Source organism: Pinus tabuliformis, chromosome 2_2 (genome assembly GCF_031772625.1).
Source record: "Pinus tabuliformis cultivar Carrire ecotype Pingquan chromosome 2_2, CPIR1, whole genome shotgun sequence".
In the NCBI taxonomy this organism is placed as follows: Eukaryota; Viridiplantae; Streptophyta; class Pinopsida; order Pinales; family Pinaceae; genus Pinus; species Pinus tabuliformis.
The window spans coordinates 152,001,380-152,145,558 of record NC_142300.1 but is presented as its reverse complement, the minus strand read 5'-3'; the positions used below and the strand labels follow the sequence as shown (position 1 = coordinate 152,145,558).

At 38.6% G+C, this 144,179-nt stretch overlaps 1 protein-coding gene across 1 annotated transcript; it reads left to right on the top strand.

Annotated features, from left to right (window-relative positions):
* The first annotated feature begins 34,600 nt into the window (after nt 1-34,600).
* LOC149191881 (uncharacterized) lies at nt 34,601-125,026 on the top strand. The gene is made up of 4 exons (XM_089406275.1): nt 34,601-35,265; nt 35,364-35,510; nt 35,954-36,024; nt 124,656-125,026. The coding sequence occupies exons 1-4, from the start codon at nt 34,927-34,929 to the stop codon at nt 124,915-124,917; spliced, it is 819 nt and encodes a 272-aa protein (XP_089262401.1). The 5' UTR covers nt 34,601-34,926; the 3' UTR covers nt 124,918-125,026.
* Nucleotides 125,027-144,179: the final 19,153 nt, after the last annotated feature.

The following is a 144,179-nucleotide window of genomic DNA, read 5'->3' as shown; positions in this document are numbered from 1 at the left end:
TTAGTCGTTTCCTAACTTGCATAAAGAAAGGATGTGGGGCAACACTCGAAAGATTGTCGAGTTTTTATATGAGACATTCTTATCATATGACTGGATTAATCGAGCAGTTTTAGCACATAGTTCAAGCTCGTTAAAAAATAAACATAAGACATGAGCAAATTTTTCGACTCGCGTTTAAGCTCGTTAAAAAATGAACTATTCCCCGGTAAATAACCACCGTGAATGTAGCATTTCAGCCATTAAAGCCTTGGTCGTGTTTGCACCGTCACCTCCACTTTTCCATTGGCCGATCATTCACCTCCATTTGATTGTTTACCCATTTTGAGGAACAACTGTGAAGAGTGATTTCACTACCCATTCTTGTGACACTGCCGTGATTGGAAAATTCCAAGCCTTACCTGGAATCAGCTGCTACCCATTTTATCACTCGTTCCTCAAAAGATGAGTCTTCTTTAAGCTCTTTTCAACTGACTCGTAAAATATGAAAAGATTGTCGAGTTTTGGCCTTCCAGCTCGTTAAAGCGACAGGAAGTGCTATCCCTCCTCTAGATTTTAATCTTTTTGGACCTGAGGGATTATTGCACAAAAAGATCGAGCGCTTGTTTTGTTCAGCTCGTTAAAACTACCAAAAATTCATCCCTTCTGTATTGTTTTATACTTTTTCGGACTTAAGGGATTAGATGACGAAAAAGGAATTTTGGAGTTACCTTTATGTACCTTTTGAGACTCTCTAAAAATGAAAAGGACCGAGTTATCTTTGTCGTTAAACTCGTTAAAAAGATTAATAGCGACAAACTTGTCTTTAGACGAGAACGAGTTTCACTATCGCTAGGCTTGTTAAAACATAGCGATGGGTTTGCCCGAAGGTCAAATTATAGAACAAGCATATGTTATCCTCCTCAAGCTTGACAAAAATAAAGAGGTACTGGTCAGCAATGACTCGCGAAAAATTGGGAAGAAAACTCAAAGAATCTTTATTGGTAGCAAGTCGCTCTTGAACATGACACTTCCACTCCGTGCCTGAGTTGGGTTGGGTTGTTTCATTCACCGGTCACATCACCATGGTCACGCCATACCATCCACATTTGGGGTAAATGCTACCAATCCATCACATAAGTGTCGCCGACATGTTCAAGAGAAGTCATCCAGAGAAGTCACCCGTGTCCCATCCACTACCATACATTATACTTCATTCTTTCATGACCGCCATCCTGAACCATATATCATCAAATCGTTTTCACCTCCATCAAAATCATTTGCTCCGTTCCGTGTCATTGATGTGGGATTCATTAAGGCCATCCTTTGACAGATCGCTTCTTTTCGACATCAGCTCATTATCCAAGAAGTTGATCTAGGAACACCCCATTCAATACTTTGAAGCTTGCATGCCTCAATGGCAAGTTTCTCACTTCCGGCGACAGGTATACATCAATGACCTTCGACCGAAAGATTTTGCGTGGTGCTCGACGCCAAGTCCTGTATTCACACCACGTGAATTGTACTGCAGTACCTTGAGGGTCATCATCATTATCGGTGATTCCTCTCGCGCTTGTTAACAGTTTACATCATTGACTGGTAATCAAGCAATGTCTTTCCATGTTCGACTTCAAAACATTTCTCACATGGATCGACTTGTACTTCGAGTGAAGATCGGACGAGATTGAAGACCCCGGATCTAGTTTCATCCATCCGGGCTGTGATATATATTCAGGAAAATAAAGACATTGAAATGTACAGCGTTGCAGCACAGATAATCATCCTACCAAAAGGATGATGGCTCTATCAGAATCATCAGTCTACCATCAGACGATTGTCTGTCCTATGTACATGAAAATGAATTTATAAAGCTGAGCATGGGAATGCCCGCCTCAGCTAGATCATGAAAACAGTATGAAGATAATGTATTGTATTGTATCTTATTACAGGTCTCCTCCCATCATTGAAAGAACTTCGGATCCTCCTAATAAAGCATTTCACCCGATAAACGGCCTCATACTTTAGGGGGCAACTGTTATAGACATTTTTGTGCCTTACAGCTCTAAGCATTAAATGTCCATAAACCAAGGGATCCTAAGTCCCTAAAAGTGTTGTTCCAGCCCCTAAAGGAACAAGGTCAACAAATTACAGCTTCTCCAAGAAGTTCTCCACCAGAAACTGCTCAGAATCAGATACATCTATATATGGATCCCTCATCCCAGAGATCCAGAGGCTGGAATTTTGTACATTGCAGAGAATTGTTGTTGGTTTTGAGATAGATATCAGAGTATTGGGTGATTTATGCTTTGTTGGAGGTGAAGAGGGGATTCTATGCTGGGAGGTTGATGCTGGATCAGGAATCATCGGTCGTAACTCCTCCTGGATCTTCTTGTTATATCAATAAAACTATTTGAGTTTCTCCTACATGCTTGTGTATCATTGATGTTTGTTACATTTGTATGTTTAGCTTAAATCTGATCCTAAGCTATTTATGAATATAAATCCATGTCTTTGTGTAGTTTTCTTCTTCTGTGATCTTACAGGAACTTGGTGAAGCTGGGCAAGTAAGGGAGCAGGTAGCTGGAAGCTGTCAAAGAGGAGAGGGATTGGATCAAAGGACTAGCGCAAGACACAGGTTGGTTCATCCTATTCATCTTCGTTTATAGTTCATAAAGAAGAATAAGAAAGTAGTTTTCTCTGTTTGTTTCTAAGGTCACTGTCACACCTTAGTGGGATAGGGTCGTTCTGAATAGACACTTTTCCCGTTAACAAAGCCACACGTCTAGAAGCAAGAGGGACAAATATTTCTAATGAGAAAAGTGAGGATTCCTTTGAATCTAGAGAAAAGGGAAAAGGGAAGAAGAATGTTTCTATTAAAATGGTAAAAGAAAATCTCACATGCAAACATTGTTTGAAAGATGGCCATGATGAAGACCAGTGTTGGAAACTTCATCCAGAGACGAGACCCAACAAACTTAAAAACAAAGAGAAGGAGAAAACAACTGCAATTATAGAACATGACTTATGTTATGATTCAAGAGATGAAACCAAGATTACATAGATGGGTTTGAAAGGTAAGAACATATCAAGCACTAGTTCTCCAAGTTGTTACAATGATACTCAAGATGATGAAACAAGAATTGAACTTTTCCACATTAGAGTTGTTTCAAAGCATATTAAAATTGACACACTATTTGACAGTGGTTCACAAGCAAATTTGATTTCTGAAGACTTAGTTAAGAAATTAAATCTAGAAACCATTCCACATTAAAGACCTTATCCTTTAAGTTGGATATGTAAAGATGAAAATTTGTAGGTGACAAGGAAGGGCATCCTTAGATTTGAAATCACTACAAACTGTCATGATCAAGTTGAACTTTATGTAGTTCCACTTGAGATTTATGGTATTGTTTTAGGAAGTCCACATCTTTATGATATTAGAGAAATCTTTCATCGCCATGAGAATAAGTATCAGTTGTTCAAGAATGGGATTGAGTATATAGTTAGAGCGCATCATAAGAAGATGAGTTTGTCTCTTATGCATGCTGGACAAATGAAGAGAATTGTGAATGCAAGTCAAAATTTTGCTTTGTTAATGTTCAAACATCAAGATGTTGTGAATGAGGCCTTTCAAGGAAATGCATCAAATGAAAAATCTGATTTCATTAAGGTTTCTAATGGTTGTGATAAGTTGTTTCGGGGTTCTAACATGTTTCCTCCTAAAAGAGGTAAACAAGATGAGGAAAAATTGTAGCAGCATACATCATTGTTGAACAGTGATGGGAATAAGATGTCAGTGCTAAAGAGTGCAAAGGTCAAAGAGAAAGTGCCAAAGAAATTTGACAAAGAAGGCATAGGTTCCATAAGTTCTTCTTGGGGGTTTCAAAATGGTGCATGGCAATGGCAAAAACACTTGGTCAAGAGTCGAGCCAAGTACAAGGCAAGACAAGCTAAACATTGTCATGTTGACAATGTTCGAGGTGAGAAGAATTTCAAGTTGTTTAAGTTTCCTTTGATTGATGACCGAGGAGGGAATATGTTTGTTCCTTCAAGGACAGTTTGTTTTTCTGCAAATTCTGGGAAATTGCAGCAAGATGGTATCTACAACAGCAAGACAAGGTCTCCAGAATCAAGGAAAAAGATCAGTTTTCATGAAAAGCTCAAATTGTTGAATTCAAGCAAATTCCAGTGGGTTGAGACTGGAAGGGTGAGGGGGTTGTACCCTCATCTAATTTTTCAGTAATAAATAGATTTTGGGGTCCAAAAGCTTCTAGTGGGGAGTGATTCGGTGGATAAAAAATATGCTTGAATTTCAAAGTTGTCATAATGGATCAAAACCTATATGGTTGGATAGATATCAGTGATCTGAATCCAACACAACTCGTTTCATCGAAATCTAACATCAGATGCTCCCAAAAACGAGTTCTGATCAATTTGTCAAACAGGCAAATTTTGGAAAAAAAAGGACAGCTGACTGTAAATTTTGGGCCAGTGGCATACTGCCACATGGCTTCTCTGGATTGGTTAAAAAATTTGAATTTTCATGCTCCTGTGGTTTCTCGACAAGTGGCACTGTCTTATTGGTGCGAAATGGTTAAATTTGATTGGGGGTTGATTGGTTGAGGTGGACCAACCACAGGCTACCATGTGGCCCAACCAGAGGTTGCCACGTGGCACCTTGGTGGCCACCAAAACTTTGTTTAAGGTCGAATTACACCTCATGGGAATTGAACAATTGACCTCGTTCGAGCAAACCGCAAGCCTCACTAACAAACCACACAACTTTTCTTGTTAAATTTGGCGGGCTGCATACATTTGAATGTGATGTTGGCGCACTTTTGGGGAAGGGTTGGGCTAAGGCCTAGCCCTTGGCCACCCTAGTTCCACGAGACTGCAAGCGAGGGGCCAAAGGCTAGGCCCTAACCTAGCCCATGGGTCAGTGCCACAGCAAACGTTTAACGTCATATGGCCATACGATGAGACTAGCAGTGAAAACGGAGTCGGGGGGGTAGCTTTAAGCACTAGCACCAAGTCACATGGGGAACAATGTGTCCCAGCGTGCGGGAATGAGAAGGGGCCAACCAGAGGGGGTCAGCGCGAAGATCTAGCCCACGGTCCCATGCAGACCCATAAGACCACCAGCACGAGAGGAACAGGGCCAACCCCAGGTTCTATGTGTCATCCACGTGACTAAGCGCGTGCGTAGACATGGACTAAACAAACGCCCCTAACTACGACACTTTATGTGGTGGTATGGCCTCCATGTGGCTAAAATTTTCGTGATTGGGGGCTTAAAGGTGCCCTTATCCATCCTATAATTTTGCCCACCGAGCAGGAATCATGCTAGGTTTAACAGGCAATTTCCGCATTCGGGGCGCCCGAGCCAGGTTTCAACGAATTATGGGGTGATTAGCTGCAAACTTGGGGAAAAGAGAGAAAGAGGCATAACATTTTCAATTTTTGGTCTTTTTGGGAGTAGAAAGAGGCTAGATAGGTGTTTTTTACAGTTCTGAAGTCATTGGAGTTGTTATTGAAGTCATTTGAGCAATGTAACTTGATGTAATCACTATTTTTATGAGCATAATGACATAGGCCCAATTATTGGATGCTAGACCAAGAGACGTAGCCCAGGAGGGCTGAACTCCTTCATCACTTATTGTTTTGTGTTTACTGTTATGGTGGTATTGTCTGCAATATTCTACAATTTCTAAAGTTTAAATTCATGTTTATGTGTTTATGAACTTAACAAAAGAGCCTTAAAAACTCAAATTTAATAACTTGCAATTTTACATAAACCTAAAGTAGATTCATATACAGATTAGATGGCCACCATTTAATGATCTCCTAGTTTATATTTACTGCGTTGAGAGGCGCTTTCCAGCCCATTATGGTAGAGATGTTGTAATGTAATGTAATGTAATGTTTGTAAACATTTTGACTTGGTCAAAATAAAATAAAAATAACCCTATGTTAAAATAAAAATAACTTTCAATTAAAATAATAAAATAAAAAATTCTACATTATTATTATTATTAATTTTTGTTGGGTAGCTAAGGTAAACTTGATTTAGTCAAGTTACCTGTGGTTTTTGAGCTCCGAGTTTATAAGAACCCATGTTATTCATGTGTAATATAGGCTATTTAAAGGGAAAATTAAACCAACCTAGATCCATCTTAACTCTAGATCTACCAAGCATCGAGAGGGATCAAATCTCTAATGCAAACCTATTTTAGAGTGAAAAAAGATTTGATCCTTCTCAATGCTTGGTAGATCCAAAGTTAAGATGGATCTAAGTTGGTGGATATGTAATGGGTGTTGAACCATGTCTTGAATATCATGTACATGATCCAAGTGCCAGATTCATTGTTGAAACAATGCAGTGTACAAACCAACAATTGGTTACAAGATTCTATGGTTCTTGTAACAACTAATTAATAAACTAACTTTTAACATGATTTTGCTTATAAAAAATCAACAATTTGTTAAAAAACAACTTAATGCCTTTAAATTCCCTTGACTAGTATATCTTGTGGCCATTTTGATGGATTTGGCAAAAGGGATAAGAATAAGGTCAAAAAGGAGGGTGATGAAGTCAAAAAGAAGATAACATGAAAAAGAAGGCCCAACAACACCCTCTCCATTGTTGTTAGTAGGACAAGGATCAAGTGATGTGGTTATGGCGGCAATGGAAGTTGGAAGAATACAAGTTTGAGAGAGCTTGTTCTCAACTCTAGAAACAAGCCTAAAAGGGGTAAGGCTAATACCATTGGTGGTGCTAGTAAGAAGGCTCATTTCTAACCTATTGTGAATATAGAATGACTACAAATGCATACACATCGAACTAAAAACACTAAGATATTAGAAGGTTGTTACAACTCATTCAAGTTAATGTTTAGTTTCTCAATTGACTCAACCGTGATTTATTAGATGACTTCCTCACCTATTATGTTGAAAATGGAGTAATGTCTCTATGAATATTGTGTTGTATACATGTGTAATTGGATGATGTTATAGCTTTTGAGTGGGTTGTGGCATTGGTTCTTACTAAATTAGGATCTAATAACACTCCACAATACTCTAAGCAGGACATGGTTTCCTCATAGAAGTGTATCATGTCCCATGGTCATGTTGGGCTTCTGGATGATTAGTTAATTTAGCGCTCCATGTCCCTTCCATACATAACACTTGATCCAGATGGATATAGGTGGCCACCCACCTCTTCCACCAACTCGACAATTGTCTATCTTCTTGGGAACTTTTCTGGCAATTCAGGGGGCCAAGGGTTACCAAGGCATGACCTAGAACTAATTGGATGTTGAAGTTGTCAAATAGTTCTTTTCAATGAGATAGTGTGCACCCCAAAAATGGATATTGTATGCAAAAGTTGTGCCCCAAAGAAGTTGACGTACCAACTAACCACCTTGAGGCTCGCAAACCTTTTGGTGCTTCATATTCCATGGTTAGGATTTGGACCTCTAATAGCATTGTGAATATGTGCAATTGTCATCTCCCTCTCTTCAGAGATAATTACCACCATTCTAACCATTTTGTGTTCTACAGTATTTTACAATTTCATTTATTAATAGAAGTCGAGTTTTCACCATATTATTGTGCTCTTTATTAATTTTCTGCACATGTTTGTTTACTTTCCTTTTTTACCTCTTATTTCATTTCTTGTACAACTCAAATCAACACCTTTTACTTTTTTAATCTGATTTCAAGAAAAGCCAAACCCAATGGGGGGTAGATGCAAGATAATACAAAACTATGAGAATAAAATATCCAACCCATTTCCAAGAAGAATTTGAATCTAAACTTTATTCCATGGGTTAAAGATTCGATTTGTTATAAGTGGCTTGGCCAAGGTATACCTTAAGAGTCCATGGAAGTACTTGGAACCAAGTTATCAAATAATAATATTAGTTTTCTATAAACGGGACACTACCTTGAGATTCTTGTAATGAGGGTGTTGTGCCATTTTTGTTTGGTTCATATTTGTTGGAATTTTGTTCACCATTGGCATCCAATTCATTACCTTAACGATTTTTGCATGGGTTTCCAAGAAAGTGAAATAGACAATGAATTGTTGTGTGTTCCATTCCTTCCATGTAAATTTAGTCTTTCTTTCAACCCCGTGAACTTTGTAGACAATCGAATTACGATCTAAATCTACGTGTTTATTTCACAATATTAATAGGGATTTTGAAATGGTTTAAACTCGTGCCCAAACCCATATGTTGTACCCATGGGCTGAAACCCACATATAGGAAACCACTATTGTTTTTAACGTTTTCTTTGCACTAATTATAAATCATTAAAGAAAAACGCAACACAAAATTTGCAGGTTACATTTTCGATCTCATCGTTGTTTGTTAGCAACACGATGATTCATTGCAATTTTTCTTTTGTTGGTTATAAATTATGTTTTGAGGGTTGATCTAAATGCATTTTAAAGAATGATACTTCATTTTTCATTTTTCTCTAATGAATAGATGGTAATTAGGGAATTTGAATATTTCCATTTTTCAAATTTTATAATGTAAGGGATAAATGCATTCTAAGAACGATATTTCATTTCTTATTATTTTCTAATAAATAGATGCTAATTAGGGATGTTGAATATCTTCATTTTTCAAATTTCATATTGCAAGGGATAAATTAACATCTACATCTTTGACGTTGATGTTATATTTTTCTTTAGCATTAGTAATTTGGGTTTGAAATCAGGTTGTGATGACATTGGTTTTATATTATGATAAAATGTTTGAGTGTTGTTATTTATTGAGTCTCTTGTTAATGTGTTAAATGTTATCAAATTATGTAGTGTTTTGTACCAAGATTTGAGATCATAACTGTTTAAAATTGTTGATGGGGTAACCATGCTCTTCAAATGGTTAGTTGTTGCTTTGAAACAATTGGTAACACATTTTAAGATAATTGATAGACTCTATAATGTGTGCTTTGGCTTGGATATTCATTTGATATCATAAGTCTTTGGTCTTGGTCTAAGTGGTTGTGTTAATTATTTCATAACTACCAAAGTATTATGAATGAGTTGTAACCTGCTCTTTGAACAACACCATTATTATTGTACTCAATTGGCTTTTTTCCCCAGGAAAATTCCTACTCGGTTGGTTCATATTGCAAGAAATTAAATTCTCGACATGTGGTCTTTGTCATAATTTCTAATGTAAATGGTGTAATGGGTAATTGAAGTAATTATCTTTATATTGATTTGAGAAAGTTTGTCCTACAACTATGAGCATTTATTTGATAATTCATTCTATTATTTGAACATCCTTTTAAATTATTTGCAATGGCTAATTTGAGATGTTATTCATGTTCACACAAGCACCCTTCTATCTTAGATATCAAGTTGCCTTAGTCAAACTCAAATAGCAAAACTCATCTTTGTTGCTTCATGTTCTAGCTTAGTTTGATTATTTAGGGATTCCCCCCTTAGATTTAGGACCATATCCCTATACCTTAAAGTGAGAGGCAAGGCCATCAGGGGGCAAAGGGTGGCTTTCCTACCAATTGCCCCTTGGCTCTCACCAGTAGGAATAGACTTTTCCTTCACTGAGAGTTTGGAAGATAACAAGGGTGAGCTCAAGGACTAAGCCATTAAGAAGATGAGAGATGGAGAATTCAAAAGATCCATGAGATCTCTAGAAGGGTTTGACTTCAATGCACATAACATCCATGACATTGTTTGCTATTACACTTCTAAAGGTATAATTAAAATCTAGTTAAGGTAAACAGGTAAAGGTGTAAGAGAAAACTTCCCTTGGATACCTCTAAGTTAGAGTAACTTAGTTTGTTCACAAAAGATATCCATGATGCCACTATAACAAATTTTATGATATCCTCTAGATTTTGAAGTAAAAATAGGAACATGGACCTAACAACATAAGTCAAAGCTCTAAAAAACAAAAAATAAATGATTACAAAGGGGGGGATATGTATCAAGAATGGTAGTAGATGTGGTTCCCATCACACACTCCTCTACAAATTGAGACTATCACTGTTTTGTCCCCATCTATTGAACCACTAGACAAGGAGCTAAGAAGACAAGAGAATGTTCAACTTGAAAACTACCACGCTCTCATGCCTCAAAATAATTGTTAGTGAGAACATGGAGGAGAGGCAATTACTTCCCTTGAGAGCTACAGATGTTGGGGAGATTGTAGAGAATTCCAACAACATGGCATTTATTATTGTGACCTGTATCACCAGGTCCCTTGTAGAGGATATCAAATTGTTTCAAGAGCAACTTCTAGTGTATATTAGTCATGTGATTATGTGTCATAAGTTGAAAGAAATAATGAAGGTCTACCCAATAATTATTGGATAAGAAAGATTAAAAAACATTGGGAAAATATATTAAATAGCCTGAAAAATGTTAAGACCAAGATGGAGGAGTTAGAGAAAATAAGGGTTTCTCGCATGGATAAGTTGAATGAGTTAATTAAACAACATGGAGGGTGACTGGTATTAGAAGAAGGTATATTGGTCTTCGAGTTTGATTACATGGTAGCTGTTGAAAGCGCTAAATAGGATTACAACAAATAATTGAAAGGGGAGGACAAGGTTATCCATAAAGATATTGGGGGTTAGATGGTACAATTATAATTCCTAAATTGCATACTAAATGCTAATGCAAAGTCTTTAAAAAATGATTTTGAGGAGCTAGAGATTAATACTTCCATCTTCAAGGTGCTTGTAGGATAATTGTGGGATTCAACAGATAAGTCATCAAAGCACCTTCTTAATTTACATCATTCAACTTATCCATGTGGGACACCCTCATTGACAATAGGATCTTTGAGGAGAGGTTCCTCCACTTTGTTGAATGATTATTTGTTCATTATCACGTTCAATGGTTGCATTTTCTCATGCATTCACAAGGAGATTCATCAGAGCGAATAAGATATTTTAAAAGAGAAGCTTGGGAGTGTTTTGAACCTCTTATAAACCCTCTTTGAAAGTCGATTGATCATTGATACAAAGAGATCTAATCATTGTAGTCACATCTTCTTCCACTTCCTCTTTTTTTTAATTCTTGTTCCTATTCAAGGAATACAAATTGGAAGCGTTGATGCCATTATTATTAAACAACGTGAGAAGATATTTTTAAAAATCTCATAGAAGACATGTCTACTTTTGGTCTTTATATCTTCCCATATAATTCCCTTCCATGACAAATCCATTTTATAGGGCATCTTATCTTCTTCTCTTTCTAATTGAACTTTGTTGCAACAATTTCAACTCTTAAGCCATTCTTACCTAAATTGAAACATTCACAACTCATTCATTATCGTTACAGTCAAGCATATAACAAACCATTTTGAAGCTAATAAGATGTGTTGTTCAATGATGGAGTCAAACTCGACAAATACAACTAACAACCCACTTGAAATCTTAAAAATAGAGCCACGATTATACAAATATACCCCAAAAAATGTTTTTCAACTTGTAATATCTTGGTTTTTCAACCTTGGTTTAAGCAAATTTATTGAAAAAAATATATTTTTGAGTAGAATAAATATATTTAATTTGTTTAAAATGATTCAACTCAAAATGTTTTTGAAATTTAGCCGATTGATGTAATGTTGTGTTTTCTTTATATCTTTTTTAAATAATAAAACAAAAGAAAATAGAATTGATTTGTTGTGATACTAACTTGAAGCATTCCAATACTTGAAATGAAATAAAAAGGAACGAAAGGTTGGGGGTACTTACACAAATAGGGTTAGAATGCACTGACAATTCCTAAAAAATGGAGGAAGACATCTTCATGTAAATAAGTCACTAACAACTCTCCACTAATATAGTGTGGGTCATTGATACATATAACTAACACCTATCTACGATCTCAATGATTCCTTATACAAGTAACCTCAACTACAGTATGACATGGTTGTAATGCGCCTACAAATAAATTAACTTATATATAAAACATGTTGTTTATGGGTTCACAACATACCCTCCCCTCAAAATAATTGTCATGAAGGCTTTCTCTAATCCTATTACAAATCATATATTAATTTCTCACATAGTAAAAATATTCATGTTTTTACCAAAATGGTCTTCATTAACATATCGAGTCATTACTAGCCTATATAACTCAACAACTAACAAATACAAGTGCATGTATTATTCATAAGTCTTCCTATTGGTTAGTTTGGGGACCCAACATAACTTCCTTCCTTTAATGCTTTGACTTTAAAGCATAACAACAAAGTAGTTAAAATTGAAGCTAACACTTAAAGTCATTCTCTTATAGTTGCACCAATAAGATAAAGTCACATACAACACTCCACTAGATTGGTGCTATTGCACCTACCCCCTTCCCAAGGTCTGTATACTCAAAGTCATGGTAAAGGTCGACATTGGTAATGTTTGATAATTGTCTAATGGGATTAAAAGACATGCTTATTCCATTATCATTATGTTGATCTTCTCTGTGTTCTTGTATTAAAGATGGTGGCATTATAGCTATTGAAACAATGATATGTTTTGTAAAATGTTCCACTAATTGAAATAAAACTACTTCAACATCAAAGAATAATAAGAAACAATAAATAATCACAATGAAATAAAACAAGGGGTTCGAGACACCTCCACACCAAAGGGTTGGAAAGTTTATGCAATTCCTGAAAATGGATTGAAGACTTCTCCATGAAAATAATACTCAAATGAGTAATATATTTTGATTGATAATGAAATGGATTGCTTATGAGGCGAGGGAAGTACCATTTTAATACAACTCTCATACAAACAACACCTAGTATCGACTGCGTTAGTGGTGAGTCATTAATGCATCTAACTATAATCCTTCTAATAATTTAGTAATAACTTATTAATATTGGTAACAAAGAACTGTCAATTCTCAACTAGCTCAGTGACAAAGCATTAATAGACTTACAAAAAAAATGCTTATCTACAAAATTTAATGTGTATATGTATACAACATGTACTCCTCCTTAATAAAATTTTGTTTCAAAGTTATCTCCAATCCTATTATTAATTGCTTATTCATTTCCCACACAATACAAGTAGGTCTAATCATACAAAAATGGTATTTATTAATATATTGGGTCATTACTAACACATAGAACCCAACGATCATCAAATACAAAAATACATTTGCGTCCATATATATTCTTATATTTGATTGTGTTAAGAGGTACAACATTATTTGTACACTCATCGAAAGTATATCATGAACAATTAGCCATAATATAAAATCTATTTAGACTTAATGTTTGAAGAGGTCTATAGAATGAGTTATGTAGTCAATAATATTTTAGATTTAATGTACAGTCATCATTAAAATGAGTCAAAACTACTCGTTATTATTTAACATATTAACAAATCATTCCATGGCCAAATTACTCCCAGAGCAAAATCTCATTACTAAAATTTTAGATAGTACGTCATATTAAAATGAGTCAAAACACTCAAAACCCACGGCAAATTTCCCATCAATAAAATGAAACTATAAAAAAAATCCTATGTAATTTGGAGATTTTATAAGGGAAAAATTTGAGTTGATCCATTAATTAACATACTCTCTCACAAAATGCATTTTAATAAAACAAAATATATTTTAATAAAATAAATAACAACTAGAAAAACTCAACCTTTAATGTATAATGAAATAATTAATAAAGGGAAAACTTAATTTTAGAAATGAATAATAAATTTGATAATGAGTCTATTTTTTATTTTTATGATTGTAAAATGAAATTTTATTTTAATTTTTCTTCCAGCTAAGCACTTAAATTATATAGATTATTTTAAAATATATTAAATACAAATTTTAAAAATAAATAAATTCTAAAATCAAAATTTATATTAATTAAATAAAATTATTATTTTAAAAAATATTAAAATTCCCAGTTAATTTTTAATCTAAATCTCATTTTATAAAATAAACCCTTCACCAAACTATATCAAATAAGAATTAGGCTCAACCAAGTTAGTTTTAAAAAATAAAAATAAAAGAAACGATGAGAGTATAATAATTATAGCCTACGTGGTGTAGAATAGTAGATGATGGGGTGTACTATTAAGCCACTTTGTAATGTGAAGGTTACCGGTTCAAAATTTTGTGGGAAAAAATCCAATCATGTTACGAGCTGGTGTAGCCTAGGTCGAGTGCGATCCTCAGATGATTTTGATAACTTAGATGCCTATAGGTCACGATTTCTCAAGTCAAAGATTAAGCATACAGTCATCTCTGGAAGACACACACACACACACAAAATAAATAAATAATAATAATAATAATAATAATAAATAAAATAAAAAATATTGACAAAAAAATATAATAATTAAAGTTAAGCATAGGGAGGCATAAATCCTTCTCCAAACCACATAAAATAAGAATGAAAGTATAATAATTATATTGTAGTATGGGAAACATGGGAATCTTTTATGAGCGTAGAGGCAAAGATGACACCAAAAAGCCCCTTGAAATGTGTACCGTTTGTGGTCTCATCACATCGTAATGTTTGGTGGTATTAATTACGTCGAAGGCATTCTCTCTATGGGATCCTATGTGCAAACATTGTTCGTTGCAGTGAATAGGAGTGTATACTTTTCGCCCTCCTTCCTTCAATTAAATTTTGACACGTGTCCTCCTCCTTTCTGTGGACTTGATTTCTCTCGCAGCTTGCGAGCCACTAAGGAGTATCGGGACTGGCGAATGGAACATAAAGACTTGATTGCTCTCACAGCGTGCGAGCCACTCAAGGGTACCGAAACAACAACATCAAACACTAACCATTCAAACAAATGTGGACTCAACGACCCCTAGAGCATATACTCATACACCAACATCTTCTCCTCGCCCCTTGATACAGTACTTGAGGCGACCCACGAGGTGTCGATGTCTAACCTTGGTAAGGACGATGATCTCTGCCCGGAACTCACTCAACCCCTTTCTACTTAACTTCGTTGCCTCCATCTGCTTCACGACAATCTTTATATTGTCAAAGGTTTGTTTTCTCCGCACAGGTTACCACAGATCCATGACCACACGAACTCAACAACACTGGTTCGACTCTTTTGTAGGCAGACTCCTCTAGACAAACTGGTGCATTTTTATGCTTCTCCCAACAACTATTAAAAACACAACAGATTCAGTTCTTGCCTAATAACCTCACCATAGAACATAACAAGTACAACTAATACAACTCTCCTCAATGAAATCTCATTGACTTCAAGAGTCTTTTTCTCCAAATCCTCATCGCCATTATCAAGCATGCCAGATCTTTTAAATCACAATCTAAATCAACAGGTCCCTCATGAAATCGACTACCATAGACTCCTTTATAGTGCAACAATGATAGTTTCCCTACCAACCTCCTCCTTGGGAATGAAGGCGGCCTTTCCTCATCTTTCACGGGTGTTTCATCTTTGTTCAAGCCAATGTTAAAAAAGAAAATGCATTTTCCCCGCTATTATTCTTTTGATACTTCTGGAGGTTCTTCCTCTCTATGTCTATGTCTTCAACATAGCACAACTCCATGCCCCATGGCATGATTTATAAATCTCCACTCAACTAACCTTCAACCCCTTCATTTCCCCAAATCTGTTGCAGGGACAATCTACTGGCGGAGCCTAACCTCAATCTCATCGGCTGCTGCAATGAGCTCAACGCAGGCTACGTTGTTGGGTCATTACCTTCATAGGAGGGGGCCTCAGTGTCATCAATGCAGCTTAATTTGACTCAACACGAGGATTTCTTTAACATTGCCCATTGTCATAGATCCGTTACACCCTTGCTTGGGGACTGCTTCCAAGCATGCGAGTAAAGTTAATCACACTTGAAAATAATGAGAACAACCATTAAACACTCAAATTACTTAATCAAAACTGATTTTTCTAATTTAAAACAAAACATACAAAAATGGATTTGAATTATGTGGGCCATGAATTTTATTATGATGTTTTGATGGTGCTAAAGATCCTTTCTTGTACAACCTAAACTTAATCTCATGATTCATTCAAATATGTTACTCTCGATCTAATCTTCTTTTTAAATATTCGAGATACCAATCGCACTTGCAAAAAAAAATAAGTTATTTGACATCAATTCATAAAATTCAAATTAGCACAACTAATAGACCATTCCGTAGATTTGATGGCCAAATTCGTCGTTGGAATATATTTTCTATTTGATTTTGTTTAAAGTGCTCTAATTTGGCTTAGGAGGACATGATTGCTCTCATAAACTTGTGCAACAATAGACACAACAACCATAATAAATATTAAGCAAAATTGATGGGGCAAGTGACGATGTGTATAATTATATTCTAACATTTTACAATCCATGTCTTATAATATCAATTTTTCTATGATCATAATCTCACAAACATGGAGGAGAATTTTCATAATGACAGAATGTATGACAAGAAATATGGTGGGGGGTTATTGATTCCTTTTTATAACAGCCACGTGTTAGATCTGTAAAAACATTTGTCACCCTCATATCTCAACATGTCAATGCAGAATCATTCTCAAACCGAATGACAATGGCATATGAACGAATCAAAGGGTCCAATATCTGCATAATTTCAATAGGATGAGGTGTTTTCACTTGCGTTGTTATTCATTCTGGTCAAAGGTCAGTGATCCGGATTTAAACATGAATGCAACAAATTACAGAGATAACCATAAACATAGAGATGCAGCGGAAATAATATTTCATTTCATTAATGTAAAATATTGAAATATGCTTACAAACATAAATGGAAATAAACCAGTTATGGCAATGGTAGCTTATCTCTGAGAAGAGATGTGGCGGCTACATGCCTATGAACTATGTTAAAATGAGGCTCTAAGGCATATTTTTTGTTGAGAAACAATGCAAAACCCTCAACATCCAAAAACCTAACCCTAGAATATGAAACACCAAACTGTGGGCCCTGTTTGGGTAAATTGGTACATCAACTTCCCGGGGTCGTAACTTTGGCATACGAACTCTGTTTGACGCGTACAATAGCTCGTTAGAAAGATCTATCCGAGCACTACCACTTTGGGAAGATCAACATCTGTCCATGGACACATATTACTCCCATGTTTCTCAAAAAACGTTGTTTAGGGCCTCAAAACGGCTCTGGAAGTTCAGGACCCGAAAAACTGCTAAAAATAGTAAATTGTACTACAATTACGGAAACTGAAAAACTGAAAGAGACAGATGTGGGGGTCCAAGTGGGATAGATGGGTGGCCACCAACATCCACATGGATCATTCCTCCCCCCTTTGGAAGCAATGGTCCCCATTGCGTTGAGTTCCTCCATCTGCTGAACTTGGTCCCTGGTGAGCTGTTCTGCAATCCCTGATGTGTTCAGTAATGGTGGGAAGCATGGTAGAGGGCGGTCCACATTGAACACTTGATGCAAGCGAAGGAATAGGGGAATGTTGTGCTCCAAATCATTGTTTCCTGCAGCCTTAGTACTGGTGTAAGGACCATGTCAAAGTGGTCTGAGCTTTTGATGGGCTCTTGTAAGGCGTTCTTTCTGCAGATGTAACCAAACTTTGTCGTCCACCTGAAACTTGTGTGGTGCCTCTATGGGTGAGGAGAAGTTGTTCCCGTGTTCTGTCATGACCGTATCCCTTTGTTGTTGCTGTTGCGTGGAGGAATCCTTTGCAGGGGTCATGGGTGTGGCTACGATCTTCCCCTTACTTTGGGAGCGAACCAGACAGAAAATGAATTTCCTAGTGTGGGAGACGATATTGTTGCATTTCTTAGTAGAGATCAAAGAGGTGGCGGTAGGTGGGGCTACCTTCAGTGTCCTGTATAATAAATTACCCAAAGTAATAATAACAATGCGAGGCCTTGACTCATACACATCATGTCGCCTCCATAAGTATGGTTGGCCTAATAGTACATCACAAACATCAAGAGGTGCAACATCACACAATACCTCATCTGTAAAGGGCTTGATGTTGTAGGGAAGGCGACACTGCTGGCAGACTCGGAGATCTCGTCCTTGGTGAAGCCACCCGATACTGTATGGTTGTGGGTGTGGTGTAGTTGGTAGGCCAACCACTTCACGAACTCTGCTAAAATGAGGTTCTTTTGGCTGCCACTATCGACAATGAATTGCAGCAGCGAACCCTTCACCCACATCTGTGAGTGGAAAAGACGTTTACCCTCCTCTCGATTTTCGGGCTCATTTTTCTAGATGTTGGCGGTGGCAACAATGACATTGGGCTCCGCATCAATGATTTGCTTCCCTTTGTCATTCCCTTTGTCGGGTTCTGACTCAGGGTCGAAACATGCATCTGATTCTGAAGCCTTCAACTTAGCCACCAGCGACTGCTTGGTCCGACACTCACTTGTGTTGTGAGTGGGGCTCTTGTGGAGCTCACACCACTTTCTTGTGTCCTTCTTTGAATTCGTGGTGTTGTTCTTTTCTTGTGGCTTCGATGGGTTGTATTGGGTCACCCCACCTTGGCTTTGTCCTTTGGTCTTCGGATTCGCAGACCCAAAGTCTCGCTTCTTTTGTTTGAACTTCTGCTCGATTTTGACAGCATATCGGTACGCCGTGCTGAGCGAGGATATCTTTAGGAACTTCATCTCTTCTTGGATGTATCTGTGTAGGCAGCCGCAGTATTTGAGTACCAAATGCAGCTCATAATCCTTGATACTCAACTATGTGCGAAGGGTATGAAAAAATTTTGTGAACTCCGGCACATCTTGGTCCCTTCCCTGCCGCAGCGTGGTCCACTTTATGTATTTATCCTCATAGCTTTTGATAGGGTAGTGCTGCTCCTTGATGACATCCCGGAATGCATTCTAAGTGGGTGCAGTTGAAAATAGTGAGCCTATACTTTCATCCTTTTGCTCGCAGTAGGCTTCCCACTAGTCCTTAACGTGGGGGGCTTCTTTGAGAAGAGCAAAAACAATCTTTTCCCAACTCGAAAATTCATGAAAAGAAAAATACCCATCTAACAGATTTAACCATTTATCTACGACATCTGCGTCTATTTGACCCTCGAAGGGGATTTCAAAATTAACTCGTACCTTAAAGGGTGTGGCGTTTCCAGAGTAGTTGTTGGAAGCTGATGCGTCGCCTCTGGGTAGCCGCTGAAGGATCTAGGCAAAGCCGTCCATCATCACGTTCCTTTACTGCTCGAGGGCTTCTTCGAGCAAGATTTTGATAGGATCTTATGCCCCCTCGTCTTTCTTTTCATCTGCCATGGGAGGCCGCCGAGATTTGCGAGGCTGGTCTTGCAAAGGTTAGACCAGTTCAAGTCCTAACTCCTTCTATCCCGACCTTGTGGGGACATGCAGAGAAAAAGCAGACCGCTCTGATACCACTAATCCGGGTTTAAACAGGAACGCAACAAATTACAAAGATAACCATAAACACAGATATGCAATGGAAATAATACTTTATTTCATTAATGTAAAATACTTAAATATGCTTACAAACAGAAATGGAAATAAACCAGCTAGGGCGATGGTAGCTTATCTCTGAGAAGAGATGTGGTAGCTACATGCCTCTGAACTGTGTTACAGTGAAGCTCGAAGGCATATTTATTGTTGAGAAACAATGGAAAACCCTCAACATCCAAAACCTAACCCTGGAAGATGAAATGCCGAACTGTGGGCCCCGTTTGGGTAAATTGATACATCAACTTCCCAGGGGCGTAAATTTGGCATACAATCTCTGTTTGACGCGTACAATAGCTCGTTAGAAAGATCTATCCAAGCACTACAACTTTGGGAAGAGCAACATTGATTCATCGACCCATGTTGCTCCCAGATTTCCCAAAAAACGTCATTTAGGGCCTCAAAACGGCTCCGAAAGTTCAGGACCCGAAAAAACTGCTCAAAATAGTAAATTGTGCTACAATTACGGAAACTGAAAAACTGAAAGAGACAGTTGTGGGGGTCCAAGTGGGATAGGTGGGTGGCCACCAACATCCACCTGAATCAATCAGAGTGGTGAGGAAGAAAGAGTAACAACATGTAGTGACCATGGCAGTCTGAAATGATCTGATGGTTTCAACTTATTCCAAAACATCCTCCAATACATATCTCAAATTGACTAGGCACATAAAAGATCCATTGGAAGTGTTTTGATATAATCATTCTCAAACCAAATGATGATGGAATATGAACGAATCAAAGGGTCCAATATCTGCATAGTTTCAATAGGATGAGGTGTTTTCACCTGCGTTGTTATTCATTCTGGTCAAAGGTCAGAGTGGTGAGGAAGAAAGAGTAACAACATGTAGTGACCATGGCAGTGGGAAATGGTCTGATGGTTTCAACTTATTCCAAAACATCCTCCAATACATATCTCAAATTGACTAGGCACATAAAAGATCCATTGGAAGTGTTTTGATAGGTTCATTGTCGTGTTAAATTAACCATTGAATATATATATATATATATATATATATATATATATATATATATATATATATATATATATATATATATATATATATATATATATATATATATATATCAATGCCCAATCAAAGTTGACACTCATTGTAACTATATTTCATGAGAGCTTATTCGTAAAGATGTGCTCCTTCACATAATCTTTTGTGTAGGTTGGAAAATTCTATAATTTTTTTTCTTATTACATAGACTTACTGTTGACATGAGCCTCACGACATATAACTAATTAACATGTCACATGTAGTGGTGGTATTTGAAACAAGTTGCGAGTAGTATACTTAGTCAGTGAATGACATGGATGATCAAAAGGAGCGCCAAAGAAAACTTTGTCCATGAAGTAAAATTTGATGAACGTCGTAGAGGGCGAATATGTGCATAAAATTTGTTATAACCTATGTTTACATATACCTCCACCTGTACGTCGAATATGAAGTAATGAGAAACCAAAACACTACACATGATATTCACAAAAGGTTCAATCCTAAAATGGTTGGTCTGCCAAACATGGTCGTTCCTCTTTGAATTTCCTACAAAATAAATGAAACCAGTGTTAATTAAAATACTGGATTGATATAAACCTTGAATGTTCATGTAACGCAGTTTACGACATAAGGTATGGTGTCATTTTGTTTCATTTAATAAATTTAGGGGTGATGAAATGTTTGTAAAACGTGGATTAGTAATGACTTTTATAACTCTTCGACCCTTTGGTTTGGTTATACCTGTAAGAGTATTTCAAGTTCATGAACCTATGGACTTACATTCTATCCCCATAAAATGTAACATCAAATACATTTTTGAAATTATTATCGCGTTGGCACATTGTCTTTAGATCAAACATTGGATACAAGCTAACTGACCCAAGGGAGAGGTAGATCTGCAAATAAGCCTGACAGGTTTTTCACAATTATCTCTTCCAACCTGGAAGATAAGGAACATATTTTTGAAGGAGGGTCGTATTTTCTTAATAATGTAGGACTATACATCAGGAACTGAGACGCATGTATATCAACTAAAAGAGATATGACAAACTTATTTAGATTTTTAAAAAGTTATATATATATATATATAGAGAGAGAGAGAGAGAGAGAGATATGATTAACTACCAAAATAAGATTTAGAGTCTAATCTAATTATTTTATATATCAAAACAATGAAAATTATAATTTTGAGATGAAAAAATTATTAATTTTTTATTAAATCTGACCCACCTATCTAATCTTTTTCTATTCAACAAACAAAAATTTTAAAAGCACTATTTAGAAATAAACATCCCTATCAACTAAAAGACAAATAAGACGAACTTATCTAGTTTTTTAGAAATTATAATAATAATAATAATAATTGATTAACTAGGTTTAGAGTTTAATATAATTATTTTATATATCAAAATGATGAAATTATAATTTGTTTTTATGAAAATTATATAATATTTTTATTAAATCTAACTCATTCATCTAATTTTTATTATTTAAAAAAACAAAAACTATTTCGAAATAAATATGCCTATCTACTAAAAGAGAAATATGAAGAACTTATTTAGTTTAGTTTAGTTCTTTTTTAGTTATATATTTAGTTTTTTTTTTTTTTTTTTTCCTTGGAAAAAGTCGTAATTTTCATTAATGAGGAAAATTACATTTTGCAGATGCCAGTGGCATATACTGTACTATGGGCTAGAAGCCTATCCTGTTGAGTATTCAAAAAAAGAAGGAGGTGTACTCCACGCAGGGAGACACTGCTATGTGTTGTGATTTTCAATATGAAATATGTACTTACTCTACGTAGAGAGTATCAAAAAATAACTGTCATGTATAGGACTGCTTGAAAAAACATTTATATAATATTATATAAAGACAACAAAATATATAACAAAAACTTATGTGTCCAGCTCCCATTGAGCTTAACTATTCTGATATTTCTATAAAAGGTCTATGATAATACTGATGGAAGGTTCCATCAGTTTGCTCTAGTATGCTCCATGTTCCTATAGGCCTGTGCGCTGCTTCCTTGGATAGTAGATCGGCAGCTGTGTTCCGCTCCCTGTATATATGTTGACAAGTAAATGTGTCAAATAAATTTATGAGTCTGTATATTTCTTCCATGATGTGTCTCAGAGAAAATGCATGACAAATTGTAGTTTTGTTTATCCAATTGCATACTATTTTTGAATCTCCAAATAGCTGTAAGTTTCTGCACTGTTTTTCCAAAGCAAAATGTATGGTGTATTTTGCTGCTGATAGCTCAGCAAAGTTGTTCGTCCCTTTGCCCAGACCCATTTGGATTTTGTAATAATGTTTTGTTGTAAGATGAAGGACAGCACCACCCCCCTCGCCAACCCCCCCCCCCCCCCCCCCAACATCCTGTGTCTTGAGCTGAGCCGTCAAAGTATGCCCAGGGGTGTGTTTGGTTTATACTCTCAAGTATGATATGCCTGGGGATGGGGTTTGTTTCCTCTTTTGGAATCTGTTGGTTGTCTGTTAGGATTTGTGCAGTGATGGCCGGCCAGTTGGGGGGGAGTTTGGAAAAATAATTTTATTCCTGGTAATCCATATGGCCTAGCAAGCAAGTAAAGGGATGTTCTTTGTTTTTTTGAGGATGCAGTGGAACCCCATCCCTCCCAGGCTTCCTGAACAGTTTGTTGGAAATAACAACAACAAATACTAAAAATAACATTGCTATAAATAGCATTTCAGATACCAGTGTTGGACATAGCAACAAGGAATGAAAAATGGAAGTGCTAGAAATAACATTTCTATAAATAGCATTTTGGGATAGATTCCAATTTTAGTTAGTCCCTGAACTAAAATTGAGAAGTAAAATTCGAATTTGATCTTAGTAGCTATTTGTAAAATAATTAATTAATTCATCTTGAGTTAATTATTTGTAGGAAATCAAACATGAAGTCTATGTGAAGACATGCAACAGTTTCTCCATTGATTGAGGAATTTATCCCTTAGTTAAAGAGATAAGGATGAGTTGTACTTTGAGTTGTAATTAGTTAGCTTATTTATTTGAGTTAAGTCTAGTTAGATTAGTTCCAACAGTTTGTGGAATTAATTGTGAGTTCAGTTAGTTAATGCTTGCATGCATGTAACTGTTGCTCTCCAAATAACTGAATATTCTCTCATAAATAACTCATGCATGTCAGTTCAGTCAGAGACCCAATTGAGCTCAGAGGATGGGACAATGTACTATCAGTTGGAGGATTTTTCCTATATAGGAAATTCATTGATGCAGAAGGAATTATCTCCTTTAGGACTACGCAGTTACTTTTGAGTTTAATGTGTTGTGTGAGAGGTAAATTCACATAGGTGGCAGCATTGGACCCCAAGAGAAACTGCACAAGAAAATAGGAGGCTTGGAGGGCAGAGGAGAAGGTTTGTGAGAAGCCTTTGACTGTCTATGAGCAGCAGAGGGATTGTACTGAGAGTTGGATAGCTTGTGAGCTAAAGCTTTCTGTAATCCAGACATATTTCCACTTGTATGATAATACAGAGGTCGGGGTTTTTCGCTAAGGCTTTCCCTAGAGTATTCTTCTATGTTCATGTGTGATTGCTTTCTCGTTCTCAGTTATATGTGTTCTATTTGATCTTGCTCAATTTGATTAAGCTTTCGCAAGTTTGTTGTAGAAGTAGATCTTGTATTTTGCTTTAGTATATTGCTTAACCTATTGATCTACAGTGGGAATTTCTACACAGTTGTTCCCTGCCACAAAGGGAGCGAGGGCAATTGTGAGTGAATAGTATTCCATAGCTCTTTTGTGTATGGGCAAGTAAGGAAGAGATGGTTCATTGTTTCATTGTCAGCTTTGAAAAGGCCACACCAAAAGGGTCCATGAAAAGATATTTTGATCAAATGTTCCCCTGTTGGGATTTTGTGTCTTAGAATGGTCCACATGAGGAGCCTCGATCTGGGGGTGCTTTTAGTTTCAATATGCTTCTCCACCATGATTCACACATCAAAGGTTTCAGTGAGTTCATAAGAGTCATGTATCCCACTTTTGGTGAGTATTTTCCATGCTTCACAAGTGCCCAGATTAGCTCATCCTCCCCTTCCTGTATCATGGGATGGGATTCTGTGAGGGCCTCCGTGTATTCTTTCCAATGTTGTTGCCATGGTTGAGGGATTTGTAGTGCTCTCCCAGATTTCCATGCTTGTTGCAAAAAAGTAGAATGATCATTGTTTGCAATCTGGCTAAGGTGAGAGATCCCTTTGGATTTGAGGTATGTTCTTAGCTCCTGAGGGAGTATGTGAGCGTTCCCACATCCAATCCAGGGATCCATCCCTATTCTAACAGCATCTCGCGACTTTATTCACCATGTAAGTCCATCCCTAGTAAGGGGCATTGCTTGTAGTACTGCTCTCCATATGTTCAATTTTCCAGCTTGTGTCCACTAGGGTTGGCGAAGCCAATCCATAAGATTTAAAGGAGCTATGTATTTAGATATAGCCACCTTAGTCTAAAGGCTATGCGATGTGACTAGCTGCCACCCTAGTTTTGCTGCCAGGGCTGTGGAGAAAGTGCCAAGGCTTTTGATACCCCATCCTCCCCATTTCTTTGGGAGTGCCAGAGATTCCCAATTGGACCAGGCAAAAATCCTTCCGGGCTGTTTCCCTCTCCACAGGAATCTGCAACATAGGTTTTTTATTCTGGCCAGTATTCCCTTAGGAATCCATGCTAAAGACATCCAATATACTGGAGTTGCTTCCAACACTGCTTTTATGAGTATCAGTCTTCCTGCTCTTGATAAATATTTGAGGTACCAGATGTTTAGCCTTTTTTCCATTTTGGTTATGAGCCAGATCCAATCAACATTCTTATAACCATGTGGCTTTAATCTATAGCCCAAGTATTTTAGTCCCTCGTCCAGTTGCTGTAGGTTATAAGGGAATCTTCTCAGGGCATACTGAATCTCGTATGGTGAGCATCCTATAGCCGTTATAGAGGACTTTTCATTATTAACCAACATGCCAGTGGCTGCTAGGAATATAGTGAAGGAATTGAGAAGTGCAGTCACATCACCAATACTCCCATTTAGGAAGAGTAGCACATCGTCAACGAAGAGCAAGTGTGTCAATGTGCATCCTTCAGTGATGCAGATCCCCCTTAGTCTACCTCTTCGGTGTTCCTCCTTTATCAAACAACTGAGTCCTTCCATGATGAGTAAGAAGAGGAGTGGGGATAGTGGGCATCCTTGCTTGAGGCCTCTTTCGGAGTGGAAGAAAGGAGAGGTCGCACCATTTATGAGAACATTGAATGTTACATTAGTAATACAACACATAATCCATCTTATCAATTCATGTGGGAAACCCAAATGCGTTAATATCATTCTGATGTATAGCCAGTTAACTCTGTCAAAGGCTTTCGAGAGGTCAACTTTTAGGACCATACCTTTTAGCTTCTGGGTCTGTATAGAATGTAGAATTTCTTGTGCTGATCCGACCACTTCATGAATTTGTCTGTTCTGTAGGAAGGCAAATTGTTCGGCTGAGATGTGGTTTGATAAGATCGGCCGGAGGCGATTTGCTATTATATTGGAGATGAGCTTGTAGATACATTTACATAAGGAGATGGGCCGGAAATCATTGAAGGAGGTGGGATTGTCAGATTTGGGTATAAGGGCGATAAAGGTTGTGTTATAGGCCTCATACATTCTTCCAAAGGATTTGCATTCTTTTATAACTTGTAATAGATGCCCCCCCCAAAGTATCAAAGAAGGCCTAATAGAATTCCACATTCCAGCCATCTGGACCAGGGCTTTTGTCTCGCTTAAACCATTTGAGAGTTTCCTCCAATTCTCCTAGGGGAGACCTCCTTTGTCAATTCCCCGTCTTCTTCTTGCTCTAAAAACCTTGGGAATAGTTGAGCTGTCTTCATGATGTCATCCAGGGTGGCATTTGGGGGTGACTTATAGATGTTCCTAAAGTGGGCTGTGCCATATTTGCCAGTTGGGGAAAGTTGTTCATTAGTTCTCCATGTTCATCTGATAGCTGCCAAATAGTATTAATAGCTTTGCGCCCATTTGCAAATTTATGATAGAACTTGGTATTGTCATCCCCTTCCTTAAGCCAAATGGCTCTACTTCTCAGTCTCCAACTCTCTTCTCTGTCCTTAAGAATCTAGTTTCTCTTAGCCAAAAGTGAGGTTATCTGCTCTTTGTGTTCAGGGGAAGAGAAGATCCCCTCATGGTCATTCTCATACTCCTCAATGGCTTCTTCAGTCTGTTTGAGTGTATGGTCTTCCTGCGATCTCTTCTTATGAGCCCATTGTTTTGAGAGGCTTTTGAGCTCTTTTAGGTTTTTTGCAAATCCTTGATATAGTCCTTTCTGCCGCAGGGGGATGAGTCCTCCAGTAATTAGTTACTAGATGGATATATTCAGCGTCCCTCAACCATGCAACATTAAATTTGAAAGGACCTTTTGGTTTGTTCATACCCCCTCTGATTTCCAAATAGATCGGCCTATGGTCTGATATTCTGCCAGAGCCCACCCACTGTCTATATCCCTGCCCCAAGGTTAGCATTTGCTCCTTAATGAGGAATCTATCTAGTCTTCTAGATAGACTGTCCTCCCCTGATCTGTTGTTTCTCCAAGTAGGTAGGATTTTTGGGGAGGGGATATCTATGAGATTATGATCCTCCAGATTGGTCTCGAAAAAATCTGAGAGGATGTCTCTTTGTGCATTGTGTCCCCATGATTTCGCGAAATCGATGGAGAAATTTAAATCCCCTCCCACGACAAGTTTGTCCTTTTGAAGGATGTGTGAGTCTAAGAGTCTGCTCCAATATTCCTCCTTGTTGTGATAGGGGCCATATATGTTGATAATCCTAAGCTCAGTATTGAGCTCTGAGGAATAAATGTCAGCTCCTAGGTGGCCCGAACTCCCCCATGCATTACAAATTCTGATGGATCGATTGTTTACCCCCAACGCGAGACCCTCAGACTGCCCATATGCATCCAGGGTGTTGAATGTCCATCCAAGTAGCCAAGATTCTAGGAGGTGGGTAATGACACATCCCTAGCCTAGGGTTTCTTGAAGAAATAGAATATCAAAGGGTTCTGCTAAGAGCAATCTTCTCATGGCTAGTTTTTTAGCAGGGCTAGCCAACCCTCTACAATTGAAGGAGAGAAATTTCATGGAGGAGGGAGCTCTTGGGTATTCACTGCTCTAAGTACCCAGTTGATGGAGTGTTGCTTGCCCGCAAAAATCTCTTCCCCAGCTTGTTGCTTAGCTTTGGATAGAGAGGAGGGTCTGCCTCTAGTCATCTTTAGAGGAGGGGGAGAGGTGATGAGGCCGATACCCAAGGTGTTAGGGGCCTGAGAGTGAAACCTGGCTCGGGTGGGGTATCTGAAAGATGGAGGGTTGGAATGAGAGGGAGGTACATGTATATGGGAATTGGGAGGAGGTTCATCAGGAAAGGATGGCTGAGTGCAGGAGATGGTGGGGGAGGAGGGTTTGATAGGGCAATCCATAGCTTTGGGAGGGTTGAAGGTGTGAGCAAGGGACTGTACTGAATAGAACTGAACAAAACTAGTATCAATGCAGTGCGGAGAAACATTAGAGTAAACAGAGGAGGAGTTTGTATTCGACATACCCGTAGAGAAAGCAGCCTCAGCAGCCACCCTTGCTCTAGTTAGAGGAGGAGAGGGTGCGCCGATGGGTGCCTTTCCCCGCTTCTTTCTGGTCACCTTAGTAGTCACAGATGTTGCTTCTAAATGTGCCAAATTTGTTGCCTCTTCCACCACTAGAGGGCTACCCTGAGCTTGAACGTTTTTTCTACAATGTATCCTTCCCCTTTTCTCCGGACCTCTCCCTCTTGTTCAACGAACAATCTTTATACAGATGTCCCACTTTGTGGCAACGTCTGCAACGAAAAGGGACACCTTCATAGTCTAGGGTTTGTTTTCGGGAGAAGGTTTTCCATTGTAAGGTGATATGCTCCTGAAGACTGCCCCGAGTATCCAGATGAACGAGAATCTTGGCATATGCCATCATGCCTGAAGCCAGATATGATTTTTCGTGTTCGAGATAGGTTCCCAGAGTGTTGCTGATGCGCCAAAATATATCCTCTGACCAGAATTGAAGGGGCATTCTAGGTAGCCGAACCCATATAGGGCCGACTCCTATTTGTTTGTTTGTTTGTTTTTTTGTTTGTTTGTTTGTTTTTTTTTTTTTTTTTTTGTTTGTTTTTGTTTTTGTTTTTGTTTTTTTTTTTTTTTTTTTTTTTTTTTTTTTTCGGGTCAAATAGAGGGTTCCAACGCCGGAGAAGGATTGGTGCATGCTCAAAATTTTAGAAGGACGACAATACCCAATTTGTGTGCTCGGCTCTGGCAAAGCGCAGAGCGAACCAACCTCTAACAAAGGTTTGTATAGTTGGGAGGTCCGCCAGGTGCTGCACCCATACCTCCGAGGTCCACATCTTAAGCCTAGCCGCTGTGTAGCTATGACCGCGAATTCTTCCAACCAAAACCCGGTCCGCCATGTCCATGGTGTCGCCCCACTAAATGTCCTCCCCGAGTCTGAGAATAACGTCTTCGCTTTTGGCTTTGAAGCACTTCCTTTTTTCCCCCTCCGTGTCGACTCTTCAGGGGCATCCAAATTTTCCACAGGCTGGTTAGGGTTTGTATCAGGGTTTTTAGGGCAGGGATGTTCGGCCACTGGGATTGGTTCCAAAAGAGGGGGTACCGCCGCGTAACTACCCAATGGTGGTGCCTCAGGTACTGAAACTTGTGGGTTTCCCTGGGCCGGGTTGTGGATTCTCAGGGGGTTGGTTGAAGATTCACTAGGGTGAGATGAGAGGGGGGTTTGTGAGCTAGCCGCCTTAGGGTTAGGATGGAGGTAGGCGGATACGAAGGTTGTAGTCGAGGGTGACTGTGGCGGCGAGGGAGGAAATAGCTAGATTAGAGGAGGCTCCGAGAATGTCACTGTGGAGCAGGAAGGTCCCGAGATCGAAGGTAGACCTGTAATGGTAGCCGACAGGTCGCAACAAAAGGGAAGGAGTTCATCCGTGGCAGAGCGAAGAGTTTGCCAGATATTGACATTCTCCAATGGGTCCTCCGAGTAGTCTACTAGGTCAAGCTCCATGCCTGTTCCAAGGTGATCTCCGCCCGCTGCCTCCAAGACCATCGTAACCGTCGCCGTGGTGAGGGTATCGAAATTCGGTGGGTATGCAGTGAATGGGGAGGGGGATGGTAAGCAGCGTTGTTACAGAGTGCCTCGATGGGATACGGGTGCCAAGAACCGCCGCGGATGTTGTAGTCGAAGGGTGAACGGACGACGACAGCTAGTAGGTAGGTATGGTGGGTAGGGTGCAGTCATGGCGATCGTCTGTAGAATAACCCTAACCCTTTTCAGACAGTCTCCGTAGCGCCATCATGCCCTTGGTGATTCATCATCTCAATGCACCACATCTTGATACACACTAGAGCCTTAAAAATAAATCCATTTTTTAAAGTTATATATGTATATATATTATTTTAAATTATAATAATTTTAATTTATTTAGATTTTATAATATATATTTTCAAAACTTTAAGAAAAAATGTTTATCCTTTTAATTTTTTAAATATAAATAATGATAGATTCATTTTAAGTTTGGATTTACCAAGCCTAGAGAGGGATCTGATCCAATAAGGTGTGAACTTCTTTTTGAGTGTAAAATTTGAAGAAAATTTATCATCTCGAAAGATTTGATTTTTCTCAATGCTTAGTAAATTATGACTATGTATTTCTAATAATTTTTAAATCCCCACTCCTCCTACGACATTCCTTTACACCTTTTAATGCAATTATTAGTTATACACAAAATGAAAATAATTTTTTATCCTTTTTCATGCCCCTTAAAATGTGTACTATTTGTGTGGACTCGTGACATCGTAAGGTTTGGTGGTATTAATTATACACCAGATGAAAATAATCTTTGTATCCTTTTTCATGTTTATGATATAAGGGTAATTGCAAAAATGTAGAGTGGTGAAATTAGGAATGTAATGTAAAATTCTAATTATATAAATGAGAATTTTTATTTTATAATGGTAAACGACTATATTTTTTTTGCTGGGTTAATTAGTATTTTTAGTGTATAAATAAAAAACTCTATAGATATTGGATCTATATTTGTTGTTGTTGTTGTTTTTTTTTGTTTTTTTGTCAAAAAGGAAGTTAAAAGAGCAATAAGGAGGGATGAGATAGTGCATAAATAAAAAAATTATATAGATATTGGATTTGTTTTTGTTGTTCTTTGTCAAAAAGGAAATTAAAATAGCAATAAGGAGGGATGAGTAATTTTCAATTTTTTTATGTTGAATTTTAGTTAGACTAATTTTTCAAAGGAAATCAAGAATATGTAAATGTTATAACAAAATACTAAATGTAAATTTTATAACAAAATCGTAAATATAATGATTTATCTACAATTACAAGCATAATGTGAATATTGGCATGCATAAATTTAGGTTAATGAATCGTTTATTAAAGTAAATTTTAACTCACTAGAATATAAGAAATATATTGAGTGGGGACCTTGATATGTGTCCCTTATATACATATATATGTATGATAATCCTTAAACAAAAGAAAATATAAAATATAAGGAACTATGAAATAATTTTATTTAATTTACAATCTAATTGCTTTTCTAAGTAAAGGCTAATTCTATTAATAAAAGGTAAAAATACAGTTACAGGGAGGTCGAAACCTCAGAAGAGAGCCGAAACTGTCCATCAGTACATACAGACTGTCCCAGAGTTTGGAAAACCAGATGCAAAAAGCCCACAAGCCATACAGAGAGAACTGGCCATGTTGGTAAACCATAGAAAGGTCAAAAGAAAAGTTGTAACCATACTATCTATACTGACCAGATAACCATAGGTAAACCTGCAGAACCAAGGACCTGATACAACTGCAGAACCAAAGACCTGATACAAAAAGACATTAACAAAAGCCATATAGGCATAACACATTGAACTGGAGAGTAAAGAGAGAAACTGGGGAAGCAGACATGGCCCAGGAGGCTTCAAGCGACTGTTTCGTGGTCCTGAGCTTCCTCCTCCACCGGGCATGGATTGCCCATCCACGAGTCATCAACAATGTCCTCAACATCTATACCGCTGCCACCTGGAAGAGCTGCCAAACGCCGGATGCCACCGGAACCACTCGCCGGGTGAACAGAGGCCGAGACTCCCTGGAGGTTGCCGTATGGTGGCTTGAAGACATCAGGGACACTTCCCTCTGCCTGCATAGCACCGCAATTGAACACAATGCCAACGTCTTCCCCCTGCTGCTGGCTTCCATCCTGAGACTGCGTTGTCGAGGTATGCACAGAAACATTAGGCCGAGCTTCTTCCTCCGCAAAGATTACAGTGATGCTGGCTGAGAGAACAGGCTTATTGAGGCGACTTTGAAATTTGAAATGGGTGGTTTGGAAAGAGTTATGCAGGAAAGGCTTACCACTGTCTGAGGGAGGGGAAGCAGAGGCTAGAGGAATAACAGGCGGAGGAGCAGGCTGAGAACGCCCACGGCCTCGACGACAACTAGCGTGGCGATGCACCATTGTCAAGGTGGCAAGGCAGCTTGAAGGAGATATGGAGCAGGGCGAAACAAAGCAGGTGCTGAGGTAAGGGAACCGATTAAGATTCAGAAGCTAGACATTCAAAGTAGCCTTCGGATCACTGCAGGGATGCAGAGTTAGAGGCAAGCTAATGCAGGGAGGCCAGAGGGAAGTAATAGCAGGGAGAGCCGGCGAAGCCATAAGTAAGACTTCAGGCGAAGTGTCTCGAACGAACGACGCATTCAATTCCGAATGCCAAGTGATCTGCAGGTACCCATTATGAGCCTGCTTCATCCGCCAGAGGGCATGGGGGAATGTGCGATCCTGTCACCTGTAGGACCAGATGCTGGCGCTGAATAGTCCCTCCATTAATATAGCGTTAATGCACCCGCATCCGGATTAACAATCTAATTGATTAAAAATAAATAAAATAATTTATTTAAATTTTAAATAAGGTAATTTATTTAAAAAATTATAAATAAAATAAATTAATTGAATTAAAATTTTAATTCAAAAAAATAATGTTAACTCTAAATAAATTAAATGAATAAACTCAACCTAAGTATCATATCATTAAAGGTAACCGACTCTAAAAATGAAAAGAGGAGGATGCTAGAAGGTAAGAAACCGACAATTGAAGGATTGAGAGTCAGTGAATTTTGGGTATATAAGGGAGTCAAGGGAGAGCATTGAAGGGGTACTATTTTTCTAACTGTGGGAGTTTGAAAGCTAGGAAACTAAAGGAATGAGCTGGAGATTTATAGAGTTTGTTTTTGAAGAGATAAAGAAGGAATTTACAGTAAAGAGCCACAAACAAAGAGTGAAGCCTTAATTGTTCTTGAATCTTTTGGGCACGGTGGCCATATTACTTCAAATTTTGAAGTACTTTGGAGTTGGGTACCGAGAATGTGCCCAGTTTGGCAGGGAGTTTTTGGTCTTTTGGTAACATGAGAAAATTGAGTGCTACAACAACGTGAGATCCACTTCAAACTCAAAAGCCAGGTATGCATATATTTATTAAATTTGACAAATTCTACATTAAAACATCACTGTCTAAATCCTAGGCTTCGATATGATCAAATATTGTTAATTAGGGCTTTGTTTTAGTAAGGGTATTATACTAGATGTCCGAAAGAGAGATATAGTTCATTAGTCTAGGGCTGCCATCAAATAACATATATCATGTAAAAACTCAAAAGCTAGGCAAAATCTAACATACGAAGATTATGCATCTTCATGAGGATTTAGATACCTTGATATGAATAATATTAGTGTTAGGGGCATTTGGATTGTGAGACTTTTGCAGCTGAAGTGCACTTCTAGGTGAGCAACCCTTGAGCTCATGCTCATGATGTGAGTGTGCAAGTGCTTGATTTCTGGATAGATATCCTCTAGCGTGGAGGCCATCTTTGTGCACTCATCGCCTTTGTCTTGCATAGCTTTACCTATAAGGGTCTTGGTGTGTCAATAAAGCTGAATTACTTGTAGACACTGATTTCTTCTGCCTCTAGTGTGACCTACATCTAGAACGCAACTCGTAGCAACAACATTGATTTTAGAAACAAAGAGGGATATGCTTTCTTGCACGATTTCTTCCCGACTCAATTGAATTTCATTCCTAATGTAAGGTGGAATTCTTCTGTGGAAACTCTTGGCTAATTTCCTAGCTTGGGATACTAGACATGTGTCTACCTCAACGGTTTTGGAGCACCCCTCAAACACTTGATTGCATATACCTCGTTTGGAACACATTATGTGTCTAGGCATGGTGGTACTGATGGATGGAGAATGCAAAGAAGTTGGAGTAATTCCCCCAACATTAAAACAACTTGCGAACTTTGTGCTGCCCTGAAACAACCCCAAAAATACCCACGACCTTGAAATCCCTTGAATAATTTCCATAGTATTGAAACCGATTGGGGAGTTCACAAGAGAGCATGAGCACAACTAAATAGTCAGAGAGAGAAGGGACCAACACCAAGCTAGACACCAGATTGGTGTATGAGACCCCCTTGTTTGTGGGACAATGACCCACTTCCATGCAGTGATTTCACTGCTAAGTCTACGAAGGCATACATACTCTAACCCCCTCTTGTTTTGAATCTGTGACCTCTTAGGAGGAAACACATGCTCTTAACCATGCGTTGTCGAACCAAAAACCACCAACGTTAAATTGATTATTTTACCCCGCTTTTATTTTAATTACTAATTTAATTTAATTTTGATGTAATTTGACTAAGTCAAAATGTTTAAAGAACAATAGATTATAACATCTCTCCCATACTAAATTGGATAATATAATATATAAATATATTTAATAATTAAAGGTAAATATTTCTCTTAAAATATCACACATTTAAATCTAGAATAAATAAAATATATAAACTTCTTATTAAAAAAAAACTTTTATTCCAAAAATAGAAAATTCCATAAACCAATTTGGCTAATAACTTTATAGTTAAATTAAAACTATTATATTATTAATATATAATTTTATATTTAATTTATCGTAAACAATGAAATTAAATTATTATTATTATAACCAAATTTATTAATCAAATCCCATTCTCAACCTCTAAAATAAACTTTATCTTAGTAAGCTGTTAAGGGCGCTTGGTTTGAATTACATACACCATGGTATCAAAATACGCGCTCTCTATCTCCGTGCATTGTTTATAACTATTGAATTACCTCCACCATGGTATGAAAATACGCGCGCGCTCTCGCTTTGCATTGTTTATAACTACTAACCTTGGTACAGGCGAGCCTCAATCTATGTTCCTCTCACGCTCGGTAAGTTTTGATTGAAACTAACACATAATATCAGCCTTGACCCTTCTCATCTCCAGTTTCTTTGGCAAGCAGAGCCTTTCATTCTATCAAAACAGCATAAGCAGACCCTTTGATTCCAGCAAACAGCATAACCAGAGCCTATCATTCTAGCAAGCAGCAGTAACCGTAGCAATGGAGGCAGAGAAGTCCAATGCGAAGACAAAAGGGATCAATTCGAAATTACCTACTGCAAGGGTAAAGAAAGAGCCAACTGTGTCTGTCCCGGCTGCAATGGATGTGAGGAAGAGAGAGTCCATTTCCCCCGAAGACACTGATCTTCTGAAGCCTCCTCCTGACAAAATAATAATGAAGAACAAGGAGGCGAACTCATCCAAGGCAGCCAAAGTGAAGAAGGAATTCACGCCCACTGATGTTAATATCGAGGAGGAGAAGGAGGAGGATGAGTCCCCCATTGGCAAGGACGCCAGGCCTAAAGTCGTCTCCATATCCGTCCGGGTCAAGGAAGAGGAGGTATGCCTTTTCATGTCAGATATATCTGTATAAATTACTCGCATGTCTGTCCAGAGCCTGTTTCAAAGATAACAACACATATCATCCATTCCATGAAGGTCAGAAGCTCACTAGGGAATGCTGAGGAAGAAATAATCAATGTCACAACGAAGAAGAAGAAGAATAAAGAGCAGGATGATGTCAAGGATAAAAAACATAGAAAAGTTTATGAATTGCCTGGACAAAAGCATGATCCCCCCGAGGAGGTATCTTCGTTCATATTTTTTGTTTTCATTATGGGTTTTTCAAGCTTAATTTCAGTATCATGGTGGTTGGCGAGTATAGAAAAGAAGGAAAAAAAGTTAAATATCGATCTCGGTTCCTTAAAACGAGTAGAAACATGGAATCTTGGTTTCGTCCAGTTTTTGATTTCTTTAGTTCAGTTGATAGTGAGTCCTGCTTGCCAAATGGATATATTCTTCAATGGGATTGGGTTTTATTGTGGCGGCATGTGAATTGGAATGATGACCTTCTAGAATGAACATATGAGTTGCATTTGGGCATCGGGGCGAGTTTACTATGTCAATGAATCTGGAAATGATCCACAGCCGGCTGTTTCATGTTATTTAAGCATTACCAATTTTAGGAATCCACTTTTAGAAAATGTAAAATATAGCTAACTGCTTTTTCTATACACTGCTGCATGCAGAGAGACCCTTTAAGGATTTTTTACGAGTCTTTGTATGAGCAGAGGCCTACAAGCGAGATGGCCGAATTTTGGTATGTGGATTTCTTTATTGGTCTTATTATAAGAAACTTTAATGGGAGTGCTAATGAGCTTCCACCTGCATTTTCTTGTTGTTTTAGTTACTCGAAGCTTAAAATATCAGAATATGGGTTTCACATAATGTTTAGACGATGACTTGGGCCAAATACTAGTCATGCTACTGATTTGCAAACTTTAACAGAGAACGTGCTACTAATCCTCTGTACAACAACTAAAGGACTAATTCAATTGTCAAACAATACAAGTATGGGAATTGGGATTTGCTCGATTAACCTATGGTTTTGAGCTTGTTATGGTTCCTTGTCATTGCTCTGTCTACAAGGTCACAAATTCAATCCTTGTGGTGTTATTGCATGTGCATACAATTGATGCCCGATGTTGATGTCGTACTCCATCGGTTTACCTGAACGGTGGCCTTGGTCACTTTGGGAGCTTTGCTCAACACTGTTCTTTCTGATATTGTTTTACAAGTGATACTAAAAGTGGGTTGGTCACTTGGAGTGCTTTGCTCAACACTAGTCCTTCTAAGTTCTAGTATTATTTCTAAGTTATAGTAAAGCGGCTACTATCTTTCTTGTTGTTATATTCATCTGTTTCACTGATTGGGTTTTGTTCCTTATTTTTCACCCAGTGAAGAAAAAATAAAAACCAACATAATAGTGGTTTCTGTTTGTTTGGCTCTCAATATTTTTTTGTTTGGCTCTGCAGTCCTGGATCAGGTGTCTATAAATGTATCTTTGTATTTTCAGAAGTATTCATTTTCTTTTCCAAGGAAAAACTTTGTGGGGAACCTCTGGACACTTCCCTGCATCTCACATATGTTACCCAGTGTAAAACCGTTAGTACTGATTATGGTGTCTGACCGGGTGGAAAAATCAAGTGAGGCATGCAACATAGGCAAGCAGCCTGGGGGAATCAAACCTGAGATCTCCTGTATGAAGCTCAAAGCATTCAACCACTTGAGTTAGCCTATTGGGCTTTTTCAGAAGTATTCATCTTTTTTTTTTAATTAAATCAGTCTGCTAGCTCTCAAACTGCAAAATTCTTACGAATTTAGGTCTTGTTGCATGTTTTGGGTTTGCACAGCAGAGATTCTAGTGGAAATCCAAGGATGTATTTATTGGTGTCTATAGTTGGGTTGTCTTTTCAGATGTTATGTTTTGTAGCTACATTGCATTGGCAATTTATTTGCAGGCCATAGTCTTGGCTCTCAATATATAGAATGCATTTCTTAACTTGGTTTCTGGACCAAAGATTAATAGAAGAATATTATGTTGTCAATTGTAACTTATAAGTACTTATTGTCCCTTTTTATTCAACCATTCCCTTGAGAATCACCAAAAACTCTCTACAATCCTTACCATTGCAAATTTGAAAAGTGCGGGAACTGGGCATGTTCCGAAATGCTGTCATGCCTGCCACTTTTGTAGTTGACTGGGAATGTGGGGACTTTTGCATTTGTCATTAAATATTCCCATCCCGGGCAGATGTTCTTAGTGGTTTTGGAAAATGTTTCCAGTTAAGAAACATGGGTCCGTTTTTTCTTCGGAGCAAATCTTTATTCCCCTGCATATACAACATTCATGTAACAGAATCATATTTCACAGATGAAGTCAATTTGTGCAATCCATCACTATCTCAAATTCACAAGGTTTTCCTGAGGCTCTTCACTAGAGGAACTGCAGCTCATCCAATTCGAAAATGCCTTTGGAGAATCTGTTTATAGTATCCATTGCAGCACTGAACAAAGTGTTTGTGAAATACTTTAGTAAACTCAGGAGACTAGTCTGAAGTTTTTCGGATCTCTTTTGCCTTCTCTCAGCACTTTGAGCTTATTGCTGATCTTTGTTTGTTGTTTGTATTTGATTCTCTATTGTTCCTTTAAAATGTCATGAAATCATTTCTGAGAGACCCATTCTGAAGGCATAACTGATCCCCTAAGCTCACGTGTTGCCAAAAACAATCATATCTTTTGCATTGTTCTTTAGAAAACATGTTTATTTTTAAAATTTTTAAATATTTATCTTTTTTGTGAAGAGTTTGCTTTTAAAGTTTCAAAACATAATGCTATATGATCAAGTCTGTCCCTTCACATCAATTTTTAATTTTTTTCACCTCTATTCTATCACCCAAGGTCTCAACTGTGTGCATAGTTCTCCCATTATTATGCTAAATTGTCCTTGAAGAATTAGTTCCAAGGGGGTTGAATGAACACTTAGGGAGGGAAAGTGTCAATGCCTCCTTGCACAGTCCTTTTTGTTGAAAAATGTAACTAGGTTCGGTCTTCATAATGATATGTGTAATTATGATTTTATGTAATTGATGTAAAGAAAATAAAATTATTTTTGTAATGCTTGAGTCATGGGTTTCATGCCCAAGGAATTTTATTTTATAGTTAAGGCTCTCATTGTGAGCCTTTAGGGTTGGTCAAGTCATAAAGTCTATGAAGTCAATGTCATGTATTGAAGACATGTTACATATTCTAAAAAGTAATTTTGATTGTGTGAATAACCCTCCAAGCCATGTCACAAGCTCACCTTGATATTGGCCTAAAGATAATTCTAGAAAGGAATGTCAGCCTTGTCACTAGGAGAGTCGACCTATTTTATGGACAGACTACTATAAATAGGACAGCTTGGCCTCACTTGCGACAAGCATTTCGGTCAAGCATCAAGAATAGAGAAAGAAGTGCGAGTATCACTAGAAGAAAGAGATCATCATCAAGCAAACAAATAAGGAACCTAATCGAAGTTGCTGGGCACTGTTTTTGGGCTAGTCTCTTCACACATGTGACAGAAACTAGGGTTTCTGCAGTAGTGTCATAACAGTCCTTGAGGAAGTTTCCAAGAAAGGTATCCAAATCAGCTCCCTTGCTAGCCGAATTCACCTAGACATGTCTTCAAGTATAGCAAAGGAGAAAAACATCTCCAAACTCTGCCTCATCTCCCACGTGCAAAATTGCAGAGGTATGGATTGCAGGTCTGTGGAAAGGAACCAAAATTTCTGGGCAGCCGAGAAGTGTAGTACATGAAGGCAGTTTGATTTGTGTTGAATTGAGCAAGAAGAAGAAGCGGAAAAGAAGGATCTTGTGACGTGGTCTTGGAGAGGTTGTGTCAAGGGTCTTGGTCTTGGTATTCATCAATTGAAGTCTCTATAAGAAGAAGAATTCGTTTGGGTTTTCCTCTCAAGTTGGAGAGGTTTTGGCCCTGGTTAATCGCCTATATTTTGTGTCTCTTGTCTCTTTATTGTTTATGCTTTGGTAGCTGTTTGATGAAGAAGAACACTATAATAATCTAAGTAAAGAGAAGATCCTAATCTAAAGAAGTAAAACACATTCACAAGTAGTTATCATTAGAAGAGAAATCACCTAATCCTAATGCCCCAGACTCTAGAGTTCTCAACATGGTATCAGAGCAAAAGTGACAAATCAAAGAAAGGGCATCTCATCAAGGGACACACAAGCACTTAAGGATCAATCTTGAAGTACATCAAAGCAAAGTCAAGATCTACAAATAACCCTAGATTGAAGAAGAAGTCTACACTAGAAGAAGCCTTGGGATCTTCAAGAGACTGCAAAGACCCTACTCAAGTTGAAGAAACCTACAAATCAAAGTATCATGAAGACTATTCATCCAAGAGAAGCAAGATCAAGGACATTGTCATCATCTTCAAAAGGTTCTAAGGCAATCTCCTTTTTCTTTAAAGCAAGGACCTTACCATTAAAGAAGATTATCCAAGAAGCATCAAGAAGTCATCATTGATCGTCATCAACAAGGACATCTCCATCAAAGGATCTAAAGTGATCTCCCTCTTTGTGGAGTCAAGGATCACTCTTGAAGAGAACTATCTTCATCAAGGAGAAGTTCTTTATTATTTGTATCATCATCAAATTTAGGGAGACAACAAGTGGAAGAAGCATCTTCACAAGTAAGTATATTTATGTCTACATTTGAATCTGTCAAAATGTCTTTTTGCAAGGAAAACAACAAATTGGTTGGGGCTTCAAACTTTCTTGTATGGAAGAAGAGGACAAATCTGAATCTCATTGAGAATGAGGTCATGGAACATGTCAAGGGTTCAATCACCAAACCTCCAAAAGAAGATACTCAAGCACTTGCAAGGCTTATTAAAGGGGAAGTAAGGGCTCAAAAGATTCTCATATAATCCATCAAGGATCCCCTCATTCCATATGTATCAAAACTTGAAACTTCAAAATAAATATATGACAAATTGGTAGAGTTGTTTTCCATAAGCACTGCAAGATAAGTTATCTCTCTAAGGCAAGAACTCTACAAGCTAAGAATATCAAAAGCAGAAGGAATAACGTCATACTTTATGAGGATATCTGAAATAAGGGATCAACTTCAAGATCTAGGAGAAATAATGTCTAACAAGGAGATGACCACTGTAGTACTAAATGCACTACCAGAGGAGTGGGGTAACTTTACTTCAAGCATTTATGGGAAGAAAGAAGCTACTCCATTCCAGGATCTATGGTCACTATGCAAGATTGAAGAAACCAGGCTGAAGGCAAAAATTGATGTAGGATCAATGAACAAACTCAAGCATATGCTGCTATGGCAAAGAGAAAAGGGAAGTTTGGGAAATTTGGTCCTCAGAAAAGAAAGAAGAACATGGCAAAGGTTCGATGCTATGGATGTCAAGAATATGGGCATTACAAGAGAGATTGTCCTAAGCTCAAGAAGGAAAATAACAAAAGAGGTAGAGAAGAAGCCCATATCACCGAAGAAGTGGAGGAAGCTGAAAGGAAGAAATCCAAGAAAGAGGAAGTAAAAGATCTCTACTATGACTGAGATAGTTTTCTTCACCTAGTTCTTTTCAAGTTTTTGTTTCAAGTTTTTCTGTTGTAAGATATGGCTATCATGAGTCACTAAGAAAGCATGATAGATGCATCATGTTAGGAGATGACATCATAGAAGCATTAAAAGCAAGGGCTTGTGACATCATCATAGGGAAGCATGGCAATTAACTGAAATAGAAGTATATGGCAAGATACAACTCTTGGTAACCTCATTAGAAGCATAAGTGATACATAGGGAAGAAGGGTTATGAGTGGTACAAGACTCATCATACATCAGTTAAAAGGAAACATTTGTTGGATGAGGATACTCAAGATCCTTTGTTGGAATCTTCATCGGAAGGTTCACCAATCAGAAGGATGCAAGTAACTCCAAATTGTAGGAATTCATGGAAGGATGGTATGATGTCAAAAGAAGTGAAGCGGATCAAGGAATTGAAGATCTTTCAATCGAGGAAGCTGCTGAAGAAAATCTAGATGACCTAAAAGAAAATGACGTATGTATGCTTGTATTTGATACAATAGAGTCATGTCATATAGTTGCAGGTAACATGGATAAATGCTTTATCTCGAGAGCATGATCAAAAGGAAGGATCTCTTGAAAAGATGCAAGAAGGCATGGGTCACACATTGCCTAGATGATATCAACATAATATGTCCTCATATGAAATATGAGGTGGTTGACAATATTTGTAGGAACTATAATTGAAAGTTCCTGGAAAGGAAACCTGTGAAGAAAGAAATAGATCATGAATTATGCAACTATGAAGAAAGCAATCAACATCTAAGGGCTAAAAGGTTTGACTATGATATCTCCATGAAAGATACGATGACCCTTATGAAGTCTGAAAAAGAAAGAGACCCTTGACAATATATATCTTTTGGAGATGTGTCAATATGTATGCAAGATGCTGATGCTCATAGGAAGCTGTCACAATGAAAGACCATCACAAAGGTAATTTTTGATTTAATGTTTATTTCTTATTTTTGAATAATATCTGCTTATGTAGGGCTGCCAAGGGAAGAGTTGTGGATGTCTTCCATAACTAATGCCCATGTAGTAGGATGAAAGATCCTTAAGAAAACATGGCATGAAGAAGGCAACATGGCATAAAGGAAGACCATATATGGACTAATGGATCACTTTCCAATGAAAGGAATGATGACATGACTAATTTATGGATGAAAGTGATGGATGATCTATGACCTACGAAGAAGTCCAAAAATATGTAGACTCTATAAAGAAGAAATTAATGACATCAAAGGAAGGAGTTCCACAAGCAGCTTGTTGTCCCATGATCTCCACCTAAAGAGTTGTTGGAAGCAAGTCCCTAATTAAGAGGGAGCTTGGGTACATTCCTTTTATGGAATGGGTTGGTCATTCTTGGTTAAGAGGGAGTGACAGATATGGTTCTCTACTTCATGTGTCATGCACTAGATCAGGACTAATAGTCATAAGTCTTAATGAAGGCCATGAGGGGAGATAAACACATCATTCTTGTCTTCATCTGGGAAGACAGAATGAAGGATTGGGTAAACATCTGGCATCCGATACTCTTTGGGGATGAGTTAGGGCATCCAAGATAAGAGTAGTCGTAGAGGAACGATATTCTTTGAGGATTGGGAATCCAAGATGAGAATAGTCTTAGTGGAACATACTCTAAGAGAACCCGGGGGGGTATGTTCTGAGAGAGACAATGATGAGGGTGTCTATACATCATTGGTCTCGCCAACATTGAGCTCTGATCTTGTGGAGAGATAGAGCTGTTAGTCAAGGCTGTGCTATGTGACAACACTGGATGATATGATGCTATACAGATGGGTTACCAATTTGACTCTTCTTATGAGAATTCTTCAGATTAAGAATGTCCAAGTATCTCGTATGGATTATGAATGCCTCCTTAGTTAAGAGGGAGTGTTGAAAAATGTAACTATGTTCAGACTTCAAAATGACATGTGTAATTATGATTTTATGTAATTGATGTAAAGAAGAAAATAAAATTATTTTTGTAATGCTTGAGTCATGGGTTTCATGCTCAAGGAATGTTATTTTATAGTTAAGGTTCCCATTGTGAGCCTTTAGGGTTGGTCATCAAGTCATAAAGTCTAGGAAGTTAATGTCATGTATTAAAGACATGTTATATATTGTAAAAAGTAATTTTGATTATGTGAATAACCCTCCAAGACCATGTCACAAGCTCACCTTGATGTTAGCCTAAAGATAATTCTAGAAAGGCATGTTGGCCTTGTCACTAGGAGAAGTCGAACTATTGTATGGATAGACTACTATAAATAGGACAACTCGGCCCCACTTGAGACAAGCAATTCGGTCAAGCATCAAGAACAGAGAAAGAAGTGCGAGAATCACTAGAAGAAAGAGATCATCATCAAGCGAAGAAAGAAGGAACCTAATCGAGGTTGCTCGGCACTATTTTTGGGCAAGTCTCTTCGCACGTGTGGCAGAAACTAGGGTTTTTGTAGTAGTGTCATAACAGTCCTTGAGGAAGTCTCCAAGAAAAGTCTTCGAATCAACTCCCTTGCTAGCTGAAATCTCCTAGACAAGTCTTCAAGTATAGCAAAGGAGAAAAGCATCTCCAAACTCTCTCCCTCATCTCCCACGTGCGAAGTTGCAGAGGTACAGATTGCAAGTCTATGGAAAGGGACTGAAATTTCAAGGTAGCTGAGAAGTGCAATACATGAAGGTAGTTTGACTTGTTAACTTGAGCAAGACGAAGAAGCAGAAAGAAGGATCTTGTGACTTGGTATTGGAGAGGTTGTGTCAAGGGTCTTGGTCTTGCTATTTGTCAATTGAAATTTCTATAAGAAAAAGAATTCGTTTGGGTTTTCCTCTCAAGTTGGAGAGTTTTTGGCCTCGACTGATCACCTATATTTTGTGTCTTGTGTCTTTATTGTTTATGCTCTAGCTGTTTGGTGAAGAAGAACACTATAATAATCTAAGTAAAGAGAAGATCCTAATCCAAAGAAGTAAAAAGCATTCACAAGCAGTAATCATTAGAAGAGAAATCACCTAATCCTAATGCCCTAGATTTCTCAACACCTCTTGCTCAGGGCCAGTGGTTGCTAGTCTTAGAAGTTAGGGGATGTTCTCTTTGATCTCCAGTAAGGAATATTAAATTGTGCCCTGCAAAAGTCTTCAAATCTACAAAATATAATCTTTGACGTCTTCAAAATAGTTTAGATTTCTACCATTAAACACTTGAGAACAAGAAGTGTGGTTCAAATTTACACTTAAAAATATTAAATCATCATCTGCCCTTCGTAAATTTACAATAAATCATTTAGATCTGTGACAAGAGATTGTTGATATGCAAGTAAAACAGAGAAAAGCAGTGAATGAAACTGTTATTTTTACTTGTGTTTTCAACCATTACCTTCAATCCAATGGGCACGGGAAGAAAATAAAAGAAAACTAGTGAGGCAAGTGTTACTTGAAACTCACTACTTCAGAAAAGTCAACATCAAAATATCAAACCCATAGTGGCAAGATTTGAATATGAAGACCAATTCAAATACAATATTTTGGTACTGATAAAACATGTAACAAAAAATCTAGTGTGGCTCCAATACGGAAATATCATCCCATAGATATGATATTATCTGTCTTACTGGATCCGTGTAGTCTAGATATTGAAGTTGTGAATCTGTAGTTTTGAATGATTGATGCTGGGCTAATATTGGCTGTGGCAATATGCCGACTTTAAATCCCACAAGACCTAACTCAGTCAAAAGGCGCTTCCTTCAATCCAACTTAAGGGAGATAAATCCCTTCCTTATATGTTTAAAACCAAGTGGGAGGAGTCATAAGGGTATGGTTTAGATCCCTTATAGAAAAAACACAACTGCCTACCCGTTCATGGGTGATTTAATTCATTACAAACTTTGTATGGGTTAAGGTTTCCAACTCAATCCTTCAATAAGAACCACTGTGGCTGAAACTCTTTATGACATGTGCATGACCCGTATAAATATACACAAATCATGATTGTGGAACGAAGGTGTTGCAACGAAGGTTCTTACCTTTCCATGCGCAGTCCCGAGCCTTGACGCATATCCTTTCCTTTATTCGCTAAGCTCTTGCCAATGCTCTAGCAACCAAGGGTTATGACCTTGGTCCTCGCTCTTTTATGTTATGTGCAAGATCCAATTTCCCGGGACACACAAGATTCTTCCGTAGGTCTCATCAATCAATGAAACAACTCCACATCGCCGCCCTCACACATCGTCCTGGCTCGTCCAAAGATGTGCGCAAAGGAAATTGTCCTTCCGGGAGACAAACTCTGGAAAAATGGAGTTTCTCTCGTTAATTGTAGCACTTGAACTCCGTCAAAGTTGGCCCCACCTTTTCAAAACACGTTGCACTGACCTTCGGGTAGAGTCAACAATTCTTGTGACCCACTTGTTAGTTGCATCCTCCAATAAATGTGATTCGCATCATCCCGACGTTTGACACATTGGACGATCCTCCATGTCATCCCGACTGTTCTTTGGAATGCTTCTTATTCAATCGTTCGGGTAACGAAAATTTTCTCGTGTTTGTTCTTTGAAAGTTGTCGACATCCACCAACATGTTGTAAACCATGTCATCCCGACTCTTTCCTCATTGGCTGGTGCTCCTCTGCGTGCTTCTCCTTTGTTCTTCCAAGGAAGACATCGTGGGACACGTTAGCCCAACTTTTGTTATGCAACAAATTCTTCTAGACAAAGCCTTGTTTCTATTTCTTGGCCTCCATTATGTGATAAACTTTCACAGGCTCCAAATAAATAAATTAATTTGCTCTTTCTTCATTATGTTCTTGGTTATTGTTGCGCTACTCCTACACAGGAATAGCTCCAAACTTTTGCTGCACTCCTTTCTATGGCTCCTTTCGTCCCTTTTTAGCCTCCACGCTTCCTCTGCACTACTTTGATTCTACACGAGATTGTTCTCTTTAAGGAATGATATTCATACCGCTCTTCCTCTTGAGATTTGCTACAATTGTTCTTCAACCTCTGTCTCTGCGCGCACAATCCCTCCCGAGCCTTACTGCATCCATTACGTTTTACAATGCCCTCACCTATTACAAACACATGGTGTATTCTCATAAATATAACGTTAAGGCTCGATTCCAACAATGTGCAAGGATGTAAAATCAATCCTCTATCACTTGAAAATATGAATTCTATTTAAATTAGGTCTTGTACAAAAGTTACAAAAGGACCCTCCTTTGGCCCGATTTACATGAAACTGGCCCTTCTTGGCCTCGTGGCCATACTCGGCTTCAATCTCTCCTATTCTCCTCTCTTTGATGGATCTCCTTAAGGCTTAATGCCTTTTTGGCTTACAAAAATATGCAAAAGTATCCCAAACACGAATTAGTTCAAATCCACAATTCACTCAACTAATAAGCTCCCAAGAATCCTCTAGATTCACAAAATCCTCTCAAGAAATCTATCCTATCCCAAGATGTCCCTAACTCAGCCAACCTTCTGAGACTTCTTCTTAGAAGAAGATCTCATTCCATACCAATTACATTAATATTACAATATTTTTAAAAACATAGAAAATTACAAATAGTTGACAATTTAGGGAACCAACTCCCCTAATAAATGAATGACCCTTAGGTATAGTCAAATGTATTTGACTTGGAGGTTGGATGCTCCTGCATCAATGATCAACTTGCATCTGTGTAGGATCCGTTAACAAAATGGATCTAGAGTTGTTGGAGACTGATCCTGTGCAGTGGAGGTGTGTCAAACAAATTGCAGGCAGGTCCTGTGGAACAGGAGGTGGCTTGAGTGACAGGGAACCCCACCATGCACAAATCCCATGTAATGTCCCCTATGGATTAATTGCCCATGAGAAGAAGGAATAACCTATCCCACGGTGTAGGCTATAGTGTTGATAAAGGGGGAAAACCCAATTATCGAATGTTTGGAGCAACATTGGTTAAATTTTACATCAGCTGGGGCAAAAAGCCCAAATTGGGGGTGGCACTTGCAACCCTTCACATTTGAGAAAACCCCATGAGGAAACCTATAAATAAAGTAGAGTTGGAATCACTTTTCGTCATCGATTTAGATTGAATATCTCTGTTTTCTTGAGCTGAGGCTATGAGGGTTTTAAGACCTCTTCTGCTTGATTAGCTTCGGTGGAGGTGATCCCACCCTATTTAATCCTTTTGTCCAGTTTTGGTGGAGGCGATCCCACCCTACCTAGAAACCTTTTTCCTTGTTCTGCCACAGCTTTTTCTTGGAACATATCGGGTCTATTTTTGGTACATTGAGAAGTTCCTTGTTGAGTTGGCAGACTTGATCTGTGGGTGTTTAAGGACAGTAAGATCTGCGGCTCACTTGGAGGACAAATCCGAGGTCATTAAGGAGAGCGCAGACATTTCTGGTGGATGCCACAGGCCAAGGGCTGCAGGGCCTAGGGCTGAGGGTCATAGTGCTGAGGGCCTCAGGCCCCAATTCTGACAGCCTAATATTCTGAGGCAGATTCTTAATTTGTTTTGATGAGAAAAGGAACAGATTCTTTGTGGCTGAACTACAGCTCCTGTGGCACCAAGACTCCTAATCCAAGTTAGTAAAGACAGTCTTAGTGGACTGCCTGGTTACCAATTGTCTGAGTTGAACAGTTAATCTATTTCTGGGCTACCCTAGGGCAGCAAAGGTATTTTCTCTGGTCACTCGACTGGTCAACAACAAACTGGAACAGCAAAGGTTTTTGGACACCAGAAGCTTGTTTAAGTAGAGTGGAACTGCAGTGAAGCCTCCCTGAGGCGCCGAGGTCTGAATCTAAGCAAGGAAGTTGTTGGGCAGCAAGAGAGGTCTAGTGTAGCTTGGACCATCCACAGTCAGCACAGCTGTCACAACAAGGGCTACTTCAATAACAGATCTCATTCAAGAATCTGAGGTTTACATAAGCTCGGATCAGAAAAGGACAATCCCAGGGCAAAGCGGATCCCTGTGCAGTAAGAGTAGAATAGCACAGTAGATAATAAATTGTTATAGTATACGTGGACTGATTAGTTTAGCATGGTTACAGTGTGTACTGGTTTACAAATTGCTGACACTGCAAATCAGCATTGTATTGAGGAATCATTGATTGGATACATTTGCTGTTATTGGGCAGTCAGCCCTAAGTTGTTGTGCCTTAATTAGGGTATTCTGTATTATATTACTGTGGAGATTTTATGTTCATGTATACATAGGAGATATCTACTGCGGTATGAATGTGTATTGCTTCTTTCTGTTTATTTGGAGAAAGAAAACCCTAGTCAAGTAAAACCAAGAAAACCAAGAAAACCCTAGTCAAGTAAAACCCAAAGGGCAAAATTTACCCCAGGGGCCAGGACAGTACATCCCAAGCAAAACATCTAGATATTTTTGTTTTTTATATGTTTTTGACAATTTTCAAAAACTCAAAGACCTAAGACCCGAGGCCCCACTATAATATGACCCCTATCCCACTTCCAAGACACTGAGCATCAGTTCCAGGAGATTTTGTCTGAGGTTGTGTAAGAGTGACTGTTCCAAGAGATTGTCTAATGTTGTGTAAGAGCAACTGTTCCAAGGGTGACTATTCCAAGAATGCCCGTGTAAGTGAATGCGGCATCAACTCTGCAGCAAGCAGCAAGTAATCACTGCACTATAGATTCACCACAGCAAGTGGCAACACAGCAAAGAATCATTGAACTACAGGTGACAGTTCTGACTCCTGAGTTTGACTGTTTAGTGTTTGAACTTGTTACTTTACTGTTTAGTATATAACTTACAAGTGAGATTTGGAGTGATTTTAGCTCTTTTAGTCTGGAAACATTAGCATTATGCAATATGTATACCCGTCTTAGAAGATTAAACTATATCTTCTATAAGTCTATAGAAGATATAGTTTAATCGGCATTGGCCAAGTTTGGCTTGTCATTAACTATTTAATAGTGAGATCTTAGTTGTTCAACTGTATAACTGTTGGAAGAATATTTGTACAGGTTCTTATCAAATGAAATCTTAGAATCTAAGTCGTGAATCTTTACTAGTTTCACTGTTTACTAGATTAGCTTTCTAGTCACTGTTAACTAGTTTAACTTCTGCAGATTGAAATGTATGAACCTTTAAGTGTCTTTTGTCGCCCCTTCAGGATTAAACGTAAAATGTGCAAGTTGCCCTTTGTGGCTCATTCAAATTAAATTTGTTAAAAAGTGTAGCCAAGAAGGTCTTCTTCTTGACTTGTGCCTTAGTCAAGAAAGACTACAAACAGTCTTCTTTTAGCATGCACGAGTTCCTAAGAAATAGGATGAGTTGAGCGTGACAGTTTGTTAATTTATGGTATGTTCTATGCTTAGAGCAGTTTACTTCAAATTCTTCTTATTAGCCACTGTTTAGCAATGCTATTAACATAAAGTAAAATGCTGATAGAACATTAATAGATCGACAGAAAACAAGCCAAGACAAGAGACACCAGATGTGGCGGCTAGCCAGGGACAAACCCCAATGTGGGAGAACTCTTTGATCAATTCTTCTATAATCTTCAATAGTTCATCAAAGAGAGAAATAGTACAAATATACAAATCTGTAATTTTATGACAGCAGCAGCAAACCCTAACCAGCAAAGTCAAAGCTGGTCAAACAAGATAGAATTGACCTCCAATCAGCTTGGTCAATATCCCAGTCAACTCGACCTCCAACAGCAAGAAGAGGCAGCCCATAAACAGTCTGAAAAACCCAGTCAAATGAAGTCAACTGAAGTCAACCTGCTGCCAGCAATTAGGGCAGTCAACGCTGGTCAAACCTGAGGTCAGAATGCCTCGGTTTGCGTGCCAAAATCTACGGCCTGCCTAGGAGAAACAGCCACACCAAAACTGCACTTAAGAAAAGTCCACGCTGGTCAAAGATACATCTGCAGCCCTGGTCAACGCAGTCAAACAGTTCTTTGTCCTCAAATCTGCGTCCTCCAACTTCGTCCTTCAGCGTTCTCCTTCCCACGTGTGTGCTGCTCCTTGTGTGTAAACCCAATCAACTAAGGAGAGAAGAATGTGAGAGATGAGATGAGTGAATAATGCCTCAACCTATCTTGTATTTATATGAAACGTTGAGGATGTGTGCCACACATTTCGCTGCTGGCCGACCTTGACAATTTGTCAAGTAAATGCAAATAAATTCATATCTCCATAAATACATGCCGGAATAGGATGATTGTTAGATCAATCCTATGCCTCTCGATGAGAGGAATCCAAGAAAAATATCAGCTGCCATAAATAAGATGACCCACATGGAGTTTGGCCCTAGTTGCCAATTTTAACACTCCCTCTCAACTAGGGAGAACTCCATCTGCTAATCCATCTGACCATCAGTACTATCTTTGCCATCAAATGCACTGCCTTGCTCTGATCAGCTCTGCTGAACTATGAAGAAGAAGAAATGATCGAGAATGTATCATACCATCCTCCACTGACCCAAAGTCAGTCCTAGAGAGTGTCATATCACTCTTACTGGTCCCAGATCAGTGCCAGAAGAGAGTGTCTCAAGCCACTCATACTGATCCCAGATCAGTTTCATTGATCCCAGATAAATGGAGGTCATCCTAGCATAGGGAGTATGGTAAATACAACGATGCGTTCATCGATAGTACTACTATGGTCCCTAACCCCATTTCCCTACTCATTGGCTAGATGAGAGGTACTTCCCATGAGTTCAAGAGTGCATGGGTAGGATGCCTCGACAGGAGAACCATTCATCCTGTCAGGAGAACCATTCATCCCGTCCATAAGTCGCCACTGGGTATCACAGGGGAAGGCTGAACCTTTCACCTTGTACATAGTGCACCACTAGGGGAGGGTGAGTCGCCCTATGGTCGCTTGTCGCTCCAAGAAGTACCCCAAGCCCCCCGGAGCTCCCAGAGCTCAATGCATGCATCATGCAGGACCCTCATAAGAGGGTCTCTCAACAACTCCAAGTCGTTCTCGGAAAGTCAAGAATTTGACCTTTCCCAGGGGCTTTGTCAGAATGTTGGTGACCTGCTCATCTGTACCGATATGATGGAGCCTTATTGCTCCCCGTTGTACCATATCCCGGATAAAGTGGTACCTGATATCGATATGTTTGGAGCGATCATGAAATACGAGATTCTCTGATAAACGAATCCCACTCTGGTTGTCACATAGGATCATGGTAGTATCCAATGTAAATCCAAACAGCTCACTGAAGAGCTTCCGCAACCAGACAGCCTCACAAGAGGCCATACTCACAGCAATGTACTCTACCTCAACGGTGCTCAAAGCCACCGACTTCTGCTTCCTGCTCATCCAGGATATCGAGGCAAATCCCAAAGAGGAACAACACCTGGAAGTGCTCTTTTGGTCCACCACACTGCTTGCCCAATCAGCATTGGTATATCCATGTAGTCTCACATCTCTGGCAGTGTATCTCAACCCATGAGTGATTGTGCCACAAAGATATCTTAACAGGTTTTTGGCACTAATCCAATGTGAGTGGTGAGTCTTAACCATATGTTGACTGCAAAACATATATCGGGACAGGAGTTCACCAAGAACATCAATGCTCCTATGAGTTGACCCTACTCGGTTGCGTTTTGCAAAACAGGTTCAGCAACACTACCACTTAACTTCTTGAAGTCAAGCTCCATTGGGGTAGTCATGGGCTTGCAGTCCACCATACCGAATCTCTCCAATATCTTTACCACATATTTTCCTTGAGATAGGAAAATCTCCCTTGGCTTCTACTAGACTTCCAGTCCTAGGAAATAGTGCATCAGTCCTAAGTCCTTCATCTCAAACTCCGAAGCCAACTCCCTCTTACCTTTGTGAATGAGGGGGTTTGCACTTATCAGAAAGAGGTCGTCAACGTACAACACTAGTATGAGAGGTTTATCATCTTCAACTTTAATGTAAAGGTTAGGGTCAGCTTCACTCCTAGTGAATCCCAGCTTCATCATGTAGCTATCGATCCTCTCATACCAAGCTCGGGGTGCTTGCTTCAGCCCATAGAGGGATTTCTTCAACCTGCACATGTGAGATTCTCGATCATGAATCTCAAATCCTTCCGGTTGTTCCACATAGACTTCCTCTTTGATCGAACCATGCAAGAATGCGGTCTTGACATCCATCTGATGTAGGTTCCATCCTTGCGAAGCAGGAAAGGTTACGATCGAGTGGATGGTGGTATATCGGGCAACAGGTGCAAATATCTCGTCATAGTCTATACCTTTCTTTTGAGAGAAGCCACGAGCGACAAAACGAGCCTTATACTTTTCAACACTTCCATCAGCTCCATGCTTTATCTTGTAAAGCCATTTCGAAGTGACAATAATTTTGTCCTGGGGTCTAGGGACCACATCCTAGACATCGTTCTTCATGATGGACTTGTATTCCTCAGCCATAACATCCTTCCATACTTGATGCTTCATGGCTTCTGCGAAAGATGAGGACTCATTTTGAATGATCGTGCTCATAATGGTCAAGTATCCATGATACCTGGTCAGCTTTACTTTCCCGGAAAGTCCCTCTGCGTGCAATGTGTCCTTCAACATCATCAAGTGTCCCCTTAAGCCATGAGGGCCTCTTCTTAGAAGAGGAAGGCTCTTGCGGAGGGGGATCAACAGGGTCCATAGATTCTTCCACTTCGGGCACCGTTTCATCTTGCTTTTCTTCCGGTTTGCTGGTGTTAGCTTCTCCAGATTTCCTTAGTATAGGAAGATTGTCAACTTTGCTAAGAGCCATATCTTCGTCAAAGGTGACATCATGACTAATTTCGACTTCCCTTTGACCAGCCACATAAATTCTATAGCCCTTAGTATTTTCGCTATAGCCCACGAAGATTCCCTTCTTTCCAGATGCACCCAATTTATTCCTTTTCTCTTTCGGCACATGAAAATAAACAGGACTTCAAATTTTTTTAAAATGAGATACATCAGGTTTCTTACCAGTGAACATCTCTTCAGGAGTCTTGGAATCCAATGCTTGATGAGGACATCTGTTTTGAACATATATGGCGGTATTCGCAGCTTCAGCCCATAGAAACTTTGGAAGCCTTTGATCATGGAGCATGGAACGAACAACTTCCAAAATTGTACGGTTCTTCCTTTTCGCCACACCATTCTGCTCAGGAGTGTATGGTGTTGTGGTCTCCCTCTTAATGCCAGCTTCTTTACAAAAGTCATGGAACTCATTGGATTCATACTCGGTCCAATTATCAGTCCTTAAGATCTTGATCTTCTTCTCAGAGTGATTCTCGATCAAGGCTTTGAAGTGACGGAACCAGGAGAACACTTCATCCTTCTTTTTCAAGAAGTATGTCCAAGTCTTGCGAGAATAATCATCTGTAAAAGTGAGGTAATATAAATATCCTCCCAAGGAGTTCACAAGCATCATACTAGATATGTCGGAGTGAACCAATTGCAATATACTAGAGTTCTCGCTTTGGCTTGAGGAGAATGGTCCCCTTTTGCGTTTTCCTTCGGCACACCTCGGACATATACCTTCTTGCTCTACTTTAAACTCGGGCATCCCTGTCACCATTTGTCTCACATTAGGTAGAGCTTTATAATGAAGGTGGGCAAACCTCTGGTGCCATAGTTCAGACTGAAGAGATGTGTCACAAGACACGACACTCAACAAACTTCCTTAGACTTGATATAAAGAGTCAACTCGAAACCCAAGAATGAAAGCATCTTTAAAATTCTTTTTCCATACACGTACCTTGCCATCGATGAAGGCCACCTTGTAGCCTTTGTCTTCCATTGCCAAAATGGACACCAGGTTCTTCTTGAGATCAGGTACATATAAGACTTTTTGCAAATGAATTGTGTTATGTTGATTCAATTGAAGAGAAACATTCCCTACGCCTTTCATGGGATATTTGGAGTTGTCTCCAAGAATAATTTCTAGGTTGGTATCCTTCTCTATCAGATTAGAGAGAGCTTCTTTGTAACCAGTGAATTGCCTTGAGGCGCCACTATCAATAAGCCAATTGCCCAACGAGTCCGGAGGAGAAGTAGTAGAGAGGGCTGATATCAGATAATATTCATTGTGCTTATTGTTAACAACGTTAGATTCATACCTGGAGTTTCTTGCTTTCTTGGAGGGTTGACCACTTCCTTGATTTCCGACATTCCTCTTTCCTTTTCCATTGAATCTGCCCTTCCTTTGATTGTTGTTGCAATTGGCTCGGGAGTGATTTTGATAATCGTCATGAGATGTGTCCTTCTATTAGGACACTCCCTTGCATAGTGGCCAATTTGTTGCAAATGAAACATCTTCCTTTCCTTCCACCTTTCAATCCGACCTTTCCCTTAGATTTTGACCTGGAATTATCTCTCCTTTTAGCATGAGAGGAGAAAGAAGCGGGATTGCCTCTAAAGGCAGGCATTTCCTGCTCTTCCATCCTTGTCTCTTCTTGAATGCATCTCGCCATCAATTCCTCAAATTCTAGAATTACATTATTGTTGAGAAGAGTGGTTCTAAATACATACCATACGGATGGGAGCCCTCCAAGAGTTGTGATGGTCAGTTCTCTGTCAGGGATGACTTCCCCAATCGATAGAAGATCATTCTTGATCTTGGTGATCCTTAAGAAATAGGCTTGCATATTCTCATCTTTTCCCTTCTTAGTTTCCTTTAGCTTATTCTTAAGGAACAAAACTTGATTTGCATCACTAACTTTAAACAAGCTTACCAGTCATCATAGATTTCCTTGGAGGTGTTTAGCTCGGAAACGTAGGCCACCAGGTGCTTGTCGATAGAGTCTCGGATCATCTTCTTTGCTTTGACTTCTTCCTTGGTCCACTTGTTCCTTGCAACAACAGATGCATTTGATGGAGGCTCAATGATTCTGCCTCTCACATGGTCCAACATTTGTTGCTCTTCCAATGTCAGATTGAGAGACATCTTCCATCCGTGATAGTTAGACTTCTCACGAGCTTTTCTTCGGCGGGGAAGTGTGATGAGGAACCCATGGAGTCTATAGACTTTTTCCAATAGTCTTCGATGATTGCTCCTACTCATGCTCTTGCTTGGGCTTTGTCTTCACCTCAACTTTGATACCATGTTAATTTATGGTATGTTCTATGCTTAGAGCAGTTTACTTCAAATTCTTCTTATTAGCCACTGTTTAGCAATCACATTAACATAAAGTAAAATGTTGATAGAACATTAATAGATCGACAGAAAACAAGCCAAGACAAGAGACACCAGATGTGGTGGCTAGCCAGGGACAAACCCCAATGTGGGGAAACCCTTTGATCAATTCTTCTATAATCTTCAATAGTTCAGCAGAGAGAGAAATAGTACAAATATACAAATCTGTAATTTTATGACAGCAGCAGCAAACCCTAACCAGCAAAGTCAAAGCTGGTCAAACAAGATAGAATTGACCTCCAATCAGCTTGGTCAATATCCCAGTCAACTTGGCCTCCAACAGCAAGAGGCAGCCCATAAACAGTCCGAAAAATCCAGTCAAATGAAGTCAATTGAAGTCACCTAGCTGCCAGCAATTAGGGCAGTCAATGCTGGTCAAACCTGAGGTCAGAATGCCTCAGTTTGCGTGCCAAAATCTGTGGCCTGCCTAGGAGAGATAGCCACACCAAAATCGCACTTAAGAAAATTCCACGCTGGTCAAAGATACATCTGCAGCCCTGGTCAACACAGTCAAACAATTATGCGTTCTCAAATCTACATCCTTCTGCGTCCTCCAACCTCGTCCTTCAGCGTCCTCCTTCTTCCCACATGTGTGCTGCTCCTTGTGTGTAAACCCAATCAACTAAGGAGAGAAGAACGTGAGAGATGAGATGAGTGAATAATGCCTCAACCTATCTTGTATTTATATGAAATGTTGAGGATGTGTGCCACACATTTAGCTGCTGGCCGACCTTGACAATTTGTCAAGTAAATACAAATAAATTCATATCTCCATAAATACATGCCGGAATCGGATGATTGTTAGATCAATCCTACACCTCTCGACGAGAGGAATCCAAGAAAAATATCAGCTGCTATAAATAAGATGACCCACATGGAGTTTGACCCTAGTTGTCAATTTTAACACAGTTTGACTCAAGCGCAGAATTGGAGAGGCGGTTGAGTCGATCTCCAAGTCCAAGTTCAAGTTTGGAAGTGGACGAGTTAGTGAGTTTCAGTTTCTAATTGAGGCAGCATGAGTTAGAAGAATCAGTTTGACTCAGTTAACAAATCAGTCACAAGTCCAAGTTCTAAATTTAAACTTGCTAGTTATAGTTGAGTCAGAAAGCATAAAAGGAGGATGAAGGCACCTTGTTATTCATTATTGTCTTGCACGAGATTTTGTGTGAGCAGAGTTCCTTGTTGTGAGTGCGCATTAGAGGAGCTGGAGTGCAGTATTGTAGAGAGCTTCCTTGCTGCAGATTTGCGCTAGGAAATAGGAGTCCATTCCTAAGAAATAGGGAGCCTCCTGCGCTAGGAAATAGGGCCTATCTCAGCGCAAGGAAGAAGGTGAGTAGAGGTCTGGTGTCTGCAATCTGATTTCTTACAAGGCAAACAGTGACCAAAATGGGTAGTCTTCTTTCTACCTATGGTTGATGACAGTTGAGATGGATTTGCTCTTCTGGCATGTTCAGAGTGTTGTTCCACAGTGTCTTATTCCTCAGCTACTATGTGCTCATGTCCAATGAACATACAAAAATCATTGGTGAGGGAGAATGCCTCAATTTTGTAAACTTGAGATTTTGCTCCAGTTCCATGTGTCTGGCTCTCTCTTGTAAATCTTTGATTTGGTCTTCTTGTTCTTCCAGCTTCTCCTGATTGCTCTCTTCCCCTATCTCCGTCACGATTAATTTCTTCTTATGCTTCTCTAATTGGGCCTCCATCTTGAGCATTTGTTTTCTGGTTGCTTTTAGTTCCTTTTCATATCTTTGTTCCTAGTCCCTTTTTCATGTCTCTATTCTCCCCATTGCCTGTTCTACAACCTCCTGACGGTCATTACAAAGGTGTTTATAGCCTCAAATAGAATCACGAAGGTGATCTTGGCTATTTACCATTTTGCTGGAATTAAAGACTCTAGACTAGAAATTTACTTGGAGTTCTTTTATCCTTGTTGAACAAGAAATAGAAGAAAGCCTATCCATATCTCATAAGAGCAATTGTTTGGGCTTTAGAAAATACTTACAAAGCTAGCCTAAGAGAGGGAAATCCCATGATGGCTCTGAATGTCAGGAAAAACAAACAATTAAGGGCCCTTCAGAATAAACTCCACTTTAAAATAGGTAGTCCAACCGAGAAGGTTTCTTTAATATTTGTGGACAGGGAGACTCAAAGATAACTAGTAGAGTACTCAAGCTTGATCCCTGAGGTTGTAATAGGATGTGTACCTAGGTCTTGCTTTCCTTGTACTCAAAACTAAAACTCCAATTCTGCACAGCGTTTTCCTCAGAGTCCTCATCTATAATGCTTCCCAGGCCAACCGAGAGCAAAAAAGAATAATGATGAGAGGCAGATTACTGTTCCAAAACCATAGTTGAAACTTCCAGATTCACATCGACAGACATAGATAAATCCCACATGCGTTGCACAATATCATCTTTCCAAGGCTAATAATGAATGACAATCAGCATGGCGATTTGCTGTTATGGTCCTTTGCAAATGCATGTCGCTGATTTGATGCCACTTGTATGAAAATGATCATTTAAAAGGAAAGTGGGTGAAGAACTTAGTGGGAGTTGCGAAGTACCTCTCTCCTCCATTTTTCCACATTTAACCAAGAGATAGAGAGCAGGCCTTATTGGCCACTGTGTCTGATGGAAGATTAGGCCTTCTTAGAACATGGAAAAATTCTATGTTGCATTCGTTTTCGGGATGGGGGAAAGATACGAATGAGGGGACGTGTCTCCAGGATGGCTAGAACACACCCCCAAATTTTCAGGGGACAACTGGTGGGGATGGCAATAGCGTGCACACACACACACACTCTCTCTCTCTCACACGTGTGTGTGAGAGATAAAATAATATTAAAAATGCGGAATTCACTATTAACATTTGCAGTTGCTTCATGCTTGTAAGCATGACAAGCTATACTATATAGTATTATGCACAACCCCGACACTTGCCAATTCTGAAAAACCTTGAGCAATTTAAGAAAGGGCTTCCTCATATTTCTTGTTAATGATGATTGTGTTAAAGGCATTCCCTTCTCAATAGGTTTTGCAAACTTTTATAGCTGTGTTGTAAAGACATTAGATCCATATTTAGATGAAGAAGGTGATTGAATGGGAATTTATTCAAACATTTAGTACTCAATCGAAGTCACTACTATCAAATTGTGTCATAATACTTGAGGTTGGGATAGTGGAAGCTTGGACTTGAATGACTCTTGGAAACCCATGTACAATAAGTAAGAGCTAGGATGATTCGAAAAATGAGAAAGAACAAGAGCAATAACCGCAATGATCAATGCTTTGAGATGTTGCGTTTCTTGTTTTCTTGACAAAGAGATAAGATAAGATAAATGTATCTGTTACTCACCCTCTGTGGGTGACCCCATAGGAGAAATTTTCTCCTAGATTGGTCTTTAGTGGGCAGCCAACATGTTAATTTTAGGCAACAATGGTATGTTCTATGCTTTAGGGCAATTTTACTTCAATTTCTTTATTAGCCCAGGATCAATATTCAGATTAGCAATCACATCAACATGATAGTAAAAAGCAGATAAAACATAAACATAAACAGTAGAAGACAAGCCAAGACAAGAGGACACAAGATGTGGCACTTGTCAGGGACAAACCCCAATGTGAGGAAACCATTGATCAAATCTTCTTTTAGTCTTCAATAGTTCAGCAGAGAGAGATAGTACAATTTACAAATCTGATAATTTATAATAGCAACAAAAGAGTCCTAACAAAAAAAGTCAATGCTGGTCAACATGGCAGATTTGACCCCCAGCAAATCGGTCAACTTTAGTCAACTCCGGCCTCCAAAAAACAAGATAAAACAACCCTCAAAACAGTCAAATTCAGCCCAATCAAAGTCTGACCAAACAACCCACTTGCGGTCAGCCCTAGCTATAGTCAACGCTAGTCAAACTATCTAGAAATTTGGTCTCCTGAAATTTCGCTCTCTTGAAATTTCAGCATTTTGAAATTTCGGCCTCTTGAAATTTCTGACGTGTGGAGAGAGAGAGGCCCAGAAATCCGTACCCAATCAATGAGGGGAGAGAGAGAAGTGTGAAGATGAGTGTGTCCAAATGAGACTAAGTCACCTTCTATTTATATGCAACGTTGAGGATGAATAGACGTCACTGTTAGGCTTCTGAGCCTACATAAGTATGCTGGCCGACCTTGACAATTTGACCATAATCAAAATAAATTCATAACTTCATTTGTACATGTTAGAATCGGATGATCTTTAGATCAATCCTACACCTCTCAGAGAGAGGAATCCAATAAAAATATCAGCTGTTATAAATAGGATGACCCGTGTGGAGTTTGGCCCTAGTTGCCAATTATAATACTCCCTCTCAACTAGGGAGAACTCTATCTGCTAATCCATTTGCCAATCTGTACTATCTTTGCCATCAATGCACTGCTCTGCTTCGCTAAACTATGATGAAGAAGAAGTGATCGAGAATGTATCATACCGTTCTCTATTGACCCGAAGTCAGCCCCAATCAAAGGAGAGTGTGTCATACCACTCTTACTGACTCGAAGTCAGTTCCAATTAAAAGAGTGTCTTATACCACTCTTACTGACCCGAAGTCAGTTCCAATTGATCCCAGATCAATATCTGTCATCCTAGCATAGGGAGTACGGTAGTACACGATGCATCCATCAGTAGTACTATGGTCCCTATCCTCATTTCCCTACTCATTGGCCAGATGAGAGGTACTTCCCATGAGTCCCAGACTGCATGGGTAGGATGTCTCAGCAAGAGAAGGATGAACCACTCATCCTGCCTACATGTCGCTAAGGGTTATCGCAGGGGAAGGCTGAACCACTCACCCTATACACAACAAACCACTAGGGGAAGGCTGAACCACTCACCCTATGGTTTCTCATCGCTCCAAGAAGTGCCCCAAGCCCCCTGGAGCTCCCAAAGCTCAATGTCCATCTCATACAAGACCCTCATAAGAGGGTCTCTCCACGACTCTAAGTCGTTCTCGGAAGGCCAAAAACTTGACCTTCCCAAGGGGCTTTGCCAGAATATCGGCAACCTGCTCATCAGTCCTAATGTGATGGAGCCTTATTGCTCCTCGTTGTACCATATCCCGGATAAAGTGGTACTTGATATCTATATGCTTGGAGAGATCATGAAACATGGGATTCTTTGATAATCGGATCCCACTCTGGTTGTCGCAGAGGATCACGGTGGTATCCAACACATGTCCAAACAGCGCACTGAAGAGCTTCCTCAACCAGATAGCTTCACATGAGGCCATACTAGCAGCTATGTATTCGGCTTCGATAGTGCTCAAGGCAAATGATTTCTGCTTCTTGCTCATCTAGGATATCAAAGCAGAACCCAAAGAAAAACAACATCCAGAAGTGCTCTTGCGATCCACCACACTGCCAGCCCAATCAGCATAAGAATAACCATGCAGCCTCACATCTCTGGCAGTGTATCTCAGTTCATGAGTGATTGTGCCCCGAAGATATCTCAGAAGATTCTTGGCACCAGTCCAATGTATATGATGAGGCTCAACCATATATTGGCTCAATGTGTTAACTGCAAAACATATGTCCGGACGAGAGTTCACTAGGAACATCAGTGCTCCTATAGGTTGATGATACTTAGAAGCATTTCCCAATTCAGGTCTAGCAACGCTACCACATAACTTCTTAAAGTTAAGTTCCATCGGAGTAGTCACAGGCTTGCAGTCTACCATCCCAAATCTTTCCAATATCTTCACAACGTATTTTCCTTGAGAGAGGAAAATTTCACTTGGCTTTTGCCAGACCTCCAACCCTAGGAAATAGTGCATCGGTCCTAGGTCCTTGATCTCAAATTCAGAAGCCAACTCCCTCTTACATTTGTGAATGAGAGGGTCCGCACTTGTTAGAAAGAGGTCGTCCACATAAAGTACCAAAATGAGGGATTTATCATTTTCAACTTTAAAGTAAAGGTTTCGATTGACTTCACTTCTAGTGAATCCCAACTTCATCAGATAGTTATCGATCCTCTCATACCAAGCCCGAGGTGCTTGCTTCAGTCCATAGAGAGCTTTCTTCAACCTGCATACATGAGATTCCCGATCATGAACCTCAAACCCCTCGGGTTGTTCCACTTAGACTTCCTCTTTGATTGAACCATGCAAGAAAGCGGTCTTGACATCCATCTGATGTAGGTTCCATCCTTGCGAGGTAGCAAGGGTTGTGATCGAGCGGATGGTGGTGTATCGGGCAACAGGTGCAAATATCTCATCGTAATCTACACCTTCCTATTGAGAGAAGCCTCGAGCAACAAAGCGAGCCTTGAAGTTTTCTGCATTTCCATCAGCTCCATGCTTGATTTTGTAGAGCCACTTAGAGGTAACAACCGATTTGTCCTGGGGTCTAGGGACCACATCCTAGACATCATTCTTCATAATTGACTCACATTCTTCATTCATAGCATCCTTCCATACTTGATGCTTCACGACTTCTTCGAATGATGAAGGTTCATTTTGAATGATAGTGCTCATGGCGGTCAAATATCCTTGATACTTGTTCGGCTTCTTGCTTTCACGGAAAGCCCCCTTGGTGCAATGTGTCTCTCAACATCTTCGAGCGTCTCCCTAATCCATGAGGATCTCCTTTTGGAGGAGGATCAATAGGATCCATAGGTTCATCAACATCAGGCATCGTTTCGTCTTCTTTTGCACCCTGATTTCCGGTGTTAGCTTCTTTCTCCTTCCTTAGGATAGGAAGGTTATTGATCTTCGTGAGGGCCATATCTTCGTCGAAGGTGACATCATGACTTATCTCAACTTCCTTTTGACTAGCCACATAAATTCTATATCCCTTAGAATTTTCACTATACCCCACAAAGGTTCCTTTCTTCCCAGATGCACCCGATTTGCTTCTTTTCTCTTTCGGCACATAAAAATATACGAGACTTCCAAAAATTCTAAAATGAGAGACATCAGGTTTCTTACCAATGAACATTTCTTTTGGAGTCTTGGAGTCCAATGCTTGATGAGTGCATCGATTTTGAACATACATGGCGGTATTTGCAGCTTCAGCCCATAGGAACTTCGAAAGGCCTTGATCATGTAGCATGGCACAAATTGCTTCTACAATAGAGTGATTCTTCCTTTCAACCACACCATTCTCCTCAAGAGTGTATGGCGTTGTAGTCCTCCCTCTTAATGCCAGCTTCTCTGGAATAATCTTGGAATTCATTGGATTCGTACTCGTCCCATTATCAGTCCTCAATATCTTGATTTTCTTCTCAGATTGGTTTTCGATCAAGGCTTTGAAGTGTCGGAACCAGGTGAACACTTCATCCTTCTTCCTCAAGAAGTAGATCCAGGTCTTGCGAGAATAATCATTCATAAAGGTGAGATAATATAAGTATCCTCCCAGAGAGCTTACAGGCATCATACCAGATATGTCGGAGTCGATCAATTGCAATATATCTGTGGTCTTGCTATTACTAGGGGGGAATGGTCCCCTTGTAAGTTTTCCTTTGGAACATCCTGGACATACACCTTCATGCTCTACTTTCACCATCTGTCTCACATCGGGTAGGGCCTTATAATGAATATAGGCAAACCTCGGTGCCATAGTTCAAATTGTAGAGATGTGTCGCAAGACATGGTTCCCAATGGAGTTCCTCCAACTTGATACAAAGTGTCAACCCTGAACCCAAGAGCAAAAGCATCTTTAACATTTCTTTTCCAAACACGTACCTTTCCATCGATGAATGCCACCTTGAATCCTTTGTCCCCCATGGCTGAAATGGACACTGGGTTCTTCTTGAGATTAGGTACATATAGTGTTGCAAATGAATAATGTTACCTTGATTCAATTGAATGGTAACATTCCCTACTCCCTTCACGGGATAGGTGTCATTTTCTCCAAGGATGATCTCCAAGTTTGTCTCGTTTTCTATTAGATTAGAGAGGGCTTCCTTGTATATGGTGAAGTGCCTTGAGGCACCACTATCAATTAGCCAATTTCCCAAAGTGTTCAGAGGAGAGGCAGTGGAGATGGCTGATATAGGATAATACTCTTTTTGCTTATTGTTAACAACATTTGATTCTTCATACCTGGAGTTCCTTGATTTCTTGGAGGGTCAACCGTTTCCTTGATGTCCCGCATTGCTTTTACCTTTGCCATTGGACCTGCCATTCCTTTAATCGTTGTTGTTGAAGTTGCTCCTGGAATGATTGTGATCATCACCATGCGATGTGTCCCTTCTATTTGGACACTCCTTTGCATAGTGGCCAAACTTATTGCAAACAAAGCACCTGCCCTTCCTCCCTCCCTTGGATCCAACCTTTCCATGGAAATAACCTTTAGACCTTGCATTATTTCTCCTTTTGGCATGAGTGGAGAATGCAGTGGGGTTGCTTCTATTAGAAGGCATTTCTTGCTCCACCATTCTTGTTCCTTCTTGAATGCATCTCGACATCAATTCTTCAAACCATGGAATTTGATCGTTGTTGAGGACGGTGGTTCTAAATACATACCACTCAGTTGGGAATCCTCCAAGGGTGGTGAAAGTAAGTTCCTTGTCAGGAATGACTTCTCCAATCGAGAGTAGATCATTCTTGATCCCAGTAATCCTCAAGAAATAGGATTGAATATCCTCGTCCTTGCCCTTCTTAATATCCTTCAACTTATTGTTGAGAAATATAATTTGATTAGCGTTACTAACCTTGAACATGCCGACCACCTTGTTGTAGATCTCCTTGGAGGTCTTCAATTCGGAGATGTAGGCCACCAGATGTTTGTCAATGTAATCCCTGATAATCTTCTTTGCTTTGACTTCAACCCTATTGTACTTGGTCGTTGCAGTAGTTGGTGCATTTGAAGGAGGTTCAAGGATTTTAGCCTGCACATAGTCCATCACTTATTTTTCTTCCAAGGTCAAATCAAGAGACATCTTCCATCCATGATAGTCAATTTTATCATGGAGCTTATCTTCAGCCGAGAAGTAGGATGAGGAACCCATTGAACTTTTTGTCCTTGTCCAACTGTGTTTGTTGATTGCTCTTTCACTCTTGCTTGGGCTTTGTCTTCACCTCAGCTCTGATTCCATGTTAATTTTAGGCAACAATGATATGTTCTATGCTTTAGGGCAATTTTACCTCAATTTCTTTATTAGCCCAGTATCAATATTCAGATTAGCAATCACATCAACATGATAGTAAAATGCAGATAGAGCATAAACATAAACAATAGAAGACAAGCCAAGACAAGAGGACACAAGATGTGGCACAAGCCAGGGACAAACCTCAATGTGGGGAAACCCTTGATCAAATCTTCTTTTAGTCTTCAATAGTTCAGCAGAAGGAGATAGTACAATTTACAAATCTGATAATTTATAACAACAACAAAAGAGCCCTAACCAGAAAAGTCAACGCTGGTCAACAGGGGCAAATTTGACCTTCAGCAAATCAGTCAACTTCAGTCAACTTCGGCATCCAAACAACAAGATAAAACAACCCTCAAAATAATCAAATTCTACCCAGTCAAAGTATGGTCAAACAACCCACCTGCGGTCAGCCTTAGCTGCAGTCAACGCTAGTCAAACTTTCCAAAAATTTGGTCTCCTGAAATTTCGCTCTCCTGAAATTTCGGCATCTTGAAATTTCGCTTTCCTAAAATTTTGGCCTCCTGAAATTTCACTCTCCTGGAATTTTGGCCTCTTGAAATTTCGGACTTGTGGAGAGAGAGAGAAGTGTGAAGATGAGTGTGTCCAAATGAGGCCAAGTCACCTTCTATTTATATGCAACGTTGAGGATGAATAAATGTGACTGTTGGGCTTCTAAGCCTACATAAGTTTGCTGGCCGACCTTGACAATTTGACCATAATCAAAATAAATTCATAACTTCATTTGTACATGTTAGAATCAGATGATCTTTAAATCAATCCTACACCTCTCAGAGAGAGGAATCCATGAAAAATATCAGCTGTCATAAATAAGATGACCCGTGTGGAGTTTGGCCCTAGTTGCCAATTTTAACACAACAACCCCTTGACAACCACTTGATAGCTTTGATGTGCTAGTATTCTCCATCACCTGAGCCAACGATTGTGTACCCTTGCTCATCTGTCATGGTCATATGTTTGAAGGTGGGCCATCCAATCCCAAAGGTATGATTTTTCATTATGTATTTGGGTGTTTATGCTTGTTTTTCTTGGGCACGCTTGGGGATGGATTACTGGGAGACTTGGAAGGAAGGGTTTTGACTATACTATTGTTCCCTTACCTTAACGGGGGGGGGGGGGGGGTAATCTTGAATCTTAGTTCTGTAGGATCTCCTTCATTGGTTATTAACTTTAGGAAGGGCACCACTTGGGAAACCCTGACTTTGGTTGTGTGGTCTTGCTTCCCAATACCATATCTCTCACTCCCCTTCGCTCATTACAAGCCCTTTTCACATTTTCCTATCTTGGTCCACATTTGTCCATTGGGTCCACAAGGTGTTGGCATTCCATTCCCCTTGCCCACACCTTGGGTTGGGCCTAGATCGATGCCCCAGAGGTTGATGTAGCTAAGAACAATATAAAAGCATAATATGGCCACATAAAATCATAGTTTTAAAACTCAGTCTCGGATTTGGAACCAACCAAGGGTCAAATCCAACTTGGTATCGACTTGGATTAGTTGATTCCAATGACTCGGTCTTTGTAAAAGGTACATTAAGTATTTAATTTTAATGAAAAGTCATATTTTTAAAGATTTTCATTCATGTTTCCAAACTTAAAGTATTAGAATAATAAAGAGAAGACAAAACTTGATCAAAGCATGCTCATGAATATATCTATTATATCAAAATGGCACCGAGTGCACTATCCAATACATGTAATATATAGAGATTAGCACAAAAACACATAACCAATGCTGCTCCAAAAACCAACTCCTAAATGTTGCTCCAAAGATTGCCCAAGAACCTCCTTAATGCTGCTCCAAAAACCAACTCCAACTGCTCACAAACTCCTCACATAAATGCAATGAGATAGTTGTGAGGAAATACGAGGGGGTTGGGTCACCTTTACAAGTTAATTACAAATATACAATGTTTCAAAGATTTTGAAGAATAATTTTTACAATAATGACAATGGCTTGATGTATTTTGAAAGATAGATATCAACCACAGGCTTAACGAAGTAAGAAAATCACATAAATTTCCTGAAGCCCAAACAAGGTCAGCCTGTGCCCACAGTCTGTGAACTTGGAGCCCAAGGGCGGGGGAACCTGCAAACTCTATATATTTTCTTCAAGAAAGATTATTTGACATATGACGAATCAGATCACCTAAGATAGACCCAAAATCTTCTGATGTTCCTACCATCATCTAATGAATAAACAAACCTTAAATTTTTAAGCACAATATAGGAAAACACATACCCAACACATACCACAGATCAGTGAGACAAAGACACCATGAACGGAACCCCAAAGTCCTTTATTATGAATCTCAAACGTTCCTAGCAAACATGGGCTTCACACCAGCATTTGCAAAATCACATCAACCAAAGATCATTATCTGGACTTGAGAAGCAAAATGGCTTTTAATTTATAGATAATTCCTCCAAGTGGAAAATAACGACTAGTTGGCTTGGTCCCCGTCAAAGTATCTCGAGCATTGATAAATACTTGATCATCTTTTAATCTCGACTGTAAAAAATATTTATTTTTGAGGAATTTTTGAATTTCTCATAAAAACCAATTTTTATTAATTCAAAAATAATTATTTTAGATTATTTTTCTCAAAAAATTGACTGACTTAACCACCAAGGTCCAAGGGCATAATTTTTCTTAAAAAATCCATTTTTGTCTTGGTGGGGGGACCTCCAAAAATTAATTTCTTTTTGACCTACGAATTTTTTGGTCATTTTCCACTTGGAGAAATTAATCTATTGAATTTATTTCTTGACTCTAAATTAATTAATTTTTCTGGCTTAGGATTTAATTTTATTTTGCCATAAAAATTAATTAATTGACACTTGAGGGGATTATTTATTTTTCCACCCTCAAATACTTTAGTCATGGTGTCTGATTGCGAGGGACCATGCACTAAAACATTTTTACATAAGATAATTACAAATTCAACCCTCAAAGGGGGAATACCCATTCGTTATAGGCCCTCATAATATTTACCCAATTCCACGACACAATATGATCTATTAGACCAAGTGATCTGTAATAAAATAATTTAGCCAATTATCTTAAATTATTCCCAAATCACTTTTACAATAGACTCGACTAAAACCCTAGGACTTACCTAAGACTTTGACAATAAATTCCACCTTAGATTTGGGGTTAAGCTGGAGGGAAAAACTCTACCGATTATCCGTGTTTATAAACACACATAATGTGGTGAGACGAAAAATCTCTTTGGATGAAATTTGTCTCCAAAATCATAGGCTTCCCTAGGTTGTTACATAATTAAACGATCATACTAGCATCATTTACATTACAACTCGCAGAAATTGGGTTTACATTGACATAAGAACCGACTGACCGATAATTCTGAACTTATGAAAATTTTTGTACAACTGCTTCCTTGGACTTGTGACAAAATAAGTGCAACAAGCCCCAAGCAGTGAAATAAAGAAAAGTCAATAAAAGGCAAAAGGCATATGAAAAAGGGTGGAAAAATAAAGGTCGGGGTAACTCGTACCATGATTGCTCCCTCCTACATTCATACACCCAAGGTGTGGGTCTCCTTCATCATAGCTACCCTTGTACCATGGCATGTGGGCCTCCTTCATCATAGCTAAACATTCATTTATGTATTCAAAACTACCCTTTTTGTATGGGGCAAGATGCATCATTACAGGGTTCAAATTTATAAATTATTTCACGTTTTCAATTTTGATGTTGTGATTTGTGAATGGCTTTTATTCTAAACTTTGAATATGTCTTTAAAATTTAAAAGACTATTATATTTTTTTATTCTTGATGCGTCGAAGTTTAAAAGACCATTACATCTTTATATTTGATGTACCTTCTTGTATCCAGATTGTGGCTTTTCAAAAATATGGTGGATTTGTATCAAGATCTTGGTAACTTAAGATAATTTGCCTTTTTTTCCAAATCTTCAAAGAATTTCAACCTTAGTAACACACAACAAGTCAGAAAAATAATTCATTCCTTGAAAATTTGGTGATTTAATCTATACTTTTGTTTTTGTTTTCTAATAATATTTTAGGGTGTTTTGGGCTATGTTATTTGGTTTGTGGGTTGGAAGGCATTAAAGACACGAGGTATATTATCAAAGATAGTCCAAAGTTGTTGATCATGCCATATTCATAATGTACATAAAATTCATTGACTTTTGTATTTCTATTGAATTTCCATATAACAAAGGTCAATACAACTAGATCTTGCTACTATGATCAAAACCCTCCATAATAAGAAAGTTGGTAACCAAAAGAGTTTCACATTTATTTCAGAGGTGCGAATACTAGTGTTGCTAGACTTGTTTTGGACGCTTGAGTCCGGATGAGTCTTGTCAAGTCACTGCTCGAAAGAGTAGCTCTTAGAGACTATTTTGTCATCATGTCTTGCCAAACCCTGCTAAAATTCGTTAGATCATATTTTGAGTATTTTTCTCTTTGCTGAGTCTAAAAGGAGTTTGAAAAGGGTCGTTGAGTCTTCCTAAGAGTTCGAGTCCAACAACATTGGTAAATACAAAGTTTAAAGATATCCTGTTCTCACCATAAAAACTCAAGGAGATGAACTATCCCTTTTCAAGTTCTTTATTCTTATAATGCTCGGGGACACATTGACATGAGCACCCATTGGAAACAACTTCCAACACTCGATCACAAACTTGCTCAATAATCTAATATGAAAAAACTTAGAAAAATGGAGATGGAAGAATGAAGTTCGAGAGGATAGAAAGTCATTGATTTTCGTCTCAATGAATTTTCTGTCTCCTGGAATGAGAATGGAATTGTACAATGGAATTCTCCAATAATATCTGAAAACATAGAATAAAAACCCTAAAAACATGCTAAATCAATGCAGAAGAGAGTCCCTTGCTTTAGGTGGCTTGATTCTCACCCAAGCTTTGGACAGTGAAAACAAGATGAGAAACCAAGACATGCATGAAGTTTGTCTGGAAAATGCAACCAAAGATTCCAACCTGCTTTAACAAGTCTAACTCATGTAATAACTTGCTCTATTAGAGTACAAGTAAAATCCCCATGGATAAGATAAAATCCCTCATTGTACAAGTAAAAACCCGATGGATAAGATAAAATCCTTCATTCAATGAATCGTGCAAACTCCAGGAACAAATTTGTATGCATGCTCACACTTGCCTGTTGGTCAAGCAACCTTGGAAGATAAAAAATAGATGTGCCTTTGTATTGAAAGAAACAGAAAACCAACCTCAAAATAGATCCAAATCTTGCATGATCCTATCTTCATAAAAGCATATGGCAAATATATCAAGCATGTATTGATCCATTTGCTCTACTAAGTCATGGTAACCCACATTCGCAAGTAAACATAACCCACTATTTCATATACATGTCATTCAAATTGTTGTTGCTATTTTTGGATGTGATAAGATAAATGTATTAATGTCAAACAAATGACCATTGAAGTAGGTCAATGGGATTGTTTTAGGTACACTGATGTATACACCAAGAAGTGCTAAATATGCTCCTCTATAAAAGCAGGAAACATGAAGTAAAGTAAATCAACAGTGCAATGTAAAATCTAAAAGGGACACTCCAAAGAATGGAGAAGTGGTCTAGGAGAAAGATGTACAAGATCAGTGGCTCTATGGCCTATGGTACTAGTGGTAAGAGGCAATCATAGACCGTTGGAGCCATCTCTTCTAGCGTCTGAGGTTGAATGGAGAAAACTCAAAATAGATGTCTGTTTGAAAGAAGAGTTAGGTGAGGAGCTCGAATGAGTGTTGTGTGATGGTCTGGAAGTAAGGGCCCATCGATGTGGTCTAGAGGATATCGTTTGATGATTGTATTGTCTACTAGTATGAGGTTTGGTCTACAAGTATTGTGGGGTCTCATAGAGATGGGAATAGAGCTTCGTGTCCTCACTGATTTGGAGTAATCTTTGTCCATTTGCTGCTTGGTAGATGCCTTAATTTTGACCCAATTTTGCACTTTATTTTGAAATTTCTTGGTTTTCTATTCCATCCTTGCATGAACCCATCAATGTATAGAACTTATTAAAAATAGAAACCTTAAAAAATACTCTGTATTCATTACCAAAAGTTTCACACTTGTTCTTCTTGAAAAAGGGTACCTAGAAACCTAATTGGTTTCCTAAAATAACAAGTTTTTTAAATATATACTTTCAAAAAATAGCAAATTCAAAAATTGAGGAAACGCTTTGGGAAAACCTCTAGATGGGTACTCAAAACTGCAACCAATGGCTAAATACAATAAGTTGTTTTTCAAATAAAAACTTTCTCAAAATCATAAAGATCCCGATTGAAGTTATTACTCTCCCATGCATACTCAAGTGTTGCATGGGAATGATACTAAAAATAAAACTGAAGCTTGAATTGAGACATTAAATATGGTGCTGCTCATGTCAATATGCAAATCTCTAAAATAAGGACTCAACTAGATCTTGAACACTAGAACCAAGAGGTGTATTCACAAATGTGCAGAAGAATAACAATGAATATCCTTAGGGAAAATTTAATGTTAACAATGGCTCCATCTTGGGGAAAGATTCCCCTTGCAGGATTTCGAGAATTCCAAAACTTTGGATGCTATTGAAAGACCTGTGAGCAAACACTTGGGAACAAGCCAATGACTCAAATCCCCAACTCGGAAATGACCCTAAAGTCCTGATTTCACTCAGATTGATTCCCATTGGACTCAAAACACAACCTTTGGATTTTGAAATTCAATAGACATCCAACATACCATACAAAGGTTGACCTTGTTACCAAGTAACTTCTCGTTTGCTTATGATAAGTCAAGAGACATGCAGAGATTCTTATAAACCTAATGATATAATGTGTCCTGTTAGTGATCTGATTAGCAGTGTTCCTAAGGTCCTGGCAACTAGCTGGACGGGCACATGCCACACATGGGGCAGGTTCCCACTATCACCTTAGCCCAAGCCCTTGCTATTTGGGCCTAATAACCTCCTAAACAACCAAGGCTCCAGTCCCAAAGTTAATCCCAATTAACCCCAAACAAGACTAGTGCTTTACATGGGGTCACTTGGAGTGGAGGAAGTCACTTTTCAGATTTGCTTGGTTGTCAAATGTATGATTGCGCAACAAAAAACTCAAAAACAATTTTAATAGTACTAAAACATAAATGATATAGAGTGTAACCTATGGATATTGGTCTTTAGAGAATAATCTGTTAGTTTTTGTAGCATTGAATGTGTTCTAGCCATGACTTCAAGATGATCCTAGCCCTTAATCAAGTTTTAATCTTGGCCGTTGGTGCTCCAACGGAGGATTATAAGAAGTCGATGGGCACTTGGAGAACACACTAGAGACACTTGGAGAATTTGATTATCCAGAGTAGCAACAGTGAGTTGCCGGAGAGTTTGAGCTTCATGAGGAAACAGAGACAGTGAGGGGCAAAGACAGTGAGGCTAGAGGAAGTTTTTGAGATCCAACGAGTGCATTTGCAGAGAGGCCGAGATTTCTCCAGGAGGCTGCACAGAAGAAGCGCAAAGCCTCAAGAAGGCAGTTCGATTTACTAGGAAGGAAGACATTTTTAGTTCTAGAGGCTGGGCAAATTTCTAGAATGCCAGAGAGACTTTTTCCTAGTCAGCAGGTAGGACGACCAGACTAGCAGCTAGTTCAGGCAGCAATTGCAGCAGGCAGCATCAGGGTGACACAGACCCTACGCAGGCCCAGTTGGACGACTTGCTTTTTAGAGGCAGTCCAGTGCCAAAATTGCCCGGAGTGAGGGTAAATTACCTCTAGATATTTTTGCTAGTATTTTCTTTGCAGGATAGCTAGATTTCAACATCGAGAATAATGTACCCAAAATTTCTCACTGCTGCATAATAATAAAACCCTCAACTGCTGCACTGTCTTTCCCATGTTGGGTTTTTCTGGGGACTTTTGTCCAAAAATACGGTGTCATTTTTGTGTGTGTGCTAGATTTTCTCAGATTCCAATGCTATTTTTCTTCCGCAGTGTTTGTTTGTGAAAATTACAGAATGAATTATTTGGTATTTGCTGTAGCAAACTGCAAATAAATTAACAATTTGGAAAATAATTTCCAGTTGCTGTGATAGATGAAATTTTCACATAATCTAACTAAATATGCATTTAGTTTCTGATTTGGGCTGCTAGTTAGAAAACTACAGGCCAAAACAACTTGTTGTCCTGTATATTAAACTGTAAAGTTTGCGTAAAATGCGGGGACAACAACCTGTTTAGCCTGTAGTAGCCACCTTACAGGTGCCTATGCACTTCCAGACTGAAAGTCTAGGGGTGGAAAGGTATGAGGGTCAATCTTGAGGCTTTTGAGGTCCCCCCTCAACCTAAAATGACTGAAAAAATGAATTTCCAACATGCTGGAAATCACTTTTCAGAATTATGGGTGGAATACTCTTGATAAATTCACCTAGAAATTTCCAAATTTAGATTTGTGCTTTAAATATGGCTAGAAATGATTTAAAATTGACTCTAAATACAAGGAAATGTAGAAATTAAGTACACTAGAGTAAGAAGTCAAAGAAACCTGTCTAAGATACATAGGTTTCCTAAGATAAAGAAGTCAAAGGAGATGTATGACAAATTGATTGAGATGTATGAGGTCAACAATCTTAGCCACATCATTTCTTTGATTAGCCAACTTTGTGACATCAAGATGACCAAGCAAGAATCTATAAGAGGGTACTTCATGATGATCTCTCAAATAAGAGATGAACTTCTTTCCAGTAGAGAAATTGTCTTTGATAGGGAACTTGTGCAGATGGCCCTTGGTGGGCTCCCCATGTCTTAGGAGTCATTCATTGCAGGTATTAGTAGCAGAAAGGAGTCTCCTTCATTTGATGAACTCTTGGGTTCTTGCACTCAAGAGGAATCCAGGCTCATTTCTAGAGGGATAATTCAAAAGCAAGAAGAAGGAGAACCTACAACGTTTGCAACCAATGTCAAGAAAGGAAAAGGAAATGGAAAAGGGAAACCTTTCAAAGGGAAGCCGATGAAGCCCACCCCACCTTTCAACAACAATACAAGGGACTTGTCCAAAGTGCAATGCTTCAAGTGTCAGAGATTTGGCCACATGGCTCGGGATTGTCATGATAGAAGAAATGCTCAAAGACCCCACAACAACAATAATGGAAACAATAACAACTTCAACAATAGGAGAGGAAGAGATCTTGCTGCCCATACAAGTGTTGAATAGTCCCAACGCCCACAAAAGATAACCAAAAATACAAGGTGTGCTAATAGTGTTGCAAATTCCCAAGTTGAATCTGTTCTTGTTGCTGCTCTTTCTAGTTCTTCTTCGGATAACATTGATAGCTGGTTGGTGGATAATTGGGCTTCTAGATATTTCACCGGGTACTGTGAAGTCCTCTCAAATTTGGTTGAGAGGGAGTCCCATTTGAAAATTTTACTTAGGGACTGCCTCTACTTCTTTTCATTTGAATTTTGGTCAAACCATTCTTCTTCAAGATGTGTTGTATGTGCCAAACCTAAAGAAGAATCTTGTCTCCATCCCTATGATGGAAGACAAGGGGTTTAGAGTTGCATTCATTGATGGAAAAGTCCTTGCTTGGCCAAGGAATTCTAGTATAAGGGCATCGTTCACAATGGGTGTCAGGGATGATGGCCTATACAAAGTTTGTGGACGACCAATTCAAGCATTGGTCCATGATAGTACAAATCAATGTGAACTTTGGCACTGAAGATTTGCTCACCTTCATTATAAAGCTTTGTCTATTGTGAGGAAGTTGGTTACAGGGATACCCAAGATGCAAGTTGATCATGGAGGTGTATGCCAGGGATTTGCTAGTGGGAAGAATGTCAAGGGACCATTCCCTTCTAAGAAAAAAAGATTTAAGGAGATCCTTCATCTTATTCATTCTGATCTTTGTGGGCCCATGCTGGTGAAATCTCTTGGAGGATATTTGTACTATGCGATATTTGTTGATGACTACTCTCATAAAACTTGGATCTTCTACTTGAAGACCAAGGATCATGTTTTTGATGTATTCAGAGATTTCAAGGTTCTTGTGGAAAATCAAATAGGAAAGAAGATCATGATCTCGAGGACAGATAATGGAGGAGAATATACTTTAAATGGGTTCAAAGATTTCTGCAAAGAAACCAAGATCAAGGAGGTAATTGTTCCATACAACCCTTAACAAAAAGGAGTTGCCGAAAGAAAGAACATGACTATGTTGGAAGCAGCCAAAGCTATGATTCATGATCAAAAGCTTCCTATGATTCTATGGGGAGAAGCTACAAATATTGCTGTATATGTCCAAAATAGGAGTCCTCATCATGCCCTGGGAAACAAGACTCTTGAAGAAGTCTTTACAGGTGAGAAACCTGAAGTTGGACACTTGAGAATCTTTGGTTGTCTTGTATACTTTCATGTGCCGAAGGAGAAGAGGTCAAAGCTTGAGGCTTCTGGAAAGAAAGGAACGTTTGTTGGTTATTGTGAAAATTCTAAAGCTTACAGGATATATGTGCCAGGCCAGAGAATCATTGAGTTCAACCAAGATGTGACATTTGATGAGTTTGCTGCTCTTGGGAAAGCAAGGGACTCTCCTGTCCCTGCCAACACTAAGAGGTGGGATGATGCTATGGATGTAGATGCTGAGCCATCCATGCCTGAGAATGACCTCGTAGATGAGCTTATGGCACCCATGGATCCTCCTCCATGTGATCTTCCCACGAGGTAGAGGCCTCTATGGCTTCGTGATACATTACAGGATGCTGAAGGACACTTACCCCCGGGAGGCACTTTCAGAGAAAGCAAGCAGCCTCGCAGATATCAGGGATATGCTGCCTTGATGAGTGACCTCATACAATTTGAACCTTGCAGCTATGAAGAAGCGGTGAAGGAACAGGTTTGGAGAGATGCCATGGCCGAGGAATATGAGTCCATCATGAAGAATGATGTATGGGAGGTGGTTCTGAGACCTAAAGGGAGTCTGTTGTGACTTCCAAGTGGTTGTATGAAATCAAACATGCAGCTGATGGTAGCATTGAGAAGTTCAAGGCGAGATTCATGGCTAGTGGGTTCTCCCAGAAAGAGGGAGAAGATTATGATGAGATATGTGCACCAGTTGCTCGATATACTACCATCTGGACCATCATTGCTCCTGTTGCTAATCAAGGTTGGAGTCTTCACCAGATGGATGTGAAGACAACCTTTCTTCATGGCATACTGAAGGAAGAGGTGTATGTGGAACAACCTCAGGGCTTTGAGGAACATGACAGGGAAACCCATGTTTGTAGATTGAAGAAAGCCCTCTATGGATTGAAGCAAGCGCCCTGGCTTGGTATGCTCGGATCGATGGATACCTAATGAAGCTGGGATTCACCAGAAGCAGTGTTGATCCGAACCTCTACTTCAAGGTTGTCCAAGGTATGCCTTTGATTTTGGTTTTATATGTTGATGACTTATTCTTGACAGGAGTAGAGCCTTTGATCATCCAGTGTAAGAGGGAGCTTGCCTTTGAGTTTGAGATGAAAGATCTTGGGTTGATGCACTATTTCCTAGGCTTAGAGGTGTGGCAGAGACCTGGTGAGATTTTCCTTAGCCAAGGAAAATATGTTGTCAAACTCTTGGAGAGATTTGGGATGGTGGATTGCAAATCCATGGCCACACTGATGGAGGCAAACTTCAAGAAGTTAAGTGGTGAAGCTGTAAGGCTAGATCTAGCGGATACTTCTTTGTATCGACAATTGATTAGGGCTCTGATGTTTCTGGTCAACACAAGACTAGACATATTTTGCTGTTAACACCTTGAGCCAGTTCATGGTGGAACCTTTGCATGCTCACTGGGTGGCCGCAAAACATGTGTTAAGATATCTACATTGGATGATCAACTATGGATTGAGATACACCTTTGACGATGAGTTGAGATTGCATGGATGTATAGATGCAAATTGGGCTGGGAGCGTTATTAAAAGAAAGAGCACATCGGGATGTCACTTTAGCTTGGGATTTGCCGTGATTTCATGGATGAGTATTTGTCGCTCTCAGTACAGTCGAGGTAGAGTCTATTGCAGCTAGTATGGCTAGCTGTGAGATAGTGTGGTTGTGGAATTTATTTGCAGAGCTGTTTGAGCAAATGCTTGATACAACGATGATATATTATGACAATCAAAGCAGGATCAAACTTTTAGAGAATGCAATATTCCATGACAGGTCGAAGCGCATCAAGATCAAGAACCACTTCATTAGAGACATGGTATTGAGAGGGTGAGGCTCCAACACGTATCGACTGATGAGCAGGTTGCAGAAATTCTCATCAAGCCGTTGCTGAAAGTGAAGTTCTTTTTCTTCATAGAGCAGCTTGGATTGCAGGAGAATGTATCCCTCCTCGAGAGGGAAAACTGCTAATCAAGAACACTAAACACAAGCCTTCCCCTGTCTTTAACCATGGACTTGGTGAAGGGGGTTGTGCTGTTGGTCTTGGGTGTGAGGGTACTCGTTGAAGCCATGAACTTGGCTGATTACATGCCCCAATATGCAGACTACCCGCAAGTCACCTTTGTGTCATTAGTGACCAAGTGCCACGCTGAGGTGGTTAAGCTTGCTAGGATTGTCACCCATTTGGCCAGGGGTTGAGCAGACGTAGTTGCGTGTGATCTTTACCTAATGGCGAACACGCCTACCATGGACTTGGCTATGGTAAATCGATCTCCCCTAAGTATTGGACACAAGACTCTACCACTTGGTCGCTAAGGATCGAGTTGGGTGAGGGTCAGTCAATGGACATAGGGTGTGTGATCTTTACCAAGGACATTTATGATTTCCAAGGACTTGGTTGTGGTAAATCGATCCCCCCTATTGTCGTGTGGATCATTCTTCTTCTATGGATCGAGTCATCAATTGTTCAGCTGAGATGAGACAAGACGAGATGAGATGAGATGAGCAGGACATGTGTATTCGAGATTAGACTTATGGTGCAGCTAGAAATTCTTGGCAGCTACAGGATGGATTTCCCCAAGGAGAAGCCTAACAACCTCAAGGGGTAACCTCTCTTCTTCAAAGGAATTTTCAAAATGGTCAAAGGAAAATTGCTTTTTTGAGTTTGACAAGTTGCTCCAATGAAGATAACAAGTCAGCTCCACATGTGTGAAATTAGCCCTCCTCAACCTCGTATAAATAGGCATTCGTTGACCTCACGTGGAGACAATCCATCACATCAAAAGGTGGTTCATACATCTCTGAAATTGCAGGTTGACTTCACACGTGCAAAGGAGGAGGAAGATTTTTGTTTTGGCAGACTTGACTTCTGTTTTGGGACTGCGTTGACTCTGTTTGACTTGGGCTTATTCGACTTAGTTTGAACTTTCACCGAATTTCTGATCTGTTTTCGGAGGCCGAATTTAGGGAGACTTTGACCAAACTTCTGGGCATACTTTGATTGGGCTTGACTGCAGGTTGACTATGAAAGTTGACCGAATTGGAGTCAAAATTTTTGGATTGTTTTGACTGGGTTTGACTAAGGGAGGCCAAGTTCATTGCTGGTTTGACCAAACTTTTCTGAGTAGTTGGACCATTGACATTGACTAGTTAGGGCAGATCATTGATTGTTGTTGACTTTACTTTCACAGGGATGAAAATTGTGGACTGGTACCTTTGACCAGATTTGACTTTATCTCTCATTGTTGACTTATCTTGGATTGGTCATTTCAGCAAGTCAAGTCTTTGACTTTGACTGCTTGTTGGATGTACTATGTGGAGTCTGGACTATGTATCTCACACTGAACATTGTTTAACTAATAGAAGAAGAAGAATTGGATCAAAGGGTTTTTCCCCCTTGTGGGGTTTTTCCCTGCTTTTTGACCAAATCTGTGTCTCATTGTGCTTGGCTATCTTCTATTGTGCATTTATTGTTTACTGTTTTATCTATAGTTGCTTTATTGCTGTTGGGGTAATTGGAATTGAAGAAATTGTTTTTAAAGTGATTATAATAGCATAGAACACTGAAAAATTAAGACTTTTGAGGTCTCCCCTTAACCTAAAATGACTAAAAAATGAATTTCCAACAAGCTGGAAATCACTTTTCAGGATTCTGGGTGGAAAACGATAAATTCACCTAGAAATTTCCAAATTTAGATGCTGGAATTTATCTAAAATTCACTCTAAATACAAGGAAATGTAGTAATTAAGTACACTAGAGTAAATGGAAGAGTTTTAGTGATAGAATAGCTCACTTGAATCACTGAAACCTGTCTTTTATTGCAGATCTAGTTTGTTATAACAAGAAATTCTTCAGATCTGCAAGTGAAATTATCTAGATACAAGTGTAAGATATACTAAAAATGATATTTGTACCTATCCTTGGTTAGGTTTATCAAGTTGCCCAATTTTCTCCAAGGAAATGCTTGCTAACTAAGACAAATAATAAAAAACTAGCGAGCTAATTTACTCTAAACTTCTTGTAGAAAATAAAAAGGTTTTAGATTTTTAATAAGTGGTTGTTGGATTATACTTGTGCCTTTGCTTACCTCACCCTTGCTGGAGCATGAAATTGACACCCTCTTAAGTTGATATAGATTGATAAAATTAAGGGAATGGGTTTGGTCTTGAACAAAAATGGCCTCCACTATTGACTTAACTTCCTTGATAATCTTTGAACCTGTTGCCGCCTAAATCCACACCTAGGGTTACTGTGGAGAAAATCCCTAACTCCACTTGCTGTGGCCTTGGGGGCAAGTTGTGAGTTGGGGCTGTCACCCAATTCCCAACTCTCTCTCCCAGTCGAAGCCAAGGGGGGTAGACCCTAAGGAAAATCTAAGGATTGGTTAATGCTACACTAAAGCAAGTTCGAGGAGATCAATGATAAGTTAACCAAGATATACATTAACCATGAAATCACAAATTTACAATAAACCACTTGAACCATGTAAATACTTTAACAAGTAAATAAGATCACATGAGCATATAGAGATAACCATTCATGAAAAAAGCAATGATACCAATATGAAAGATACTCTTTGTAGGAAATAAAATGATGAGACCAGTGCCAAATAAGTAATTTTGCAAAATTAAATGCTCAAGGAAAGAAATATCACTTGGAAAGTAAGAGCATGAAAAAAGATGGCAAGTAAATGATTGAAAGTGAAATTGCAAGGGTAAAGTGCTACTTGGAGGTAAATAATGCTTGAAAATGAAACTTGATCAACTATGGCATAAGATAACTTTCAAGATAGCATAAACATAAGAGATATTGCAATGAAGAGATGTGTGATGCAAAATGCTTTTGGTTTATTTTATTAGACCTACTCTAGGGTGAAACTTCCTCTTTAGAGCTTCACCCTTGTATGGATAGGGATGGTTGCAAAGAGCCTCAAGTGGAGAAGCTTAGCTTCATTAATGAGTATCCACCTAGTCTACCAAGTCAACCCACGTGCAAGCACTCCAACATTGGACAAGCCGAGCCTGAACTACCAAGTCACGTGTTTACCTTTCCCCAACTTGGTTAGATGATTATTGAGGAAGTTGTCTTATTCTCTATACATACAACCAACTTATGTTGGAGGTTAATTTCAGTGAAACAAAAATGATCAATTTCAATTACTTAAGATGTGAAGAGACCATGTAATTGGAAACTAGATGTTATTGCATGTAAATGGAACTAAACTAACATGTAAGAAGACACTTGCATGGAAATGAGATCAAATTGTTGAGAGCATTAACATGTGAATGATCGAGTGAAACTTAGCATGTAATGATAGTCAAATGAGATGAAGCATAAAAAAACCAACTAGCTCAAGATTAAATGTGCATTAGTGAATGGAGAGAGCATGCAATTAGATCATGGACATTAGCATGAAACAAAAGGAAATGTAAGTTAATCTACTTGCAAGAAATGGAAAGAAATTGAAAGAGGAAAATCACAAGAAGCACACTCAAAATATCCTTCCCTCAGAAGAGAAGGATGGGATGCCAAGGGGAGGATCCCCAATCTCCCAAAGAAAAATAATTTTTATTTATTAGTGATGTGAGTGCCCTCTTATAGAGATGAGGGATTTTTGGTAAGAGTTTACAATGCTCTTGAAAAGCAAACCTACTCTTTTCCCAGGAGTTACAATGAGTGATCAAGATACACTTGTGAGAAATGTTACAAGAGAAAACTTCTTGAGAGAAGACTTAAAAGTCTTGAAAGAAGTGAAATGTGAAAATTACAACTCCTCACAAATTGTGAGGCTTTGGAATGAGTAGCAAAAAGTTTGCAATCTGTGCTCAAAACAGAGATACAAGGAATGCCCCAGTCTGTCCCAAAGTTGGTTCCAAATCGCTGCAAAGAGTGGTATGAATGACTACTAAATCTGCCCAAAAAGGGAGCCCACAGGTGTCCTCAAGTTAGCCCAACAATCAACCTCAAAGTGGTGCTCAAAAATGATCCTTATTGTTAGAGAACTCCTGTCCCCAATTGACAGTCAAGTGGACAGCCAACAGAACAGTCCTAAAGCCACATTGGCTGCCAAGAGACAGCGAGGAGGATAAGTTAGCACACAAAAGGAGCAATAAGGCTGAAAATGCAAGAAAATTTGAGTGCATGTGATGTGAAAAACTTAAGGATTAGACACTAATTAAAATACACTAATAATACAATAAATTTGTCACTAAATCAATTCACATGAGATGATATAATGAGTGAAAATTGGGACTAAGCCCAATACTTTAGCCTTCTATGCTTGATCAAAACAATATTAGCGCAATAGAAAGAGAAATAATTCAATTTTATAGTGATGGAAGGAGCAAGTAGGGCTTATGGGAACCCCTTTCCAATATCTTTTGATGTCTTTAGAAAGCCTTTGTCTTGAATGACTTATGAGTTCTTGACATCTATGGAGATGGCTAGTCCAACCAAGGACATCCCCAATCTCCAAAGGCACTTGGTAACCTGCTTTAACACAACCAAAACTTGCAAGGCCAAATATTAGTGCAAATGGAGACTTACCATATGATGGCAAAGTTGGATTTGTCATTCAACCGATAACAAACAAATCACAACTGTTGCCCAGTATATGCGCAAGCTTAAGGGAGACAACAAGGAATTGCAATCTTCCTTCCCTAGACAGAAATGCCCTCAGGCTATACACAAAATCAATAGCTATGCAAGAGAAATTCAACAAGGTACAACCATAATTGATAATGAACTTAATGAAAGATATAAGTTAACTCATGCTAAAAGTCATAACAACATAAGACCAAGCATGTAACCTCCAGGACTTTATTTATTGCTTCAATAAAAGTTTTGGTAGAGCAAAAACAAGCATTTAGGTTCCAATTATAGCTACAATAGGGCCCAATGGGTCTCTTTATAGACAAATGGGAGAAGATCCCAAGAAGCAAGTCAAATTCCATGTGTGGAGATGCCGAGCCAAGTGTGAAGTCGAATGGGTGAGAGGGGAGGCAAACTCCCACTAAATCCTCAACCAAAAACTGTGTTGTGACACCTTGCAAATCGTGCCAATCAATGCTCCTCAATTGCGACATACTAGCTTTGTGTGTGGCTGCCACTTAGGCCCGTGTGTGGGTTGAAGTAGAGTTTTGTGTACAAGTGGGAGAGTGGAGTAGGTGTTGGTGGAGACACAATCCAATAATCTCTCAATCAAATCCTCTTAATTGTCCATAAATCCTTCGTTGATTTCCTTGAGGATATTAGACCTGCCATGTAAGCAAATCGACTCCCAAAATGGGCCACTAACTCGACCTCCTTGAGTGTAATGTCTCATGTGATGAGGTGTTTGCCAAATGACCTTCAAACTGCCCTTTGACTTGACTTTATTTTCCATGTCATTTCCACTTCATTTTGACTTGTGGAAATATTTATTATTTCACCACTTATTTAATTTTTTGGCAATTTATTTCCAATTTACCCACTAGACTTAGGAAAAGTGGGTTTTGAAGGGTTAGAAGTGACTTTTTGCCCCCCAAAGTGTGTCCTAGAAGAATGTTGAGGTGGAGAGGATGAATTTTGAGTACTCATACACCCTTAATATCTTCTGACATCACTTATTTACATTTAACATAAAAATTAATTAAACAATCCTATCCCGTGGGAAATTTTTAATTATTAAAAAGTCCTATCTAGACTTAGTCAATTTCCACGAAACTTTATAGATGACCTAGCATGGTAATATGCATCGACCATAGACACTAAGCTGAGGCCGACCTGAACAATTTGCACGAGTGGGCATAAATTCAAAATCACACTTTTGCTTGTTCGAATGAGATGATCTTTATATCAATCTTGGACCTCTCGAAAAGAGGAATCCAATGCAATCATCATCTCCATCAAATGAGCTGTCCCAAGATGGAATTTGGCCCTAGTTACCAATTTTAATAGTAATCTACAACTAAGTATTGGGGATTATACTTTTATCTTGCAATTCACCATGAAAACCTTATTTTTTGACAATAGTGACATTGTTTTGGGCTCACCTTGGATGGAAATTTTAGGATCCTTTATCCTAGATATGAAAAAGAAGTTTTTGATATTTTCCCACAAAAAGAAAAAATAATGCTATAGGACGTTACTTTGAAGCCAAATTCAGTGACGCCAGAAGACTTGCAAGATATCTCAAAAGTAATTTTTCAATAAGGTAAAAAAGTACTACAAAATATGCAAAGAGAAGTGGACATGATCACAAAAATGAAGAAGTTTCTCGGCTTAAAGACCATAGTAAAAATTACTTACGCAAATTAAGAAACTTAAGAAGGACAAGAAGTCATTGAAAACAAGGTACAACAACTTATCGAGAAGGAAGCATCAAATGTAGAAGTCCAAGTTGAAGAGAAAGGAATAAATACCAATCCAGTGAATATCACAACTCAAGAAGAAGACAACCTAGTTGAAGAAAAGACACTTAGATGTTGCAGTTCAGATGATGAACACCCGAAGTGAAGGTTCTATAACCAAATCAACATCATCATCACTTGAAGTAAATCAGAGTATTGCCACACACAAATAAAGGAAAGACAAATCAAAAGAATTCCTTATCTACATCGGAATCACAAGAGCAGACAACTCAATCAATTTGCATATCTATATCACTCAGATCAGAAACAACAAAATTTTGTTCCGAATCCTATTAATGTCAGTGCAGTTTAGTGTTGTGATAAAAGTTCACACAAAGTATCTAGTAACCACAAGATTCTGCAGAAGATTGATTTAAGATGGTCAGATCCTTTTTCAGTTCGACAATTTTGTTTATCACTCAAAGGATCATATCAACTTGGATCGACGAAAATGACAGTTCCGAGACGAGAAGACATTCGAAAAAGAAAAATAGATCAAGTCTTTTCATCAACAAGCTTTGAGGACAAAGCTTTTTGAGGAGGAAGGCAATGTTATGAATAAAATATAGATATCAATAATGTAAATATAAATAATAATAACACATCATAAATAATGATTAATTTGTTAATGAAGAGGTATGCCCCTAAGGACATGACCGTTCATAAAGGGACGCATACCTAGGGTATATAAGTAGGCCCTCACTCTCATTTGTAACATCATTCTTGTTCATACATTTTAATATATATTCTTGTATCCTCAATGGATATCCACATATTCCAAGTCTTCTAGAGTATTTAATTTCTAAGTATACGAACTTTGTTTGTTACAAGCTACTAGAACTCCAAAACAATTATCAAAATCAATAATCAATCATCTCCCCATGAACTTCCTTTTTTTTAATAGTTTTCCCCATTCAAATACCATGGTTTGTTGAAATACCATGGCTCACCTTTTAATAATAAAGCGATTTTATAAGTTTTATTTCTTAATAAATCAGAAGTCACTTAATGATCCCCTTTTAATTTAATTATTCATTTCACCATTTTCATGTTTCTCTCTCTCTCCAAGTGAAAATGCGCAAGTAAATTGATCTTCTTGGAAAGTAAATTGCACGGACAACAATTTGAATTAACTGTTACAGCTACCCTACAGGTACCACTCACTCAGAGGGTTAATCTAGGGGTGGAAAGGTTAGAGGTTTCATATAGAGACCTTTGGGGTCTCCCCTCTATCAAAATGTGATTGAAAAATCAATTTCTAGCTGTCTGGAAATTGAATATCAGATTTCTAGGGAAATTATCAATATGTTTATATGCCCAGAATTTTCCAAATTTATGTTATGCACTTAATATTGACTGTAAACTAAGTAAGATTAAAAGTTGAAAATATTTTTTTAAAACAATTTAGAGTACTATGCAAAGTTCTAGAGTGAGATAACTTACTTGTATGGTTGAAGAACTTGCTGTAGATAGCTGTGAATTGCAGATCCAGTGAAGTACAACCTTGTAAACCTGTAGATTTGCAACATCGATGACTAGATACAAGTGTAAATTGGTGTTTGATAAAAACTTATATCAAATCTTTTACTAGATATATCAAATATGACACTTGTTCTCAAGATTTTAGCTTGCTAAAATTATGTAACAGTAAAATCCAGAAAGCAAATTTCTTAATCTAATTGCAGAGAATAAAAATAAATTTGAATTTTTAAACTTAAGGTGGTTGTTGTGATATACCTGTGCCCCTTTGGAGTCTCACCTCTTGCCCAATTGTGAAGTAACTAATTTTTCAAGTCCCTGTGGTGCCTTTGATCAAGGGGATGAGTTTGGTCTTTGTGGAAATCACCCTTACTTTTCCTTAATTCCATTTGAAGACTTTCAAATCTCCCTGGGAGTAGCCTTTCCTTGCAATAATATCTCCAACCTCCGTCTCCCTGTTTGCAGCAAAATACAGAAGCTGAAATACTAGTGAAACTTTCTCTTGAAATAGTTCAATAGCTTGGATTGACTTTATCTGCAAAATAAAAAATACAAGTGGGGTTTCACCTTGTTCTTTTTCTCCACGTAACTATGTATTTTCTCAATGGCAAGGAGTGTTAGTATTGGGATGATTTTAATTTATCATTCAAAGGAATTAGAATTAAAATTCCCAAATCACATTACAAGACAAAAAATAGAACAAGAACCACTCCACCAATTTACAAATTACACAAGGTTTGCAATAAAATGAGCTCTTTATTGTGATAGCACTTGTCTCAAATGAACAACACCGATTTACAAAGGAGGAGAGTCTAGCCTTTATAGAAAAATTTCTAACAGCTAGTAAGACTCTCCACAATAAGATATTGCTAGTCTTCCATATATTGGGATTTAACAATTTTTTAATTCCTTGAAATATTACAAAATGAATTTAATTCATCCCTAAGGGGGTTGAATTAAATAAAATTTCCCGAGAAAGGCCATAAATTCCCTTTGAAAATGGCTTTTGGTGGTCAAAAGTCAACGTAGTAGCAACTTCTTTCTAACGTCTAGCTCAGTGTTGCACGAAGCGCCCCCCCCCGGTTCCAAACCCCGAAGCGCGTCCCGTACGGAAGCGCCTAGGAAGCTTGGCCGGAAGCGCGCTTCCGAAATTCGGAAGCGCGCTTCCGGATTTTTTAGCCGCTTCCTAGAAATTTGGAAGCGCCGAAGCGCGCTTCGTACGGCGCTTCCCAGACGCTTCCGTACGCTTCCAGAAAAGCTTCCGGAAAAGCATTTAGAAAATCGTTTTTTTTTCAATTTTTTTTTAAATTTTAGGTGAGTTTGCTTGTTGGGGGTGGGTCCACCTTGGGTTAGGGTGACAAATGAAAGCAAAAAAAAATATAAATATAGCAGATGCTCCCTCATGGTAATGTTAAATTCTTAAAGTAAAAGTGACATTCTCCTTTATTTTTCATTTTCATCCTTTTACTTAAATTTTTAACATTACCATGAAATGACTCAGAATGTTTGAGAGTGGTTCCAGCCTCATTGGACTTCATATGGAGAAAATAGAATTTCATATCCTATTCAAAATTCAGCAGACTTAACAGTTTTCAGGTATTCAGGATCAATGGGATTGTGTCATTTCATTAGATTATATCAAGTATGAAGGTATGCGATTAGCATTTAATCAAGAGCACCAAGCCCTATATGTACCCTGGTGTTGGTGGTGTTAATTGTTGAACTCCTTTGTCACGCGGCACGCCCTTAGCAAAAAATTACCTTTCAATCAAGTCAAAATCATCGATCAAACATGTTAAGCTTTTTCTACCATATTTTAAGTCTTGAATTAGGTAGTTTGATCAAAATTGGGCAATGTTGACTAATATCCCTAAACAATCGAGGTAGAGGCAAAGGCTAGACAAGAGGAGAAGAATCTAGATTCTAGATCATTAATGTACAATGGATGTTATATCTATCTTGATTTATGCAAAAATATGCATGTTTTCATGTCTTCTACAATTAATTTGGTATTTGGGATGTTTGTTTTGAGTATAAATGCAAAAAAATATAAAATATATATATATATATATATAGCAGACGCTTCCGCGGACGCTTCGCTTCCTAGATTTTTGGAAAATGACGCTTCGGCGTCCCCGCTTCCAAAAAACGCTTCCGCTTCGCTCCCGCTTCGTGCAACATTGGTCTAGCTTGCTTGGTCGCTGGATTCTGACATCTTGGCATTCTTCATCACTTCGTGCTGACTGCTTTTGACGTAATGCCTGTGAGATTCTGTCCAATGCTCTTCTGGAAAATCCCTCCGGAATCTTCAACCCAAATTACTTGGAAGTTGGTACCTCAAGAGAATAAATACCATATAAATTTACTTCCGTGGTAACAAGATACAACCCTTAGGGCGCACATTTCCAATCATATAATAGATCTGAAGTAACTTTTTTATAATAGATTTTATAACAGAAAATGCGCTCCTTTGTCTTCTATATGTGTGTTACATCACCTAACAATTTTGGTAATATAATATGTCAAATTAGAATGAAAAAATGTTGAAATACACCTAATCAAGAAGGTAACATAAGCTGAAAATCAAATCTAATAGTACACAATAATTGTGTTAAATATGTAATGAGACATAACACAAGAAGATTGGTAGAAAAATCTTAAGAAAATTGCCAACAAAATTTCATTCAATGATATCAAGATATATTACATCGATGTAACCACCTCTAGATCTAGATATGCTCTCATATCGATGATTCATCAATAGATAATGATGGCACCTCATCTAGAGAAGGATAACAACTCATGAAGAGGCTATTTAGGACTTTGCGATTGTCTAGGGATTCACAATCTAACAATCCCCTACTAAATCATAAGTTTGAATAATTATACCAGCAAGGCAACTAAAATTAGTGCATGAATTGGTATCATCTCAATCTTCAATTTGAAACTTAGGCTGCAATGAAGATTCGCCTAAAAACTGCTAAATTTGGGTGTTGAGAATTTGCAAAATCCTTCTATTTAAAAATGCAAGTTCCATTATATGTAATTGCCCATTGATGTGAACTCCAATATCTGATGAGTGTGAATTATGAGAAATGAGTTAACTTAGTTTAACTATCTCTTGAAATGCTTGTCATTCCGACCAAATGCCATGCAATAATGCTAGGTCTGATGACCATCTAGGTGGACAAAATGTCCACAATATTGCTCTCAGAAAATAATATGCAAATAGTGTCAATCAACATCCCAATCATTAATTTATCACAAATGGTGAAATTGTTGCAACTCCATGGTTATTTTTGTTAGTTAAAAGGTGAGAAGTATGTTAAAGGGTTTCGAGCTTAAGCTTTGGAGTCTTATTTTGTTTAATAGCTCTTTCATCACTATATATAGTAGTTGTGTGTGACCACTAACCATTTTCAATTGATTCCATGTATCTAGTGGTTTTGGTGGACCATTAACCATTTTCACTTCATCAATGTAACAAGTGGTTTAGGTTGACCCCTAACAGTTGGTACCTCAAGAGAATAAACTTCGGTGGTAACAAGATACAACCCTTAGGGTGCACATTTCCAATCATATATTAGATCCGAAGTAACTTTTTTACAATAGATTTTACAACAGAAAATGTGCTCCTTTATCGTCTATATGTGTGTTAAATCACATAACAATTTTGGCAATATAATATGTCAAATTAGAATGAACAAATGTTGAAATACACCTAATCAAGAAGGTAACATAAGCTGAAAATCAAATCTAATAACACACAATAATTGTGTTAAATATGTTTTGAGACATAACACAAGAAGATTGGTAGAGAAATCTTACGAAAATTGTCAACAAAATGTTCATTCAATGATATTAAGATATATTACATTGATGTAACCACCTCTAGATCTAGATATGTTCTCATATCGATGATTCATCAATAGATAATGATGACACCTCATCTAGAGAAGCTTGACAACTCATGAAGAGGCTAGTTAGGACCATTGTTTTAAAAAACAACTGAATTGACTGAGCCATACCCTGGCCGGTCCAACTCAGCAGAAAAAACTAATCCGATGGCCGGTTTGTTACCGAACTGGTCGAGCCGGTAATCGACTCGGCTGGATCGGTAACAAATTGGTTGGCTTGGTCGAGTCCCTGTTAAACTGGCCAATCTGGCTAGCGACTCCAAAAGACGCCCAACGAATTGTTTTGGAGGGAAAATTGGACCCCAAACATAATTCAAATTTGTTTTTAGGTTTTCTTTAAGGCCATCTACCTCTCCCAAGCCTATAAAAGCTACCCAACCCCCTCAAATTTCCTCACAGCTATCTCATTGCATTTGTGTGAGAATTTGTGAAGAGTGGTGGAGTTTGTTTTTGTAGCAACAATGAGGAGTTTTGGGCAATCATTGGAGCAATTGTTTGGAGCTTTTTGGGCAGCCATTGGAGCAACATTGAGGAGGCAGTTTGTGCCTAGAGGTATTTTTTTTCACTTCTAAAGTCTATTTTTGCTTGTTTTTTTATGCAAATCTGGAAATTGAAAAGAGTAATTTTTGTAAAAGAAATGAACATTGAAGCATTGTTTTTTGTTTTTATTTTCATTTTCAGATTTTTTCCTTTCATTTCCAAGTCCAAATATTAGAAGATTGCTCCTAGAATGAAAGATGCTTCTTGGGCATATGCTGAAATGATTGATAATCAAATGCATTGCAAATTTTGTCCTAGAAAAATTAAGGGAGGCGGAGGGGGCATTCATAGGCCGAAACAACACTTGGCTGGTGTTAGAGGCCAAATTACTCATGTGAAGCACCATCAACACAAATTGGGGAGATTAGGAAGGAGTTGCTAGATAAATTTGAGAAGTTTGAGGAAAAAAAGCTAGGCGAAAAGAAATAGAGGCTGAAATTGGGAGGAAGGAGTATAAAACAAATGATGTCTGCCAACACCGATTTTGATTATGAGGGCTCTTCATTTATCCCTTGCACTGATGCATCCAACCCCTTTCGCTATGTTCCTCCCTCTTTGGAGTCTATTCAAGAAAAGGGTAAGGGTAAAATGAAAAAGAAGGGTGATATCAAAAGTTATTTCACACCCTCCTCTCCCTCTGATAGTGCACATGGCCCGCAAGCTAATAGAGGTCAAATGCAACCCACTTCAGATGACCATTGGAAGAAAGAATTGAGAGAGACTGCCTATGATTACATAGCTAGATGGTGGTATAATGCTGATATCCCCTTTAATGCTTCTCGTTCGCCATATTATGAACCTATGTTTGATGCCATATTTGCTGCTGGAAAGGGATTCAAAGGACCTACTATGCATGAGTTAAGGGGATCACTTTTGCAAAAAGAAGTTTCCTCCATTGATGAATGTTTGAAAGATTTGAAAAGCTCATGGGCAATAATAGGATGTACCATCATGTCAGATGCGTGGACTGATCAAAGGAATTGTACCATCATAAACTTTCTTATCTTTTGCCCATAGGGAACCATGTTTCTAAAATCAGTTGATGCATCTGATAAGGTGAAAGATGCACACTTGTTGTTTCAGCTTTTGGATGAGGTTGTTGAAGAGGTGGGGGTGGCTAATGTTGTTCAAATCATCACAGATAATGCCTCTAACTATGTTCTTGCTGGTAAAATGTTAGAGGAAAAACACAAAACCATCTTTTGGACCCCATGTGCTGCACATTGCATAGACCTCATGCTTGAGGATATTGACAAAATAGATTGGGTCAAGAACACTGTAGAGCATACCAAAAGCATAACAAAATATATCTACAATCACTCATGGATTTTGAGCTTCATGAGGAAACACAGGGGACAGGGATATTATTAGGCATACCATCACTAGATTTGCAACTCATTTTTTGACATTGCAATCTATGCTTTCCCAACATAGAAATTTGCAAAGGTTGTTTTCCAATGATGAATGTCAATGGTCTCGCAAATAGGATGGCAAAGATGTGAGAAAGAAAGTTAATGAAGAATATTTTGGAAAAGGCAGTAGAGATTATGGAGGTTGTTGAGCCATTGATTAAGGTGTTGTGGTTGGTGAATGGGGAAAGAATGGCTATGGGCTTCATTTATGAGGCTATGGATCAAGCAAAGGATAAAATAAAGGCAGTATACAAGGATAGAGTGGCTAAGTATGGGCCCATTTGGGAAATCATTGACCAAAGATGGAACAATCGACTCCATCGCCCTATACATGCAATTGTGTTTTAACTTTTTTTTGAACCTAAGGTATCATTATAAAGCTCTGGAGGTAGAAGCTTTGACTGGGGAGGTTAGAGATGGATTGAGTGACTGCATTCACTGCATGGTCCCTAAGGAGAGTGATCAACTGGGGATACACCGACAGATCATTTTTTTCAGTAGAGCCACAGGTAACTTTGGCAAGAACCTAGCAAGGATTGCAAGGGAAGCAGATGAACAAGGTAAACAAAAATTTCAATTGTCAAATCCTTATTTTGTTAAATTGTTTATAATTGAAAGTTGGATATAATTTGTTGAGCTAACTCTTTACACAACTATGTTTTTTGCAGCACAATGGTGGGAGGATTTTGGTAGCCATTGTCCTCAATTGCAAAAGTTTGCAATCCGTATTTTGAGTCAAACTTGCAGTGCTACTGGGTGTGAGCACAATTGGTTTGTCTTTGAGAGGATTCACACAAAGAAGAGAAACCGTTTGGAACAAAAACGGTTAAATGATCTAGTTTATGTCCAATACAACCTCCGACTAAGATGCAACCAATTGCTGAACAAAAGACCTGATACAGATCCCATTGTGTTGGAAGATATTGATCCAGCATCAAATTGGGTAGTGGAGAGTCATCCAACAGAGTTTGATTCTGATGAGGATATTGGTCTTGATTTGGATTTACAGATGGAGGCATTAGTTGAACATAATGTTCAGTTGAATGCAGATCCACTTGTACCAGGCCCAACCCCAAGTCCTCTAGTTGCAGGGACTTTCTTTACTCAGCCATGACGGAAGCACATATCTCGTCTATCTAGGGCATCTGGGTTACAATGAGATTCTTTAGGCAACTGATAGCTTTACTGCAACAACCCTAGTTTGCATGCCCTAGAAGAGACATTCTTCTTTCCTTCCTTCGCTTGAGATGTAGGCTTTCTTAATTAGGAAGAGGACCTTATTCTTAACCCAATCGAGCTCTTTTCTTTGATGTAGTTGCAGATCTGGGACATCAGCAGTATGGCCCTAATTCTTTGCATGTGTGAGGGGATACCTTCAAGAATAGCAGCTATGCATGCTCTCTTTCCTTCGCTTGAGTAGTCTCTTCCTTCGCTGGAGTAAGAGGCCTACTTAGCACTCTTTGGTAGCCCAAACAAGCTTCTTCGCATGACTGTAATAATAGGTCTGGTGTGGCAGCAAAATGAGTCTCTTCTCTTCACACAAGTGACTGTAATAAGGCCTGAAATTTCCCTTCCAAACTTGGCCTCCTTCCCTTCCTTCTTCGCTGAAGTAGAGACACCTTCTCTTGCGTTCTTCGCACCCTTATCTAACCTTGTCCCTTGCTGATTTCAGAGATTACTTGTGGCTGTGGAAGTGTGCACTAATCTGGGACGTGTGATAGTCCCTCTTACCCAAAACAGAGATATCCTACTCGACATTCCTTTTGCTGTATAGGAGGCTTCTTCTCCTCACTTTTTCGCACCTCTTCTTCTTCTTATTTTAGAGCGAATGTGTGTGTTTCTAGTGAGGCCGAGTTGCCCTTCTTATCGTGATTCTATCCGTTCCTTTTTGAGCCGACATGACCATCTTAGAGGGTCGATTTGAGCTTGACATGGAGGTGACTTGTTGGACCGAATTTAATTATTTACAAGAGGAGGCTTGACTTGCTTGGAGGATCTTGTCTTGACTCACTTTCACTTGACATTTTACATAGACATATTTACATAGTGTAACTTGTCCTCAAGGGGTCTTCAATACTTACATTGACTCTTTGTGAGGGCAAGTTGAAGGGCTTTGTGCCCTCATGATGATAACTATTTGTGAGGTACTTTTTATTTTCTTGTTAGCACAATCTTCTCTTGTTATTATTAGAGTGTGTTTTCTTACTTCATCAAATAGTTACCAAAACAAAAGAGACAACACAATATGTTGGCTTTCTGCCAGGGCCAAAACTCTCACTCTTTGAAAGGAAAACCCGCACAAATTCTTTTTATAGAGATTCCAATTGATGAATACCAAGACCACGACCCTTGACTTATTGGCCACTCCAAGACCAAGACACGAATCCTCTTCTTCGTCATTGCTGAGATCATCATCATTATTACAGAAGTCATCACTGCTGCGACACCGAGGCCATCACTATTGCACCACTGAGATCATTACTGTTGCATCATCGCTGCACCTTCACCGAGATCTTCATCATAACAATGAGATCTCTATACTGGGATATATATATATATATATATATATATATATATGAGAGTTGCATTGAGATCTTCATCAAGATCATGACCGAGACCATGATTACAACTATGCCGAGATCATGATTGCATCTAGAATGTATGCTGAGACAGAGTGTGTCACTGTGGGATCACCGAGATCCTCCTCATCACAACTATGCCGAGACTGTGATTGTGTCTAGAGTGTATACCGAGAGTGTATCATTGGGAGATCAATGAGATCCTCCTCATCACAAATATGCCGAGACTGTGACTGTGTCTAGTATGCCAAGATAGTGATCACCAAGACTGTGAGGAGGCCGAGACTTCATCTCTGTGGTACCCATCCGAAAAACACATAGATGCTTGTCCGAATTCTCTGAGATTTGCGAAGTATTGTTACTGTAATTACCTACTGTAATTACCCACCGAAGTTGTAGAGGATCTGAGTTCTGTGTCCTGTAATTTTGGGAGGCCCTAGCTTCGTCTGCTAGTGCTACTACTTCTACAGTTGTAGTTGGAGATGGTGATGAGGAGGAGGAGGAGGAGCCATGTGTTTCCTTTTCTGACTCTGAGTCAGGTGATGTTGGCTTCTCTAGCAATAGCCAGTAGCACTGGTGACTAGAGATGTTTTACAATTTACTTTTGTTGTAGAGGCCATTTAGAACCTCCTTGGTTATGTGTTTTTGTTTTGATCTCTATATCATGTATGTATTGGACAGTGCACTAGGTGCCATTTTGATATAATGGATATATTCATGAGCCTACTTTGATCATATGTTGTCTTCTTTCTATATTCTAATGCTTTGTGTTTGGAAACATGAATGAAAATATTAAAAACTATGTTTTTTCATAAAAAATAATTATTTAATGTATTTATTACAATGACCGAGTCATTGAAATCAAACCGGCCAAGTTGATATCGAGTCGGAGTTGGAGCCAACCCTCGGCCGGTTCCGAACCGGAGTCGGAGTTTTAAAACATTGTTTAGGACTTTGTGATTGTCTAGGGATTCACAAGCTAACAATCCCTCGCTAAATCATAAGTTTGCATAATTATACCAGCAAGGCAACTCATAATGTATGAATTGGTATCATTTCAATCTTCAATTTGAAACTTAGGTTTCAATGAAGATTCAACCAAAAACTACTAAATTTTGGTGTTGAGAATTTGTAAAATCCGACTATTTAAAAATGCAAGTTCCAATATATGTAATTGTCCATTGATGTGAACTTCAATAACTAGTGAGTGTGAATTATGAGAAATGAGTCAACTTAGTTCAACTCTCCTTGAAAATGCTTGTCATTCCGACCAAATGCCATGCAATAATGCTAGGTCTGATGACCATCTAGGAGGACAAAATGTCCACAATATTGCTCTTAGAAAATAATATGCAAATAGAGTCAAGTAACATCCAATCATTAATTTATCGCAAATGGTGAAATCTTTGCAACTCCATGGTTGTTGTTGTTAGTTTAAAGGTGAGAAGTATGTTGAAGGGTTCCAAGCTTAAGATTTGGAGTATTCTTTTCTTTAATAACTCCTTCATCATTGTATATAGTAGTTGTGTGTGACCACTTACCATTTTCAACTGATTCCATGTACCTAGTGGTTTTGGTGGACCACTAACCATTTTCACTTGATCAATGTAACAGGTGGTTTAGGTTGACCCCTAACCATTTTCACTTGATACCATGTATTGGCTAGTTTTGGTTGACCGCTAACCTTTTTCACTTGATCAATACATTGCCCTCCCTTGAGGTGCAAGAGAGTACATTTCTCAATTTATTTTTGTACTTCCTCCCTTTAAGATGCAAGGGAGTATTGTTTTGGGGTCATGGATTGGATTTTCAATTTGAATTGAGCTCTAGTCATGCCCAAAATTATCATATACAACAATTGATTGGAAGTCATTTGCTTTTGTAACTTCTTGATGCAAATATGTCTTTACTTGTGTTTGAACTCGACAATAAGACTTATGCAAAATATTGGCTTCTAAATGCCATTGTCAAGAACTTATCCAACCATAGTGAATTATTCACTTTTAAACCCTTTTTTTCTTTCTCTCAAGACATTTTTTCAAAATATCGTTTGTTTTCTCACATTGAAGACAAGGATGGAGATCAAAGCAACTTGTCTCCATATGGCCAACACATTGATAATAGTGGCACTCAAGAATTTCCTTATTGCGTTTATCATCAATTGCTTGAATATCTTCTTCAACATGTGAATCTTGCCCCTTCAAATCTTTGGTAAGAAATCCGACATTCACAAATTGGTTTAGAGTAGTTTGGAATACACAAGCTTATGTCTTTTTCATATCCTAAACCTTCTTGATTCTTGTTGAATTGCAATTCTTGCCGAGGTTTGACAATGATTTTGGAAAATATCATTATGTACTTGTTGATGTTCTCCTAGACATTCATGATTTTTTTTTGGTAACTTCAAAAGAAAATTGAAGTTCACATTCATTCATACTGCTTTGTATCAATCTGTGCTTTGGCATCTTTTTCTTATGATTCATCTTCAACAAAACATGCCTTCATCAATTCCTGGTTAATAAATGATTCCATTTCATATAACCAATCAATGAATCATCAACTACATCTTTTGTTGCATTTAGATCAATCATTTGCATTAGGTCATTTGTGTCACAAGTTGCATCAACCATTGACTTGTCGTGCATCATGTATTCGATCAATTTATCATTCATATGCATTTGCTTCGGAAGACCAACAACCCAATCATTTAAATCACGTAAAGAGTCATGTAGTTCTTTAATTTTTTTATTGGAATTTTGCAAACCCTTTTGGTCTTTACCCATTTTAGATTTGCAATTGTGTTATGTGTTCTTGTACTTGCTCACTTGTGCTTAAAATTTTGTCATACTTGCTTGCACTTGTTGGCAACCTAAGGGTGTTGGGTACTATTGATCATGCACCCCAAAGTGTTCCTTAAATAGTTAGATATCGATGAAATTGACCTCCTTATTCAATTTCAGGCATTTCTTTATGACAACTTGCATAATTTAATTTTGAATGAAAAACTCCTTGTTTACTTCGAAAATGCTTCATGCAATTCCTCCTTTGTACAATTCACTGACTAAACCAACTATTGATTCATAGAAACGCTGTTCTTGATGGATTTATAATTTTTTACTTAGTGTCAATTATTGTGGAACGACATCTAATTGTTTACCAATTTATAGAGATGTTAAGTTTAGCTTAATTGTTGCAATAACCATTGTAGTTTATGCACTTCATGAGTGCATGTGATTATTGCATTCTTGTGCTTGTTTTGTTTGCCAAAATAAAGATTATTGTCAAACACTAGACATAAAACAGCATCAAGCATCTAGAAGATACATAATTGTACATGTGCATACAATGATTCTTAGACGCCCTTATTTTGATTTTGGCATACGTCTAGATTAATTCCATCACCGCAAAATGGCTTTTTGTTAAAAGCTTTGATACATGAAGTTCTCAACTAGTCTTATGTTTTGCCTTTTAATGAGGAGATAGAGGGCTTTCTTTACAAATTCAAGATGACATTCTCAACTATTTTGCTTAAAAAATGACTCAGAGCAAAAGAGACAACAATTTGATGATAATTTTATCAACCATATAACAATTTGAATACACTACTTATCAAACCAGAATGGAATTATGCCATCAAAGGCATTGATGTCTAGCTCCCAAGTTTCCATTTTCCTTGTTTGTTTTGTGTGTAGGTCCCTAGTTTTGCTTTTTTCACTTTCAATATATTACAACAAATTCTCACTTCTTGAGATAAAGTCCAAAAGCTCAAGTGCTAAAACTGTTGAAACTTGTAACTAGGTTCAGTCTTCATAATGTCTATTGTAATCATGATTTTATGTATTTGATGAAAAGAGAATAATAAATTTATTATTTTCATTCTTGATGCATGGGTTTCATGCTCAAGGTAAATTTATTTGTAGGTCAAGCACTCATTGAGTGCTTTTAGGTTTTTCATAGAATTATGAAGTCAAAAGAGTCATTGTCATACATGTAAGACCCCTTTGCGCATCTTGTATTATGTAAAGGAAATTTGTAGTTCCAAGATTTGGGTTCATGGGTTCCTATGGGTCAATCCAAAGACTTATATGAAGAATAGAGTCTCAAATATGTTTCCTGAACACGCCAAATCAAGAAGATACTAGATGGTCTTGGAGAGGCAACCCTAGCAAAACTATTTTAAGGATTAAAAAGAAAAATGGGTGATGAGGATAAAAGATTCGTGCGTTAGTTTCTCTCTCTCTCTCTATGTATATATGTTTGGGAATATGGGGTCAAGAAATCAAGCATTTCTAGGGTTTCCTTGGAATGATAACTAGATCCAAACAAGCTAGGGAAAATAAACTAACTTACCCTTAGGTTTGAGATCTAGGTTCTCAATTTTCTAGATTGTTAATGGAAAGAAAATGCTCTCTCTACTCCTCATACTTGGAAGAAGGGTTTAGCTCAACAAGAGACAATGAAGCAAATACCAAATAAACTAATTAGCATGCGAGTTTTCGTCCCATGGAACATAATACCAAAATAAAGCAATTAACCAACTTACTTCACCATGCATCATCGAAGATTTGCCATAAGCATCCATGAAAAGAGATCACATCATATCACAATTTCATATAAGAAAAGTTATTCAACTTATCCATCCATAGCTATACGTCCTAAGGGATTTCTCCTTCAAATCCAACCATGCTTAAATGAGAGGAAGTGCACCTCTATTTATAGAGGAGGTGCCCAACTTCCTTCGAGTTAAAATATTATTTTTCCAAACTAAAATCCCCTCTTCTAGCCTGAGGGGAAAAAGGCCCTCTTGTACAATTAATTAATCAAAGTTACATATTTTAAGGGGCATTCGTACCACATGTACAAAAATAATGGGCATAGGCCTTCAAAAGTGACCCTTCTCCACAAATTAAGGGAAAATCATGGGCTTTAGTGCAACATCTAACCTCCAAAGGCCCTTCATTGCACATGGATTCTTCTACATATCTTCAAAATCCCATGAAACACTCTAAAGTGGGAACATAAGCCCCCTAAGGAGTATGCCCTCTCCTCCAAGTATGGGAAAAAGTCCTTGTTAGCCACCAAAAGTGGGTAACCCCATAGGAGAAATCTTTTCTCCTATCTTGGATAACTAGCCAACCATTAACCCTATGCATTGCTCAATTATGATGATATGCCACAATCCTTTGCCATTTGCATCAGTCATATACCTCTCACCATTCGACATTCCCCTTGAAGGAAGGTGGGTTACCACTTGGCAGGTACTTTAACCATTGTGTAATCAAGTGCTTTTGCTTAATGTTTTTTGCGTTTTAACATGGATAAAGGGGCGATTTGGATGATTGACCGATCTTTATTGTAAACTTGTTCTCTCGCCTTACCGGGGGGGTTAGTCTTTAACCCTAGTCTAGTGGGACCTCCTTTGAGGGTTAGGGCTATAGGAGGGGCACTACTTGGAAAACATGGATTGAAGCATCATGTCCATAACCATCCCATACTTAACACCTTTCATCACTTCCTCAATTTCACATCCATCCTTTGGGTTCGCTGTCATTGGTTCATTGGGATTTGGAACCTTCATATCCACATCCTTGAGTCAAGGTTGGAAGACTTTGTCTTGGAGGTTGATGCAGCTAAAAGAAAGATAAAAGCATAAGATGGCCACTACAAAAGAAAAAGAAAAGTTAAATTGCAAATGATGGTTGGGACATAATTAGTGTGTGGGCAAAAGCCTAGCATGAGCTCTACCCCCCTCATTGGCCATCATTCGGTTCCTGAGCACTAGATGCTCCATCACATCATAAGGAACCCTTACATGTCCCAATCCCATGAGCGAGAAACCAACTCATCCTTTGAAGGGTAAATAAATGTTATATCATTAAAGAAAGCTTGGACACCTGAGATATGCTCCATATCAAAGCATTATCAAAAAGAAGCACACCAAAAGGGTGGAAAAAGCAGGTCGAGTAAAGGGATAAGTCATGCCTCCACGATTGCTCCCTCCATATAGCTGTACACTCAGGATGATGCACCTCCATCAGTTGGTCCCATGGCCATGGAAACTAGCCATGAAGTCTCTCCCCTCCATTGCTAACACTATCACAAACACTTTACGAATTGAAGGGTTGACTTTGGACATGTCACCTCCCCTTAGGGGTTGGAAGCACTTAATAGGGTTGATTACCTAACCACCTCTAATAAGGTAGGTAACACTTTTATGGGACTTGGGTTAGATATTTGAAGGTGATCCCGATTTGAAGTCTTCCTATGCCCTTTACAATCAAGTATGGTCGACTATGGTGCATTTATGGTTATTGTCCCTAATGAATGGTTACTTGCACTTGAATTTTGAGATGGTTTTGCCAAATGGTCCTTCCCAGAGCAACAAAGGCCTTGTGGGCACACTCACTCCATGCCCATTCCACATGATGCCCAAGTCGTACTACACTTCTAAGAGTAGTGATGACCTTGAAAATGCAACGTGTCCCCTCCACACTAGAGCGTTCTTTAGTCCGATGATTCCAACAGTTGGATGACACGTCAGAGCATCCCTAGATGCTGAAACGTTGAGCTCACTTTGCTTTAGTGTTGGAGATTCTTGATGATGTACCCAATGAACCTAGCATGCCCCGAAGCTGGCCTTGACACTGTTTGATGGGAATTCCTTGATCTGGAGTCCAGATGATGATGATCATCCCTAGGATGATTAAGGGCTTGTATCACCTCATGGAGCGACAATGCTTGAGAGATTTCACCACGTTGTCTTGATGACCCCCATGGAGATGACACATGACACCAAGAGCTGGCTTTGGGAAAGATGGAAATGTTACAAGGCTTGATTTGAGGACTCATCCTTAATCCATGGTTGATTATGATGGTTGGAGATGCATCTAGCCCATTTATTGCATTTTTGGAGCTTTATTAGCCCTAAAAGGGTATGACGTGATGCTTAGGAGTTTCGAACCACACATGTGGGCTATCAGTATTCAAATATTGGGTTGGCTTGTAATCCATTTTCTTTGTGTACACTCAAAATTAAACTTGTCATAGGGCTTTTAGAAAAATTGATGGAAGTGATTGGTCACCTCATATAAATAGAGGATTCCATTGTATTTTCTCATCATCACTTGTGGAGATGTGATCGTTTTGGAGCTATTGCTATTGGAGAATGATTTTTGTCTTGTAGATGTCTTTTTGGGATTAAAAGAAGGCTATTTGTTGGAATAATTGTAAGTGTAGTTGCATATTTTAATTATTTTTCATGTGATAAATTTATCCTAGGGTTTTCCCTATTGCATGTCTAAATGCATATATTTTATGGAAAATCTTGCTTGACGGTAAATTTGAGCACTGTATGGAACCATACTTCCCAGGGTACATGAAATGTATTATTAAGGTAGCTCGTAGTTGAGGTTATGAGGACTTTTGCACAAGTACAACAGAGCCAAAGTGAGGTTCAATTTCAATAGGGTGGATAACATGGTTATACAGGTTATTAGTCTTGTTTGTACCTTGGACAAAGACATCAATACCTCTTGCATGAGTAGAGTAAGGGAATAATATCCATGTCATGTTTCCTGAGATAGTTAAAGACAACTATATGCACAAGTTTAGTTCACCTTATTGGATGATTTTTAACCTAATAAATATTGTGTTGTTGGTAGAGGGTTATATAACTAGTATTAGAAGCAACTCCATGCTTATCTGTTGTCAAAGATGCATCCTATTGCAACTTTGATTGGTGAAATGGTAGATTCTTGATTGATCTCACATGCTTAAAGCCTTACAAAAGTTTGCAAACTGTCCAACATCAACTCTTCATATTCTAGATGTTGAGAAAGCTCTTGTTAGGACTCTTAAAACATGTGGAAACACCAATTTTTTTTTTTTTTTTTTCTCTAGTATTGTTGGTTTCAAATTAACTGGCGATTTGAACAATGGAGTGTGCTACTTCTATTTATAAAGGAGGATGATCTCATGTGCAATTCCATACTCTATATACAATTAGGAATGTTATCTAGAGTAGAAGAAGAGAGTGAGTCTATTGAAGAGGACATTGAAGATTTAAGTAGTAAGCGCATTACATTGTTGTATATTCTCATGGAGAAAGTGAGGTACACACATTACATTGTTGTATATTCTCATGGAGAAAGTGAGGTACACGTTCATGGACCAGAAAGTGTTAAAAAATGTCATGTAGCTGTTTCCATTGCTTGTTGTAACACTGAAAAACCCGTCATGAGTCCAATAATTACGATGTGTCCTTAGCGGACCAAAAGGGGATCTAGTACCCCCTTATTTCCAAAGAAGTTGTCGATTTTGTTGATGATCTAATTCTTGATGTTTTTTTTTTGTTGGGACGTGTTTGTATATGAGCATGCCCTAGGTTGCTCTATGTGATGTTCTAAGAACTAAAGGGAGACACATTTGAAGATAGAGCTATTGTTTAGGGTGAGAGTGCTGCAAGCATGATGCTAGTAAAATTATGGTCTGAAAGGCACATCCATGGTTTAAAAGCATTGTATTGGGTAAATTGTTTGAAGAAAAGGTCACATTAAAACCGTCTCAGACCTCAATCAACATTGTCCAACACCAAATTGTAGACCATATACAAAGATATGCGACTTAACTCTAAAATGGATAAACACACTTTATATGTGTGTGTGTGGATAGGTAATTGCATTGAATTTTGGCAAGCCAACTTGAAAGTATGGAAGTTGTGATACTTTGCTACCTAAGGAGCTGGCTTGTATATGCAATATCCAAAACTGACCTTTGTAGACCTTAAAGGTTGATGTAGATTGGAAGGATGCCTCGTTTGGAGGAATGTACATTGTTGAAAGGCCTTTGGAGGTTGGATGCTACACATTGTAACCCTTCTCTCCTTAATTTATTGAGGTGTCTCTCTCTTTAGTGGGGGAAGGATTTTGGGCTTGAATCGTGTTGTACATGTGGCATAAACAACCCTTTCTTTTGTATTTTAAATTAAATAATTAGAGAAGAGGGCCTTTTGCACCTCCATAGGATAGGTTAGGGGATTTAACTCAAAATATTAATATTTTAGTCTAAAAGGAAGTTGAGTATCTTATATAAATAGAGTTGCACTACCTCTCATTTTCTCATGGTTATATTGGGGGAAAAATCCCTTTGCAAGTCTGAAATTTCAGAACTTCGTTGGAGTTTTTTTGTCTCGGATTTGGTGCTATGGATGGAAGACTACTGTGCCTCATTGAGGAGATGATTTATGGATGAATTTTTGCAGTTTCTTGACGATTCATGGCACTAGGATTTGATGGATGATCTTGATTTAATGAGTAAGTGGTCTCTCTAATCTTGTTGGATTTGTTTACATATGATTTAAGTGTAATCATATTTGTCTAGTATATATGGTGCATTCACTTGGTTTGTTTTGAGCAAATCCCTTCGTTAAAGCCCTCAGAGCTTGTAAAACTCAGGAGGATCTTATAGGGTTAGTAGTGGACCACCCCAGTCATCACCTTATAGGGGGATCCTCTATGGTTAGTAGTGGACAACCTTAGTCACACTCTGTATCTATTCTTTACCTTCTCAATGGAGACTTGGTTGACCACATATACCCAATGCAAAAACATTAGTCTCCAATCCTCCTATCATATTTCATATTCTAAAACACTTTCAAAACTATTTTGTTGGCTATACTCCTCATATCACCTTGAGCTTCATTGGCTTAAAACCATAGCAATTTTAACATAGGGAAGCCCCCCCTTGAGTCGATGGACAACCAACCAGAATTGAGAAGAGAGTTGGTGTGGTGATAGTGGCCCCCTTTTAAGTTTCACTGTAATCACACTGGAGCCTTTGGTCTTTGTCTCAAGAAGTGCAAGTTAGTGTGATAAAATTTTAGTCTCGTTGCGGGAGATAAATGGCATTTCTCGTAAGATTACATTGGATGAGGTCGCAAGTACTGGAGATATTTGCCCATCTAGGCGACTCCACTAGAAGAAAGAAGACCTTGTTCCTTACAAAATCTGAAGACTGCATGCTTATGATGTGAGGCAATCATCATTGTAGTAGAGATGGAAGGGAAAATAGTGTGATTTAACATTAATCTTTGATTTGAGGTAGTGCTTGACATAGAAGGGCAACTTGAGATTCAAGTTCCAAAATGGCATAGTCCAAAAAAAGTTGTGTGATCTTTGATAGTGGCATGAATTTCATTCTTTGGGGTGGCGTTGAAGGTGGGGAAGGGTATTAAGGGAGATTAAGGAGAGACGGATACCCACCTCCTTAAGAAATGGTAGTATCTTAGAAAACCACCAAGGTTGTTGGCTCACTTGACCAAAGGAGGAGAGTCTCTTAGAAGAGAAAAGCACCAAGTAGGGGTATCTCTCTTGGTAGTACTTTGTATTGACATCATTGCACTCAACAGTCCTATTGACCTACTTTTGTGGTCATTTGTTGGACATTAATATAATTATCATATCTTATCTTATCTGTTGTCCTAAAGAGGATTTCACCATTTGTTGTACTCTATGAGATAAATGGTGAGCTTGAAGGCCATCTCAAGGCAAAGAGAATATCCACCAAAATTTGCTTGTATGGCATATTGAGGGATAATATAGTTGAGATAAATGTGTGAACATAGTTGGGGATTTGGATCTTCGATTCATATGAGGTCGTTATTTTGGTGATGGCATGAAATTTATTCATCTTTAGTGCAATGCCTTTGAACTAAACCAAAAAATAGTCTCTCCAATAGGGCTAGAGAAGTATACCCTTTACAATTTGGGCGCTGGGATGGAAGGTTTATGTCGAACCAAGGACTTGTGAACACTAACCCCTAGGTATGTATAATAGGTGGTGACCTCCACAAATTGCACTTGAAAGGAACGATGATACCTAGAAAAGACCTCTTTTGTTGTGTTGAAAACCATGATTTTGGTTTTCGTAGAATGATTGCTAATAGTCAAAGAACACATACTTGGCCCAACATAACGATTTTCTTCCATAACTCCTTTAAAGTGGAAGCCAACAAAACTACATTTACAAATAAGGAGTGAGATAAGGACCTAGTTAAGGAGGAGACAATTACTATTGAGTAGACTTCCTAATAAAATACTCAAGTTCATCAATATAGACTTGAAATACGGGGGAAGGAGGACATTCTTATTGGAACCCAATGGTACCCATGATACCCTTGAAGATTCCATGAGATGTGTGAAGCAACCCACGATTGTCTTGTAAAGACACATGACTATTGATACTAGAAGGTTAAGTACCTCTAGTGTATGAAGATGCTTTGTGTGTAATTGTTTAGGCACTATGTGGAAGGCCTTTTGAAAATGGACAAAGCAACAATAGACTTTTGAGCATTGTTGTTGAGCCTCCTCAATAACAGCCCAAGACGTGAGTGTGATCCACTGTATGGTAGTCTCTCCTAAACCTGACTTGGACTTTGGCCTTCTACTCATGCCTCAAACTAATTAGATATGTATAGATCAAGGGTTGTGGTGTATTGTTTGTTAATGATATGACTGGTCATAATGGTCCTATAGGTGATGGGATTGAGGTGGAGTAGACAAACCTCATTGAAAAGGATGGCCAAAGGGCAAATACAATGCCCCATCCCATGTTTGAGTAATTTAGATTGAACACTTTCAAGGTCAATGGATATATTAGTGTTAAGTTTTAGGATAGCTCTTTGGATAATGTAGGGAATAAAGAAATGACAAAAGGAGGGAGGGGGTAGAGGGTAATGACATAAGAAATTGTAGAGGGAGGATGCCAATTGGCGGTTTTTCCAAGGAAGGAGGGTATGCCAAAAGGTCTTGGGCAATGTTTTAAAACTCGGCCTCGAACTCGAAACCGACCGAGGGTCAACTCTGACTCGGTATCGACTTAGACTAGTTGATTCCAATGACTTGGTCTTTGTAAAAAGTACATTAAATATTTAATTCTAATGAAAAATCATATTTTCAAAGATTTTCATTCATGTTTCCAAACTCAAAGCATTAGAATAATAGAGAGAAGACAACACTTGATCAAAGCATGCTCATGAATATATTTATTATATCAAAATGGCACCGAGTGCACTGTCCAATACATGTAATATATAGAGATCAGAACAAAAACACATAACCAATGTTGCTCCAAAAACCAACTCCCATTGCTTACAAACTCCTCACAAATGCTCACATAAATGCAATGAGATAGTTGTGAGGAAATATGAGGGGGTTGGGTCACCTTTATAGGCGTGGGAGAAGGGTAGAGGGGCTAGGAAATAGTTTAAACGAAAAAAATGATTTCAAGTCCGCCCTATTGCTCCTGCCGCTTACACCTACCTACAAGTCAGTGAGAAAAGCCTTCAACCCCACAAGGTGTGGTTGGTGGCAAGGAACTAAAAGAAGGGGTTGTCACACTAAATCCATTCTCTCTCTGTTTAAGCTATCTCCTAGGTTAGCTATGGGGGGTGGTCCCTAAATGGAAAACTAAGTTAAAGAAATGTAAGGTTCTAGGAGAGGTATTAAAGTGAAAGTGGATTACTTTTAAGAATTATGTGCAAAATATGATATGAGCAATAAAAATCATTAACATGATAAAACCATAAAACTAGTGCCTTAAGATAAATTGCTCAAAATAAAAGTAGAATGCTTCCAACAATGAAAGCATAGCAATCCTGAAATGGAAATAGAGATGTTAGCATGATAATTGATACAAGATATAAAATGCTTTCAAATTATAATCAAAGCCTAAATCAAAGCATATAGAGATATCTTGCAAAAGGAAAAGCAATAAGTTTTCTACTTGCAAAAGGAGAATGCAACAATGCTTGCCAACATAAAATATTCAACAATGATAAGTAGAATGGACGATTGCAAGTAAAACCATAAGATATATTAGCATGAGATGCACTTATTTTAGATTTGGATGCAATTAGTCTTGGTTATTTTTAATATAAAATGCTTAATCTATGTGAGAAGTTCTCCTCTTGAGCTCTTACCAAAGGGTAAAAATTGGGGTGACTGTAAGAAAGAGGTGGCGAGGGCACAAAGGTATCATTAACGATACCCATCCCCTGAGTCTTATGAGCCAATGTGTGCCTTCGTTTCTACAAGGGGACAAGTCACCTTTATAATTGCAGGGTCATATGCTTTTACCTAACTTTGTACCAATTGGAAGAACTTTCTAAGAAAACTTTTTTCACTATACTTTCTATCAACCAAACTTACGCTTGCAGGTTAATTTTAGCGAGGATGCAACTATTCCAAAAAGCCTAATATGGTATGCAAATAAGTTTTCCAAATAGAGATTTGCAATGCATTCAATATAATGGAAACAATGCTCAAAGTAAATTGCAAAATGTAAACTCAATTGGAAAAAGAAATTAGCTTGCACATGAATTAAGTAAGATTACTAAATGCTTTGCTTCAAGAAAATGGAAATGTGCTAAAAAAGATAACTTGGATAGTTGCTCAAGATAATGCAAGATACATAAGCTTCATGAACATATAAGATTATAAGTTACTCAAAATAATTGCTTTGACAAATGATAAACCAATAACCAACTAAAACAATGAAGCTTGAAATTTATGTGCTTGCAAAATGAACAAATAACTTAAATAAATGAGCATGTAAACAATGAGCCTATTGTGAGGCCAACATGAAGCAAATGGTTAAATTTTGCTACTTGAAATTAGATGCCTTGCATAAAATAAATTGCTTCCAAAAGTAAGATTTAGAATTGTACTTGAAAGCTAAATTTGAAATGGCAAAGCATGAAAATAAGTAACAAAAAGGAAATTCAGAAAATTAGCTTGTGAAGGTGATGTTGTGTTAATTTTAAGGCATGCAAGATAAAAAAACTTATAAAACAAGCTCAAAATCAAACCACCCACCCGTTCCTCCTTTTGCAAAAAGGAGAAAATGATGCCTTGGCTGAAAACCCAAGCTCCCAAAAGAAAAACTATGCTTTTATTAGATGTTATAAGATGAGAAACCTTGAAGAGGTCTCAAGTAAATCTTCAAGAGGACTCTTTACAATTAATGGGGCTTTTCAAGCTCTAGTTCTCCTTGAAACTCAAATTTAGAAAATGAAGTATAATGAGAAAGCTCTCAAGATTGAAGAAGTTAAGTGTCTCTTGGTGCGCCAAGGCCTGGCCTCCAAAGGTGAATGAAATGTAGCACAAAACAAGGAGTCAATCATCTTTAAAAGCACACGGCCTTGCCAAATAGCAGCCCTCCTCTTTATCCACGACCTCCTCCAAAATATAAACTTTGAAAGGGTAGAGAGGTACTACAAGGAAAATTGTTAGAGTTTGTGTGATCCTTCCTTGATGCTCTTGTCACCAACACTCTACATATGGGATACAAGGTCAAGAAACAAATTATTGTAGAGAAAATATGAAAACAATTAAATAAAATACAAATAATATACAAGAAACCAAATCAAGTGATAGGAGTAAACCCCATTACTTGGTTTAGTTTAGAAAAACTCTCAAATAGCTAATATGAATCAATGAAGCATTATGTCAAAGATTAAAATTTTTGAAAATGATTGCTTTTATACAAGTTATGCTCAAACGAATCTCTACAAGACACTTTTCGTAAGATAAACTAAGTGAATCCAAATAACAAATGAGGGTTTCATTGAATGGTGCTCCAAGAGTGGGTTGGTCTCCCAAAGACTTCCCTTCACGTTTGATCTAATAAAAATTCTTCTACAATACTCAAATCAAACATTAGTCCATATAGATTTATATAAACAAACAATGAATTAAAACTTCTAGAAATTCCTTTGAAAATAAATTAGAACTTTCAAACTAAAGCCTACTTTCAAATCAAATGCTAATTCAAGATAGCCGTGCACTAGTAAGTTTACAAGAATATATGGAAAATGAAATAATTCAAAGCATAGAAAGATTATACCAATAACTCACAATGCACGATGCTCCAAAGGAAGAACACCCATGAATGAACCCCCAAAGTCTTTTTATTGGTATTCTTGAAAAGTGTGCAAGGTAGCAGCGTTTCCGCAAGCACAAGAGCTAGTAGACAATGACACAATATGAGAGCCCATGGCTCCATTAAATAGAGATTTGGGAGCAAATCCCAATGTAGAAGTGGTTAAACAAGTGGCATGATGTGACAATCCCAAAGAGAAATTTGAATTTGTTGAATGAAGCTCCAATGTCAAGTGTAAAAATCGATTTTTGGCAAGTGGACATCATTTTCTTCTTCCCTTATGTGCCAAATTCGAATTTTATGATGGAACGACAAATGTAGATGGGTGTTAACCCATGTGGGGACAATTTCCCACAAAAATCTCCACCAAATATTCTCTCAAATCCTCTCAAATGTGCATTAACTTCACAAATTCGAATTTCCAAGTAAGCAACTTTCTCATTTAATGTCAAAAATTTGATTTATTTGAGTACATGTCCTTTTTTTGATTTTGAGAGTCCACATCACCTTGGAACTTCACTTTAACTCTTCCATAATTTTCCGCCTCACTTCCATAACATTTAGCATGTGTGGATATTTATTTTTCTCCATTTATTTAATTTATGGCTTAATTAATTGTCAGATTTCCCACTAAACTTAGGAAAAGTGGGTTTTGAGGGTTCAAAACACATTTTTAACCTCTCGAAGTGTGTCATGGTAGAAATTTGAGGGTGAGAGGTGTAGTCATACTCCATACAACTTCTCTAGACATCATTTATTACATTACAAATACAATTTTTATTGCAATTTTCGTAGTGTGAAAAAACAAAAAAATTTAAAAATGACTACCTAGACCTAACCAAATTCCACGATTTTTTGTGTGTGTGATATAGTATGGTAATATACATCGACTCTAGACACTAATGTGTTAGGGGCTCAACCTTCAAACTGTCACCTCGACTTTGGGGGTTAAAAATGAGTGAAAAACCTAGAAAATGATCTGCCTCTAAAAAAATGGATAATTAAGCAGATAAAAAAACACTCCAAGTTGTACTTGTTTGATGATAGAGTCCCAATATCCTAGGCTTGTTACAGACTCAAAACTCATCATTACTAGTATCACTTATTACAATTCACCACAGGGTGTGGAATCTGGGTATAAGAAAGATGATGAGAAATAGAAGTAGAGTTTAAAAATTTTGTTGGCTGATGATATTTGATGGCACAAGTGTCCTTTGGATCATCTTTGGGCATGTAGTCTTCATATAATCATCAGGTGCGACTCTAGTGGTCAACGCGCCCAACCCACCTTTTTTCCCACCATCGAAGTAGGTCGGTTAAAGTCGGACTTGGTTGGTCTGACCGGTCCATTACTGAACCGGCCGAATCAGTGACCAACTCGGTCGGTTTGGTAATGGACAGACCGCCGAATTGGATAATTGACCTAGTCGGTCTGGGTAGGGGTATGGCTTGATCAACCAAGCCGATTCCGAGTCGGTCCGCCCTAGTTTTAAAACTATGGTCTTGGGGGATGTGTTGATGAGAGGAAGCGACTTCCTCCTCTTAGTTGCTAGGTTGATAAGGGCTCACAATGTGGTACAAATAGATTATCCTTTGTTTTACAAATGAGTTAGAATAGTAAAGTCTTTTGTGATGTTTGATTCCCAAACAAAATATTGTTTGATAGTGTCATCTATGAAGATTTACAAATAAGGTAAAAACTTGAATATTACACTAAAGATATGCCTAAAGATGTACTTTGAGAATGTCTACATAGACAACAATTTGAAATGTTTGCAGAAATAACATATGTGCCTCGTTATCACGGACAAAACACAAACTCGTGATGTTTTTGAAGACAAAAATGTGATTCCTAATGTAGATGATTAACTTGGGCAGTATTGATGTGTTTTTGGTTGTGAGTATGCATGTAAAACAAATTTCTTGTGGCAGATCAGTAATAATTACATATAGAAAAATCTACTGTGTAGTTGTAGACACGAAACTATAGGCATAGGTGTTTTTTTAATTTCTTAAATTTTGACAACCAAAATTGTTAGAGAGACACTTTAGGTGCTAAGGTGGGGAAAACAGACTGTAGAAGTTATTGTAGACTATCGATTACACCTAGTGAACAGGGCAAGAAAAATCCTAGGTAAGTGCAACGATAATAGATGCATACCATAGATTCTTATAGTAAGTTGAGGTTGTATATCAGGCAACAGTTGGATGGCATAAAAGATTGGATTTTTATTAAATTTCTTGTTGTATTTTGGTTGATATACTAGAAAATGGTATGGGTTTTGGTCATGCTAATAAGAGGTTTGAGAAGGTGATTCAACCCAATATAATTTCTTAAACCTGTAGGAAATAGTAACTGAGAAGAAAAACCTAGCAGATAATTTTATCTTTAATAGTATAATTGACTTGCAGGATGAGGATGACTGTGACAAAACTGACGATAATGATTTCTCTTTTTGAATGGTTGTCTCTCTAAAAGGTTTGCTTAACATGGATCATTATAAATAGTAGTTCAAGAATTCAGGAATTTGAATTTGAGGAGTTCAAGAATTCGTTAGCATTCCCAGGATTCTACTTCTACGAGGGTGACAATAACCTAATAGAGCACTAATAGGAGTTCCACATCGGTTGGAGGAGAGGACTAGCTAACAATTAAGATTTTGAGGGCCATTATCAAGATTTTGTAAAGATTGTTTTTTAAATAATCTTGTTAGCATTTTGATCTTTTTCTTTATATTAATGTGGAGGGTTAAAATAAAAAGTGCTATCTTTTGCGTTGGGGCTGTATTAGAGTGTTAACACTCAGTATAGTGCTCTTAGGAGTCATCAATATTATGACACTTAATATGTTAAATATCCAATCATTGTAACATTAGATGTGGTGAAAAGCTAGGTGGTTAAACCACCTAACCTACTTGGGGCACTAAAAATATGTCACCTATGGTGATTTATTGTGTGGATGGGATGCATGGCTGCAAGATTCATATTAATGTTTATTCATTATTTTATCTCTCCACGATTATTACTTCTACAATGCATATGAATAGGGAATATCTTGAAGCAACATGGCCATCTTGAGCATTTCAAAGCAAAACAAGATATTAAAGTCTAACTATGATAGGGAAACACTTACAATCATGCATGCCTTGTGCAAATGGAGGTAATACCTCATGGAAAATAATTATTTTGTTAATACTTAATACTGATTATGATAGCCTAAAATATATTTTAAGTGAATAAACCTTGTCTCCTAAGTAATACAAATGAATTATAATGAGATCTGTGTTTTTGATTGAGATTCTATACAAAAAGCTGAAAGGTAGTGGAACTCTATATTAGTCCCTCTTTCACTAGAATTCAAAAAGTAAATTTTGAAGGAAAACTTTGATTCTAAGTTATTGGAAACGTTGCCCCCAGGTCCGTTTCAGCCAGGAAACGAAATGGAAACGCGGAAATACATACCGTACGACCTGGAAACTCGTTTTCGGCCGTACTGGCACATTTCACGCTGGGGAAACGTGGCCGGTATGACAGGAAACGAGTTTCCAGGCTGTACGACGACGTTTCCACTTCATATTGCGATTTTTCTTTTATTTTTTTCACTTCTAATTTTTTTATTGGGCGAATAAAATATCTTGTGGGTGATTCTGGATGCCTCTCTCAAGTTATAAAAAGACTCGCCTCATTCCCTCATCACACAATTGAGCAAGTCATTTTTCTTGGAGACGGACGATTTTAGCAAAGGAGAAAAGAGGAAGAGAGAAGTGGTTTCAACTAAGGCATTTTTAATAGTGAGCAAAGGAGATTTCAGCAGTAGCCTCATATATATAACAAAGGCTGATTTTGAGATTTTGATATATAATAAATGTTGATTTTGGATATTCCCAAATCGCTATTTTCATTATGTGATCATTCATGAGTAAATGTGATGTAAATTTAATCATAACGTTTAAACTTTAAATTTAATAAATTATAATGTATCATGTATGCTTTATGATTGCACATAACATTTCTTAAATGTCCTAAATTCTAATATATATATATATATATATATATATATATATATTGCGTTTCCCCGTTTCCAAAATTTGGGGTAATCATGTTTTGTACTCGTGCCCGTTTCGGAAACTCGTACCTGTTTCCTCGTTTTGTGCAACTTAGCTTTGATTCTATTGCTGTTAGACATGAGTGTTTTCAAAACAAACAACAACATTTGTCCATCATTCTTTTGGAAGGATATGGAGAAGGATATATATAAGTATGCCATTGAGTGTGATAAGTGTGAGGGAAAAAATAATGAGACAGTTGTATCCTTTGGGTTATTCCAATCATTACTTATTTTGGAGCAAAAGTAGCAGAAGTTTTAATAAATTTCATTACCAATCCCCCATAGGTGGAAGGAAAAACTAGTATGTTTGTGATTGTGATAGGTGTGAGGGAAAGAATAATGAGAGAGTTGTATCGTTTGGGCTATTCCAATCATTACTTATTTTGGAGTGAAAGTGGCAGAAATTTTAATAAATCTCATTACCAATCCCCCATAGGTGGAAGGAAAAAATAGTATGTGTGATTTTTTGATCAATTTACCAGGTATGCCCTCTTTATTTTAGTACCTTCCTAATACTCTGCCACACCTTCTTTAAGAATGTTTATAAGTTGCATAGGTTTCCTTAGGATGTTGTTCATGATTATGATCCTAAATTGGAATAACCTTAACCTTGAGTATGTCCATCATCCCTAGACCCATGTCACTGACAGTGCTTCCTCAAGGTATGCTACCCCATGAGAATCACGCTTCGAGTGGGAGCATCTAGGGAGTGCCCCTAGGAGTGTGCTGGGGACGACTTTGAGATGCTCCCTAGGATGCTCCTAGAGCCAAGGAGTGTGCTCCCTAGATGTCCTTGGGTGCTCTCTAGGCAATGCTCCTTGTACACATTGAACAATTACTTTGGTTTTTTGAGTAGGTTTGACCAAAATTGCTGGCAACAATTGTAATGATAAATTCTTATAGTAAAAGTTCCTTTATCTTTTCCTTGAATTCTTAACATCAACATTGATTTTTTTAGGATGTTAGAGAATAGTTCCAACTTCATTGGACTTCGTATGGAGAAAGTGGAATTTCAAATCCCATTCAAAGTTCAGCAGACTTAAGGTTTTCAGGATTTTAGGTTTGATGGGATTGCAGGATTTTCATTGGATTCTATCATGTATGAGGGCATGTGATTGGGATTTAATCAAGAGCACCAAGACCTTTACATACCCCAATGTGGGTGGTGTTTATTGTTATTAGTTGAACTCCTTTGTCATGGCATTAGCAAAAATATGTACCCTCCACTCAAACCAAAACCATTGATTATGCATTTTAAGCTTTTTCTACCACATTTTAAGGCTTGGATTAGGCAGTTTCATCAAAATTGGCCGGTGTCAACTGATGTCCCTAGAGGATCAGGGTAGAGGCAAAGGCAAGACGGGAGGTAGGATGAAGGATGATACTAATGATGAGGATCTCAATATAAGCAATGGTGGAACAATGCTTGTCATTTAAATGTTCTTGCTTGTTTATTCATAGTGCTTTCTTTCAATGTTTCTTTATAATCATGAATGCACTATGGATGACATTTCTAACTTAATAATAATGTGGTATTCATCTATGAGTAGCACAAATATTCTTCTCCAACTAATTTGGTATTTTGCATGTTATTTTTGAATCTAAATTTAATACACACATAGATGGAGTGGGAGCATTTTTGGGAATAGAGCATCTTTATATTTGTTTTTTTTTGAAATGGGACTCCCAGTGCTCTCGAAAATGCTGCCACTCTGTTCTGTGTATTGGCAACATAGCCCTAGAATGATAATCACGAAAAGAATAAATAGGTGCCTTGAAGGCTACTTGAGAATTTTTGTGACTGTCAAGCAATGTCGGTGGTAGAAATGGTCACATCTGGATGAACGACAGTGCAACACGATCTACTATACCTCTGCCAAAATGACACTGCTTAAACTATATAGTATTATATAGATGTAAACTACTAGTTTTGTGATGACATAGCTTCTAATTTAAAGGGCCCAGAGGTTAGGGATTTTCGGAAGGAATATAAGGAAATTATCTGACTCATACACGAATGCTTTTTTAATACTCGTAACAAGTTGAAGCAACAAGGTGATCTGCACTGTATTGAATAAGAATCAAAGTTGGAGATTGGGTCTATGCATGCCTTCGACCTTAAAACGAAAATTACTTGAAAGATTAAAAAAAATCAGATGTTGCTTCTGCAATTTAATGGTCCCTTACCATATTCAAAAAAGGATTGGAAAACTAATTCGTATGCCTTGGATATCCCTAGCAAAGTGAAATTGCATGACATCTTTCAAGTACCTATATGAAAGGGAAATTGGGTATGGAAACTTCTTTTTCAGGCTGAACATCTAGTGTTTGACAAAGAAGGAAAATTAGGGGCTGTTGTGGTGGCTACAACCACCCTCCAAAATTTTGCCTTAGCTTCGTTTTGCAACCTCCCTACCAACCTTTCACAACAACATGTCTTGCTTCGTCAAGTACACAAGCTTCAGTGATTTTCTTGCAGAAAGACAGCCTGTCCATCAAAGCTTGTTGCATTCCCCTCATAGGTTGTTTCTCCAGACTTGGTCTAGCTACAGGGTGAACAGCTCCCTCAAGAAATTGCGCAATTTTGGAGGGAAACCAACCTTCCCTCTAGAAATTGCGCAATTCTGTCTGGCAGCCTGCTGGGCTCTAGAATTGCGCAAAGCTGCCAGTCAAGCATCATTTAGAAAATTGCACAATTCCTCCTTGCAGGTCTGCTCATCCCAGGAACTGCGCAATCCTGGGTAGTAGTTAGTTGCTTTGCCCAGAAATTGCGCAAATCTCTTGGGCAGCCAGCGCAACTCCTTCCCAGAAATGCCCATTTTTTCCAAGCAGTTGAGCAAGCTCTTGCATGTGCAGTTGGCTTGATCGGTTCCACCCGGGACCAAGAAAACTTGACTTGCGTGCATGGGTTGCTTTTTCCCGGAATAGAAAAACCAACATGAAAAAAGAATCCCTAGATTTTAGGGAGCTATTTTTAGCAACTGGAGGTTACATGCAAAGATCGTTTTAGAATCTTTCCTCCAAGTGTCATTTTTCCTAGATTTGTGACATGTGCATCATGAGCTTTCAAACTTATTTATTCGATGCATCAAAGCTCATTTATTCACATCAATTTTGGAGCTCTGACATCCCACAACACATCTATGACTCTTCGACACATCCAACTCAACTATTCATGGGTAAGTGGTCTCAACTTGTCTTTTGTAGCATTTCTGTCGCTTTTGTGTTTTCTCTTGTGTGAGTGCTGTTTGCTTGGTTTCTTTGAACGCTTGCTGTTGTTTACATGCATACTAGCTTGTACTAGCATCGTTTCAGTTTTCATTAGCATCTCACCATTGTCACATTCATGAAACTGTTTTGCATGAACGATCACCGATTCAGAGACCCACTTTACGTTTTCTGAATCTTTCATTCACTTTTTGCATGCACGATCATTTGCTTCTGCTTACACCCAGTATCGCTATGCATTCACCATCACATTTGCTTTCAGTTGCCCGTTGGCAGGTTTGGGCAGCCTTGACCCCGACTCTGTCTTCCTCTTAGGAAATGCACATTTCTGTCCAGGAGATGTCCTCTAGGTTTGCATTGCGCAATTCTAAGAGACAGTGACTGCTGGCCCAGAAAATTGCAGAATGCAGTCACTGGGCCTACAACCATTGCCAGCTGAAAGAAAATTGCGGAATGTAGTCACTGGGCCTACAACCATTGCCGGCTGAAATCGCGCATTGCGCAATTCCAACAGCCAGTCACCCAGCCTGGATTGCGCATTGCGCAATTCCAACAGCTAGTCACCTAGCCTGGATTGCGCATTGCGCAATTCCAACAGTCAGTCAGCCTCCCCAGACAACCCAGGTTTCCTTTTGTGTAGTTCTGGCAGCCAGTCAGCCAGCCTCCCAAGGGAAATTGCGCAATCCCTGCCAATCAATCCCTAGGTATGTTGCATGTCTTTCCTCAAGTTTGCATTGGTTTTCGATGACAGATTTCTTGCCATTCATGTCACTTTGTCTCTAGATCTAGCAGGTGTTCGTTCGCCTCTTTGCAGTGCAGGTTCAATGGCCTCCAAGAGAGCAGGATCAAAAGACACCGACAGAAGTGTAACTAGAGCAACAGTTGAGTGTTCGCAATTCTACCAATCTATGAAGATACCAAGTTGATTCTAGACAAGGACATCAAGCTGAAATGGCAAGAAGTCAACAATGAATTTACAGACACATTTGGGGAAGACCTCGAAAACCGCCAGGTGTATGTGAACATCCACAAGTTCGGCTTGTACCACATTGCATGTAGGGATCCCGTGTTCCCATGCGCAGATATGATACATTGGATCGTCTCGCACACTGATCCTGAGATGATGACATTGAGCAGTGTCAGCGGGACGGAGATCGCTACCTTTAGGGCGCGAGATTGTGATGAGATGTATCAGATGTCGGAGCCCGTGACCATCATGGAGACTCCCTTCAACTGACCCAACAACAATGCCAACTCTAGAGACATTTTGAAGAATTGGGTGAAGGAGCTGGCTAAATTCAGGATGACACCCAACCAGGTCTACAAGACGAAGATATTGCGGAAGGTGTATCAATACTTGGTCATTTTTGCATGTCGACTGTATGGCCAAGAAGGCACGGAAACCTTCCCACATAGTTGGACGATCACGCTCGACCAACAGGCTAGAGAGGGCAAAGCATGTAACTGGTTCGACATGTTGGCTCATCAGCTGAAGGAACAAGTAACAAGGGCTCGACAACTGCCCAAAGGTATGCAAGCATAAATCTACATGTTCGCCTACATCTTGGATGCAATCTGCGCCTGACAAGAGTTCCCGAGCCTGAAGTAGGCATGGACACCGGTGAAGATTGCTGTGAACACTTATTGCAAGATGTCGTCCGAATGCAGCTTTAGAGGAGTCATCACATGGTTATCCGATCATTTTGTCACCCCGGTTTACAAGATGATATTCGAATAGGATCCACCCTGCATGTTGAAGGTAGCAATGGAGGCACTGATAGACATTGTTGATTGGTATGCCTCATCGTCCGACACCTTCATACGGATGTACAACGCGAAGAAACCTCCGCATGTTCTATCGAAGTTTGCCTTGGACATACTCGTCATGCAGGAAGTAGCATATCACATCTCGGCAGGATTGACAGCTAGGCTGCACCGGAAGAAGAAGGCACCTTGGCCCGCTCTTCCGTTGCGCATTGGGTTATATGAGATCCGGAGTTTCAAGCATGCGGATGTCGAAGCAGAGCAGATGAAGAAGTATCCATTCGACCTCCGAAGTTATAATCCATATGACCCGCATTGTCTTGTGAAAGATCACTGCGCGAGAGTATAGTTCAACTGGATCCACGGGGCATGTCATTGGGTGGAGGAGGACCCATGGAGATATTGTTACAACTCCTCCAGACTCAATGAACTGGTCGACTTCGCTGTGGAATGGTTAGCGAAGCAACGTGAAGCAGCATCCTGGAGAGCACCAGAAGCAGCAACAACAACAGAGGTGAACATACTAGTGCGTGACAAGGGCAAGAGGAAGATTGTCGATCGCATGGAGGAAGAGCAAAGCTGCAAGTTCCGAGCAGATCCACTTGTGGAGAAAGCAGCTATGGCTATAGAGGCGAAGAGGCAACAACGCGATAAGCGAAACACCAAAGGCAGAGAGAGAAATAAAGAATGAGGAAACGGAGAAGGAGTTGCATGAGTTGAAGGAGCAACTCCGGAAGGAATAGGAGCTGCGCAGATAGGAGAAGGAAGCGCAACAAGAACAGGTACAACAGGGGTGCATCTTGTGCAGAAGGATGAAACAACGCCCATACAAGTAGTGGACTCATTAGAACAGCTGGCATCAGGCAAACAGGGTGAGCCATCGCAGGAGTAGGACTTCGCTCAGGAGATAGAGCGAGCACTTGAACAAATGGATACGGATATGGAGCGACAGGAATTAGAGCAAGACATCGACCTCATGCCTCGCCACCAAGAGGTCAACCCACCAGCTTCATCACATCCAGAAGACGAGCAAGTCCTAAGCGACCAAGGAGACACTGAGATCCTTGGAGATTAGCCAGAAGGAGAGATGCACAACATCTCATTCGACGAGTCTCAACATAGAGTTGTGCAATCTCGTAGAGTGTCGACTCCGGAAGATCATACATCTCCTGTGCAGTATGAGGAACGAGTGATCGTGTCTGACGTGTGCAAACATCCAGTTGCATTGGCCGATGCTACCAGAGTTTATGTCGAAGCTCGAGTGTTCGCTTTCTGATAGCTGAGAACGAGCGAATGGCGAAGGAGCTACAGACGGCCAAGTAGGGAGGAGAATTGGTTACAACATCCGCCCGAGCAGAATTGAAGAAGGCAATACTAGATGAAGTGTTGTCCCTTGACACAGTCATGCAGGCATTGTATTCCAAGTTTGGTACCGTGCATAAGGTAGTTGTCCATCTCAACGGATGGCAACAACGATGTGCTAGGAGAGCACGTATCTTGTCGAACGTGCATGCTGCTGTTGATTACATGCAAACATGGATGATGAGATACAAGGGAGCCCTGCTTCACTTGCCTAAGATGATGAAGCCCAGAGTGATCGAGCTGAAGGCACGCATCCGGAGTTAGATGCAGAACTATGAAGAGCTCATCACTAGTCTACAGGTTTCCCATGCGTATTCAAGAGTATGGATGTTGTGGTGCGCGCACATGCGATCCCATCTATTGGGACTCTCACCCAGGTGAAGACAAAGGCATAGGTCCAACTAGAGCTTGACTCGTACTTTGACGAGTTGATGTGCATAGCCACCAACCCAAACTTGCCAATCAGTGCAGACATCATGCACAAGTATGAAGCGCATACTTCTTGATGAACAGAAATATATGTATAAATATTTTACTAAAAATTGAATAGACAGATGATGAGTGTTTACAAAATGGGATTCCTGGCTTATATACCGCAATGGACACCCTTCGGGGAAAGGGCATGATCGTGCCCTTTCATCTAATTTAACTGAAAATTAAATAATAAACCTAAACTAACTAATTTTTACATAACATTGCCTTCCTCTCGAAAGAATGCTTTGTCCTCAAAGCATACGTAACAACGGATGTTGATGACAAAACGCTTCATTCTCCCAAGAAGCATCTTCTTCGGTAAGTTCTTCCACTTGATCAGATATTCCAAGATGATCAAGGTCCCACACTTTAAAAGGTCTTGGATTAATCTCTCAATTTCCGCTTTTTGGTGATGTGAATATCGGTATGGCTTGATGTTGACGGGGTCTGATCTTGCCTTGACGTCTATTGTATGCTCAATTTCCCTATTAGGCGACATCTTCATAGGTCGGTCTTGAAATACTTTTTCATGCTTTCGAATCAGATCTTGTATCTCTGGTGACTCTTCTCTGGTCATATTTGCAGATAACATTTCTAATTGGTGACATTGTACTACATAAGCAGGTGCTCCTTTTCGACTCAACTTCATCATCTGAGACGATGATACAACTTGATTTTCTGGTGCTTGGAATCCGTGTAGTTTGTACTTTTGACCTCCCTAGTTGAATTTTATAAATTGTACTTGATGGTTGGCGGCATAAGTACCTAGAGTTCGTAGCCATTGGATACCTAAGACTACATCTACTCCTCCTCACAGTACCATGAAGAATGGAGACTCTAGGTTAAAGTCTTGAATCTGCAAATTGACCTTATGGCATTTCCCCACCTTTTCAATCTTCTTACCGTTAGCTACCATCACTTTCATGTTTGGCAAGGGAAATGAAAAGATATTGAGTTTCTTTGCCATGGTTGCATCTAAAAAATTGTGTGTGCTTCTAGAGTCGATGAGAACCGCTACGTTGTTCTTCTTTATGTGTCCTTTTAACTTTAAGGTCTGAGGTTGTGATATACCTGTCATGGCTGATAATGACACTTGCGGAATACTCCTGTCATCTAATTCTGGTGAGAATTCTGGGGCATCTTCTATTTCTTCTATGTGAGAACCTTCACTGTTTGAAATTTGAATCATTGGTTGCTTCACAATTATATAGGTTTTTTAGTTCTTTTCCTTTAGCACATCTATGTTTGGGGTCCCACTTCTCACCACAACGTTTACATTTACCCTCTTTTATCCTTTGCATTTCCACATTAGATTTTTCATCTTCACGATGATGTGGTGGAACATATCTTGTATTATTTGAGTCCACATACTGGGGTATCCTTCGTCTTACATATGTTTTCTCTGCTTTTGACCAAAATATTGGTTCAAATTTCTTTTTGGCTGTTTTTGCTTTTCGTCTTGCTACTTCTATTGATGTAATGTCATGCATCTCAAGTTCTGCTTGTAAATGGTTTTGAGTCCCGAGACGTATGACTGAATTAGATGAGATTCTGATAACCCAGGTACTCGTGTTACTAAGGTCTCCCATTCTTGAGTGTATTCGTCCACACTTCCTTTTTGTCGTAATTTGATGAGTTTTGAAAAGAACTCTTCTTCCTTTACACCTTGGAATCTTTTAAAGAACACATCCTTAAATTTTCTCCAGCTAATGACGTGTCTTGTCTTTTTCCACCACATATACCAATTATATGCTTCTCCTTCCATTTTCATGGATGCGTGCCGAAGCTTTTCCTCATCGTCATTGATGTCATATATCTCAAAGTATTCTTCTGCTTTATTTATCCATGCAACATTGTTTTTTTCCTTTCCATTGAATTTAGGCATCTCAACTTTTGCCCTTCACTGGTATGTTGCTAATGGTTGAGCGAAAAAGGGGTGTTATACCCATTAAATATAATGTTATATACGTGTAATGTATTATTATCCAGAAGATATTTATTATTACATTGTTACACTATACATGTTGAAGTGCATGAATTATGTATATTTCCTGGTATGGAATACATAAATGCTATAGTTCATAGCTATCATTCCTCTTGTATCATTCTCTAGCATTTGTATAATTTATTTCTTATTTTTTATGTGCATGTGATAATATTGTTTCTAAAATCCTCATGTATATCTAAACGTTCATGTCTTTGTATCCATAGCTGTATTTTTATCCTTGTACGTGAGATCTTTTTTGGTTCCTACCTATGCATTGCATCTCATTATTGCTTAGATCATTTGCCTTTGGAATTCCAACAATGGATTCTCTTGATAAAAGAATAGTGGTTTAATAATTGACATGATGTGAGGAGAGATGGAAATTTTTAACATAGATGTTACTCTTGAGTGGTAAAATTTCACTTTCCCATGCCAATCTTGAGAAGTTATTTTTTGACCAAGAGAGATGGATAATTGCATCTCATTATGGGAAAAATCATATTATACCTTGACTTGTGGATTCCACAAGTCCACAATCCCTATTGATCGTTATTCAACTTATAGAACTATTCGAGAATATTATCTTCTTGAATCAAATAGCCTTGCCTTAAAATTGGTAATAATTTTGGACGATGAGCCCGAGCAGTGTACCTGGATGCTATGGAGGCAAGAGTTAGGTTCCAGAAAGATGTCACCTTGGAGTACACGGACACCATTGCGGACTATTGATCTTGGCATCATTTCGCTACTGTCGATCATCGAGAGGATGTCGAAGAGTTAGACTTCCCACGGTTGTCCGAGTCATAGTGATGTCTTGCATGGCTTGCTCAAGCCATTTTGTCTCACATGGGTACATGTGCATTGTAATGTAACGTCTTGTCAAGTGTAAGTTCAAGTGTCGATAGTTGGATGTAATAGTCATAGAGTAGATGAAGAGTCATGAGGGTAGATGAACTGTCACAAAGGGGAATGTCAAGGGTCACCCCACCCTTTGCTATAAATAGTCCCTCATAACTCATTGTAAAGGCTTTTGGTCAGCCAAGCTTCGATAGGACTTTCTTAGAGAAAGCTTGGACAATATTGTAACGCGCCTTGGCTTCTCCACTGCGCAGAGCTAGTATATCTCTTTGGAGGAGCAGGCGGTTGTGGCTGTAACGTTCCACTATTGGAACTAGTGGTTGGACATGGATGTATTGTATGACTAGAACTTACACTTCTTAATATAACAGAGCCAACACGTTTTCATGCATATGTTGTTATTGTAGTTGGACTATTCTGGTTGCTGTAGCAATGTATGTTATTTAACTTACGCATTTGTGTATGAACTATTTTGTATGCAATTGTATGAATCTTGTTGCAGATGTGCTGTTGGTTTGAACATCACTTTGGATTGCTCGCTATCTTGCTTTCCAGCCGGTGATGCATCTTTGCTCGTGTGTTCCCTTCCAAGCCGAGTACTATTACAGGTTTCCAAGGGGCACACTCACTCCCCATGTGTTAGAACCTCTCATGCACCTTCCTTGACTCGCTGTAGCTGTCACACCCTTGCTACCAATAGGGACATCTTACTTGCCTCTGTGCGAAACCGCAATCAAGGCATTACCGTACGACCCATTGTTGGGACCCCTACACCAAATGGTCTGAGGTCTAATTGGGACTTCTTACCGGGGAGATCCCCTGACATGTTGGCGGATCCAACACCGTCAATAGGGCCATAAGGAATCTTGAATATCCACATAGAGCTCTGGGATTCCTAACATATCACTGAACATCTCAAATGGAAAAATTTGCTTGATGACAGAGCTACCTAGGAGAGAGAAACTCTGCAAACATAGAAACTGTTCTTGGTTATGCTTTGAGGTCAAAGCATTATAGGAGGGGATGATTTATTATATACCCATTAAATATAATGTCATATACGTGTAATGTATTATTATCCAGAAGATATTTATTATTACATTGTTTACACTATACATGTTGAAGTGCATGAATTATGTATATTTCCTGGTATGGAATACATAAATGCTATAGTTCATAGCATATCATTCCACTTGTATCATTCTCTAGCATTTGTATAATTTATTTCTTATTTTTTGTGTGCATGTGATAATATTGTTTCTAAAATCCTGATGTATATCTAAACGGTCATGTCTTTGTATCTATAGCTGTATTTTTATCCTTGTACGTGAGATCTTTTTTGGTTCCTGCCTATGCATTGCATCTCATTATTGCTTAGATCATTTGCCTTTGGAATTCCAACAATGGATTCTCTTGATAAAAGAATAGTGGTTTAATATTTGACAGGATGTGAGGAGAGATGGAAATTTTTAACATAGATGTTACTCGAGTGGTAAAATTTCACTTTCCCATGCCAATCTTGAGAAGTTATTTTTTTGACCAAGAGAGATGGATAATTGCATCTCATTATGGGAAAAATCATATTATACCTTGACTCGTGGATTCCACAAGTCCACAATCCCTATTGATCGTTATTCAACTTATAGAACTTTTCGAGAATATTATCTTCTTGAATCAAATAACCTTGCCTTAAAATTGGTAATAATTTTGGAAGTGCAACAAAAATATTAGTCTAGTATAAAACAATGGTGATGCCTGGGTCTGCCTCTAGATCTTCCTTGGAATCAGCATCAAGGTTAGCATTTGATCATCCACCAGTGGATACCAATCACCATGTTGATCATCCACCAATGGCTACCAGTCATCAATAGATTTCTACTCGTGCAAATTAACAGCATTACAATTACTCCTTATTCTTCTGTTATCAAAATATTATAGAACTCATTGACTTGGAAGATAAATTTGGTAAGTTTTAGAGAAACTGTTGTATAAACAGAGTAAACAATATGCTATCAAGAATGACCATAACACTTATTGTTATACGTTCATTGGAGGTGTTGCTATTCACTTGCAGTACTGAAAATCCATGTAAATCATTGATACTTTTCAGGACTGCAAAGACACTTTATAAGTTTATTGTAAGATGCCATTGACATGCAGGTAAATGCTTATTACATTTTTATATCAACCCAGAATTGAAAATTTTCGCCATTCTTGAAACTAGGCCTAGAGACACTGCCCACAAAACCCATTTGCTTTATTTAGTTTTCTCTGTAGCACACAGAAATTCTCAAGAGTATACTCTCAAAATCAGTTTCTGATTTTTTAAAAGACCTAGCTCTTGTGATGTTTTAAAAACTGGAATGGTCACAAAGTCTACTAAAGCTGGTAATCTGTTATGCTTTTTTTGTTTTTTTAACATAGGGAATATTTTAGGGGCTAAATTTTGTCCATGGGCTAATTTTCCATGTTTTTCTTGAAGGAAGATTCTCCAATTTTCATTTTTTTCATTTTTATTTTTATTTTTATTTATTTATATAAATGATTCTCCCAGATTCTACAGGATAAGATTATATTACCTTAAAAATCATCAAAATTTTCAAAAATTAATATGCAATCCTTAGAAATTTGAATATTTTTACAAAAATATTGCCAAACATTTTATAGTTTGCATATTAATGACTAGCAAGACTCGCCAAGGTTTCTACACTTGAAAATAAATTTCCTTCTTTAGAATTTTCACTGTTTAAACAGGTCTGTTTGTTGATTTTTCATGCAGATAAACATTTTTCTATGACTAGCTTCTGTTATTTATTTTAAACTGAAGCAATTTCCATCATATTTTGCAATTGAAGAAGCTACTATGATTTTTCCAGACTACGGCAAAATCTGCGTTTTTTCTTTCAGAAAGAGACTTCTCTCAACAGTTTACTACTAGAAATAGAAAATTCAATCCAATTATACATGTGAAGATTGGGATTTTCTCATTCCAATATCAATTGATGGTATATTCGTATTTTTGGTTAAACGGAAAGTTTGACATAGCTTATTCACAGGATGATGGAGCACGGTTTGTTATCTCCTGAGAAGGCGAAGAAGGCATTCAACAAAAAGCAGAAAAAACAACAAAGAAAGGTAGGAACACCAGTGAAATCATCATCTGTGAAGGAAGCTTGTCACAGTCCAGAAAAGAAAAGTTCTCAAAAAGATGTCTCCAAAGCTTCTTCAAAATCCAAGAAAAAGAAATCTGATGTTTCTGATGAAGATAGTGATGATGAACTTATTATGCCGAAGAAAAAGTTGAGGATGTCTTCTTAATTGGTTTATGGATTTTGACATGTCTCATCTTCTTCTTCTGGAGTGATTGGTGGGTTGTTGTGTCATAATTTTCTTTCTGTTGCTTCTATAACTAATTTTACAGTACATATTTGCAAAGCAAAGTGGCCCAGAGTTTTCATTGCCTCAGTTTGAACAAATTCATTGCAATCTTTTGTAATTTTGGAGTATCATGTTATATGAAAGAGATTTGAACTGGTCATAAACAGAGGTTCAACGATAGAATTACCTTCATCCTCGGAAATTAGTGGATCATGGATTACGAAATAGGCTTAGAATAATTCTTTTATAACCAAAACTTGTCAAATTAAATGTGACACCGGTCTAATTTTTTGTTTAAACTTCATATTACACATCCATGTTTAAGTTTGTTAATGTAGATTTTGATACAAAAGCTTAAATATCTTTTCCAATTTTGTAGCTAAAAAGGGAAGTCATTTTGGTAAGAAACACCTCATCTGTTCTTGTTTTTTGATCTGGCCCAAAGTTATTTATCAAATAGCATTTGTCATTGACATTCTTTCTGTTAATTTTCTTGAAACTCTGCAACTACTTAGATGAATTTACTGAAAAATCAAGGCAACTGAAAACTGAAACCAAGTTTAACTTTCACCAAGATACAGAGTTTCTTAACATTCAACATGCAGCGGAAAATACTTGAGATAAAAACACATGCACACACATAAATTTGACACCAGTGTTTTACCCAGGAAACCCAAATGGGAAAACCTGCTTTCTTTGTTGTGGGCTTTTTATTGATTGTTCTTTGAGCAAATAGATCTTTTACAAATTCAGTATGCTGCTACTGCAGCCAACAAATAGCCTCTAAGAAATTAATCTCAGCTCCACAATTGCTCTCGCCCTGCTCCTGGATCTGCTCTTGGCCTTGAGAAGATGCTCTCGGCCCTGCCTCTTGATCTCGGCCTGCACACACAATTGTTTCCTGCTGAAACTAGGCTTGGTTTCTGCTCTTCGAATTTTGATCTTCGCTCCTCAACCAATGTGCTTTGCCAACAATAAAGAATCATCAATCTTGCGCCTTCGTCCTTCTCTTGCCTTAATAAACTTTCGATCCATGCAGAGAAGGCAAGTTCAAATGTTTGTTCACACTAGTTCAACGAGTTCCTTTTGTCAGTTAACTACAGCAAGTCTCAATTACTCTTTGACTAGCTCTCAGTTAACTAGCTCAAGTTGCTCCTTGATCAAGTCTCAATTACTCTTTGAATAGCTCACAGTTAACTAGCTCGAGTTGCTCCTTGATTTCCTCTAGTTGTGAATTGAGTTAATTGAGGACTTAACTCGTCCTTTCTTCACTTGTCTCTAAAGTCTTAACTTGCCCTAACTTGAACTGGACTTTGCAGTGTTAACTCGTCCTAACTGGACTTGTCACTACCACCTCATCATATAGTCTGATTGAAGAAGACTCCAATGAATTGAAGCTCGAACACTAGGCATGCAATCTACTAATGACGATTCCAGTGAACTGGAAATCGACTCATCATACTGGAGTCTATCTCATGAATTCACATTCATGCTTTAGATAAAGACATCTCGAGGTCCTTACTGGCTAAGGCACAAGCTAGAAGACCTTCCTTCATTGTATTTTCAACACTCGCTCTTAGTGAGGAAGGGATTCTGTACAACTCCCAATTTATCTCTGCAAAACACGAACTTGCCTTTTCACTAAGGCCTTTGTCAAGATATCTGCAACCTGCTCATCTGTGGGAATGTACGGTAGCTTTACTATCCCTTTCTGCACAGTCCTTGAGATGATGGTACTTGATCTTGATGTGCTTGGACCGGTCATGAAAAACTGGATTCTTGGAGAGCTTAATGCAACTCTAATTGTCACAATGAATCATGGTGGGCTCCAACTTCTGCCTTTAAAGGCCCACACACAACTTTCTCATCCAGATGGCTTCACATGCTGCCACGCTAACAACTATGTATTCAACCTTTGTTGAACTAAGTGCAACTGATCTCTACTTCCTACTGAACCAGGAAATAACCACTGACCCAATGCTGAAGACGCAACTTGAAGTATTCATCTGATTTGTGAAACTCCTTGCCCAATGTGCATTTATGAAGCCCTCAAGCCTCACTTTGTCAACTTGTCTGTACCATAACCCATAATTTGTTGTACCATTGAGATACCTCAAGACATGCTTGGCAGCAACCTAGTGAACTCTGGTAGGGTCCATCATGAACTGGCTCAACTAGTTCATTGCAAAACATATGTTATGCCATGCGTTGACTAAGTACATCAATGACCCAATGAATTGCCTATACAACGTGACATCTACTTGCTCTGCTCTACTAGTGTCCACCTTCCTCCAGTTTGTGATTAGAGGTGTGCTCATGGGCTTGTAATCCTGCATAGGAAACCTCCTGAGAGTCTCTGTAGTGTACTTCCCTTGTTCCAAGAAGATATCCCCATCACCTTGCCATACCTCCAGCCCAATGAAATAATGCATAAGCCCTATGTCCTTCATCTCAATCTCTCTTGCAAGATTTGCCTTGCAATCCTAGATCAAGTTGTCTGCTCCATTAAAGATTGAGATTGTCAAATAAAGCACTAGAATGAGCGGAAGCCCTCCAACCATGATGTAGTATAGGTTGGCATTTGCCTCACTCTTAGTTAAGCCTAATCCCCGAAGGTAGTTATCAATGCTAGTGTACCAAGCTCTTGGTGCTTGCTTGAGCCCATAAATAGCTCTCTTCAGCAAACAAACATGACTGTCTATGTTGGAAGTTTCAAACCCCTTTGGCTGCTCCATATAAATCTCTTCCTCAACCACCACGTTGAGGAATGCTTTCTTGATGCTTATTTGGTGGATCTTCCACTCCATCTGAGCTGCAATTGGCAGAATTGTCTTGATGGATGAATAATGAGCCACTGGGGAAAACGTTTCATCATAGTTGATGCCCTCAACTTGCGATAAGCCCTTGGCCACAAATCTGACCTTGTACTTCTCCGCACTCCCATTTGTTCCATGCTTCACCTTGTACATCTAGCGTGAGCCTACCATTGATTTTCCCCCTGGACGTGGCACAATCTCCCAAACATCGTTCTTCATGATGGAGGAATATTCCTCCATCATGGCATCCCACTAAACCTGTTGAGAGGCTCCTTCCTTGTAACATGATGGCTCAGTCATCAGTGCCATGTACTCGATGTACCTCTATGGTTGCTTGCTCTACCTGAATGTAGAGTTGGGAGTCTCAACTTGCTCGTAGGTCTCTTGAATCAACCTTTTGGCCCACTTGATTCTCTTGCTCCCTGTGTTGGTAGTCGCTAACTGACTCGCTGCTTCCACTCGTCTTGGTCTCTCCTCCTCATTCTACAATGAGTTCTTGTCATCCTTCTATACGACCTACTTGCCACTTCGCTGAGATTCAATCCGTGGTACTGGCTAAGGCTCTTGCTTGGGAGTGAGAAGCTCCTCCTAAGGCAGTCCAACCTGCTCTAGCTATGCTGCAGTTCATCCTCTTAGCCACCCTATTTTGCTGAGAGTTATGGTGTGCTATAAGCTCTCTCCTGATGCCCTCCTTGGCACACACGTCCCTGAAAGCATTGGAGACATAGTCCCTGCCATTGTCACTCCTCAATGCTTCGATCTTCTTCCCGGTCTAGTTTTCTACTAAGGTCTTAAACTCCCTGAACTTGGAGAAGACGTCATTTTTCATAAAGAAGATCCATGTTTTCTGAGAATAGTCATCTATGAAAGTGACATAGTACCTGGGTCTCATGAGGGATGGAGAAGAGAAGGGCCCACATGTCTGAACGTATCAGCTCCAAATTTCCTATGGCTCTATTGTTTTGGCCCTGAAAAGATGACTTAGAAAACTTGCCAAGTGTGCAACTCTTACACACTTCATGCTGGTCAATACTGCATGGTGATTTCCCTGTCGCTGTTTGCTGAATGATCTTCAGCACCCCATGATGCAAATGCCCCATGTGTCTATGCCAAAGCTCCCCCATGTCTTTGCCATGCTCATGCCCTGCCTTACTACTCAAGGTTGCGTCTGTCTCAACCTACAACTTGTAAAGATTCTTCACCCTCACACCAATTTGCATAATGGCTCCAGATGTTAAGTGTCTGAGGTAGGCCTTTCCTCTACTAAAAATGACATTGTAACCCTTGTCCTCTAGGGTGGAAATAGAAACAAGGTTCTTTGAAAAGCCTGGAACATAAATGACATCCTTGAGACAAAGAGGGTCTACTTGACTCCCTCTCAAAATTGACAGGATCCATGCCCTTGGTCAAGTACCTGCCATCATCTCATAGTTCAATGTAAAGTGACATGTCCTTCTCTTTCAACTGGTTGGAATATTCCTTGTTCTTGGTCATGTGAAAGGATGCTCTAGATTCAATGTACCATACGCCGCTGCACTCTGAGCTTGCCATGCAAGCTGTCAATGAGAAATCCTTTTTGAATTGAGAATTAAACACATCTACCTCAACTAATGTTGCCACATGGTCCTTATTAGACCCCTTCTAACGGTTAAGACGCTTAGTGGTGTTGACCGCTCCATGTCAACTAACCTATAGCAACATACATTTTTTTTTAAAGCACTCCATCTTGTTCGCACAAACTAACCTATAGTTTGTGATTAGAGGTGTGCTCACGGGCTTGTAATCCTGCATAGGAAACCTCCTGAGAGTCTCTGTAGTGTACTTCCCTTGTTCCAAGAAGATATCCCCATCACCTTGCCATACCTCCAGCCCAATGAAATAATGCATAAGCCCTATGTCCTTCATCTCAATCTCTCTTGCAAGATTTGCCTTGCAATCCTAGATCAAGTTGTCTGCTCCATTAAAGATTGAGATTGTCAAATAAAGCACTAGAATGAGCGGAAGCCTCCAACCATGATGTAGTATAGGTTGGCATTTGCCTCACTCTTAGTTAAGCCTAATCCCCGAAGGTAGTTATCAATGCTAGTGTACCAAGCTCTTGGTGCTTGCTTGAGCCCATAAATAGCTCTCTTCAGCAAACAAACATGACTGTCTATGTTGGAAGTTTCAAACCCCTTTGGCTGCTCCATATAAATCTCTTCCTCAACCACCACGTTGAGGAATGCTTTCTTGATGCTTATTTGGTGGATCTTCCACTCCATCTGAGCTGCAATTGGCAGAATTGTCTTGATGGATGAATAATGAGCCACTGGGGAAAACGTTTCATCATAGTTGATGCCCTCAACTTGCGATAAGCCCTTGGCCACAAATCTGACCTTGTACTTCTCCGCACTCCCATTTGTTCCATGCTTCACCTTGTACATCTAGCGTGAGCCTACCATTGATTTTCCCCTGGACGTGGCACAATCTCCCAAACATCGTTCTTCATGATGGAGGAATATTCCTCCATCATGGTATCCCACTAAACCTGTTGAGAGGCTCCTTCCTTGTAACATGATGGCTCAGTCATCAGTGCCATGTACTCGATGTACCTCTATGGTTGCTTGCTCTACCTGAATGTAGAGTTGGGAGTCTCAACTTGCTCGTAGGTCTCTTGAATCAACCTTTTGGCCCACTTGATTCTCTTGCTCCCTGTGTTGGTAGTCGCTAACTGACTCGCTGCTTCCACTCGTCTTGGTCTCTCCTCCTCATTCTACAATGAGTTCTTGTCATCCTTCTATACGACCTACTTGCCACTTCGCTGAGATTCAATCCGTGGTACTGGCTAAGGCTCTTGCTTGGGAGTGAGAAGCTCCTCCTAAGGCAGTCCAACCTGCTCTAGCTATGCTGCAGTTCATCCTCTTAGCCACCCTATTTTGCTGAGAGTTATGGTGTGCTATAAGCTCTCTCCTGATGCCCTCCTTGGCACACACGTCCCTGAAAGCATTGGAGACATAGTCCCTGCCATTGTCACTCCTCAATGCTTCGATCTTCTTCCCGGTCTAGTTTTCTACTAAGGTCTTAAACTCCCTGAACTTGGAGAAGACGTCATTTTTCATAAAGAAGATCCATGTTTTCTGAGAATAGTCATCTATGAAAGTGACATAGTACCTGGGTCTCATGAGGGATGGAGAAGAGAAGGGCCCACATGTCTGAACGTATCAGCTCCAAATTTCCTATGGCTCTATTGTTTTGGCCCTGAAAAGATGACTTAGAAAACTTGCCAAGTGTGCAACTCTTACACACTTCATGCTGGTCAATACTGCATGGTGATTTCCCTGTCGCTGTTTGCTGAATGATCTTCAGCACCCCATGATGCAAATGCCCATGTGTCTATGCCAAAGCTCCCCCATGTCTTTGCCATGCTCATGCCCTGCCTTACTACTCAAGGTTGCGTCTGTCTCAACCTACAACTTGTAAAGATTCTTCACCCTCACACCAATTTGCATAATGGCTCCAGATGTTAAGTGTCTGAGGTAGGCCTTTCCTCTACTAAAAATGACATTGTAACCCTTGTCCTCTAGGGTGGAAATAGAAACAAGGTTCTTTGAAAAGCCTGGAACATAAATGACATCCTTGAGACAAAGAGGGTCTACTTGACTCCCTCTCAAAATTGACAGGATCCATGCCCTTGGTCAAGTACCTGCCATCATCTCATAGTTCAATGTAAAGTGACATGTCCTTCTCTTTCAACTGGTTGGAATATTCCTTGTTCTTGGTCATGTGAAAGGATGCTCTAGATTCAATGTACCATACGCCGCTGCACTCTGAGCTTGCCATGCAAGCTGTCAATGAGAAATCCTTTTTGAATTGAGAATTAAACACATCTACCTCAACTAATGTTGCCACATGGTCCTTATTAGACCCCTTCTAACGGTTAAGACGCTTAGTGGTGTTGACCGCTCCATGTCAACTAACCTATAGCAACATACATTTTTTTTTAAAGCACTCCATCTTGTTCGCACAGTCAAGCAGTCAGAGATCATTATTATCTTTCAACAGTTTAAAAAGTCATGTAAACCCAAATTTTGCAGCATTGTGGGCCTTTATTGTAAAAATGATTCTAGTATGATTATAAAGCCATGTAAAAACATCTAGTAGCCTATGACTCTTAGAAAAGAGGTTCTTCTAGGGAGTTTTTTTACCCTCTGCCAATTATTCGTGTTTCCGAACCCAAATAATTGGCAAAGATTTTCTCCCACACATACCCCAAAGCTAGAGTGGGGCTTGATGGTAAGGTCTTAAGTGAGTCATAGTGTTATAGAGTCTATGTATTTATCATACTAGATCATGTGTCTTGTGTTGCAAATTTTGGTTAAGTTTAAGTGTCCAAAATATAATTATTAAAATTTCCAACTGGTCGGAAATTGAATAATTATTTGGATGTAAATTGTAAAATCAAATGTTTGTAAAAGTTAAAGGGGGTAGAGTATTCATAATTAGAACCTCTACACCTCAAATTTGTGTTTAGACACCTTTTGAGGGTTGAAATTTTGTCTATCCCCTCGTATTATTTTTATTTTTGGTTTTTTGACAAAAAACGACAAAAAATTACCCTGAAAATGGTCAAAAAATTAAAATTGAGAGAAAATAAATTTCTCTCCAAGTGGAAAATCGAATTTTGGAGGAGATGGTCTTTTTCGAGGAATAATTAAATTTGACAAACTCAATTTCAAGGTTGAAAAAACCACAAAAATTCGATGGGGCTAGAAAGTAATATTTATTTCAGGAAAATCGAATTTCTGGGTCCAGTTGGTTGAAGAAAATTCGTGAGTCCCAAAGAAATTATATTTCAAGGTCCTTCATCAAAGAAAAAATCAATTTTGTAAGAAAAATTGAACTTATAGACTAGGTTGGTTAAGTCAAAAGTATTTTTTTGAGGAAAAATATTCAAAATAATATTTTTTGGACTAAAAAAAAGGAGTTTATTATGGAATTTGAATTTCTTCATCCAGATCAAGGGACAAGATTTAATTTTGGTATGGATCAAACATTTAGTAGCTGTTATTTTCCAAGGATCAAGTCAAAATTGTGCAACCTCTTGGACCTAACCATTTCCCGCTTGGAAGGGGATCTAGAACTCTCAATTTTTTTATAAATTGAGTCAAAGGCTTCTCATTGAAACATCTTTGGATGGTGTATCTGTCTCTGAAATCTTTGTAACATTATTTTTTTGATCAATGAAATCAAAGTCTTTGGGGGCAAGATTATGGGGTATCTCTTCAACTTGTTATGTCAAATCTATTCTGATTATGCTTTATTGTTAGAAAATTATATATTACAGAGCAATGGAACACATAAAATATTGCAAAAATATAAACACAGAAAACACATAAAACAAGAGAGACTCAGATATACGTGGTTCACCTAGTTTGGGCTATATCCAAGGAGAAATAGCCAATCCTTCTTTATTATGTTATCCAGCAAACTGAAGAGATACAACTTACAACAGATCTGCTGTAACACTCTCTTTGCTCTCAATCTCCTCTCTCTTCCTCACTCAGAATATAGATGTGCATAGACGCAATACAATACCCTCATATATAGTGAGGGGTTGCTTTCTAGGGAAAAAAACCCTAAATTAAACATAAGTTCTACTGTGAGATCACCGCCTAATGAACGACCCAGATTGACTAGAAATTACTAGACTTTTACAAGACAATTTTACATCTATTTTTAGCTTTAGGGGTGCTGCCCCCGAACCCCCGCCGGGGGATCGCTGGCCCCCGGACCCCCCAGCCGTGGGGGTTTAACCCCCCTGGACCCCCGTGGGGGGGACAAGTCCCCCCCACCCCCCCGTGTGGAGGGGTGTACAGTCTTCCTGGGGTATACATCCGACTGAAACAAAAGATAATCAAGCTCCACACCCAACAATCTCCCACTTGGAGACTGATTATAGCAACTCCACTGCTGCTTCATTTGCTAGACAATGGCTCCACTTTGGACCTGGCTGTTTTTCACCACCTTCATCATACTTGAAGACCAATTGAAACTGAGCAGATTCTCAGTTTCTCCCTGGTTATAACTTTTGTTAGCATATCTGCAGGATTCTGACTAGTGTGTATCTTTTCTAGCTTCAACTGTCCATCTTCCAATGCTGACCGTATGAAATGGTACTTGAGCTGTGTATGTTTAGTCTTGGAATGAAATGCAGAGTTCTTTGCAAGATGTATGGCACTCTGGCTGTCACTGTATAACCTGCCCGACTCCTGCTTCTTACCCAATTCATCCAGAAACCTTTGTAACCAAATCATTTCTTTACTAGCTTCTGTAGCAGCAACATATTCTGCTTTTATTGTTGAAAGTGCAACAACACTTTGGATTTTTGAAACCCAACTGACAGCTGTTCCACCTATAGTAAATACGTATCCTGTAGTGCTCCTCCTGTTATCTCTGTCACCTACCATATCTGCATCAACATATCTCTGTAGAGCAATGTTTGAACCACCAAAGCATAATGCTTGATTTGTGGTACCTCTCAAATACCTGAGAATCCACTTCACTGCTATCCAATGTTCTTTTCCTGGATTGTTCATGTACCTGCTTACAACTTCCACTGCATGTGCAATATCAGGCCTCGTGCAAACCATTGCATACATTAAGCTTCCAATTGCTGATGCATATGGAACTTTAGATATATGAACCATTTCTTCCTGAGACTTGGGACACGCCTCCTTACTTAATTTGAAATGACTAGCCAAAGGTATACTAATTGGTTTTGCATTCTGCATATTAAACCTTTTCAACACCTTTTCTATGTACTCACTTTGAGACAATGTTAATTTGTGATTCTTCCTGTCTCTAGTTATTCTCATACCAAGGATTTGTTTTGTAGCACCCAAATCTTTCATTGCAAATGTGTTTTCCAATTTCCTTTTGAGCACATTTATTTCCTGCATGTTAGAACCTGCAACAAGCATGTCATCTACATACAATAACAATATAATATAGCTACCATCATTTTGCCTTTTGAGATAAACACAATGATCAGAGTGACATCTAATATAACCTGTTCAGACATAAACCTGTCAAATTTTAGATACCACTGCCTTGGAGCCTGTTTTAAGCCATACAAGCTCTTCTTCAACCTGCACACTAGTTTCTCCTTCCCTTTTACCTCATATCCTTGTGGCTGCTGCATATATATCTCTTCTTCCAAATCCCCATGGAGAAAGGCTATATTTACATCTAACTGCTCAAGATGAAAATCTTCAACTGCTACTAGACTTAAAATAGTTCTGATTGAAGTCATTTTAACAACAGGAGAAAATATTTCATCAAAATCAATACATTTCTTCTGTGCAGACCCCTTCACCACAAGTCTAGCTTTGTACCTATGTCTTCCTCCATCTTCTTCCTTCAGCCTGTAAACCCATTTATTATGAAATGGCTAACCAAGGTATACTAATTGGTTTTTCATTCTGCATATTAAACCTTTTCAACACCTTTTCTATGTACTCACTTTAAGACAATGTTAATTTTCGATTCTTCCTGTCTCTAGTTATTCTCATACCAAGGATTTGTTTTGTAGCACCCAAATCCTTCATTGCAAATGAGTTTGCCGATTTCCTTTTGAGCACATTTATTTCCTGCATGTTAGAACCTGTAACAAGCATGTCATCTATATACAATAACAATATAATATCGCTGCCATCATTTTGCCTTTTGAGATAAACACAATGATCAGAGTGACATCTAGTATAACCTTGTTCAGACATAAACCTGTAAAATTTTAGATACCACTACCTTGGAGCCTGTTTTAAGCCATACAAGATCTTCTTCAACCTGCACACTAGTTTCTCCTTCCCTTTTACTTCATATCCTTGTGGCTGCTGCATATATATCTCTTCCTCCAAATCCCCATGGAGAAAGGCTATATTTACATCTAATGCTCAAGATGAAAATCTTCAACTGCTACTAGACTTAAAATAGTTCTGATTGAAGTCATTTTAACAATAGGAGAAAATATTTCATCAAATCAATACATTTCTTCTGTGCAGACCCCTTCACCACAAGTCTAGCTTTGTACCTCTGTCTTCCTCCATCTTCTTCCTTCAGCCTGTAAACCCATTTATTATGCAATGCTGTTTTACCCGCAGGCAACCTGACTAAGTCCCAAGTTTGGTTATGTGCTAAGGAGTCCATCTCTTCTTTCATGGCTTGCTCCCACTTCTCCCTGGTTTCTACCTGCACTGCTTCTTCATAACATTCTGGTTCACAAGAATCAGTCAACAATACATAATATAATGAAGGAGAGTATCGTTCAGGGGGTCTACTTATCCTGGTAGATCTTCTAACACCACTTTCCGGTGTTTGAGGTGCTTGTTGTTGTTGTTGTGGTTGTTGTTCTAGCTATTGATCATTATGATTTTCAGGCACGATCACTTTTCCTGTGATATCATCAAGCACTGTGTATTCTTTGTTTTCCTTTTCTTGTAACTGATTCTTATACAAGACCTTTTCATTGAATATTACATCTCTGCTCCTAATGATTTTGTGATTTCATAATCATATAAGCGATAACCAAAATCATTAACACCATATCCAATAAAGGTACATTTCTTTGATTTTGCCTCAAGCTTTGTTCTATTTTCTTTATTAATGTGGACAAAGGCTTCACAACCAAAAGTCTTTAAAAATGAGTAGTTTACTTTTTTACCTGTCCATGCCTCCTCTGGAATACCACCATCCAAGGAACTTGAAGGCCCTTTGTTTATTAGATAAACAGCAGTATCTACAACATCTGCCCAAAATTGTAAAGGCAATCCTGCATGCAATCTCATGCACCTTGCACGCTCCATGATTGTCATGTTCATCCTTTCTGACACACCATTTTCTTGTGGTGTTTTTAGAACTGTTTCTCTTCGCGAATTCGATTTTTTGAACAATACCTATCAAACTCTTGGTTGCAATATTCACCTCCATTATTTGATCTGAGACACTTCAACCTTTTCCATGTCTCATTTTCAACCAAAGCTTTCAATTTCTTGAAAGCATCAAATATATCAGATTTATTTCGAATACAATAAATCCAGGTTTTTTTGGTTGCATCATCAATAAAAGTAACATAATAACGAGAGCCACCAAGAGATGATACCTGAGCAGGTCCCCATACATCAGTATGCACAAGCTCTAATTTTTCACTCTTCTTTTCTTTCCTAACTCTAAGGAATCTGACTCTCTTCTGTTTTCCATAAACACAATTCTCACAGAATTTTAAATCAACATGCTTCAAACCTGGCAACAAATTTCTTGAGTGAAGACTCTGCATCTTCTTCTCACTCATGTGCCCGAGCCTATGATGCCACAATGCCGTATCTTCTCCTGTAGAGGTTAAAGCATTAACAAAATTAGAAATACCATTGCATAAATACAATGTGCCAGCCTTTCCTCCTTTCGCTATTACCAAGGATCCTTTAGTGACCTTCTAGGTTTTATTTGTGAAAGTATTTATGCAACCTTCACCTCCCAACTGCCCTGTTGAAATCAGATTTTTCTTCAGATCTGGAACATGCCTTACCTCCTTCAATAGCCATTGATTTCCATTCTGCTGTTTTATGAAAACTGTACCCATTCCAACGATTTTACAGGGTTTATCATCACCCAATCGAACCTGTCCAAAATTTCCTTGACCATAATTATGAAAATGTTTCCTATCAGGTGTGGCATGGAATGAGGCCCCTGAATCTACCACCCAGGCATCAATAATATTTTCTAATGAAAGAATCAAAGTATCTTGCAACACATCACCTGTCACATTCGCTTCATGATTAGTTTCTTGCTGCGTGTCTCCTTTTCCCTTCCGAGGCTTGCAGTCTTTCTTCAGGTGTCATTTCTTCCCACATTTTCAGCACACTATCCCCGATCTGGACTTAGATCTGCCTTTTTTTGACTTACTGCGATATCCTGGGCCCTTTCCTCTTTCCATTTTTCTCCCCTAGTCTCTGCAGTCAAAGTATTACTTGATGTCTCACCGGAGGTTTTCCGTCACATTTCCTCGCTAAGGATTGCACCGACAACATCATCAAACTTTGAAGTACTAGATCCAGAGACAATTACTAATGGCCATAACTAAACCATTCCAACTTTCTGGCAATGAGCACAGAAATAACAGAGCCCTAACTTCATCATCAAAATTTATCCCTAGAGAACTTAACTAACTTGTAACTGTATTAAAATCATTTAAATGATCAGCAACAGATCCACCCTCAGACATCTTCATATTAAATAAACGCTTCATAAGAAATACCTTATTTGACGCCGAGGGTTTTTCATATAGTTTGGCTAATGCCGACATTAAACCTTGTGTTGTCGTTTCTTTTGAAATATTGAACGCTACCGACGCCGCTAGGCACACAGCCGTACTGTTCCAAGTACCTTTCTGTCGAGAATATCCCATTCTGTGTCTGTCATACTCGTCGGCTTCTTTGTCTTTTCGCTCAATGGTAGGTAAAAATCTCTCTGATACAGATAATCTTCCATCTGCATCTTCCATAGCTGATAGCTTTGGCTGTTGAATTTTTCGACCCTAAACCTACCATCTTCCGCCATTGCTCCCACTCGAACCAGGAACCCTTCTCTCCTGTGAGTTTATCAGCCAAATAGACCTTCGGGTCTGATACCAGTTGTTAGAAAATTATATATTACAAAGCAATGGAACACACAATATTGTAGAAATATAAACACAAAAAACACATAAAACAAGAGAGACACAGATATACGTGGTTCACCCAGTTTGGGCTACATCCACGGAAAAACAACCAGTGCTTCTTTATTATATTATCCAACAAACTGAGGAGATACAACCTATAGCAAATCCGCTGTAACACCTTCTTTGCTCTCAATCTCCTCTCTTTTTCTCACTCATAATATAGATGTGCATAGACGCGATACAATTCCCTCATATATAGTGAGGGGTTTCCTTCTAGGGCAAAAAACCTAAATTAAACATAACTTCTACCGTCAGATCATCCACCTAATGAATGGCCTAGATTGACTAGAAATTACTAGACTTTTACAAGGCAATTTTACATCTATTTTTAGCTTTGGGGGCGTTTCCCCCGAACTCCCGCCAGTGGACCACTGGCCCCCGGATCCCCCAACGGGGGGGGGGGGATTAGCCCCCTCGGACCCCCACGAGGGGGACAAGTCCCCCTCGCATCCCCCCTGCGTGGAAGGGTGTATAGTCTTCCTGGGGTATACATCTGGCTGAGACAGAAGATAATCAGGCTCCACACCCAACATTTATAATTTCTACCAGTGCATTAATTTGTTAAGTTCTTTAGCCATTTGGATTTATAGTTGCTTGTTTGCACCTATATTTGGGTTGGAAGCATTGTTGATTAGCTAGATTTGGTGGATTCTTGTTTGAACCACTAGATCTGCTTGTCACCTTGTGACTTACCCTTTTTGAATCTAACAAATTTTTTCAAGTTGTGTAGAAATTCTTTTTTGGATCAAATTCAAGCATTTGAAGTAATCCTTGTTTGGGTCTTCATCTCCTCGAGTTGAGCGTTTGAAGTAATTCTTGCTTGAATCTTCATACCCTTGGCACACAACAACAAAGAACCCATAGTGGAGTTTTTCCAAAGGCTCATCATAAGATCAAATTCTTTTTTAAGGGTTTATTTTTTTAAAGGAAACATGTAGCTTTATATTATCAAACTAGAACATGGGACAACTCTTACATTCACAAATTGTTCATCAACTACTGAAAACCAAAATTGATCAAAATGATTACGCTGCTACCTTTCCTATATCATATCGTACTTCTAACCAAGTTTATCGTATATAGTCTCTAAAATAGGCCATTATATAACACTGATTTATATAGCACTGATAAAAAATTAAGGCTAAAAGAAGTCTACATTCCTGGAAATTGTCCATTTTCCATCTCGTTTCCATTTTTTGCCTCCTCTTGCACTAGGACCTCAGTTGCTGCTAGCTCCTTAGCCTTGCCTGGATTTTCCGCATCGGATGTGTTGTCGCTTAGATTGTACAAGCACGGTGCGACAAAGGCTGAGATCGGGCGTTGTCACTCCGATCCCCAACCTCTTCGTTCTAGCTGTTTCCCAACAACATGCTATGGGGGGTAGTCCCTATGGAATATGAAAATGCAAGACTCGTTGGAAACCAATGAGTTCGGGAGACACGATTGAATGGCCTAGCCACTTGGTTGATTTTAGCAAGTTAAGGGATTAGATAAAATTTATATATGAGACCAGAGCCTTATGGAGTCAACTACTTGCATTAGATCAATTAAATACCAGGTGACCGAATGAACAATCACTGCTTAAATGCTTCACTATCCTATATGAAGTGAAAGTCATACCATCTAGTTGTGATGCAAGAACCTTGATTGATTTTAAATATATCCCTAGCTAATGTATCCCTTGATCCCTAGCTGTTTTGAGGCTATCTCAAAAGTAGGTGGCAGAGAGAAGTGAAGGTGAAGCAAGCAAAGGCTTGGTTAATGATACCTCTCCTTGAAATCTAACATACACAATGCCTCTGGCGCTGCAGAGATTGTGGCTTTGATCACTGCAAGGTCAATGTTTTAACCACTAGAGAAGGTCTATCGTTCATAAGCTACAAGATGAAGAGTGGCCCTATCTATTTATCAACCAAGCTTATGCTTGGAGTGAAGTTAATTAATGCACAACTAGGTCTAGAATGCAATGCAAGAAGGTTTGAGTGTTCTCGAGTTAAGATTTTTTATGATCTTAAGTACTTAGTTATGATTATCTTATGACAAGGAGTACTTATCAATGAATAAGAAGCAATCTTACACACAAGGAGTGCTCAGCTTTACTAGTGCCCACAACATGCAAAGATATCTAAGAGATAATTGCTCAATTATTAGACAACCACAAGATAAATGCTGTTAAAGAAAAGATCACCAATATGCGAAATATCCACAATAGATATCAACCATAAAACAATAATGACAATAATGGCAAGGAAGAGAGATTATAGTGCTTATCCACAAGGTTCTTGTTAGAGACAATACAATAAATGATTGCTTAAGAGATTGACAACTAGATGATGAATGCTTTTGAACCACAAGTTAAATCCTCAAGATATGTTAATATCACAATGCCAATTTAATATGTAGCAATTAGATCTCCAATGCTAATGTGATAGAACAAGTGAATATGCCCAAGTTTAATTGATCAATTAGATGACACCAACTTAAGCAATGCAAACCATTCAATCAAGATATTTAACCTTTGAGATTAATGTGATTATGTGAGTGAACTTATTAATGCAAATTTATGACCTCTTTGATTATGAAACTCACAAGGCAACAAAGTGTTAGTATTCTTATTAGAGGGTAAAAAAACCACTTATCCAATTATCAATCCAAATATTAACAATTCCTTTCCACAATGAGCTATGTTTGTCAATAGAGTATATTTTATGCCAGTTTCATGAAAATTTTTACCATTGTTATTGAACAATCAGATGGTTGTAGAAAACAGTGAGGAAGGAGGGTTAGAAGCAAACCAATAAGCCCTTTGGCCTTGTAGATGACTATAAAACTTGCCCAAAATTTCTCCAATGGAGAGGCTACTTGCAACCACAAAAATTTGACCAATATCTTTTCAAACAACAAATATTAGCTCAAAATTTCAAAGGAGTCCCAAATCAGAGATAAATGAAGGGAAAAGAGGGAAATAATGAAGGGCTAGAGGAGGCAACAAAGCCAATTAGGCCTGTGGCTAGGGTAGAAGGGCCTTAAAGGCCTATTGTCAAGGGGATGGAGGCACTCTGAGAGGGATGAGAGGCCCCACAAGGGGCTGCGACCAAGGGATAAGGGTTGTTGAGGGTAGTCAAGGAAGAGGGGAAGCTGTAAGGCCAAGGAAAAGGAGGAAAGGAAGGGGGCCGAGGGCCTAAGGAGGAGAAGAGGCAACAAAAGTCAGAAAAATGAGGAAGAGGACTAGTTGAGGGCTAGATATAGGCCCTAAGGCTTGCCACTTGAAGGGAGAAGGCCTTTAGCCCTGTCGTCTAGGCAAAAAGGGGTTGCGGCTAGGGTTTGGGGGCCAAACCTGGGTTGTGGCTCACCAAAGGAATAGGAAAAGGCCACGACCCAGGAGAAAGAGGGCCACGCTGGGCCTAGAAGACCCAAATTTTTTTGTCCAACCCATGCAAAATTTGATTTCCACTTTAGATCTTCAAAATTACCAAAATCACTGTAAAATTGTGGATGTTGGCCTTCAAACTTTTGATGGTGACTAGATCTTACCGTAAAGGGCCTAGATCTAGCTCAAAACCACAACAATTTTTTCTTGATTAGCTTGAAGCTCACTTGCACAAATGAAAATGAAAATTTCCCCAAAACCTAATATATACAAAATTTAAAATAAAACCCCAAACCCCAGTTGCTGCAAAACGAGGGTTAGAAAATTATTTTACAAAATATCTTTACAAAACATCGACAAATGTACAAGGCTTGTAAATAAAATATTTTTGAGAAAATATTTTTTTTAAATAATGACAATGGATCAATGTATTTCAAAAGTTAGAGTATTAATCATAGTCTTTAGCGAAGTAAGAAAATTACATTAATTTCCCAGAGCCCAAACAAATTCAGCCCGTGCCCACCATTCATGAACTTGTAGCCCAAGGGCTAGTGTGCCTGAAGATCTCTATAATATTTCTCAAGCAAACTTGTTAGACATATGGTGAATTAGATCACCTAAGATAGATCAAAAATCTACCAATAGAATATTCTTATCAATGCCAAAGGAAATAACAAGCTTATATAAAAATCTAGCATAATGTAGGATTAACACATAACTAGCACGTACCACAGATCATTGAGACAAGAACACCATGCACTGAACCCCAAAGTATTTTATTATGAGATTCAAACGTTTCCAACAAATCAATGGATAAATACCAACTTTACAAATTTACATATCCAGAACTAGAGTCATCATTGTGACTTGAGAAGAAAATGGCTTTTAATTTATAGATAAATCCTCCAAGTGGAAAATAACGGCTAGTTGGCTTGCTCTCTGTCAAATAATATCGATTGTTGATAAACATTTGATTATATTTTAATCTCTGTAGTAAAAAATATTAATTTTGAGGGAAATTTCGAATTTATCATAAAACCCATTTTTTATTAATCAAAAAATTATTTTTTTTGGACTGATTCCCTCAAAATTTTGACTTTGACTTAACCTCCAAGGTCCAAGGGCTTAATTTTTCTTAAAAAAATAATATTTTCCTTGGTGAGGGACCACAAAAAATTAACTTCTTTTTGACCCACAAACATTTTGGTCATTTTCCACTTGGAGAAATTAATTTCTCTAAATTAATTTTTGACTCTTAATTAATTAATTTTTTGGCCTGGGATTTAATTTTATTTTAGCCAGAAAATTGGTTGACACGAGTGGATTGATTATTTTTTTCACCCTCAAATATTTTAGCCATGGTGTTTAAGTATGAGAGACCATGCACTAGAACATTTTTTACATCATATATTATAAATTCAACCCTCAAAAGGGGAATATCCATTTGTTATAGACCTTTAAAATAATTACCCATTTCTGCGACACAATATCATTTAGTAGACCAGGTGATTTGTAATAAAATAATTTAGCCAAATAGCTTAAATTCTTCCCAAACCACTTTTACAAAGACTTGATATAACACTAGGACTCACTTAAGACTTTGTCAATAAATTCCACCCTAGCTTTGGGTTTAAGCTGGAGGAAAAACTCTGGCGATTATCCACGTTTAGAAACATGCATCATGTGGTGATGTTAAAAAACCTCCTACGATGGAATTTGTTGCCAAAATCATAGGCTTACCTTGGTGTTTTTACATAATAAAATGATCATACTAGCATCATTTCAATACAACTTGCAGAAATTGGGTTTACAATGACATAAGAATTGACTGGCTAATTATTCTAAATTTTGAAAAATTTTGATCACTGCTTCCTTGGACTTGTGACAAAATGGGTGCAACATCTGGCTCCATATGGGGACACATTGCTTCATCAAAGTGATGTGAGAATCCAGAATCCTGTATCCAAGAAAACAAAAGTCCATCAAATAGATATCCACTCAAAATCAAAATCATCATGCATATATAGAATATCTGTTGGAATAGAAAAATCTACTCTAACAAAATTAAAGTATAAAACATGAAATAAAACTAACTAATGGAAGAATTTGAAATCCTAGCAAAGAGTGTAGGGTTAGAAATAAAATACAGAGTATACTTGTGGCATCAAAGATCTTCAACATAGTGCATACTAAGAATCTGTCGACTTTGAGGCAGGTTCGTGGGTTGTTGTTCTGATGTGCCATGCTGAATTTTGAAGATTTAAGA

Excerpts from the sequence above, each read along its gene's own strand:
- LOC149191881 (XM_089406275.1), top strand. The coding sequence starts at position 34,927 with ATGGAGGCAGAGAAGTCCAATGCGAAGACAAAAGGGATCAATTCGAAA. Across the intron at positions 35,266-35,363 it reads TCCGGGTCAAGGAAGAGGAG|GTCAGAAGCTCACTAGGGAA; the intron begins GTATGCCTTTTC and ends CATTCCATGAAG. Across the intron at positions 35,511-35,953 it reads AGCATGATCCCCCCGAGGAG|AGAGACCCTTTAAGGATTTT; the intron begins GTATCTTCGTTC and ends TGCTGCATGCAG.